The sequence below is a fragment of the Dasypus novemcinctus genome, chromosome 23 (genome assembly GCF_030445035.2).
Source record: "Dasypus novemcinctus isolate mDasNov1 chromosome 23, mDasNov1.1.hap2, whole genome shotgun sequence".
NCBI lineage: Eukaryota > Metazoa > Chordata > Mammalia > Cingulata > Dasypodidae > Dasypus > Dasypus novemcinctus.
The window spans coordinates 54138647-54243449 of NC_080695.1; the positions used below are offsets into that span (position 1 = coordinate 54138647).

Consider the following 104803-nt stretch of genomic DNA (forward strand, 5'->3'; position numbering starts at 1 on the left):
AGATTTATTTATTTATTTATTTCTCCCCCTTCCCCCCCACCCCCCTGCCCTGGTTGCTTGCTCTCTGTGTCTATTTGCTGCATCTTCTTTTGTCTGCTTCTGTTGTTGTCAGAGGCACGGGAATCTGTGTTTCTTTTTGTTGTGTCATCTTGTTGTGTCAGCTCTCCGTGTGTGCAGCACCATTCTTAGGCAGGCTGCACTTTGTTTCGCGCTGGGCGGCTCTCCTTATGGGGAGCACTCCTTGTGTGTGGGGCTCCCCTACGCGGGGGACACCCCTGTGTGGCACGGCACTCCTTGCGCGCATCAGCACTGCGCATGGGCCAGCTCCACACGGGTCAAGGAGGCCTGGGGTTTGAACCGTGGACCTCCCATGTGGTAGACGGACACCCTAGCCACTGGGCCAAGTCCGCTCCCCCCATCCCCCCATCCCCCCACCCCCCATTCCCCCTTTTTTAATGTATGTGCTCAGGGTTATAAATTTCCCTCTCAGCAAGGGTTTCACTGTATCCCACATATTTTGATAAGTTGTGTTCTCATTTTCATTCAGCTCAAGACATTTACTAATTTCCCTTGCAGTTTCGTCTCTGATCCACTGATTATTTAGGAGTGTGTTTTTCAGCTGATGACCCAATCCAAATCACTCTTTTGTGGAAATCTGAAAGGTATCAATTGTAGGTACCGGGCCATTTAAATACCATGTAAGTGAACAGTGTAGTTGGACAATTATAGGTTCTTTTGAATTACTTTGCACACCACAGCAATCGCCTCATCAAGAAGGCTAACATCAATATGCAGGTGAAAGTCTACATCATCAAGGCTCCGTGTTCCCTGAGAGAAACTGCAGGTGGCCCATCTGCCTCTCACTCCCGACAAATCAGCCTCCAGCTGTGCAGTTCCCCAGTCCTTCTTAATAAAATCCTTCAGAATCATTTTCACCTTCAGAATCTTCTTCCACTGTACTCTTTTGCCTTGACATCTCCCCATTTTCCTTCTGTAATTTGGATTTTATAGTAAACAGCAGTTAATGTCATTTGTTTTTCTTAATGCTGTTGATATTTGATTAAAAATTACTGCAGTTGGCTCTGTAGTAACTAATACATCTTCATCATTTTCTGAACTTGACACATATGTATTATCTGGGTAACCTTCAGATACAGGTAGAGTAGGCTACACTGGGTCATGATTTGGTCCCCCGATTTCATGGAATTGAGGGGAGGCCTTGCAGGTTGGGAGGTGAGGGCTCCAGAGTCTCGAGGTCCCCTCTCCCTTCGGCTCTGGAGGGGACGCTGAGCACCTGGGACCGGGGACCGCAGGGGGCCCAGGAAACTACTTTAAATTTTTTTTTTAATTTTAGAATAATTTTAGATTTACAGAAAAATTGCAAGGATAATACAGAGAGTTCCCACATACCCCACACCTCATTTCCCCTATTATTCACATCTTACCTTAGTGTGGTATATTTATCACAAATAATGAACCAACATGGATTTTATAATGAACCAGTATTGAGTATTGGTAATGAATCAATATTAGTTAATAAAGAACCAAAATGGAGGTTTTTCCTAAGATTAGACTGGGCCTATTGATTTCAGGGGAAATACTACAGAAGTAAAATGTCGTTCTCATCACCAGTCCAGGCTTTTTAAAAATCAAATTAAAAAAAAAAAACTAATTTTTTAAAAAACAAATCGAGGTAAAATCTGCCTAACATTAACCATTTTAAAGTGTACAAATCAGTTGCATGTAATACAAAGTCTTATGCCACCATCACCTTTACCCAAAACATTTTAACCATCCTCCAGTAAAACCCCACAGCCCTTAAGCACTTTCTGTGCTCGACTTGCCCCAGCCCTGGCAACCACCAATTTACTTTTTGTATCTATGGATTTGCCTATCCTAGATATTTCATCTTAATGGAATCATACATTATGTCATCTTTTGTGTCTGGCGTCTTTCACTTAGCATAATGTTTTTGAGGTTCATCCAGTTTGGTAAGTATCACTATAGGGAAGCGGATTTGTCCCAATGGATAGGGCGTCCGCCTACCACATGGGAGTTCCACGGTTCAGGCCCAGGGCCTCCTGACCTGTGTGATGAGCTGGCCCACGTGCGGTGCAAGGAGTGCCGTGCCACACAGAGGTGTCCCCTGCATAGGGGAGCCCCCCACACAAGCAGTGCACCCTGTAAGGAGAGCCGCCCAGCGCGAAAAACGTGCAGCCTGCCCAGGAGTGGCACCACACACACGGAGAGCTGATGTAGCAAGATGACGCAACAAAACAAGACACAGATTCCGGGTGCCGCTGACAAGAATACAAGGGTCACAGAAGAACACACAGCGAATGGACACAGAGAGCAGACAACTGGGGGGTAAAGGGGGGAGGGGAGAGAAATTTTTTTAAAAAAGTATCGGTATAGGCATTTACTTTTACTTTTTTTTTCCATATAGGCGATCACTTTTACTTTTATGTTTTAAACTGTACATGGAGTTTAGAGTTTACAGGTAGAGAAGCGTGGATATAGTGCAAAATTTGAAAGACACCAAAGTATATAGAGAAAATTCTTCCTAGTCACGCTTTCCTTCTCACCTAGCCTCCTAGCTCCCTACCCGAGGCAACCACAGATAGCTTCTCGTCCCCCTCGAGAGATATCTTGTGTATGTGCAAACATGTGAAAAATACATGTTTTCCCGTGCCCACATGGTAGTTTACACAGGCACCTGCTGGGCGTCTTGGGTGTTTTCGCTTGGTGCTTTAACAGACGTCTCCGCGGCGGCCGCTCGCCATCACCGCTGGGTGGCGCCCTCCCGGCCCTCTCGGCCCGCCCAGGCCCTGCGCTCCCCTCCCCGCTCCCGGCCACCGCTGGGCTCGCGCCCATCCCGGGCCCTGGGGACGCGCCCCCGCCTCGGGGTGCCGGCGGGCGGGCGTGGGAAGGGCCGCCTCTGTGACGTCGGCGCCGCAACCTGGCACCCGGGCTGCGGGAGGCGAGGCGGGCGGCAGCGGGTGTCCCGCGGCCTGTCGGGGACGGGGGCGCAGCCATGAGCGAGGCGAGCGTCAAAGCGCTCGCGGCCGGCAGGCGCGGCCGGCAGCCCTTCCTCCACCAAGGTAGGGGGGGAGCCGGGGAGGGCGGGCGCGCGGGGCGCGGGGGCGCGGGCGCGCGGGGAGCTGGGCGCGCGGGGAGCTGGGCGCGCGGGGAGCTGGGCGCGCGGGGAGCTGGGCGCGCGGGGAGCTGGGCGCGCGGGGAGCTGGGCGCCTCTTCTCCCCGCGCGCGGTCCTCCGAGCTATGAAAGAAAGGGAGTGGGGACGCGGATCTTTCTTATCCCCCCTTTTCTTCCTCCGTCCCCTCCTCCCCGAACGCCAAGGGAGCTTGATCTACCCAAAGGAGCACTAGAATGGGAGTCCGGATCGCCGTGGGATTGCCCGCGTCCTAACCCAAATTGCTGGCGAGGGGCGATCCCGGGCCAGGCTCAAAATAACCTTCTCTGTTAAATGAAAAGATAAGTCTGGTATGAGGTGTGTGCCTCCCAAACATTTCGGGCTTTACAGTTAGGCGGTCTTGGAACTGAATTCTGTCTGGGCTGTTACCTGTGGTAAGTGGCTTGTCCTGCTTTCTGGGAAGGTGCCCGGGCTTCATTGAGAAAACGGGTGCAGCATGGACCAGGTCCTGGTACATAGAAAGGCACAATTACTGGTGCCCAGCCAAGCATCGTCATCTCTCTTCTTGGGTAAAACTTACACACAGTAAAGTACCACTTCTTTTAAGTGTACAGCTCCGGGATTTTTTACATAAATATATGTACCTGCCACCCAGCCAAAATCTAAAAGTTGCCACCACCCGGGCAGACTTCCCTGTAGCATTTTTATCTTATATTTTTCCTTCACAAAGCACAAGACCCTGCTTTGAGTTTCATCTGCAACGTTGTCTCTATTCCAATTAGAGAACAGAGGTTTGGTTCCAAGAACTTGCAGTAGAACGTGAGTGTGGACTTGGGCACTGGGCCTTTCCAACTGGATTGTTCTTAACACTGAGCAGAGATCCAAGCCCTGGGCAGGTGCTCAGGAAGCAGAAAACAGAGATCAGACCAGATTCCATGCAAGTTACTTTCTAGCTCATCGTTATTGCCCATGGCTTCAGCTCAGTGTCCGCCTTTCAGTCACAGCCATTCAACTATTTTTCTAGATGGTTTCTATTATCATCTTATTTTAGCACAATCCATTACATTTAAGATGCCAACTCCAGTTTCCCTTGCAGAGGGTGTGAGATCCAGCTTTCTTGGATTTTTGCTGGGTGTTTAAGGGACTCTCTAACCAGCTTTTTATGTGCATTATAATTGGCCCTCTGGAAGGTCTCCCTGCCGCCTTGGATAGATGTTTTGTGACCTTGTACCCACAGGCATGGCTCAGAAGGGACCAAGCTGGTAACTTTGTTGCAGTTTATGAACAGTGACCTGTTGTATGAACATCTTGTGAGGACAAAGGGGTGGGGTAGGAGAAGGGTGCTGGTTCACAGAATGGAAATGTGCATCTACCCAAATAATAAAGCAGTTTGTGCTTAATAAAAATTTACCAGGGGCCTCCCACTGCTCTGGGAAGAAACTCCAGGTTCTCTCACGACGTCAACAACCCCAGTCAACCTCTCTGGACCCTCAGCAGCTCCCAACCTCCCTTTAACCCATCCTATAGCAGTCACACGGGTCTTTTTTATTTTTTTAAGATTTATTTATTTATTTATTGCCCCCTCCCCCCAACACCCCAGTTGTCTGTTCTCTGTGCCTATTTGCTGCGTCTTCTTTGCCCGCTTCTGTTGTTGTCAGTGGCACAGGAATCTGTTTCTTTTTGCTGCGTCATCTTGTTGTGTCAGCTCTCCGTGTGTGTGGCTCCATTCCTGGGCAGGCTGAACTTTCTTTAGCGCTGGGCGGCTCTCCTTACGGGGCGCACTCCTTGTGCATGGGGCTCCCCTACACGGGGGACACCCCTGCGTGGCACGGCACTCCTTGCGTGCATCAGCACTGCGCATTGGCCAACTCCACACAACACCGGTCATTTTCCTAGTCCTCTGACCGAGGCCATTCCTGCCCCAGGGCCTTTGCATTTGCTGTTTTCGTGGCCTGGAATACATTCCTCATTGACCTTCCTATGGCAGCATCTTCCTCCCCTTCCTCCTGTCTCTGCTCAAATGTAGCCTCAGAGCGAGCCACAGGGGCCATCCAGTCTGAAGGAGTGTCCCTGTCGCTTACACTGCCCAGTTACCTTGCTTATTCCTGCTAGACACTTACACCGTCTGAAGTCATCTGGTTTGATTGCTTCCTTGTTTATTGGCAGTCTCTTCTAGCATGTGGGCACCATGAAAAGTGGGGGCTTTGTCTTGTTCTCCCAGAAGCTGGGATGGTGTCTGGCACATGGTATACGCTAACTCCTTGTTGAGTGAGCAAATGAAGTGTATCTGTAGCTGCACTGGCAAACCGTAGTATAGCAGTTGTGAGTCTAAACTCCAGAGTCCCACATCCAAATCCTCATTTCCCCACTTACTGTTTTTGTCTTTTTGGCAAGGCACTTAAGTATTTGATGTCTCAGTTTCCTCATGTGTTAAATGTAGATAATGATAGTACCTACTTTGCGGGGTTATTATAAGAATTAAGAGCGTTAACTGCTATAAAGAACTTAGTAAGTGCTTTTGTTAGTTAGCTATGCAGTGTAACAAATTACCCCAGAACTACAATCACTGTTTATTATCTCACAGTCTCTGTGGGTCAGGAACTTGGGAGGGACTTCTCTGGGTGGTTCTGACACTCAGGGTCTCTTCGGAGGTTGCAGTTAAGGTAGCAGCCAGGGCTGCACGCATCTGAAGCCTTGACTAGGGCAGGAGGAGCCCTTCCAAAGTGGCCCTCACGTGTGTGGTGACTTGATGCCTGCTGTTAGAGGGACGCTTCAGTTCCTCTCGACGCAGACCTCCCGTAAGGCTGCTAGTGTCCTAAGGACACGGTGGCTCGCTTCCTGCAGAGCAGACGACCCAAGAGAGAACAGGGCGGAAGTGGGGATGTCTTTGGTGATCTAGCCTTGGAAGTCACCCTCACTTATTTTGCAACATGTTATTAATCAGCCTTATTTAATATGGAAGGGACCTTCATAAGGATACCGGAGGATATCTGGGGCCATTTTGGAGATGGGCCAGCACAGTACAGTTATCATATGAGTTGACTGTTACTAATGTCAGTACCTCTCCTACTAGATGACAACACCCAGGAGGGCAGGGCCTGGCTGTTTGGCTCACCACGACATCCCCATGCTTGCACAGCGCTTGGTGGACAGTAGGCCTTCAATTAATATTGAGTTGATGTCTTTCATGATTTGGTTTCTGCCTTGGCTACCAATTTCCCCCCACACCCACCCTCTGTGGTCCATATAGCTTCCTGACCCTTCTACCACAAGAGCTATTACCTTACTTCCTTGTATGGCATGCCCCTGCTCTCTTCTTTCAAGTTGGTGCCACTTCCTCCTGGAAGCCTTCCCTAATTACCTCCCCACCCCAGGCTGGACTCTGTGTCCCTTCTTCAGGCCCACACAGCCCCCTTCCCTCTCCTTGTCAAATGTTGATCGAACTATATTCTTGCTTCTCTTGACTTACATCTTTTTTCTTTAATAGACTATTTTTAAAAGTTTTAGGTTTACATAAAAATTGCCCAGAAAGTACAGAGAGTTCCCATGTACCCTCTCTCTTCCTTCAGTAGTTTTCCGTATGTGTTACATTTTCATTAGTGGAATACATTTGTTTCAAGTGATGAACCGATTTTGATACATTATTAGTAACTGAAGTCTATAGTTTACATGAGGGTTCCCTCTTTGTGTTGTATGGTCCTAGGGGTTTTGACAAATGCACATTATGTATCTACCATTACAGAATCATCCAGAATAGTTTCCCTGCCCTAAAAATCCTCTCTGCTCTACCTGTTCACCCCTCCCCTTCCCTTCCTCCGGGAATCCCTGGCAACCACTGATCTTTATACTGTCTCTAGTTGTCTTTTCCAGAATGTCATACGGTCTGTATGTAGTCTTTTTTTTGTTTTGTTTTTTTATAATGTTACATTAAAAAAATATGAGGTCCCCATCCCCCTCACCCCAATCCTCTCCCCATAACAACAATCTCCTCCATCATCATGAGACATCCATTGCATTTGGTGACTACATCTCGGAGCACTGCTGCACCTCATGGTCAATGGTCCACATCATAGCCCACACTCTCCCACAGTCCACCCAGTGGGCCATGGGAGGACATACAGTATGTAGTCTTAGCAGCACAACTTCTTTCACTTAGTAAGAGGCATTAAAGGCTCCTCCATATCTTTTTGTATGAATCTCATTGATTAGTTGTCTCAAATCCTATGTCTCATCTGGGGCTTTGATATATTCGTTTGCTTGGGCCATTTCTTCCTTTCTCTTAGTATGGCTTGTGATTTTTTTGCTGATGTCTAGGCATCTGATTAGGATGGTGAATTTACTCTGATGCTCAATTTCTCTCTCTTCTGTAGTGCTTTAGTGGTGGGAGGCTGTAATTTCCATTCTTTGGTTCTTTGTTCAACCTTTCTAGGTCATTAGGACTGTCCCTGTTAGTTGCTCAAATCTAGGCCCTGGACCCAGTAATGGGTGCAGACCCGCTTCTAAGGGCCTTGAGGAGGGAGGATGTAAAAGCCGGAGAAGAGCCTCTCTTATTCACGTTTAATTTTCTTACATGCACTTCCTTGATCAGCCAGCAGATAGTGCTTTTTGGAAGCCCTCTCAGTTCAATGCCTAGTCTGAGTGTGTTCACTGCAACACAAACAGGATCAATGTTACAGAGGTTCCTGTTTGGAGGCTAAGAGCCTCACAATTCACTTCCTCAGAGGCTGTTCTCCATCCTTTGCTGGCAGCCCCCTCCCTTTTCCCTGGTAGGAAATAATTCCACTTCCCTCTGCATCCTCGACAACCGGTCCCCATCAGTAGGGAGGGTGATTGAGTGGGTGGGATCTCTTTAATCCCCTAAGGGCTTCCAGGGCAAACAATAGCACAGCCCCACCTGGCCTGGAAGGGTTCATCAGACACAGCAGTCTTAGGCTATGCCCCTCTGTCTCCCTTTTCCTGGGGTGGTGGCTCCCTGGGGCCCCCTTTGTAGCCCGGAGCCTGATACTGGGGAATTCAAAATTGCCTGCTCATTGGGTAGGGGAGGGGCACCACTTCCACTCATAGTGTTTCTGTTGAGATTCTTTTCCTCTGTCCCTCTCTCTTCTGGGCAGTATCCCGCCTTCCCCTGGTGTCCCAAACCCTAGAATTTTTTTCCAGGCTGTTTCTGCCTGTCCTCTAACTATTTTTCTGGAAGAGGAGGGAGTCCCGGGTTTTTCTAATCCACGATCTTCCCAGAAGCCCCCCCAGGTCTTTTTTTTTTTTTTTTTTTTTAATTCCCCCACCCCAAGATGGCTCCTCTGTCTGCTCATTGTTTGCTTGTCTTCCTCAGGAGGCACCAGGAACCGAACCTGGGACCACCCATGTGGGAGGCGGGTGCCCAATCGCTTGAGCCACATCTGCTCCCCGCCTCCATGTCTTTCTGTAGCTTGATAGCTCATTGCTTTTTGTGGCCGCATAATACTGGATGTACCTGGTTGGTTTCTCCATTCCACTATTGAAGGGCATCTTGGTAGTTATGTTTTTAAGAGCGGTGATTTTAGAATTGAACAGACCCAGGCCCAGACCCTGACTTAGCCTCTTAAAAAGCAGTACAGCTTTGAGCAATTACTTCCAATTCTGAGCCTCAGTTTACCCATCTATAAAGTGGAGATTAAGAGTAGAAGCCGGAGAACCATCCTGTCCAAGGGGCCACCACAGAGGATTGCTCCTCGGAGCCAGCCGCTACCTCCCTCCCCAGCCTCCATTCTGCTTCTTCCCCACGGCTCCCCCACGGCCCCCCTGGCCAGCTCCAGGTTCCCCTCCCCAGCCTTGGCATCTGCCCTCCCTTTCTGGCCTGCTCTTCCCCTCCACTCCCCACTCTTTTCCCTCAGGCCTCAGCTCCGGTGGCCCTTTCTCGGGTCAGGACCCTGCCCCGTGTCAAGCACTGGAGAGACGCTCTGTCCCTGGGGCTTCCTGGCCCCTTGCCCCGGGGTACCTGGCAGGTGCCCTGAACTGAACGAATGAAATGGCTCCTCCTGGCCTTCCCCTTTGCGGAAAGCGATACCCCATCTCCTAAGAACCTTGGACCAGGCGTGGCATCAGCCAGCATGCACCAGTGACCCTTAACCCCCCAGAGGAGACCCCATCAAGATCGCCACGGGGAGTCTTTGTGATGGCGGTGAACTCACTGGGCTCTGTTCTCCCCTTATGGGGAGCTGCCCTCAGCAGGGGACCTGGACGGCGCTGATGTCACCGCATTCAGATTGGCCCCATCTGCCCTTGTAAAATGCCAACGTCAACCGGGGTGGTTGGGAAGATGGGCTGCCTCTGGTCTCCAGGGCTGGGCACGCCTGGAATGGTGGAGGGACAAAGCTGAACAGCCCAAGGGTAGCGCAGCGGGGAAACGGGATGGGTCCTGGGAGGAGCGGATGTGGGAAAGCAATTACAAAAAAAAACTACTAAAGAGACCACAATAAAATGCAATACGTAATCCCGGACTGGATTTAATAATGGAGGAGAAAGGCCCAAAAGGACCTTATTGGGGTGTATTTAAAAAATGGAATATAACTGAAACCTTCCTGTCTTATGTTGAAGTTCTTGAACTTGGTAACTGTACTAACAGTGGTTGTGTAAGTGCATATCCTTGTTCTTAGGAAATGTAATTTCATGGCAATTTTAAGTGTTCAAGGAACATAATGTATACAACTCATGTTTAAAAAGTAGATCAATAAATGGATAGATAGAATAACACTGCAGATGTGGCAAAATGTTAAAACTGGTGGATTTGGGTAAGTTTGAAATTATTTCAAAATAAAAGGTAAGGGAAAAAACTTTGCAAGGTCTCTATATTCAGAGAGAAGTACTGCAGGCATTTGGTAATGTATCCATGGTTTTCTGTATTTTTAAATTACATAGATTTATACTTTCCTTTTTTAAAAATTTTTTAATTTTCTGTTTCTCTTTTTTCCTATACTTTCCTTTTTTTAACTTGCTTTTCTCAATGAATATTATGTTTTTGCGATTGCTGTTGATAAAGTAGTCCTAGTTCATTTACTTTAAATGAGGTAACTAATAGGTGGTGGTAAGAATTAATCATAATTTATCTCATCCCTGCTGATGGACACGTGCATGCTCTAATTTCCCTGCAGTGATGTCGTGATGGACATCCTTGGGTATGTTGGGCATATGTGCAAAAGTTATCTTCAGGACTGGGCTTCTCAACCTTGGTGACATATTAGAGATTTCTCTGAATACCTGGTACACACTGCAAAAGGTTCTGGTTTAATTGGTCTGCGATGGGCTCTGGGCATCAGTGTTTCTGAAGAAAGTTCTTCCAGGTGATGGAGAACCACTCCATTGGGCATGTAACTAAGTGGGGTCGCCGGTCCAAGCCTAGGCCCATTGTCCCTTGCTGGTATTGCTAGGTTGTCCTCCAAAGGGGTGCATAAATACACACCCCCAGTACCTGTGCGCTGGGGTTCCTTTTTCCCCACATTCCCCCAGCACTTGGTGTTTTTATTCTTTGCCAATATGATCGATGCAAAATAGTGCGTTGTCGTTTTGAAGGGTATTTCCCTGATTTTAAGTGAGGTTGAGTGTCTTTTCTTGTATTAATTGGTCTTTGGGGTTCTTTCTTCTATGACTGGCCTGTTTTTAATCTCTTGTCCATTTTAAATCATGTTGGTTGTCTTTTTTCTTGTTGATGCGAGGGAGTTCTTTGTATGTTCTGGATATTAATATTTTGTGTCTTTATTATCTTTTCCCAATCCGTGACTTGTCTTTTCACTTTGCATGGTGCTTTAATCAGACAAAGGTTTTTATTTTGATAGAGTCATACTTTGCACTCTTTTCCTTTATGGCTTATGCCCTGTGTCCTGTTTACCTCTGATTTCAAGACGTCCTCCTATATTTTTGTGGTGGAGAATCACAGTAGCAGTCCCCACTGAATCCACCCCCCTATAGCCACACTCTGGTGTGGTCCCCTCCCACGGGGACTCTGGACTTGGCTAAATGGACACAGTGACTTGCTTTGGCCAAAGGGACATCAGCAAATATGGTACAAGCAGGGGTTTGAGAAGTACTTGTGCTTTGGGACTTGCCCTCTGGGATCACGGCCAAGATGCAGCCCAGCCTGCTGTGGACATGTGGCCTAGGCGATGGCCAGCGCCGACTGCCAGACACGTGAGTGAGGCTGACTCAGGCCAGCCCGGCCCAGGTGACCCTTCAGATGACGGCACATGAGCCCCCGGTTGAACCCAGCCCCGACTGCTGACCCACAGACTTGTGAGCGAATGAAAAGCAAACAGAAGGACTAAACAGCCCCTCTAGCCCCTCCTGGGGGAGAAGTTGTGTCTTCTAGGGCTCCTAGAACAAATGACTGCAAACTTGGTGGCTTAAAAACAACAGAAATATATTCTCCTGCGGGAGTCCTGACGTCCTGAAGTGTCAGCTGGGCCGGCCTCCTGGAAGCTCCGCGGGAGCCTCTCCCCCAGCCCTGGCGGCTGCCAGCCTGGCCTTCCTCAGCTCGGAGGTGCAGCCTCCTGTCTCTACCTCTATCTCATGTGGCCTCTTCTGTCTCTCTGTGACCCTCCTCTTCTTAGAAGGACATCTGTCTCTGGATTTAGGGCCCACCCTAAACCCGGGAAGATCACATCTTTAAGAGCCTTAATTGCAAAGGCCCATTTTCCCAATAAATCCCAGGGATTTGGAGTTAAACATACATTTTTAAGGGACCACTAGTCCCTCTGGTATTGTGGTATTGACTTTTATGGAGCCTGCCTGGCCTGGTTACAAATCCTACCTTGGCCAGTTATCAGCTGTGTGATCTTGTGCAAGTCCCTTAACCTCTCTGAGCCTCGGTCTCCTCATCTGTGAAATGGGAATAATAATCATACCCAAGTCTGGGTGGCTGAAAGGATTTAATGAGATAAGCATGTGAAGGACTTAGCACCATTCCTGTAGGTACTGAAAACTCAAATGGTAGCTGTTGGGAATATTATTTGGGCCTCCTCCTCGAGCCCCAATGTCAGGTTTGATGACTGTGCATGCTGTGTGCCTCTATTTTCTGGAGCTATGCCATTAGATATTTATATAGTTCAATGTTCTTTGGGCCCGTTTCGGTCCAGTGGACTATATTAACCATTCGGCCCGCAGTGTTTCTTTCTTTGCCCCTTATCTGCTAAGCCCATTCATCCTGACCAGGGACAAGCCTGGACACAGCTGGAGGTGAGCTCACCACTTCCAGGCTCGCCAGTTCTCTGATGACCCTCCCATCTGGCTTAAGTTGCTTTCCCCTTGTCTGGAAGAGGCTGAGCTCTGCCCAGCCACTCAGGCCCAGATGAGGTCCAAAAGTCCTCTGGTGACTTTTTTTATTATTCAGGAAGTGAAGAATTTTGAGGGATAAAAGGGGGAAATGACTTGTCAGTGTTGCAATGTGGTTATTTTTATTTTTTTTATTTTTTATTTTTATTTTTTTTAATTTTTTTATTTTTTATTGACTTTGTAATAATATTACATTAAAAATATATATGTGAGGTCCCATTCAACCCCACCCCCCCACCCCCCCCTCTCCCCCCCCCCCCCAACAACACTCGTTCCCATCATCATGACACATCCATTGGATTTGGTAAGTATATCTTTGGGCACCTCTGCACCTCATATACATTGGTTCACATCATGGCCCATACTCTCCTCTATTCCATCATGTAGGCCCTGTGAGGATTTACAATGTCCGGTGATTACCTCTGAAGCACCATCCAGGGCAGCTCCATGTCCCGAAGACGCCTCCACCTCTCATCTCTTCCTGCCTTTCCCCATACCCTTTGTCCATTATGTCCACTTTTCCCAATCCAATGCCACCTCTTCTATGTGGACACTGGATTGGTTGTGTCCATTGCACCTTTATGTCAAGAGGAGGCTCAGATTCCACCTGGATGCTGGATGCAATCCTCCCATTTTCAGTTGTAATCACTCTAGGCTCCATGGTGTGGTGGTTGTCCTTCACCTCCATCTTAGCTGAGTGTGGTAAGTCCAATAAATCAGATTGTAGGTGCTGGAGTCTGTTGAGGCTCAGGATCTGGCTATCACATTGTCAGTCCAGAGATTCAAATCCCCTAAATATATCTTAAACCCCAACATTAACTGCACCTCCAGCACATTAGCATGAAAGTCTTATGAAGGGAGATCCCATCTGAGTCCAGATTCATCACACATAAACACCATTTCCAAAGAGGGGCCATCTGCCCTGGTAGTTAACCCCATCGGCCATGACCATAACTCCCATGGGTCTCTTTAGCCCTCAAAGGAACCAATATCTGGGGGTTGTATCTGCTTTATCTGTCTCTCTGACTCTGCTCAGTTGTGCATGAGGGCAAACCTTCTGCCAGCCTCCAGACTCTTTTTTAGAAACTCGTAGCCATATAAACTCATTTCTCCTTTCCATTTCCCCCTTACTTTAGGTCAAACAGCATTTTAAAGTCATGGTATTTTATGTAGACATGGATATTCTGCTGATCCGCATTGAACCTTCCGTATAAGGTCATTTTCCAGTTGCATCATCAGTTGGTAGTTGATAGTGGTCCCTCGTTGCCAGGGAGGCTCATCCCCGGGTGTCATGTCCCACGCTGGGGGGAAGGCATTGCATTTACATGCTGAGTTTGGCTTCGAGACTGGCCACATTTGAGTAACATGAAGGCTGACAGAAGGAAATTCCCAGGCACAAAGTTGCTCTAGGCCTTGTTATTATTTTGGGTTTATCAGCTCACAAGCATAGTCATTAGTATCAGGGGCTCACTGTTGAACCCTCACTCCCTCCCGGTCCCCACCACTGTACCTGGGAGACTGTCGCTGCTCCCCTAGGGACCACGACAGAGCACAATGTGGTTATTTTTAAAGCAGCATTGTTTGGCTCTTGGACCACCCACCTTCTGCAAGGTTGTCCTCGAGGAGGCCTCAGTCTGGAGCTTTGGGGAGGAGGAGATGGGATGAGGTCAGGCCAGCAGCAACTGGTTTTTGAGTCTCTGGTTGGCCAGGGTCAGGAGTTGGATTTTGGATTTTAATCATGTAACTTTAATTTGCCCCAGCTAGTTAGTGAAGTTGGTATTATTTTAGTTACTCATTCTTCCCCATTGGAAACCAAGGCTCTGAGAAGTTACCCAACAAGCTGCTGAAACAGGGGTACAGGAATATTAACCTAAAGCCAGCATTTCCATGTGTTCATTCGACAAATGTTCATTGAGCACCTACTATGTGCCAGGGCCCCATGTCAATAGCCAGGGGTGCAAAAGTAACTAAGACATGATAAGGTCTTTGCCTTCGTAGTTCAGACCTTAGCTGGATTTGGGGCAAAGTTCATACCTTCTCTAAACTTTTGTTTCCACATTTGCTGAATGGGGATATTACATAGGAAGGACCCTGTGATAAAGCAATTGTGAGGGTCACAGGAGAAAAGCATGCTGAGGGCTAAGCACAATCATGGCATATAATCTAAGCTCAGTAAAGACTAGTTATTATTGTTCCTTCCAGAAGGTTGGAAATCTGTCTTTCTGAGAGGTCCTGGCCCAGGAAGATAAACTGGAGTTGGTTGAGGAGACCACGCACTGAATGGCTTGGTCCATAGTGAGAGGATCCCCACTGCAAATTTAAATCTTCCCTTTTTTTAAGTTTGTTAATAATTAACCGGCATGACAGCCTACAAGTGTATAGCACAATATGCCAGGCGCTGTTTTAAGTGTGGGGTCTGCAAACAACAGCCCATGGGCCAAATCTAGCCCACCACCTGTTTTTGAACCAGCACGCTTAAGAATGCTCTTTACGTTTTTCAGTGTTTTTAAAAAAAGAGTCAAATGAAGGTGTTGCCTCATGAATATTATATGAGATTCAAATTTCAGCCATGTAAAGTTTTATTAGAACACAGTCACACCCATTTTGTTTTGCACTGCCTTGGCTGCTTTTGTACTACAAGGGCAGAATTGAGTAGCTGGCCTGCAAAGCCTCAAATACTTACTTTTATGGGAAAAGCGTGCTGATCTTTTTTCTAAGCTCATCACATAGAATTGCTAATCCTCATGACGGCTGTTGGACCTGGGAACCGTCAACCCCACTTGATAGGTGGAGAATCCGAGGCACAGAAAGGTCAAGAAACATTCCCAGTCCTTGGCTTATTGACAACTGGAACTTAAGAGCCATGTCCAGGGATAGGAATCACACTAAGGATGCTGAGTTACCTTCCTAGCTCTGCCTGTGACTCCAGAGTTGTGTCTCACTGCGGACTTAAGTTTTGCTTTGAAGGAGAGAAAGCTATAGGGTCTGTAAGTACTGCCAGGAAACCGGGCTGTCCTGTTCCCAGCACTGAGAATGGGTGGTCAGTGGCCTGAAAAGAATTTCCAGGCCAGGTCAGAACATGGCACAAGAAAGAAATTCTCCCCCGCATGGAAGTACATCTACAAGTTAGCAGCCTGGATCTTTTCTGATCCAGAAATTGCCATCTAGACACCCTCTGCTATGTACTACTGCTACCCTCAGAAGAGAGGAAGAGTGAGTTAAGCCACTATACGTACTAAGATCTCTTTTCTTAAGAGCAAGCATAACGTCTAGGTTAACCTTTGGAAGATACCTCATCTTGCCATCCCCCCTCTCTACTTCCTGGTTTATTGCATCTTACAGTAAATGGCTTCTACTGGCTTATAAGCATTACTATTTCTGAGGACAGTAAAGGTGTTTCTTCCTCAAAACAAAAACAGGGAAGCGGATGTAGCCCGACCAGTTGGGTGCCCACCTACTACATGGGAGGTCCTGGGTTCAAGTTCCCGTGCCTCCTAAAGAAGACAAGCAGATGCTGCACCTGCCATAAGGAACAGATGACTGAATGAGCAGATGCCACAAGCCAGCAGACGCTGTAGCCTGCAGGAGAGGATGTGGCTCAGGCCATTGGGCACCCGCCTCCCATGTGGGAGGTCCTGGGTTTGGTTCCCAGTGCCTCCTGGAGAGGGCGAGCAAACAATGAACAGACAGACAAGAGAACCATCGAGGGGCGGGGGGATAAATCTTTAAAAAAAATAATAAATACATCTTTAAAAACAGAAACATGCTCAGGTCACACAGGTGGCAGGTGGAGCTGGGGTTCAAGTCCAGACAGCATGGCCCTGAGAGCTGAGCTCTTAGCCACCGTCCTGTGCCACCACCTCAGACAGGCAGAACCGCAGTAACTGCTCTAGAAACTGCTCCCGGCTGGAAGAGCAGTAACCGTGGGTTCAGAGGCCCAGCCTGGGTCTGAGCTCAGCATTAGTCACCCTTCCCGAAGGCCCTTTGCTCATCTGGTCGTAAAGCCATTTGACTCAGCCAGGCCCCAGACACACCCAGCAGCCAGGTGGTGTGACTCACACAGAACCCCGGATCCCCCCCATCTCAAGTCTGGCAGAGGGAGGAGGCTCCCAGGGCCCATGACTCCTCCCCTGTCAGACTAGGCTCTGGGCTTCTGTGAGCAAGGCCCCTCTAGGCTGCAGCCACGTGTGGCTGTGTCCATGTAAATTTATTAAAGTCGAATGAAGTGAAAACTCACTTGGTTGCACTGGGCACACGTCAGGTGCTTCGTAGGCACACGTGGCTGGTGGCTGCCATATGTGATCACTCCATGGAGAAAGTATTGCCATATCACAGGAGGACAGCACTGCCGGAGGACAGTGCCCTGGCTTCAGTGACGGTGATGCACCCTGCACAACTCAAGGACAGAAATAGTCACAGGGTTGACCAGAGGGCCCCTGTCATTCCTCTGCTGAACACCAACTCCTGGAGTATAAGACCTCAGTAGCTGCAAGCACAAATTCTTCAGTGTGCCCCATCTCCAGTTAAGCGTCTAAAATAAAAGGTAACGCTAAAACATAGAATATGAGTGGAAAAAATTTTGTCCACAAGGTTCTGAAGTTGACGCCTGCTTTGTCTTTTTGAATGTAAAGTTGTGCTTGTGTGTACAGTATTTTATCATTTTGCAAGAAAAATAAACAGCAAAGTACGTGTCTACTCAGGCTGGTTTGCATAAAGTACCTCAGATAGGAAGCTTATGATATATAGTCAACATCTCAGCCAGTGTTTTTTGCCAAGTATCTTTAAAAATTTTTGTTTTCCATTACAAAAAGTCTATCGTCCACGTGGAAAACAAGAATATTACATGCCTCAATTCTTTACATCTTTTCCTCACTTTTTGGAGCTCCTGCTCTCCTGGTACACTAAGCCCATACTTCGGTCTACCTGGTGGGTGACTCGATGATGCCTTTATCTCCAGCACCAAATTCACTCATCCACTCATTCGTTCATTTGTCCACTCAGATGTTTACTGAGCATCTACTGTGTGCCAGGCTTTGGGCTAGCCCCTGGGGATTGGGTGGTGAACAAAAGAGGTGAACAAGGCTTAAGGAGGTTACCATATGATGGGGGAGGGAGAGGGTCTAGACAACACACAAGTAAACCAAAAGGAAGATGGAATGTCGGGACGAGTGCGGCTGAGAAGTCACTTAGGAAGTCAGTGCTGCCTACAGGAGTGAGTGAAAGCTCATCGAGGTTTAGAGCAAGTCCCAGCCCCCCAGCCCAGAGCCTGGCCCAGGGAGGGGTGCCATACCGCTTTATATCCAACAGAACTATGTCCTGCAGCGGTGGGGAGGCCTGGACCCCATGACCGGAAGGGCCCTTCTTACCTGGAGGGTAAGATTCTGAGAGTGGGAACTCAGCACCCAGTACAGTTGGGTTGGGTTCTTGGCAGGCCCCCCGAGGGTGGTTGTAGTTGGTTGAGTACCGTGCAGATCACAGGTAGCTGCTCACATCCTGGGCGTGGTCAGGCCAGATAGGATCTTTGTGACCCAGGAAAGCTGCCAGGAGAGTCGGGAGCGAAGGGTGCGCTCTGGCTGGGCTGCCTCTGCACAGATCTCACTCACTCTTTAGGTATTTATGGAGGGCTTCCTGTAAGCAAGGCACTGAGCTAAGCATTAGGGGCCTAACCTTATCCTTACCCTGGACCAGATACCAGAAACAAGCAATAAACCCTTCCCCTTCCCCCTGCATTCCCAGAAATTCCCCCCTGAATAATAACCTCCCAGTTGCTGAACTCCAGCCCCAGTGGCCAACAGGTTCTGGGCATTCCTACAGGGAGGTACCCCAGTATCCAAAATGTGCCCCCCTCTATGCAAATGGCCAACAAGCAACCCTCACATCTGGGCACACAGGACTTGAGTGGCCGTGCTGATGGCGACACTTCTGGCTGGACCAATTCAGGAGAGCGCCTGACAGCCATAATCAGACATTCTTTTTTATTTTATTTTATTTTAATTTATTTTTTATTTCTCTCCCCTCCTCCCCACCCCAGTTGTCTATTCTCTGTGTCTATTCGCTGCTTGTTTTTCTTTGTCCGCTTCTGTTGTCGTCAGTGGCATGGGACTGTGTGTCTCTTTTTGTTGCATCATCTTGTGGTGTCAGCTCTCCGTGTGTGTGGCGCCATTCCTGGGCAGGCTGCACTTTCTTTCCCACTGGGTAGCTCTCCTTACGGGGCACACTCCTTGTGCGTGGGGCTCCCCTACGCGGGGAACGTCCCTGAGTGGCAGGGCACTCCTTGCGCGCATCAGCACTGCACATGGGCCAGCTCCACATGGGTCAAGGAGGCCCCGGGGTTTGAACCGCGGACCTCCCATGTGGTAGGCGGACGCCCTAACCACTGGGCCAAGTCCACTTCCCCAGATGTTCTTATTCTCGAAGGATGAAAAACATGGAGGCTCAGCATGATGAAGCTACCTGCCCTCCTATGAAGCCAGCGAACCAGGGGTCTCTTGTCATCAAAGCCTTGGCAAGTCACTGTCTGTCTGGGCCTCAGTTTCCCCGTGGAAAAGCGAGCACAGTGTTTCCTTCCCTGCCTAATTCTGCAGACTGACGTGGGCAATCAGGGGAGGTCATGCTTTGAAAAGTGTGTAGTCCTCAATGAAAATGAGGTGGATTAAAATCACCAGAGGTAATGTTGCCTGCGTTCAGAAGTATGCTTGTGATTTTTTTTGTTTTGCTTGAAGATGGAGAACTTTCCAGGAATGTCTGGTTTTTGAAAATATAGTTTTCCCCCAGTGACTGTTGTCATGAAATGTGACTTGGAAGCATAGTCGAATAGTTATTTACTTAATGTGTATGGTATTTTCGTATTTGCAAAGCACTTTCCAATCCATGGCCTTGTTGAAGTTTCCTGGAGAAAACTGCAAGCTTTGGTGTCTGACAAAATCTGGGATTCCTAGTTCCAACACTCGCTGGCTGTGTGAGTGGGCAAGGACGTAACCTCCTAGGCCCTCAGTCTCTTCATCTAGGAAGTAGAGATGATGAAAGCAGGTGTTCAAAGAGTAGTAAAGAGTATCAAATATATGTAAAGTATTTTGAATAGCTTGACACATAGGAAGTACTCCATAAATCCTAACATGCTCTTTATGCCCTTAGTATCTCCATCCTCAGGAAGACACTGAGAAAGTCGATGGTATTATTTCCCCCATTCCTTAGATGAGAAAAGCATAACTTGGAGAAAGCCATTGTCTCCTGGGGTGGTCTGGCTAGTGGGCAGCAAGCCAGAGTTTGAATTAGACTCCAGCTGTGCCCTTACTGAATATTCAGTAGGCCATTGCGGCTCTGTATTCAAAGACCTTTGTTCAGCTGTTAATAACGGCTCTTTGTTGCTGCCCCTGGTCCCTCCAGCCTCTGGGGCAAGGCGAGTGGCTGCCACAGATCGACCCTATCCCCACTGCACCCCCATTTGCATTAGGGAGCCACTGTTACTAAAGGTTGAGCCAGACTCCAGGCTCTGAATTTGCTTGAGGGGACAGTCATGTGCCTGTGTGTCATCTGCCGGTGGGACTGCTGCTCTGCCCTGTCTGAACAGGCCCAGCCAGAGAACCAAAGTTTCCAGAGCAGCATTCTCAGGCTCCAGTTCTAGAGCCAGGCTGAGCTGTCCCCGCCACGCTAAGCGCTTTTACGAGTGGGGTCCCCTCGACGGCTCACAAACAGGCCTGGGGGGAGGGGGGGTGAGTTCTGTCCCTAGTTAGCCTCGCAGCATCTCGAGTGTTCCTTTCAAAAGGTCATCAGACCATGACAAGCTTCAGCTCAGAGCCCTCCCTGGCTTCCCGACTCAGTGCCATCCGCAGGCCATACCCCAGCCCCCGCCACCTCCCTGACCTCGGCTTTCCCATTCTCCTTGCTCCGTTTATGTACTGCCGCTTAACCAACCACCCCCAACGTAGTGGCGACGGCCATCTTATTATTTCCGGTGATCCGTGCGTCAGGAATTGAGCAGGGCCGCGAGGAGCTGGCTCTGCTCCGGTTCTGCTCCTTGTCCCAGATGGCGGCCGTGGTGGCGCCATGCTGGGAAGGCTGGGCTGTGGGAACAGCTTGCCTGGGCCCCCATGTCTGGGGTCTTAGTTATTCCGGCAGCCCTGTTTCTCCTCCAGGTGATTTAGGGCCTCTCCCTTCTTACCACGCAGCCTGGGGCTCCTGGGAGGGAAGTGCGGAAGCTGCCAGGCCCCTGGGCGCAGAGCCCCATCTGCCTTGCATCCTTTGGTTCATTCACGTCCCAGGGGTCCAGCTTCGAGGGGAGGGGATCACACGAGGGCACGACTCCCGCCGGCGAGGCGCACGGGGCTCCCGTTAGTCACTCCTCTCCAGCCGCGCTGGCCTCTGTGGTCGTCCTCAAACACGCCACGCACACTCCCGTCTTCACGCATGCCCGTCTTCACGCACACGCCGTCTTCACGCACAGCCCTGCCTTCACGCACACGCCCGTCTTCCCGCACACCCCCGTCCTCACGCACACGCCGTCCTCGCGCACACCCCCGTCTTCACGCACACGCCGTCTTCGCGCACACCCCCGCCCTCGCGCACACGCCGTCTTCGCGCACACCCCCGCCCTCGCACACACGCCGTCTTCACGCACACCCCCGCCCTCACGCACACGCCGTCTTCGCGTACACCCCGTCTTCACGCACACACCGTCTTCGCGCACACCCCCGTCTTCCCGCACACGCCGTCTTCACGCACACTTCCGCCCTCACGCACACGCCGTCTTCACGCACACGCCGTCTTCACGTACACGCCGTCTTCACGTACACCCCGTCTTCGCGCACGCGTCCGTCTTCCCGCACACGTCGTCTTCACGCACACCTCCGCCCTCACGCACACGCCGTCTTCACGTACAGCCCGCCTTCACGCGCACGCCCGCCTTCGCGCGCACCCTTGTCGCGGGCCTGTGCGCTGGCTGGTGGCCTCTGCTCTGGAAGCTCCTCAGTCACCCACAGGGCTTGCTCCCTCTTCGTGCAGTCTCAGCTTAAAGGTTCCCTGACCAGCTAGACCATCCCTGATCCCACCTTACCTCACCCAGTGTAAACCTCTCCCGGTGTCACTGCTGTCCCCCACCCGCTCCGTCTGAGTTCATTGCACGTCTCACCTGCCGAGAGTATAGATCATCTCTTCAGTGATCTGTGCCCACCTGAAAATATGTCTCATAGGTAATGCATTTGTTCTGTTTTCACTGCTGTGTCTCTAGCTCCAGATCGGACACTTGGTAGATATATTTGTTGAATGACTTAGAGATGAGAAAACTGAAGCTCAGTGAGGTTAAGCCCCTTTCCCAAGGACACACAGTAACAATGGACAGTGCTGGGATTCAAACCCAAGCACCTTGGCCTTCAGCACTACACCATAGAAGCTTTGCTGCCTCGCGCATAATTGCTTGATAATTATGGCAACCTCGGACGTGCTCTTCTGTCTCCAGCCTGTCTCCACTCAGAGTGATCATCCCACAAATAAAATCTGATAAAAAAAAAAAGGGGGGGGGGGAAACGGACTTGGCCCAGTGGTTAGGGCGTCCGTCTACCACATGGGAGGTCCACGGTTCAAACCCCGGGCCTCCTTGACCCGTGTGGAGCTGGCCCATGCGCAGTGCTGATGCGCGCAAGGAGTGCCATGCCACGCAGGGGTGTCCCCGCGTAGGGGAGCCCCACGGGCAAGGAGCGCACCCCATGAGGAGAGCCGCCCAGCGCGAAAGAAAGTGCAGCCTGCCCAGGAATGGCGCCGCCCACACTTCCTGTGCCGCTGACAACAACAGAAGCGGACAAAGAAACAAGACGCAGCAAATAGACACAGAGAACAGACAACCGGGGTAAGGGTGGGGAGGAATTAAATAAATAAATCTTAAAAAAAAAAAAATCTGATCAGGCATAAAACCCATCTTGGAAGTGGCTTCCCTCACCTTCATCAGAAAGCCCACCCTCCTGCGGCTCATGGTCATAGAGTATGGGTTTTGGAATCAGGCAGGCCTGGTTCTCTTTCCAGGGCCCCACTTACAGGTGTTACGAACACGGACAAATTAGGAGTGTCACTCATTCAGTCGTCCATCCATCCAATAAGCATTTGCTGGGCTCCGACTCAGTGCCAAGGTGCTAGGTCCTGGGGTGAAATCATGAGCAAATTAACAGCACTTGCTCTCCACTAACATACAAGTCTAGTGGGCAAGACGGTCGTAAATCACACAGTCACACAAATATGTTTTTTACAAATTGGGCTAAGTGATGCAAAGGCTGTCCGGGTGTGGGAAATGTGTCTAAGGCACCCGTAATAGTGCAGCAAGGTGGAGGTGGCTGCCCTGGGGAGGTGACCTTTGAATAGGAGCTAACAGGGTAAAGAGATGGGGCAAGTCCATTCCAGCAGAGGGAGCTGCATATGCAAGGGCTCTGAGGAAGGAGTACAACCCATTTTAGGATCAGGAAGATCTTTTTTTAAAAAGTGTGGCAGGAGGGCAGAGAGCCTGAAGAACTGGAGAGTTGGGCAGAGCAGCATCTTGAGAATCTGGGCAAGGCCTTGAGTCTTTAACAGCAGTGGGAACCCATCAATGACTTTATTTTCTCATCTGTAAAATGAGATAATAATAGTGCCTGCCTCAGTGTGTGTGAGCATCTGTGGTCACCTGTGGCTGGGCGGGTGGCTCTGCTGAGCTAGGCTGGGGGTTGGCATCCTGTAGGTTGGTCTGTGATGGCCTCGACTGGGGTGATCACCTCTGTTTCAAATGGTCTCATCCTCCAGTAGTTTAGCTTGGGCTTGTTCACCTGGCTGCACCTGGGGTCCGAGAGAGGAGCGGAAGCCTGTGAGCCCCCTGAGGCCTGGGTTTAGAACTGACAAGCAGCTCTCAAGGCTGGCTCCAGCTCCACGAGCACACGTGAAGCTCTTGTCACAGTGCCTAGCTCTAGGAAATGCTCAGGAGACTATATTTGTTGTTGAGGTTGTAATCACGTGCATTTGCATAGCACTTTATGCTTTTCAGTGTTTGTACATCATTGTACCCTACACTGTGTGAGGGTCGTAGGAACAAATATTATTAGCTCCATTTGACAAATGAACAGAGTTTAGATAACTTGCTCAAGGCCACACACTTAGCTAGTGGCTGCAGCCAAACATTGCCTCACAGCACAGCATCTTTACTTACACATCTGCTGAAAGTGAGCCCATTTACAGGTGATTGCATTGCCCTGACCACAGTCCTGGTAAACAAATAATTAATATCCAAATGCTTTTGTCACTGACCCAGGCTTAGTGACTCTCTGCACGCTTCACTTATGGTCCCTGAGATCCAAGTCTTTTGGCTCCCATGCACATGAGATTGAATGATGGTTTTCTTCTCTCTTTACCAGAGAGCCTCTCTCTGGACTCCAGTTGCTTTTCTTCTCCACCCGTGAACGTCCTTCAAGAATTACCAAGCTACAGGTCTGTTACTCGCAGGAGGACGACCATCCTTAACCGAGACAAGCAAAATGGCACATTGCTGAAGCCGACAGATTCTTACAGCTCCCAACTGGAGGGAGGAATCACAGAACACCTCAGTAGCCAATCCATTCGAAAGTATGCGCTGAACATCTCTGAGAAGCGGAGACTAAGGTTTGTTCAGTAGCCACCTGAAAGTTGTATGATGTATGTTTCAGGAAGAGTGCTTTTTATGCATGGACTGCATTTCTTAAAAGAGCCCACTTATTTAAACTTTATTACTTAGGGTAAGCTAATGGCTGCAATAAAGAGACCCAAACATGTAATAATGTAATAGTTGAGAAGTTTATATCTCATTTACATAAAAGTCCTAGGTTTAGGTCAATAGAGGGCTCTGCAGTCATTTAGGGACCCAGGCACCTTTCATCTTGTGCCTTTGTAGCCTCCCCAAAGCCTCACTGTTGTCTGCATCCAATGCATAATAATGCCAATTAAAAGAGAATGAGTGTGGGCAAGTGGGCACACCAGTTAGCTATGCTGCATAACAAATCACCCCAAAACTTAATAGCTTAAAATGAACAATTTCACAAGGCTACGAGTTGCCCGGGCAGTTCTGGTGTCATTTGGACTCAGGCTGCATCTGTGGTCAGCTGTGGTTGGGCGGGCGGGGGGGGGGGGGGGGTGGGGGGGTGGGGGGGGTGGGGGGGTGGGGGGGTGGGGGGGGGTGGGGGGGTGGGGGGGGCCTGCTAATCTAGACTGGGGTCAGCAGCCTGTCAGCTGGTCTGGAATGGCCTCAGCTGGGGCAGTCAGCCCTGCTCCATGTGGTCTCATCCTCTAGCTGGTTAGCTCGGGCTTGTTGACATGATAGCAGCTGTGGACCAAGAAAGGAGCAAGGTGTCCTGAGTCCTGGGCTTGGAATTTGCACAGCCTCTCTGCTGCTGCATCCGGTTGGTCCAAGGAGATCACAAGTCCAGCCCAGATTCAGGGGTAGGAAAAGAGATTCCATTGCTTGATGGGGGAGGAGCTGCAAAGTCACATTGCAAGGGCGCAGTCATAAATTAACTGAGGCTATCCACCTACTGCCCAGGTGGGGAGTTAGGATGTTATGTCTGGAAGTTGCACAAATATCACTTCCACTTACATTCCCATGGGAGAGAACTTTGCCACATGGCCATCCCTAACTGCCAGGAGGCTGGGAAATGTCTCCAGGGAAGGTTGGAGAGGGACAAATGGATTTTGGTGTGAAGCTGGCCATCTCCATTGGTCTGCTCTGAGGGCAGAGGTGGGTATTTCTATTTAACCCTTTGTCCTGGGGCACCCAGGGCCAGCAGTCCAAACACAGATGATGATACCCTTTGCCCTCTAGCTTTGAAATCATATGATCCTTGGATTTTTTTTGCTCTTTCAATTTGGGGGGCTTTGTATTCTTACCAGAAAAGTGACTAAAGTAATACTTTAGTCATGTCTTTTATCTCCCACTATTTCACATTCACAAATTTTGAATTCTTAGTAAGTACCAGTGCTGTATACTCAACTTTGTCACACCCAAGAAAGAGACATATATTTTTTTTCCATCAAGGGACTTCCAGACTAGTTGGAAAAAGGAAACTCATGGACTAATGAGAGTAGAGCCCACCAGGTCTGTCTCATTCACCTAGAACTTGGCAAACAGCAGGACGCTTTAGAATGAGAAGAATAGTTCTAAGGGCTAAGGCTTATTGGGCGCCTTCCCCCACCAGGTGTTACTCTAACTTCTGTAAGCTTTTAACCCTCATGCCACTCTACTGAGGCAGGTTTTCTCAACCTTGGCAGTATTGGCTATTGACATTTGGGGCCAGATAATTCTTTGTCATGAGACCATCTGGGACATTGTAGGAGGTTGAGCAGCATCCCTGGCCTCACCCACAGGATGCCAGTCGTACCCCCATCCCAGTTATGACAACCAAAAATGTCTCCAGGCATTGCCAGGCATCCCCTGGGGTCACAATCACACGATCATCCCCCAGTGGAGAACGTCTGCTCTATGGGTAGGATACTACATTATGCCCAATTTATAGATGTGTAAACTGAGGCACAAGAGGCTTGTTTGAATGTGAATTTCAAGGTCCTGCCCTGGAGGAGCTCCCTGTTTAGTGGAGGAGGACAGATGGGATGGAGGGCGGAGGCGTGAGCTAAGCCCTGTGGAGCAGCTGCTGAGAGTTTCTGAGAGCTTCTGCCGGGGTTGTTGCAGGCAAGCTCGTGGCCTGTGTGCATTTTAAGTCAGGGCTGTCTGCACCCCCCATATTCATGCTGACCCCTCCATGTTTGCTTTCCCCAAATTCCTCACATTCCCTCTGTCCTCCAGGCCTCAGCATCTCCTCTTTCCCCTGCTTTCTTCACCCCTCCTTCCACCACCACCTTGGATTTGTGGCCTCTCCTCGGATTTCCAGAGTCCCCCATGGCAGTGCTTCCCACAGAGAGTTCTCTGATTTCATGAAGTGCATTTCCCCTCTACATGCAGGGCTAGCAAATGTTTTTAGTAAAGGGGCAGATCATAAATATTTTCGGCTTTGTGGACCAGATGGTTTCTGTTGTGATTATTCAACTTGCCATCATAGCATCATCGATGATATGTCAAATGAGCAGGCATGGCAGTATACCAATGGAACTTTATTTATGGACACTAGAATGTGCATTTCATGTGGTTTTCCTGTGTCACAAAATAAACTTCTTTTGATTCCCCCCCCCCAACCATTGAAAATTACAAAAACCAGGTTAGATGATGGGCTAGATTTAGTCTCTGGGCCATGGTTTGCTGACGCCTGCTTTGAAATGTCTCACGGGCAGACACAACTTGATATCCTATATTCTATGGACCAGTTCTCAACTGAGGGCAACTTTGCCCTCTTCCGGCAAGAAACTTTTCGTTGTCACAACTGGGGTGGGGGTGCTACTGTGTATTAGTCAGGGTTCTCTAAGGGACAGAATCAACAGGAGGAATCTGTAAATAGTATGAGATTTTATAAGAGCCTCTCACGTGACTGGGGATGCACAAGTCCAGATTCTGCAGGCAGGCTGCAAACCAGGGGCTCCGATGAAAGTCCAATGAAGGTCCTTGATGAGTTTCTGGGAGACTTTGGCTGGAGCTGGGAAATTCTCTCTGAATGCTGAAATCACTTCCCTTTTAAGGCATTCAACTGATTGGATAACAGTCACTCATTGCTGAAGGCAATCTCCCTGGTTGATCATAGATGTAATCAGGCATCTACTGCAGTAAGCTCACTAATGACTAAAGACCATAAATGCCCTATTTTACAGTTAGCCCAGGGCCTGCTTGGCCAAACAACTGGGCACAGTTACCTGGTCAAGGTGACCCATTATCCTAACCATCAAATACTGGCATTTCACGGGTAGAGAACTGATGTTGCTCAACATCCTAGAATGCACAGGATGTCGTACCTCCCCAGCAGAGAATTATCTGGTCCTAAATTTTGATTGTGCATATTGCAAAACCCTGATTTACACCAGCTCAGTGCCTGGCCCATAAGTACAAGTTCAGTAAATGTGGAAGTGAGGGAAGGAAGATGGCAGTGGAGATAAGAGGGCTTTTAACAGTAGCAGAAAGGAGGAAGAATATGTGTTGTTTACTGTGTAGAAAGGGGCAAATGTAAAGAATCCAAGGGCAGGTTCAAGAAACAGATATTCATGTGGTTGGACCTAGGATGGTGGTGGAGGGAGGCTTGGAAAGCCTTGAATTCTAACCTAAAGGATATGCTTTTTATTCTATAAATAACAATGGGCCATGAAATTAAAATATTGATATGATTATAGGTTGTATCTATCCTGTGCTTGTGACAAAGCCAGTTTGAACAATACAGGAGCGGTAAACCTTTTAAATCAGGGGATTGTGTATTCATTACATAATGGATATGTATTGAGAACCTACTATGTGCAGGGTACTATGCCAGATGCAAGGAATGCAGGGTTGAGCAGGCAGACGCAGCTTCAGCTCTCGTGGAACTCAGCATGTGTGTTGCAGGCACATGGAGGCCACAACAATAAGTATTGTACATTCTTGGCCTTTCAAGAGCTTGTGGTACATTTGGGGAGACAGACATTGGTCAGATAACACCAAGTTGAAGAGGGTAAGTTATAAAAAGGAGGGCTGTTTTGGCAGACAAAACGGGGAGCTTGATCCAGCCTGGGGGAGGGGAAGGAAGTCAGCTATGTCCGAAGGAGTCATTTTATGGGGTTTAGGGCAGCCATCATAGGACCGTGCCACATCATCATTGAGCCCATTTCCTGGGATGGGGTTTTTTTTGATCCTGAGCCGTGATGCCATGGCCACTGTCATTGTCACCATCACGATCTTTTTTCTTTCTTTCTTTTTTTTTTTTAATGCAGGGACATTCAGGAGACCCAAATGAAGTATTTATCTGAGTGGGACCAATGGAAACGGTATAGCAGCAAGTCTTGGAAGAGGTTTATAGAGAAGGCCCGTGAAGTGACAGCCCACCTGGAGCTGTGGCGAAAGGACATTCGCAGCATAGAAGGTATTTGCACCTCCTGTGCCTGGGAGAGAAGGACTTCATTTGCACTACCCTCTCTCTGAAACTGAGCATTTCCTTCTGTGATGCATGTGAGCCCCCAACCACTGGTAGAATTAGTAGAACCCAGGTCTTTGCCACAAGGAAGATCAGACATTTTGCTGTCCCTTTGGGTTGCTGCAGGTACTTTGGAATCTCATTTACGCTCATCACTATGTTGAAATTACAGTAGTTATTAGACCTGCCACTAGATCTTGTTATTTAATGTATCAGTGAAAGTGCATGTTATTCTCTTGCAAATGTGGTTTTTTAAAAATATTATGATAACTATTTTTCCATTTGTGTTTCAAGCATTTAAAAATATTATTCTCTGATGGGATTTGTAGGTTTCACCATACTGACAAGGGGAATGTTTAAGTGCTGCATGAAATGTTAAGAATCCCAACCTTTCCCATGATGGTGAAAATTTGGGATGCAGCATCCAAACATTCGAAGTTGTACTAAAATATAACATAAGAAAAAAAATTAAACATTTGGATGATATAACAGAGCTAGGGGGAAAAAATGCCTCTTTGAATTACATATTTTCTACTGTAAAGCAAAAATGAATTTATAACCATCTCCTTGAAACTGGTAAAAATGGAAATCCTGACAAGTTTTTAAGGAATGTGGGAAGACAAATGGTTGTCCTGATATTACTATTTTAATACATATAAATTATCATTGATAATATGTACTTTTTCTTTTGAGATTTAAGCATAACATCATATCTGGGGCAAAATCATAAAAGCTAACCTTTTTTGAGCATTTACAGTGAGCCAGGCATTGCTTTAAGCATTTTACTTTTATTATCACAGTTAGTTCTCACAAGACTTTGATATAGGTATTCATAATTTGCATGGCTCAGGGAGGTTAAGACACTTGCCCAAGTTCGCTCAGCTAAGAGAAAGCAGAACCAGGGTTTAAACCTAGGCAGTGACCAAGTTTTAGCCACTATGCCTAGCTTCCTCTTTTACTAAGTGGAAGTTTTTCTGGAGATTTCCACTCAAAAGGTGGCTGGTGTGTTGAGAAGTAGATTGTCCCTGAAGAACAAGAACCTTGATTTTTCTCTTCAATTACTCACCTCCTGTGAGCTCATGGTGAGATGCCCACCAGGCTGTAGGTGAAGGTGAGCTAGTCAATCTCCTTGCCTCTGGCAAGGTTGTTGGGTGATAGCGAGGCAAAGATGATGGGTATCTTCTGTTTTCACTCTCAGAAGATAAGGTCTTTGCTTTTACTAAGAACAAGTAGGCACAGTTATTCTCCAGAATGTTTCCTGGCTAACTTCCTCAGTAATTTAAACATTACCTGGAGGAAGGTTGGTTTTCTATTTTGAAAAATCAACCAATATTAACAGGATAAGGGAGAAAAATCAGATGATTACCCCAACAGTTAAAGAAAAAGCATTGATGAAATTTGGTTCTCATTCTTAGCATGGAAGAGATAAATGGGAACTTCCTTAACCTGATAAAAAGGATCTATAAAAATCCTACAGCAAACATCAGCTAAATTAGGAAATATTGAAATCTTTTCCTGAGATTGAAGATGAGAAAAAGGTGCTAATGATGACAAAATTTAAGAAACAAACTATTAAATTTAATATGTGATTTTGGGAAGGTTGCCAGGTACAAGGTCTATTTATTAAAGCCAACTGTATTCTATTAACAGCAACAAACAATTAGAAGATTTTAAAATGATATAATTTACAATAGTATCAACAAATATCAAATATCTATGAATATATCTAAAGAAAGACATGTAAGAATTCTACACTGAAAACTAAAATACCCTTGAGGGAAATTAAAGATCTCAATATACCATAGTCATCAAAAGAATTAATCGGAAGACTCGATAGATGTCATCTCTCCTAAATCAACTATATGTTCCATGTAATCCCAGTCAGAATCTCATTTTGTATACATATGAAAATTAATATGCTGTTTCTAAAATTTATATATAAATGCAAAGGATCAAGTAGGATAGGGAAGCAGATTTGACTCAACTGACAGAGCATCCACCTACCACATGGGAGGTCCAGGGTTCAAACCCAGGGCTTCCTGACCCATGTGGTGAGCTGGCCCACACGCAGTGCTGGTGCACACAAGGAGTGCCGTGCCACGCAGGAGTTTCCCCGCGTAGGGGAGCCCCATGCACAAGGAGTGCGCCCCAAAAGAAGAGCTGCCTTGCATGAAAAAAGTGCAACCTGCCCAGGAGTGGCACCACACACATGGAGAGCTGATGCAGCAAGATGACGCAACAAAAAGAGACACAGATTCCTGGTGCCGCTGACAAGACTACAAGAGGACAAAGACGAACACACAGTGAATGGACACAAAGAGAAGACAACTGGGGGTGGGGGAAGGGGAGAGAAATAAATTAAAAATAAATCTTTAAAAAAGAAAAGAATACCTAGGATAATCTTAAGGAAGAACAAAGCTGAAAGACTTAGAATCCTTGATATGAAGTCTTATTGTATATCTGCAATAACTAAGACAGTCTGGTATTGATGTGAGAATACACAATAGACCAATGAAACAGAAGAGAAAGTTTAGAAACACATTCATACATATATCATCAATTTGACTTACAACAAAAGCATTACTACAATTGATTGGGGGAAAGAATGACCTTTTTAATGACGATGCTGGTTCAGTTAGATATGAGAAAAAGTAAATATTGAGCCTTTTATGACTGACTAAATCTGAAGTGTATTGTAGACCAATACTCTTGGTCAATGATGTCTGGATTTCTTTTTTCCAGGGAAATTTGGCACTGGGATTCAGTCCTATTTCTCCTTCTTACGGTTCCTGGTATTGCTGAATTTGGTGATATTTCTAATCATCTTTATGCTGGTTTTGCTCCCAATCTTGCTTACAAAATACAAGATCACCAACAGCAGCTTTGTGCTCATTCCATCCAAAGGCATAGGTAAGTCTGAGGCCTGGTTTACCATGAGGGTTACTCTTTTCACTGATGTACCTAACTACAGTGTTTCTTTCCCTAGGAATCTTCACTCTCATATCTTGGGTCACTGTGTTAGTCAGGATAGGCTAAGTTATGCTGCAGAAACAAATGACCTCAAACCCCTCAGTCCCTAATAACCACTGCCTTCATTTGCGAGGGCTGTTATAACAAAGGGCCACAGACTAGTTGGCTTAAATGACAAAAATGTATTACCTCTTGGTTCTGGAATCTACATTTCTGAAATCAAGGTGTTGGCAGGGCTGTGCTTTATCTTAAAGGGGAGAGTCCATTCCATGCCTCTCCCTGGCTTCTGGTGCATGGTCAGCAGTCCGTGACGTTCCTTGACTTGTCATGGGATAACTCAATCTCTTCCTCCATACATGGCCATCTCTCTCTCTCTGTTTCCCAGTATCCACATTTCTTCTTATAAGGATACCAGTCATATTGGATTAGGGCCTATTCCTGTTTGGCCTTGTTTTCGTTTCCCTGAGCTGCTTACGCAAATACCATGAAATGGGTTGGCTTAAACAATGGGAATTTATTTGCTCACAGTTTTGAAGTTAAGAAAAGGTCTAAATCAAGGCATCATCATGGTGGTGCTCTCTTCCTGAAAACTGTGGCTTCTGGAGCTGGCTGCTGGTAACCCTTGTTCTTACCTTGTCCCGTGGCAAGGCACATGGTGACATCTGGTTTCTCTCTTCGCTTCCAAGTTCTTTTGAATTTCAGCTTCTTGCTTCCCATGGCTTCCTTTCTCTGTCTGGATTTCAATCCACTTATAAAGGACTCCAGGAATAGGACTGAGGCCCTCCTGATTGAGGTGGGCCACACCTGAACTGAAGAAACCTTGTAAAAAATTCCTACTTACGATGGGTTCACACCCACAGGGTGGATTAGATTTAAGACATGTTTGTCTGGGATGCATACAGCTTCAAACCACCACACTCCACCCTCAGAATCCCAAAAAGATATGTTCTTTCTCCATGTAAAATACCTTCATTCCAAACCAGCACCCCAAAACCTTAAGTCATTTGAATAACAGTGTTAAGTACAAAGTCATCAGAACCGACTATTGGTGTCGTCTGTCCTGGGGCACAATTCCCCTCTGACTGTGGACCTGGGAAATCGAGAGAACAAGTTATCTGCTTCCAATATACAAAGGAGGGACAGGCCTAGGATAAAGTTCCTATTCCAGAAGGGAGAAATTGGAAGGAAAACAGGGGTCAGGGGTCCCAAACAATTCTGAAACCCAGCAGGGCAAACTCCATTAGATTTCAAGGTCTGAGAGCCATCTGTGGATCGATGTTTTGTCCTTTGGGTCTGATGGAGCCACTGACACACCCCCTCCAAGCATTGGCCTGGTAGCCAATCTCTCCACAAACCTTGGGCACTGGGGTGGCAGCACTCTCCCTGAGCGATGGGGCGGAAGCCCACCCCTTCCAAGCTCCGGGCAGGCTCATCCCTCGCACACACCTGGCTGGGCCGACTCTCTTGGTCCGAGGAGATATTTTCAGTCCAGACCTCAGCTTCCATGGTTCTACCCTTGAAGTCATTCTTCCATTAATTGGTCCCTTCTCTGTCCCTTTCACAGCAAACAGGCAGTGGTTCTGCTCATACAGACCTTATAAAAAACCTGTCAGCTTTGCATGTAGCTCACCAGGGTCCAAAACCATCAGACAATAGAACCTTCTGTAGATCTTTCCTGCATAACTGCACTTCCAGATGGCTGACTGGTTCCATGTTCTAGTTAAACCCTTACATGGAACACTGTTCTCTGGGAACTTGTTTTCTAGGGAGCTCAGCATTTTTCAAACCATCAGTTTCTGGTTTCTTTGTGCTCAGGAGTTCTGTTCTCAGTTTATCCCCTTCCTTTCATATTTTACTATAAGCTGCAAGGAGAAACCAGGCTGCTCTTTCAACATGTGGCTTCAAAAGGTCCTCAGCTAAATATCCAGGTTCATTGGTTTCAAGTTCTGCCTTCCATCTGATATCAGGAGTCACAATTTCACCAAGTTCTCAGCCACTTTTAAACTAGAACCATGGGGAGTGGATGTAGTGCAAGTGGTTGAACACCTGCTTCCCATGTATGAGGTCCTGGGTTTAATCCCCGGTACCTCCAAAAAAGCAACAAAAAAACAAACAAAAAACAAAACCAATAAGGATCACATTTCCTCCAGTTTCCAGTGACACATCATTTCCATCTAAGACCTCATGGGAAGTACCTTTAGTATCCATATTTCTACCAACAGTCTCTTCACAGCAATCTGGGCCTTTTTGATCAGCTACCTCACAGTTCTTCCAGTCTCTACCCACTACCCATTTCAAAGCCATTTCTACATGGTGGTGTTTACAATGGCAGCACCCCCACTTTCCTGGTTCCAAAATCTGTTTAGTTTCCTGGGGCTGATCAAATACCATGACATAGGTCAGATTAAACAGTGGAAATTTATTTGCTCGTGGTTCTGAGGTTAGGAAAACATCCAAATCAAGGCATCGTCAGTCTTTTGACTGGAAACTCAGCAGAGTGGAGGGTGTAGTCTTGAGGCATAATTCCTTAGAATAAATTTCCTTTTATATATGTGTGTATGTCTGTGTCTATGTGTGTATACACATATACATGCAAATGCATATACATATACATATATTGTATTGGTTCTGTTTCTCACCTGAATTTCCAGCCTCTGACCTGCCCTATGAATTCAGACTTCCAGTGCCTGTAACCATGTGAACCAATTCCTGATCATCATAAATTCTGATACACATACATATATCCTGTTGGTTCTGTTTCTCTGGAGAACCCTACTCACATGACCACAAAAATTCCTCACTCACAGTGCATGTCCATCGTGGGTCAGTGATGGCTTTGCTCACGTGGACTTCACCCTAGAGCCTTTGCTCATGGAGTAGCCTCTCTCTGGACCACTGGCAATCCCTGTGCCTGAGGGCAAGCGTGCTTGCTCCTTAAGCTTCTGCCTGGAGATGGCATGTGTCATTTCTGCCACATCTCATTGGCCAAAGAAAGTCACATGGCCACCCCTGGGGTCAGCAGGGTATTTGGAAGAGGAGCACTGCAGGGCAGGGAGGTGGGATATTTGGCACACACAACACAGCGTACCCCAGCGGCTGTCCATTTCTAGATTTCATCCTTGATGCTACTGCTGCTGAAAGCTACTACCATTTATAGAATGCCAACCATGCCCAGATACCGTGCCAGGAGCTGGCCTTCTGTTTTCTTACTGAATTCTCAACACAAGTCACATCGTCTTGGGGTGGGGGATCCTAGTCCCCATTTGTTCAAATGGAGTGAGTTTCAGTCCTTCCACAGATGGTTAGCGAATATCCTCTGGGTACCAGGCTCTGCTATGGGCTGTTCATGGGTGAGCTAAGTCAACGCAGGTGTCCTCCTGTCCTCAGAGCTCACGCTTCTCCTATCATGTAACTCCTTTTCAACAGAAGAAGAACCTTTTGGAATCACTTCTGTGGCCAAGGGTTCCTCTTCAGCATGCTGGTTCCTACTTTGATCACATTTAAAAATTAAAGTAGAAGAAAATGTGAACCCTGACTGAGCTCTGGGGTGCTAGAAATCATTCAGCACTCACTTATTGAGTGCCTACTGTATGCCAGAGGCTGTGTTCTCCTTTTCTCATATGTCCGTATAATAGATAAATATTGACTGTGGCTGAGTGAAAACCCGGGAATGTTTCAAGGCCTAGCTGTTCTAGTTGCTTAAGCTTTCTTTTTTTTTTTAAAAGATTTATTTATTTATTTAATTTCCCCCCCTCCCCTGGTTGTCTGTTCTTGGTGTCTATTTGCTGCGTCTTGTTTCTTTGTCCGCTTCTGTTGTCATCAGCGGTATGGGAAGTGTGGGCGGCGCCATTCCTGGGCAGGCTGCACTTTCTCTTCACGCTGGGCGGCTTTCCTCACGGGCGCACTCCTTGCGCGTGGGGCTCCCCCACGCGGGGGACACCCTTGCGTGGCACGGCACTACTTGCGCGCATCAGCACTGCGCATGGCCAGCTCCACACGGGTCGAGGAGGCCCGGGGTTTGAACCGCGGACCTCCCATATGGTAGACGGACGCCCTAACCACTGGGCCAAAGTCCGTTTCCCGCTTAAGCTTTCTTGATCCTCAGTTTCCTTATTCATAGAATGAGATGATAATTTAAATAATGGAATGTTTATTTCATTGTTCAAACCATACCTCATTATATGATACTTAGCTCATGTAAAAACAATAATTACTATTAATATTTAAATGTCAAATCATTGAAAACAATATTGTTATATAATAATATAAACTTTCTATTTTTTAATATAAAATATAGTAACTTATTTAAACACTGCCTGTAACGTCAATGAGGATTAAATGAGGTAATACACATATATCACTTACCATAGTGCCTGGCACATAGAAAGCATCCCAAACGTGGTAGTTGCTATTATATTTTTCAGTAGTGTTTATTTCTAGATCTGAATGCCATTCTGTTTCTGGATGTGAATCTGGAGCTTGAGCACATCATCACCACTGCCTGTTCCCTCTCTATTCAGTCTTTTTAAAAAATATATGTATTTATACTTTTTAAAAAAAGATAGACTACATAGATGTTACATAAAAAATATAGGGGATTCCCGTAGGCCCCCTCCCTACCCCTCCACATTTTCCCGCATTAACAGCATCCTTCAGTTAGTTTGGTGCATTTGTTACAATTGATAAAGACATTTTGGAGCATTGCCACTAAGTGTGGATTATAGTTTGCATTGTAGTTTACACTTTATCCTGTGCAATTTTCTAAGTTATTACAAGATATACAGTGGCCCATATCTGTCATTGCAGTGTCATTCAGGACAATATCCAAGTCCAAAAATGCCTCTGTGTTACACCTGTTTTTCCCTCTCACCACCCTAGAACCTCCAGTGGCCACTGCCTCCACATGAATGATGTAAGTTCTTCCATTGCTAGACTCACAATAAATCTCTAGTAGAATACCAGTGATTCCATTCAGTCTTTTTTTTTTAAAGATTTATTTTTTGTTTATCACCCCCCCCTTTGCTGCTTGCTTGCTGTCTGCTCTCTGTATCCATTCCCTGCACATTCTTCTGTGTCTGCTTGTATCCTTTTGTTGCATCATCTTGCTGTGCCAGCTCTCCCCAGGCTGTCAGCCCTCTGCGGACGTGGGCCAGTTTGCCTTCACAAGTAGGCCCTGGGACATGAACCCAGGGCCTTCCGTATGGTAGACAGGAGCCCAATCGATTGAGCCACATGTGCTTCACTCCATTCAGTCTTGAGCAAGGCTTTGGTAAGAGGGAGGCCGAGCCTCTGAAAGAAGAAATGGAGGAAGAAAATGGAGCTGGACTCTTAAGCACCGTCAGTTGGCATCTCTAAAATTTTTCTCGTCATTGTTTCCTCTGACTGCTGCATTCAGCTCACAATAGGTTGGCTCGAAGGGAAGGCAATGGAGAAATAAAAGTAGAGACACAAGAGAGGAGACAAACCTGGGACCAGGGGACTCACGGCTTCTAGAACTGAGAGCCTCAATCCTAGTTTTCCCATCGCATTTATTGCGAAACTCCTAAGCAGCTGTTTGCTAGAATCTGAACTGCAACATCATTTACAGTAACAGGGAACAACTGCAACATCTACAATAGAACAGGTGTAACATTTACAATAATAAACAGATAAGTCAGTTTCCCACAACATCTGACTATATACCCCCATACACTATTTAAAAAAAACAAACAAACTTGCCTAGTAAACTTTTTCCCTTAAGGAAAGAACCAGAAGTCCCTCCCATCCTCTCCCCACCTGCCTTCTCTTCTTTAGGGATATTTTTATTGAGCATCTCCTCTGAGCTAGGCCCTGAGGATACAGCAGAGAGTAAATTCACAGTGTCGATAGGCTTTAGCAGAAGGCAGGTGTCAAAGAAGTATATAATTTATGCATTTGGCTGTCCGGGAAAGCAGAGGTCTGGGTGCTGGGAGCTTGAGCCCCAGGGCATGTGAGGATGAGGGGTCCGGGAGCCGAGCCCTGGAGGGTGAGCAGAAGACAGGTGGTTTGAAGAGCGGTGGACTTGCCCCCAGGCAGAGGAACAGCGTCTGCAAAGGGCCAAAGCTGGGAAATAACCGAGCATATTAGAGAAACCGAGTGCCCGTGGCTGCTTGGAACTTCTCTGAAGTATAAAGAGAGTAAATGCTTCAGGCTTTGCAGACCAGGGGTTCTCAGTCACAATGATTTGAGCCATTGTGAAAAATGCAAATGGATGGATGTGGCTCTGTTCCAGTAACTCTATTTGCAAATCAGGCAGCTGACCAGATTTGGCATGCGGGGCAGTAGTTCGCTAACCCCTGGGCTGGAGGATAGTGAGTGAGGAGTGGAGTGGCAAGAGGTGACGTTGGATGTCTTCCCCAGATGTTGCATTCCCTCCTCCTGACTCCTCCCAAAGAGGATCACTCGCTCCCCCCTCTCTGCCTATAGCACCATTTTCATATAACAATTTGAGCAGTTTATAGACCTCTCACTTGTCTTTCTCTGCTGCCTGATGGTGAGCATTTCAAGGGCAGTAACTGCTTCTTTCTTATCTTTTTATTCCCAATTTCTACCTGGTGCAGAGTGATTAAGAAATGTTTGTTGAACAAATAAATGAATGCATGCATGTTAGAATTACAAGATGGCAGAACTGGAAATTACCTTAGAAGAACTGATTCGACTCCCTTTTTTAACAAAGGGGAAACTGAGGCCCAGAAATGAGAGGTAGATGGGTTATTTTTCCTAATTCGTCACTCCCGTATAGTAGTGACTTTTGGGGCCTTCCACTGCAGGCAGAGAATACTTCCTGCTTCACCGATACAGGGCTCGGCCATGTGATTCGTTTTGGGTAGTGAAACGTTGGCTTCTCTTGTTGCGCTCCTGTGTTCTGCTGTGAGAAGGGCATTCCCCATGTACCCATTGGTCCTTTAGCCTGGGCTGTGGAATGAAGTCATGTGGGACAGATCTGAGCCCAAATGGAAAGCCTGGAATCCAGCCTGCCTCAGCCTACATCAGCGGAATGTACTCTTAACTGCAAACCCACAAGGGAGAAAATTGAGAAAATGTTTGCTTGGTACTTTAAATCTGAATCTTTGAGGTCATTTGTTATGCAGCAAGAGCTGACTGACACAGAGGGGAGTTGTGTTAATTGTTCAAGCATAGAGTGTGTCAAGTGGTGTTCAAAAATGTCTTTGTTGATTATACATATGTAAATATATTTGGAAGAATACTGCATGTTTATTTTCATACACATGTAAATAGAGATTTTTTGTTGGATTGCTTAAAATGGTATAGCAGTTACAGCAATATGCTATAACATGCAAATATGAACCCCAAAACAAAATACACATACAAGTAGAAAACATGTATTGTACATAGATCCACATGCAAAATGTACAGGGGAAAAACATACCTGCAGATGTTTACTGAAAATAGTAAAGAAGAAAAATGCCCCTGTGCCAGACATCTTGGGGTTTGGTCTGCAAAAAGAAAGCACAAATACATAAATGTACATCCAAATGCAAACATACAGCTATATATCCACATATCTAAATACATATACGTGCACACACAAACTGTGATTAATAGGTTATCAAGACTGTAAAACAATTGCCACTCATTTTCTTGTTTTTCTTTTTTACAGATATACAATGTACAGTTTATCCAATAAGTAGCTCTGGACTTATTTACTTCTACAGTTATATCATAGACTTGCTTTCTGGCACTGTAAGTATTTAACGTAATTCTCAGTACCTGGTAAATATATGTAGTAACTACACTGAACATAGACCAGTTTAAAGATCAGTTTCCCGGCCATCTGCAGTGAGACCAAACACAAGTGTTGACACAAGTACTAGTAAAAGAAACAGGGCTTGCAATTAGTTGTTCAGCATGGATCCCGGAAGTGTGCTTTAGGCTCCTCCTAGCCCCCACACCTTCATACTGGCCTGCACAGAAATAAAATACTTAGTTCCCCCAAAGAAGGAAATTTCAGTGAAACTAAACCCAGATAAGGCCCCCCATTTACTTCATTTCTGTGGCACTGAAAAATCTTTAATACTTTAGGGATCTTTGGATGCCTTGATGAAGACTGTGACTCTTCTCAAAATGTGCACACAGCCACGTGTAATGCACAAACTCACATGCACACACATCATGTACACATGTACACATATGCCCATATGTGCTTACCCTGCATAGGCCCATCATGCATTCCCTGAGGTACCTTCGAAGTATGAAAATATTAGCTCTAAAATGGAATTAATCTCATCCTTCTTAGAGTGTCATAAAAGGTTTTTTTAATCTTCCTTTTAAAAACTGATTTTTGCACGTGCTTTGCCTTTTTGGAAATATTAATCAATTTATTACAAACGTTAAAAATATATTTCTTTGATTCTTAAGCCATGATGGGAGCCAGCATCTGCTGAGAGTAGAAAGGGCCAGATGTTCAGGGAGGGGGTGATTTGTTCGAATCTAAGCTACGTTTAAGCTGCTTTAAAATACAAAGCTGAGACTCAACTTTTATCAAATTATTCAAGTAATTTCCAAATTAATTTATTGGTTTTTAGAACTGGTGGGGATCTTTTGAAGTGGCTGTCATCTTTTGAAGGATGTTCTTGTCTTTCAAAGCCCTTTCAGTAAGCTGAGAGTCTTTGGGGGACTCACAAAGCACAGAGGTTCTCATCAGTGACATGGTTCCTGAGGCCGAGTCCTCCCTCAGCTTCAGCCAGACACTCAGAATTCTCGAGCTCTCCTGATGCTCTTAATACCCTGAGATCTTATACAGTCAAGCATTGCTGCAGCCAACTGAGTGGTAAAAATCCTTATTAGATGTCTTACTAAATTGTGTTGTCCCAACCCTTCAGACCATGTGAGAGGTTGTGTCACGTGGCCACGAAGCGTGTGCTCTCTTGCTGGGCTGCTTGGGTTTGAATCCTGATTCTGACACGTAGGTTTTAAATAACCTCCCTGTGCCTTAACCGCCTCATCTCGACACTGGGGTGGTGAGTGTAATTATAGCACACGGGCGAGTTAATAAATGTTTACAGGGGTGCCTGGCACACAGCAAGCACTGTATAAGTTCTAGTTTCCATTTTATTAGTAAGGCTTACAATTTTATTAATGTTATTGTTGTCCATGGCGCATGGGCATTTGGCGGGTTTCCATGAATTTGTTCTGCTAGATGGAAGTGATGCTCAGTAGGGTTGGAGAAAGGGCTTTGCTGTGTCCTTGAAAGCCCCCTCCTGTCACCAGAGTGCCCACTGTGCTGGCCAAGGGGCAGTCCCTACAGACACCTGCGGTGGCCCCTGTTCCTGCCCCCAGCCTCTTCTCCCCACCTCTCTCATTTTTTTTTCTTCTTTATAAATTGATTTATATTTTATATAAATGGAATCATACAATGTTACACAGTATGTTTAGTTCATAGTAACACAATCATACAGTATTTGTCCTTTTCTGTCTGGCTTGCTTTGCTTAACATAATGTCCTCCAGGTTCATCCATGTTGCCATATATTGCACGACTTCATTTCTTCTTACAGCTGCATAATATTCCATCATGTGAATAGACCACAGTTTATCTATTCATCGGTTGATGGACACCTGAGTTGTTCCCACCTTTTGGCAATCACGAATAGCGCCACTATGAACATCAGTGTGCAGATGTCTTTTTGTTTCATGGCTCACAGTTCTTCTGGGTATATACCCAGTAATGGTATTGCATGGTCACGTGGCAAGTCTGTATTCAGCTTCTTTAGGAACTGCCAGACAGTCTTCCAGAGTGGCTGTACTATTCTGCATTCCCACTAACAGTGAATAGGTGTTCCTATCTCTCCACATCCTCTCCAACACTTGTAGTCCTCTGTTTTTTAATAGTGACCATTCTGATAGGTGTGAAATGATATCTCATTGTGGTTTTGATTGCATTTGCCTAATCATTAGTGATGTTGAGCATATTTTCATGTGTTTTTTTGTTTGTTTCCCATTTGCATTTCTTCTTTGGACAAATGTCTATTCAAGTCTTTTGCTCATTTTTAAAAATTGGGTCATTTATCTTTTTATTATTGAGTTGAAACATCTCTTTATATATCATGAATATTAAGCCCTTATCAGACATGTGATTTCCAAATATTTTTTCCCATTGAATCAGCTGCCTTTTCATCCTTTGGACAAAGTCTTGTGAGGTGCAACAGTGTTGAATTTTGAGAAGGTCCCATTTATCTATTTTTTCTTTTGTTGTGCATGCTTTGGATGTAAGGTCTAAGAAACCACCACCTACTACAAGGTCTTGAAGATGTTTCCCTACGTTTTCTTCTAGTAATTTTATGGTCCTGGCTTTTATATTTAGGTCTTTGATCCATTTTTTGTTATTCTTGTACAGGGAGTGAGATAGGTGTCCTCTTTCATTCTTTGGTTATAGATCACCAGTTCTCCCAGCACCATTTGTTGAAGAGACTGTTTTGTCCCATTAACATGGACTTGGTAGGTTTGTCAAAAACTGGCTGACTGTATAGGTGAGGGTTTATTCCTGGACTCTCAATTCTATTCCACTGATTGATATGTCTGTCTTTATGCCAGTACCATGCTGTTTTGACCACTGTAACTTTGTAATATGTTTCAAGTTCAGGCAGTGAAATTCCTCCCATGTCACTCTTCTTTTTTAGAATGCTTTTGGCTCTTTGGGTACGCTTTCCCTTCCAAATGAATTTGGTAATTGCCTTTTGTAATTTTGTAAAGTAGGCTGTTTAATTTAGCATTGTTTTGTAGTTTTCTGCATATAGGTCCTATACTTCTTTGGTTAAATTAATTCCTAGGTATTTGAGTCTTTTTGTTGCTATTATAAATGGAATTTTTCCCCCTGATTTCCTCCTCAGAATGTTCAGTACTAGTGTACAAAAATATTACTCATTCTCCATGTTGATCTTATATCCTGCCACTTTACTGAACTCATTTATTAACTCAAGTAGCTTTGTAGTAGACATTGCAGAATTTTCTAAATATAAGATCATGTCATCTGCAAATAGTGTGAGTTTTACTTCCTCTTTTCCTATTTGGATGCCTTTAAATTTTTTTTTTCATGTCTAATTGCCCTAGCTTGAAATTCTAGAGCAATGTTGAATAACTGGTGACAGTGGGTATCTTTGTCTTGGTCATGATCTTAGAGGGAAAGCTTTCAACCTTTCCCCATTTAGTACAATGTTGGCTGTGGATTTTTTTTTTTAATCATATTGAGAAATTTTCCTTCTATTCCTAGCTTTTGAAGTGTTTTTATTTTTAAAAAATGCTGAATTTTGTCGAATACTTTTTCTGCATTGAGATAATCATGTGGTTTTTTCCCTTCAATTTGTTAATGTGGTGGGTGTATTACATTGGTTGATTTTCTTATGTTGAAACAGCTTTGCATACCAGAAATAAATCCCACTTGGTATTGATGAATAAGCCTTTTGATATGCTTTTGGATTCAATTTGCTATTATTTTGTTGAGAATTTTTGCATCTATGTTCATTAGAGAGCTTGGTCTGTAATTTTCTTTTCTTGTAGTGTCTTTTTCTGGCTTTAATACTAGGGTAATATAAGCTTCATAAAATGTGTTGGGTAATTTTCCCTCCTCTTCAATTTCTTAAGCAGGATTGGTGTTAATTCTTTTTGAAATTCTTGGTAGAATTCACCTGTGAAGCCATCTGGTCCTGGAGTTTTCTTTGCTGGGAGATTTTTGATGCCAGATTGAATCTCTTTAAATATGATTGGTTTGTTAAGCTCTTGTATTTTTTTGTAGCATCAGTGTAGGTTGTTTGTGCATTTCTAGGAATTTGTCCTTATCTCGGTTGTCTAGTTTGTTGGCATACAGTTTCTCATAATACCCTTTTATCATCCTCTTTTTTTTTTTTTTTAAAGATTTATTTTTATTTATTTAATTCCCCTCCCCTCCCCCGGTTGTCTGTTTTCTGTGTCTTTTTGCTGCGTCTTGTTTCTTTGTCTGCTTCTGTTGTCAGTGGCACGGGAAGTGTGGGCGGCGCCATTCCTCAGCAGGCTGCTCCCTCCTTCGCCCTGGGCGGCTCTCCTTATGGGTACACTCCTTGCGCGTGGGGCTCCCCTACGCGGGGGACACCCCTGTGTAGCACAGGCACTCCTTGCGCGCATCAGCACTGTGCACGGGCCAGCTCCACACGGGTCAAGGAGGCCCGGGGCTTGAACCGCGGACCTCCCATATGGTAGACGGACGCCCTAACCACTGGGCCAAAGTCCGTTTCCCTATCATCCTTTTTATTTCTGTGGAGTCAGTTGTAACTTCCCCCTTTCATTTTTTATTGTATTTATTTACATCATCTCTCTTTTTCCTTTTTTAGTCCTGCTAGGGGTTTGTCAATTTTACTGATCTTCTCAAAGAATCAGCTTTTGGTTTTGTTGATTTTCTCTATTGTTTTTTTGTTCTCAATTTCATTTATTTCTGCTCTAATCTTTATTCTTTCTTTCCTTCTGCTTGCTTTGGGCTTGGTTTGCTGTTCTTTTTCTAGTTTCTCTAGTTGTTCAGTTAAATCTTTTGAGTTTAGCTCTTTCTTCTTTTTTAAAATAGGCATTTAGGGCTATAAATTTCCCTCTTAAGACTGCCTTCATTGTATCCCATAAGTTTTGATAAGTCTTGCTCTCATTTTCATTTGTCTCAATATACTCACTGATTTCACTTTCTTCTTTGATCCACTGATTATTTAGGAGTGTGTTGTTCAGCCTCCACACATTTGCAAATTTACCTTCTTCCTGTCTATTATTGATTTCCTGTTTCATTCCATTATGATCTGAGAAGGTGCTTTGCATAGTTTCAGTCTTTTTCTATTTTTTGAGAGCAGCATTGTGCTCTACATGTGATCTATCCTGGAGAAAGATCCATGGACACTTCAGAATAATGTATAACCTGCTGAGTTTGGATGCAACATTCTGTTAGGTCTAACTTGGTTATCATATTGTTCAAGTTTTCTCTTTCCTTGCTGATCTTCTTTCTACTTGTTCTATCTAATGATGTGGGTGGTGTATTGAAATCTCCAACAATTATTGTAGAGATGTATATTTCTCCCTTCAGGTTTGTCAGAGTTTGCCTCATGTATTTTGGGGCACCCTGGTTAAGTGCATAGATATTTATAACTGTTAAATCTTCATGGGGGATTGTCCCTTTTATTAATATATCATTGCCTTCTATAGCTCTTATAACTTTTTTGCATTTGAAGTCTGTTTTGTCCAATATTAGTATAGCCACTCCTGTTCTTTTTGGTTACTATTTATTTGGAGTATCTTTTTCCAACCTTTCACTTTCAGCTGGTTTGTATCTAAGCTGAGTTTCTTGTAAGCAGTATATGAATGGCTCATGTTTTTTTATCCATTCTGTCAGCCTATATCTTTTGACTGGGAAGTTTAATCCATTCACATTCATTGATATTCCTGGAAATGCATTATTTACTTCCACCATTTTATTCTTCAGTTTTCATATGTCATATCATATTTTCATCCATCTTTTTACTCTTGGTTATTCTTTCCACTATTCTTTCTTCTATACTCTCCTCCAGGCCTCTCTCTCCTGTCTCTTTCAGGCTCTAAGTATTCCTTTATTATTTCCTGCAAAGTAGAGTCTTTTTAAGGAACCCTCTTAGTTTCTGTTTGTGGATATTTTATACTTATCTTCATATCTGAAGGACAATTTTGCTGAATAAAGAATTCTTGGCTGACAGTTTTTCTCTTTCCATATACTCATTATTCCATACCTCTGTCTTCTCACCTCCATGGTTTCTGATGAGAAATTCATGGTAAGTCTTACTGGGAGTCCCTTTTATATGGTGGTTTGCTTCTCTCTTGCTGCTCTCAGAATTTTCTGTTTGTCTTTGACATTGTATGTGTCTTAGAGTAGGTCTATTTGGATTTATTCTGAATGGGATATGGTGCATTTCTTGGACATTTAAATTAATTTCTTTCAAGAGAGTTGGGAAATTTTCAGCTGTTATTTCCTCACATACTCTTTCGGCCCCTTTTCCCTTCTCTTCTCCACTGGAATTCCCATTACATGAATGTTGTTGTGTTTCGTGTTGTCATTCAACTGTCTGAGCCCCTGCTCAATTTTTTCCATTCTTTTCTCTCTTCAGTTTCAGCTGTTTTGTCTTCAGTATCATTTATTCTTTCTTTCATTATTTTGAGTCTGCTCTTGTATGCCTCTAATGTGTTTTTTTTTCTTTTTTTCCCATTTAAGTATTTCTCTCATACATAAATATACATAAACAATAAGCATATAGTAATAGTTGTAATCTTTCAAAGCAAACATTCATAACATCATACAGAGGTCCCATACAACAACCCACCTCACATTGTTGTGAAACATTTTTAACTAGTAATTAAACAACATCCTCAAAATATTACTACTAACCAAAATATCTTACCTTTTGGTGTATTTTACCCCCAACCCACCTATTATTATTACTATTATTTTTATATCATTTATATGTGAACATACATGAACAATAAGTGTATCGTAAAAGTTGTGAACTTACAAAGCAAAACCTGCATAACATCATACAGGGGTCCCATACAACAACCCACCTTGTATTGTTGTGAGACATTTGTTATAAATTATGAAAGAATATCCTCAAAATCTTACTACTAACTACAGTCCCCATCCTATATTTTGTGTACTTTTCCCCCAACCCACTCTATCATCATTTTCTAAATATATTTTTATGACAGAAGCTGTAAGCCTGCAAAACAATCATGCACATGTACAGAATTCACACACAATACCCTTCCATCAATATGCCACACTGTGGTGGAACACCTACCACAGATTATGAGATAGTATCGTCAGATTATTACCAGGTTCATAGCCTATATTTGGCACACTCCTTCCACACTCTCCCATTGTCAACACAGTACATCTTTGACATAGATGCTGACTATTACAGTATTGCTGTTAACCACAGTCCGTAGGTCACTCTAGTTGTATTTTTCCCATGTTTCTTCACATTCTCACCACCGAACAATAGTGATGTACATTTGCTTTGGTTCACAAAGGTTACTCTTGCATCTGTACCATCAAAAACAATTCTCATCCACCTCTGGGTTTACTGTTCTTCAGTCCCTGGATTATTCTCTAGCATTCTCTTAATTGGCATTTACAGCCCCAAACTACAGTTTTCAGCCACATTCCCATTTATTAACCAGCTTTATCCACTTCCACACTTTTACATTAAAGTTATTTAAAACTTCTACATACATTAAGCATCAGTAGTCCATCTCAGTCCTCCCCTTATTTGCTTTTAAGAATCTACTACCTACCACTAAGTCTTGAGGATATTTTCCTTCATTTTCTTCTGGAAGCTTTATGGTTCTTGCTTTTATTTTTAGACTTTTGTTCCATTTTAAGTTAATTTTTGTATAAGATGTGAGATAGGGGCCCTCTTTTCTTCTTTTTGCTATGGCTATCCAGTTCTCCCAGTACCGGTTGTTGAGTAGATTGTTCTGCCTGAGCTGGGTGGGTTTGACAGGCTTGTCAAAAATCACTTAGCCCTAGATGTGAAGCTCTGTTCTGAATCATCAGTTTGGTTTCATTGGTCTATGTGCCTGTCTTTATGCCAGTACTATGCTATTTTTACCACTGCAGCTAGGTAATATGATTTAAAGTCTGGAAGTGAGAGTCTTCCAACTTTGCTTTTCCTTTTTAAGATGTTTTTGGATATTCAGGACCCTTTACTCTTCCAAATAAATTGGATAATCATGCTTTCCATTTATTTTAAAAATGGTGGTGGAATTTTTATTGGGATTGCATTGAATCTGTATATCAAAACAAGTAGAACTGACCTCTTAAAAGATATTTAGTCTTCCAATCCTTGAGCATGGAATGTTATTCCAATTATTTAGATCTTTTAAAATTTTGTTTTAACAATGAGTTGTATTTTTCTGAATACAAGTGGTTTATATCATTGGTTAAGTTTATTCCTAAATATTTGGGTTTTATCTGTCATATTTTATTTTCATCACTGTTTTGACTCTTTAGTTACTTTTATTGATAAAATCCTCATTTCTGCACTCTCTTCCTATCCTCTCTCTCCTGTCTTTTCTTTTCAGGCTCTAGCACACCCTTTAGTATTTCCTGTAAAGCCAATTTCTTGCTTACAAACTCTCTCAGTTTCTCTTTATCTGTGAATATTCTAAACTCTCCCTCATTTTTGAAAGACAATCTTGCCGGATATAAGATTATTGGCTGGAAATTTTTCTCTTGCAGTATTTTAAATATATCATACCACTGTCTTCTTGCCTCCATGGTTTCTGGTGAGAAATTAGCACTTAATCTTATTGGGAATCCCTTATATGTTATGCATTGCTTTTCTCTTGCTGTTCTTAGAATTCTTTCTGTGTCTTTAGCATTTGACATTCTGATTAGCATGTGTCCTTGAGTTGGTCTATTTGGATTTATTTAGATGGGAGTATGTTGTGCTTCTTGAACATGGATGTCCATGTCCTTCAATAGGGTTGGGAAATTTTCTACCATTATTTCTTCAAATATTCCTTCTGCCCCTTTCCTTCTCTTCTTCTGGAATACCCATGACAGATGTGTTTGCATGTTTCTTGCTATTGTTTAGTTTCCTGAGAACTTGTTCAATTTTTTCCATTCTTTTTTTAGATTTATTTATTTATTTATTTCTCTCCCCTTTCCCCCACCCTGGTTGTCTGTTCTCTGTGTCTCTTTGCTGCATCTTCGCTGTCCACTTCTGTTGTGAGTGGCACGGGTATCTGTGTTTCTTTTTGTTGCGTCATCTTGCTGTGTCAGTTCTCCGTATGTGTGGCGCCATTCCTGGGCAGGCTGCACTTTCTTTCGCACTGGGCGGCTCTCCTTACAGGGTGCACTCTTTGCGGGTGGGGCTCCCCTACGCGGGGGCACCCCTGCGTGGTAGGGCACTCCTTGCGCACATCAGCACTGCGCATGGGCCAGCTCCACCCGGGTCAAGGAGGTCTGGGGTTTGAACCGCGGACCTCCCATGTGGTAGATGGACGCCCTAACCACTGAGCCAAGTCCACCTCCTCCATCTGTTCTTTTATGTGTTTGCTTTCAGAGGCTATTTCTTCAAGCTCACTGATCCTTCCTTCTGCCTCCTCAAGTCTGCTAATATATGATTCCAGTGTATTTTTAATTCCATTTACTGTGCCTTTCATTCCCATAAGATCTATTTTTCTATGTATGCTTTCAAATTCTTCTTTGTGTTCATTCAATATCTTCTTAAAATCCTTAATCTCTTTAGCCATCTCACTGAATTTATTAAGGAGATTTGTTTGAACATCTATGATTACTTGTCTCAACTCCTTTATGTCACCTGGAGACTTATCTTTTTCCTTTAACTGGGCTATATCTTCCTTTTCTTGGTGTGGATTATAATTTTTTGTTGGTGTCTTGGCATCTGGCTTACTAGATGTATTTATTCTAAGTGCAGTTTCTCTCTTTAGTTTTGGGCTTTCTTGCCCTTTCTCCCTTATCGGTTGTGTAGTAGGAACCAAGAATGTAGTTGGCACTATGAGCTGTGGAGGCTTAAGCTGCCCTCACTTCCCCAGGGACCAGTGAAGCTTCTCCCAATTTTCTCCTTTGCCCGGGGTAGGAACAGAGCCACAGCTGTGTATAATAATCCAAGTCATGCAGGCCTAGACTATAGTTGTCCAGAGAGAATGATGAAGCTTCAAGCCCCTTTCTGCCCTGCCTAGTACAGGGATGGAGCTGCAGGTGTGGGCAGCAATCTATGCAGAGCGGGTCCAAAATGACCACAGTTGCCCTGGTAGACTTCCAGCTATTCAGTCTGTACCTGCTGAATGTACCTGCTGTTACCTGGAGAGGTTGGTGCAGGACACGCCAGCTTCCTCCCTGCTGGAGGTAGGACTGAAGCCTAGGCTAGGGTTGTAGGCCACTCGGGGTAAAAGAAGCCAGTCCCTACCGTCAGTGTGATTTTCAGTCAGCCAGACTTCCCCTCATGCTGAGGGCAGAGTCAAATTGGCAGCCACTGGCCTTTTTCTGACTTGGACAGGTTCAAACTTTAGCTGTTCTTAGGATTATACTTTAGTCAGCCAAATATACTAATCAGTAGCTGAAATCAGTGGCCCACCATCTCTTCCTCCCCTGTTTTTGGGAAATGGAGCTTCAATTTTAGCCACAGAATAGCTCCTGAGGTAACTTGCACCGCCAGGGTTGGGTGATCACTGGTCTTCACATTGTGACCTGTATTTTCCCAGAGAGGCTGGTGCAGGTCCCACCAGCTTCCTCCCTGCTGGGCTTGGACTTATGCTACAGCTGCAATCTGATCTGCATGGAAAGAAACTGCTCCCTACCAGCACTGTGATTTTCAGTCCCTGCCGCTTTCACTCATATCAGGGGTGGAGGTAAAATGGTGGCTACCAGCCTCTTTCTGCCTTGGACAGGTTCAAACTTTAGTTATTCTTAGGATTATACTTTAGCCCACCTAATTTACTAATCAGTAGCTGAAGTTGGTGCCCAACCATGCCATCCTCCCCTGTTTTTCACAAGTGGAGCTTCTGCAGAAGAGCTCCTGAGGTGGCTTCTGCCTCCAGTGGAGGGTGGGCACTGGCCTCCAGTGCATGGAGTGCTCTACTTATGAATCTTCTCTGAAGATGAACACTCTTCTCCTTCCATTCTTTCAAGGATGTTGCAGAATGCTCTTCTGGCTGCCTAGAGCCCCGAAACAGGTGCTTTGGTTAGCTCTGTGTGATAACTAACTGCCCTGTAGCACAAGCTGACTCTAGAAGCTCCTTACTCTACCGCCACCTTGCTGGTTGTCCCTCTAAATGTGTTTTTTATCTTAACTATTGTGTCTTTCATTCCCATGAACTCTGTTACTTTTCTATTAAGGATTTCAAATTCTTCTTTCTGCTTGCTCAATGTCCTGTTCATGTCATATATCTGTTTAGCCATATTGTCTTTCAATGCATCATTTGATTTTGGAAATTTGTGTGCATCTCACTGATTATTTCTAGGGCTTTGATATATTCCTTTTCTTGGGTCATGTCTTCCATTTTCTTAGTGTGGTTCATAATTTTTTGCTGATGTCTAGGCATCTAATTAGGATACAGTTTACTCAGATGCTCAATTTATTTCTCTTTTATAGGGATTTGGTGGCAGGAGGCTGTGTGTTACTGCTACTCTGATTTTGGTTCAACCTGGATTTTCAGGATTGTCCCTGCTAGTTTCTCAAAACTGGACTCTGGACCCAGTGATTGGTTGGAGACTTGCTTCCTAGGGTCTTGGGGAGAGAGGCTATAAAGGCCAGAAAAAGACTCTTATTTTTTATTTTCTCACATGCATTTTCTTGGTCTGTCAGTAGGTGGCTCTCTTTGGCCGTTCAGTGCCAGACTGGAGCAATGTGATGGAGGTTCCTGCCTGGAGGCTAAGAGCCTTGAGATTCAAACTTTCTCAGACAGTTGTGCCTCCTTTTCTGGCAGCCCCCTCCCTTTTTCCAGATAGGAAACACTTCCACTCCCCTCTGTGTCCTTAACAATCAGTCCAGGTTAGTAGAGAAGGAGATTGGGAGGGTCCTACTCTTTAGCCCCTTGCAGGCTCCCAAGGCTAACAGTGGCCGGGCCACAGCTGGCCTGGAAGAGCTTGTGGCTTGTGGGACTCAGCAGAACAAATTTGTGGGTCAAGAGCTGAGTCAGCCTTAGGCTGTGTTCCTCCCTCTCCCTTTTCCTGGGGTCTCAGGCCTAGAGGCCTGAATATTCTAAATTGTCTTTAGTGTGGGAGAATGTGTGGTTTCAACTCAGTTCTGCTGTTGTAATTTCCCTTCTTCGTCCCTCTCTCCTCTGGGTGGTGTTTAGCCTTCTCCTAGTGTCCTAAACCCTAGCAGTAACTGATCTTTTAACACCAATATGCAAGTCCTCCTCTAGGTACTTATATGACCTTGCTTAATATTTCATAATATGGATTTTTTATGATTTAGCCAGTGCCCTATGATGTGCATTCAGATGCTTCCAGTTTCCTCCTTTATAAACAATACTGTAGTGAACATCTGTGTACTACTTATACAGTTTCTGCTTTCTACTATGTTCTCTTCCCCACTCTCCTGGAATTTTTCTGCCATCCAAGGAGGAATTTGAAAGTTTCCCTCATTCTACCCTAAGAATTCAGGATCTTTTTTGTAATGTTTTTCACTTAAGGCACCTATGTAATTTTCTTTTTTGTAGCATTGTTATTGAGATATAATTCACATATCATACAGTTCACCCACTTAAAGTGTACAATTCAGTGGCCTTTCATTTATTCACAGAGGTGTACAGCCATCATCACAATCAATTTTAGAGCATTTTCATCACTTTGAAAAGAAACCATGTGCCCTTTAGCTTGCACCCCCTAACCTTCCCATATCCCCATTCCCCATTATGTGACTACTAACCTCTTTTCTATCTCCTTGCATTGACCTATTCTGGACATTTTATGTCAATGGAATCGTGTAATACCCGATCCTTTGTGACTCCCTTCTTTCATTTAGCATGATGTTTTCAAGGTTCATCTATGTTTTAGCATGTATAAGTACTTCATTCTTTTTTTATGGCCAAATAGTATTCCATTGCATGGACACATCACATTTTGTTTACCTACTCATTTGTTATGGACATTTGTATTGTTTCTACCTTTTCAATAATGCTGCTGTGAACATTTGTATACAAGGTTTTGTGTGGGCCCACATTTTCATTTCTCTGGGGAATACAACCTAGGAGTGGAATTTCTGGGTCAAATGGCAAACTCTTTTTGAGGAACTACCAGACTTTTCTAAAGCTGCACTGTTTTCCATTCCCACCAGCTGTATATGAGGGTTCTGATATCTCTGCATACTTACTTGCCAACACATGCTGTTAGCTGACATTTTGATTATAGTCATCCTAGTTTGTGTGAAAAGGGGTGTCTTCTTGTGGTTTTGATTTTTTGTTTTCCTGATGACTAGCGATATTGAGCATCTTTTCATATGCTTATTTGGCCATTTGCTTATCTTCTTTGGAGAAAGTTCTATTCAAATCCTTCCTCCATTTTTTAATTGGGTTGTCTTTTTATTGTTGAATTGTAATTCTTATATATTCTGGGTACAAGTCCTTATGAAATATGTGATCTGCAGATTTTTTTCTCCCATTTTGTGAGCTATCTTTTTTACTTTCCTGATGGTATCCTTTAAAACAAAAAAGTTTCTAATTTTGATGCCATCCATCTATTTTTTCTTTTGTTGTTTGTTGTTTGTACTTTTGTTGTTTGTACTTTTGATATTATATCCATTGATATCCATTGCCAAATCCAAGTTATAAAAATTTACCCCTATATTTTCTTCTAAGAATTTTATAGTTTTGGCTCTTACATTTCGATGTTTGAGAATTTTGAGTTGATTTTTATATAAAGTGGTGATTTTGTGATAAAAGACCCTGGAATATGGGTTTCTTGAGGGCAGGGACTGCCCTCCTTGATCCCTCCCTGCAGTGAACTCACCAGTCTGACCTCATGCCCTTGGCTTTATTTCAGGGTTTCTTGGAGGAGACCTCTCTATTTTATGGACATTACACCATTGATGGGGTGAAATTTCAGAACTTCACCTATGACCTGCCCCTGGCATATTTGTTAAGCACAGTTGTTTACCTGGCCCTGAGCCTTCTTTGGATAGTGAAAAGGTAAAATTATATTGTAATTGTGTTCTATTTAATTACCCTTGATGGCTGTAGTCTTTTGGAGATCTGTGGGCTCCAGGAGCCATTTCCCAAAGGATGGGCAGAGTCCAGGGATGGTATATTAGTCAGGGCTCTCTAGGGAAGCAGAATCAACAAGAGATGTCTGTCGATAGTAAGAGATTTTATCAGAGTCTCTCATGCAACCATGGGGGCATGCACAAGTCCAGGTTCTGCAGACAGGCTGCAAACCAGAGACTCCAGTGAGAGTCTGATGAAGGTCCTTGATGAGTTCTGGGAGATGTTGGCTGGTCAAACACGAGCTGGGAAATTCTCACTCAATGCTGGAATTGCTTCCCTTTTTAAGGCAGTCAACTGATTGGATAAAACTTCACTCATTGCTAATGGCAATCTCCCTTATTGATGTAATTGTAATCAGTTATCTATGACTTAACACTGCAGTAAAGTCAATGGTAACTAACGTCCATAAATGCCCTTGTATTACAATTAGCCCAGTACTTGCTTGACCAAATAACTGGGCACAATTGCCTGGCTGAGTTGACACATTAGCCTAACCATCACAGATGGGTTTTATGAGGAAAGGTTTGGGAGATGAAGACCAGGATTTGGAAGCTGGATGAAGCAGCCTGAAGCTCTTCAAGCGATCATTTTCAAACACCAACACCTTATTTTTGCTCTGATTTTCTCATTTTCTTCATCTGTGAAATGTACACACTTGAAAGAGCTGTGAACGATCTGAAACAAGACAGGTAAAGGGCTTGGACTGTGCCCAGCACCTTCCTCCTTGTCACTGTCATCAACATCATCATCATCATATTAGCCCTCTTCTGCCACTAACGCTGTGAATATAGGGAAATGATTTTCCCTTCTCTAGATCTTAGCTTCCTCACCTGCAAAATGTAGCTTGGGTCTCAATCAGATGTGTTCAACTGGCATGGTCTCTTGAAATCACCATGGAGAACTGTAAAGTAACATAATCGTGGACCCCACATAAGGCCCACTGCATTGAAATTTCAGTGTAGGAAACCACCTGGGAGTCTACATTTTGGAAAAGCACTCCGGTAGTTCTGATATATATTATTTGCCAGGAACTTTGGAACTGAATGTCTGATGGCTGCCATTCCTTTCACTTCCATTGTCTTCATGACTCACTAGCAAGTTCTAAAAATATCTGTTTCATCTACAGAGAACTGCGTGTGGCATTTGCTGGTCTTTTCTTTTAACTTTATATTTTGAGATAATTTCAAACTTACAGGAGAGTTGCCAAAATAATGCAAAACCCACACAGGGAACTCCAGCATACCCCCACCCCCATGCATTTGGTGTCTTTATCTCATCAAGTACAAGGGCATATTTTTTCCGTGGAAGCATTTGAATAAATAAAAATTCTGGAATGTGCAATAGAGTTGTATCTGTCCTAACAGGTGCTAACTAGATATTCATTAGCTACTCAACTCATTTATTCATTCATTGATCCAACAAACACACATGGGCCATCTAGTATGTTTCAGGCATTCTGGATATAAAAGTGGCGAGACAGCCAAAGTACTTGTCTTCCAGGAATTTAACATTTAGTGAGGGTAAGGGGCTATACATTGTAGACAGTTAAATAAGGTAATTTCAGATTAGGCTCACTGATTAGGAAATAGAAAGAGACTGACTTGAAGTGAAAGTGTATAACTTTAGAAGGGGGGGTGAGGAATCCGAGGGAGGGGCACTTGAGCTGAAACCTGAAGGAAGGGAAGGAGAGAGTAGAGGGAATTGCAAGTGCAAAGGCCCTGAGGCAGGAGCAGAGATTCATGTGTTTATAGAAAGAGTGTCAGAAAAGACATAGGAGGGTGACTCCATAAAAGGAAAGAAGGCAAGGCTAGCTCATGCAGGACCTCTAGGCTGTGTTAAAGGGTTTAGATTTTATTCCAGCTGTAATGGAAGCCATAAAATGGATGAGAGGAAATGAGATACCTGGTTAGCTGTCACATATATCTAGAATGGACCAAAAGTTGACCATGGCAAAATGAATAGAAGCTGCAGCTGTGTCTAACTAAGCCAGGTCATGTGTCTATATTTTGTTGTGTGTATAAGAAGGATGATTGTGTTTTGGGGTCAGGTCAGTGGAGGGGTTCAAGATCAACCTGATTCGGAGTGAGGAGCACTTCCAGAGTTACTGCAACAAGATCTTTGCTGGCTGGGACTTCTGCATCACCAACCGCAACATGGCGGAGCTGAAGCACAGCAGCTTGCGGTACGAGCTCCGAGTGAGTGCTCCCGGCTTTCCCTTGCCAGATTCCCCCCAGCCAGGTCTGGCTAAGTGGGAGGTGGGGTCTCCTTGGCATTTAGCACATGCCCCGTTGGTTTGCAAGAGCTTCTCAGAGAGAACAGTTCACTGGGGTTGATCAGTACCCTAGTAATGGTAGGTACTGGTGAACAGCAACTGGAAAGGTAGGTGGGGGTGCGACCCTGGATGGGAGGAGGTGGTGTTTTCCCTCCACCCCTGCCTTTTTGTGCTGTTGTTTTCCCACCTGAGAAGAGCCTGTCACAAGCATTGCTTATACCAAGAGAAATAATAACTGGGAGGGGAAGACTATGATGATAAGTTTGGATAGAAAGAATGTGAAACAGTGGAGAGGGAGTGGATGTGGCTCCGTGGTTGACCGCCAGCTTCCCACACACGAGGTCTCAGGTTCAATCCCCGGCCCAAGTACTGAAAGGAAAACAAAGAGAATATCCAAATTAAAAAGGAGAGAAGGAGTAATAAAGAGCATCTTGATCAATTCCCCTCTCCCAAAAAAGGGAGGAGCCAACCAGTAAATCGAAAGCTTGACATAAAGTAAGATAGAAGGAATCAAATCAAGAATATTCTTTGTTACACTAAATGTGAATAGATCAAATTCTCCTTTTAAAAGCAGAGATGACCAGATTGGGTTTAAAAAATCAAAACTGCACCTACATGCTATTTAAAGAAACTGCACATACTGCATATAGATTATAGTTTTCACATTTGTTGTAAAGTCTAATTGCAGTTTAAATAGAGTTTCTAGGTAAGCGGGCTTGGCCCAATGGATAGGGCATCCGCCTACCACATGGGAGGTCCGCGGTTCAAATCCCGGGCCTCCTTGACCCCTGTGGAGCTGACCCATGCACAGTGCTGTTGCACACAAGGAGTGCCATGCCATGCAGGGGTGTCCCCTACTTAGGGGAGCCCCACACGCAGGGAGTGCCCCCATGGGGAGAGCCGCCCTGCGCGAAAGAAAGTGCAGCTTGCCCAGGAATGGCACCGCACACACAGAGAGCTGACGCAGTGAGATGACGCAGCAAAGGGAGACACAGATTTCTGTGCCGCTGACAACAACAGAAGCGGACAAAGAGGAACACGCAGCAAATGGATACAGCGGACAAGTGGGGGGGGAGGGGGAAGAGGAAAGAAATAAAAATAAATCTTTTAAAAAATAAATAAATAGAGTTTCTACCTTGACTTAAGCTTTAGTGGACATGAAACCTAGTTGGACTTAGTCTGGGAAGGTCTCCTGGGAAGAGGTGACTATTTGAGGGAACTTGAAGATGGTGGGAAGGGCTATGTCGAGTCCCTGGTTCCACCCCCTGAATATACATCCCTTCCTCCCCGCACTCACAAATAAGTTTTCTTTGGCCCCCAGGCAGACCTGGAGGAAGAGAGAATCCGGCAGAAAATAGCAGAAAGGACCTCGGAAGAAACCCTGCGGATTTACTCCTTGAGGCTCTTTCTGAACTGTATTGTTCTGGCAGTTCTAGCAGCGTGCTTTTATGCCATCTATAGAGCAACGATATTCTCACAAGAACACATGAAAAAGGTGTGTACGCCATGGGAGTCGGTTTAACCCTTGCTCTGGTTTGGCACTGGGCTCTATGCATTGCGGATCTGTGAGGGAGCCTCCATGGTCCTTATGTTTCACGTATGGGGATGCGAGTTTGACTGAAGTGATAATTGGAGGTGATCCGTTTCTATTTTTTTAAGACAAACGAAGCACCCAGAAGAGACAGTTTGAGATACCTGCCTCTTCTTGGGATTCATAGGACACTGGAGTTGTGTTCTGGCTCTGCAGGTAGATGAGCCTAGATTTAGTTCCTGACTCCTGCACTTTACTGACTGAGACCTCAGTTTAGCTTTAGCAGTATTTATTTATTTATTTTTTTTGAGGTACCAAGGATTAAATCTGGGACCTTGCACGTGGGAAGCCGGCACTCAAACCACAGCTTCCCTGAGTTGGCTTTTTCATTTGTTTTGCTTGTTGCTTGTTTTTTTTTCAGGAGGCACCAGGAACCAAACCCAGGACCTTCCATGTGGGAGGCAGGTGCTCAACCACTCAAGCCGCATCTGCTCCCAGCAGTGAATTTAAAAGTCCAAGTGGTTTTGCTTCATGAAGTCAGTTATTAGGGGTCCAGGCTCCTTCCATCTTTGGGCTCTGCCCTCCTTGGGGTATAGCTCTGTTGTGCATGATACAAAATAGCTCACCACCAGGCCCAAGCTCCAGCCAGTGGGAAGGAAGGTAAGGGATGGGACAGGCATACCTCCTTCCTTTAAGGGCATGGCCTGGAAGTTGCACTTACAACTTCCACTCACATATACCTTTGGCCAGAATTTAGTCACATGGCTGTACCTTGCCACAAGAGAGGCCAGGAAATTTAAGTCTTTATCCTGCATAGCCATATATGGCTAAATAGTCTATTACAGGGGAGCGGATGTGACTTAAGCAATTGGGCACCTGCCTAACACATGGGGGTTCCAGGTTCAGTTCCCAGTGCCTCCTAAAGAAGATGAGCATGACAGTAAACTGATGCAACAGGCTGGCATGGTGAGCTGATGCAACAACATTATGCAACAAGATGATGTAACAAAGAGACACAATGAGGAAACACAATGAGAGACTCACAAGTAGGAGCAGAGGTGGCTCAAGCAATTGGGTGCCTCTCTCCCACATGGGAGGTCCTAGGTTCAGTCCCCAGTGCTTCCCCAAAAGAAGACGAGCACACAATGAACAGACACAATGAGCACAGTGGGGAGAAATAAATCTTTTTAAGAAATAGCCTGTTGCAATGAAAGGAGGAAAGAAGCCTGTTACAAGTCAATTAGTATCTCTACTAAATTCTTGAAAATACTTTAAATTGCTCATTGATACAGAATACATGGATTTTTAAAAAATATATATTTCACCTTGAATCCAATAGAGCTAATTTTTCTTCCATCGTGGTACTACATTATGGTTTCTCTTTTTAAACACTCAGAGGAGATGGCTCATGTTTAGGGGCCATTTTGAATGCAGATATGTTTTGTTTCTTATTAATAGTTTGCCAAACATGTCCAGATGAGTTCTTGTAAGTTCAACACATTTGTGATGCAACTTCACTTATTCTACTCCCAACCAGTATGTTTTGTTACCTTGCTAGGAAATTGACAAGATGGTTTTTGGAGAGAACCTGCTGATATTGTACCTGCCATCTATCGTGATCACGCTGGCCAATTTCGTCACCCCAATGATCTTTGCTAAGATCATCCACTATGAGGATTATTCCCCAGGCTTTGAGATCCGGCTGACTATCCTCAGGTAATGCCTAACCTGAGGGTGGCAGTCACGCTCAGCAGTTCGTCACTTGCTCCCCACACTTGCCCATGGCAGACATCACTAAACAATTGTGGCTAATTTTCTTGCTGAGCCAAGATTCTTCCTTGACCTTTAGATAGCCCCGTTTGTGGAATGAATCAGCGTCTATATGTGCAGCGCAGCAAGGTCCCTTTTCCTTGAGTCTACTCTGCTCATCCATGTAAAAGCACGTTGACAGCTGAGGGCCGAGGCGGGAGGAGTTGCTCTAAAGACACCAGGACTGAAAAATGTAAAGTAAGGTCCAGGGAGTTAACACAAAGAAGCAGAGAGGACCTCACAGGGACTTTGTTGAATTGAAGAGTTTCTTTTCCGTGTATCAAATGTTGGAGAGCACATTTGCCTCTTCTTTAACTTTTTATTTTAGAAATTTTCAAACATTCAGAAAAACAGAGTGACTGGTATAAGGAACCCTCCCATAGGCCCATCACTTAGTTTCAACCACTCTCAACACTTTCTAGTCTTAGTACATTGATTCTCCCCACTTTTTTTTTTTTAAGGAGATAACGGGGATTGAACCCAGGACCTCGTACATGCGAAGCAGGCACTCAACCACTGAGCTACACCTGCTCCCTCTCCCCACTTTAGCTGGAGTTTTTTAAGCAGATCTTAGGCAGCCTGTCATTTCCCCTGTAAACACTTCAGAATAGATATTTCTAAGTGGTGAAGATTTGTTTTTGTTTTTAACATAACCGTCATCATACCTAATACAATCAACAGACAGTCTTCCCGCTAGAAGCTGGCTTTCTGCAGTTGGTTTGTTCAAATGAGGATCCAGACAAGGGCCACATGCTGCATTTTGTTGTTAGGTGTCTCAAGCCCTCTTCTTATTAAGAATTCCCCTGCCCCGCTTGTTATGCCATGGATTTGTGGGGGAAACTGGGTCACTTGTCCTGTAGAATGTGCCCCCATTCTGGGTTAATTCACTGCTTCTTCAAGATGTGTTTGTTTTTCCACCCATCGTAGTTCCTGTAAACTACTGTGTAGACAGAGTTTTTATTGGATTCTGTTTCAGTTGTTGGCTCCACCCCACCTGGAAGCATGTGCTGTCAGAAGGCTTCAGGCTTAGTGATGAGAAGGGCCTTACATGCCCTCGGGTTTCCTTTTAAGAAAGGCAGGGGGAGTGGATATAGCTCAGTGGTTGAGTGCCTGCTTCCCATGTGCAAGGTCCTGGGTTCAGTCTCCGGTACCTAAAAAAAAAAGGGGGGGCCGCTTCTCCAGCCCTCACGGCCAAGGGCCAGCCTGCCCTGAGTGCCTCTCCCTCCCCCCTTCCTCCCTGTCCCACCCTAAGGTGTGTCTTCATGCGCCTGGCCACCATCTGCGTGCTGGTGTTCACCCTGGGCTCCAAGATTACCACCTGTGATAACTACACGTGTGAACTCTGTGGCTACAACCAGAAGCGCTACCCAGTAAGGCTGTGGGACGGAAGCATCCGGCTGGGTGGCTCATTTTGAGCACAGCATCAAGGTCAAGAGAACAGTCATCAAGGCCATGGGTTTGAATCCCAGCTGCTCTGCTTTCTAGCTGCATGGCAGTGTGGTACCCTGAGCCAAAGTCTGCTCAGCCTCAGAGGCAGCAGGATCTGGGGTGGGAGGGTGTTGGGAGGAGCCCGAGACCTGGTTTCTCTGCCACAGGTAGGGCTTCTCAGTTTCTCTTGCTCTTTGATTTCAGTGCTGGGAGACCCAAGTTGGGCAGGAAATGTACAAGCTGATGATCTTCGACCTCATCATCATCTTGGCTGTGACACTTTTTGTGGATTTTCCTAGAAAGTAAGTATTAGGGGTCCCCTCTGAACCCTACTGTTCTGGGCTCCCATTGCAGTCACTCCCCTGAAAGTGCTGATAACCAGTGGCTTGCCAACAGCTTGAGGCCATGGACCCCAAAACCTGGGCTGAGTTTTTTTTATGTATATATATGTGTGTGTATGTGTGTATATGTGTGTATATATGTGTATATATATATGTATAGTCAGTACTTTCAATTGCCCATTTCCTGTGGAATATGCAAGTTACCCCACTCCTTCCCGCCCAATCATTGTCTGTACTTTACAGCTCTTGAAAAATCAAACCCTTTATTTTGATTGTTTTTCATAAATGCAAATGCTGACAAATACATGAGGGCATAAGGTCAGAAATCAATTCCACCTTCCTAAAATTGCTTTCAAGTGGGAAACACCTGCTTCAGGGCACCTAGTTAAAAATCTCTTATTTTACACCTAGAGGTGGCTTGTTTAGCTTCCTAACATCTGGAACGTAACTGCTCCGTCTTAAGAGGCAGCTCAAAGAGCGGAAATGGCGCTTCTTCCTCGAGGTCACGGGTCCTGTCAGTGGAGATGCCCTGGCTTGCTCTAGTGGATGCCATATTTCCTGGCCTGGGTTCAAGCCACTTGCTGGTCATGTGACTTTGGGCTCCTTCTTTGAGCTCTGTGCCTGTTCTCTCATCTGTCAAATGGGAGTGGTAGTTCCTACAGCAATGTCGGGGGTGAAATGGGATAAAACTGATAATGCACTAAGACCACGCCACAGCACACCACAAAATGCTAGCCGTGGCTACCAGGGTTGTCACTATGAAGTTGCCATTGGTCTGTGATTTGCAGCATCTCCTTTATGCTTGTTTTTACCCACCGGTCCAGATTATCAGGCATATGCCAGGAGTCCAGTAAGCCCTTGAGAGCAAACAGTAAAAAAGAAACTCTTTCTTTCAAAATTTACCCAAGTATGACATGAATGTGTGCCTATTAAAAAATAAAAAATATGTAGAATTAAAAATTTTTTAAATTATACAAGTATGACAAAGATGTGCTTATTCAAATATTTTGAATATTTAGAATTTAAATAAATGCAGATGTCTGGAGAAATGCGAGACATCGCTTTTGTTTCTAGACCCCCCCATCCCCAGATGCCACTCATTCTTTGGAGGTGCCATGAGCACTTTGGGGTAGATCCAGCAGGCTTTAGAAAACTCACTTGCATAAAAACACTTGTAAGCAAACACAAAGAGTTTCTTGGAAGTGTTGTCCCCCCACCCCCACCGCCCTTGCCCCCCAAAAATTGATCTGCGGCTCCTTTTTTTCTTTTTCCATTTGAGCAACTTTCCGTGGCAGGACACAGGCACTTCCTCCAGGGTTTTGAGGACTGTGTGGTATTCCACCTGTATCCATGGTTGAATAATTTATCAGTCCAGCCCCCATTAATGGTCATTTAAGTTGTTTCCGGTATTTTTGTGATACATGGTGATGCTGCAGCAAATAACTGTATGTTTATCTCAGGCCCCTGGTCCCAGGGTTTCTATAGGAAGCATCTAGGACTCTGGCATTGCCAGGTGGTAGGGTCCTTGTAAGCTTTTTTCAGTGCTCCCACATTCCAGATGAGAAAAGTTAGGCTCAAAAAGGTACAGAAACTTGTCTAAGTTTGTTTGGTTGGTAAGTTGTGAAGTCAAGATGCAGACCCTGATCTGAGTGATTCCAGAGTTCACTCTACAGGCATACCATGTAGATATTGCACATGCAGCTCCAGACCACCACAATAAAGTGAATATTGCGATAAAGCAAGTCCCAGGGATCTTTTGGTTTCCCAGTATATATAAAAGTTATGTTTACACTATCCTGTAGTCTATTAAGTGTGCAATAGCATTATGTCTTTAAAAAATGTATATACCTAATTAAAATGTGACACAGAGACATGAAGGGAGCACATGCTATTAGAAAAATGATGCTCGACACAGAGTTGCCTCAAATCTTTAATTTATAAAAAACGCAAATACCTGTAAAGTGCAATAAATGAGGTATGCCTGTATTCTTCATCTTTAAGACGAACCAATTTCCATGAGAAATATGCGTGGAAATGGCCCTGGTTTAGTGGACTTGGTTCTGACCTTGGCAGACACTGACATTGATGGTCAGGTGAGGAATGTTCCCGTTTGTTTCCAGGCTCCTGGTGACGTACTGCTCCTCCTGGAAGCTGATTCAGTGCTGGGGGCAGCAGGAATTTGCCATTCCCGATAATGTTCTGGGCATCGTTTACGGACAGACCATTTGCTGGATCGGAGCCTTTTTTTCCCCTCTTCTCCCGGCAATCGCAACTGTGAAATTCATTATCATCTTTTATGTGAAAGAGGTAAGGGGAGGTGGGAATGGGAGGCCCTTACTCTGGACCATTCTTGACCTCCTGAGGCGTTTAGCACGTGTGTATTTGGAGTCTGCCCCACATCCCATCAGGTGTATCAAAATCACTCCCACATCATGCCTTATTTAGTATTTATTTTAATTCTGGGAAAAGACTTTGGATGGATTTGGCATTTTTATAATTTTGAAAGTTTTGTTAAGAACAGTTTTGTCTCTGCAATCTAAATGTTGTTTTTATATGTAACTGCCTTAGAGTTGAGTTAGCAGTGGTGCAGTTTGGTGATGTTTAAGGAAATGTTTACTTATTTCAGTTTTGCAGTTTTCTGGCTGGGTTTTTAGCCAGTGCATTTATTTTCAGGCCTTAGTTATTTGTGGAGGTCCTTGAACAGCTTGTGGGCTCTAAGCATTGTGCCTAAACTAAGTGTCTAATGGGTGAAGTCGCTCTGCAGCTCTTGTGCTGGGGACCCAGGAGCACGTGACCAGCTTATTAACCTGACTTCTTTCTTTATTATAGAGGCAATGCATGCTCATTATTAAACATCTACAGAATACAGATATGCATTCAGTAACATCTGTCCCTTCTTCCAGAGGTATTCTCTGCTAATAATTTATTGATTACCTATTATGCCAAGCCCTGAGGATGTAGAATAGAAATCACAATAAGAGTAGTGTTAATAGTACTGATGATGATAATAAGAGATAATAACATTATGTGTCCTGATGGTGCTGAGCACTCGATAGTGATTATCATGGAATGGTTACACCTACCTTTGAAGTAGTAGGTACTCTTTTTAACTATATTTTATAAAGTAGGAAGCTGACGTTCAGGGAGGTTAAGTAACTGGTCTAAGGTTACACAGCTCGTTAAGTGATTCCTAGGATTTGAACCCAGGTTTAATCTCATTCCAGACTAAGCAGGGCCTTGACTTGGACCAAAATTTCTGCCCAGGTGGTCTGGCCTTTGGAGAATCTTTTTTTTTTTTTTTTTTAATTTATTTCCCACCCTTCCACCCCCAGTTGTCTGCTGTCTGTGTCCATTCACTGTGTGTTCTTCTGTGACCGCTTGTTCTTATCAGTGGCACCGGGAATCTGTGTTTCTTTTTGTTGCGTCATCTTGCTGTGTCAGCTCTCCGTGTGTGCAATGCCATTCCTGGGCAGGCTGCACTTTCTTTCATGCTGGGTGGCTCTCCTTATGGGGCGCACTCCTTGTGCGTGGGGCTCCCCTACGCGGGGGACACCCCAGCGTGGCAGGGCACTCCTTGCGCGCATCAGCACTGCACATGGGCCAGCTCCACACGGGTCGAGGAGGCCCAGGGTTTGAACTAGGACCTCCCATGTGGTAGACGGACGCCCTAACCACTGGGCCAAGTCCACTTCCCCTTTGGAGAGTCTTTTGATGCTTTCATTTGGAAACTTCAACTGGTTGAAATCAACAAAGGAGAGATGGATGTGAGAAAACCGATAGGAATTTTTTTGTCCTTTCCAGAAAATATTGCTTAGCCAGAGGTTTCCCAGTGTGTAGCACAATGAAGACAGTGCAGGGTAATAGGAAGGGTCATGGGTGCCAAGTTGGGATCTGACATTCCCTCCAGGTCTGAGCTGTGGCTGCCCCCAGGTAGGCCACTAAGTTCCCTGTACCCAGTGTCCTCAGGTCCAAGTTAGCCTGGCTACCACTGATTTCCCAATCCCAGCCATGTAACTTTTAAAAATATTAAGGAGGGAGCGGATGTGGCTCAAGAAGATGGGCACCCACCTCCCATATGGAAGGTCCCAAGTTTGGTTCCCTGTGCCTCCCGAAGAAGATGAGTAAGACAGCAAGCTGACAAAATGAGCTGACACAATGAGATGTTGTAGTGACATGATGCAATGAGGAGACACAGAAAGAGACCCAACAAGCAAGGAGCAGATGTGGCTCAAGCAATTGGGTGTTTTCCTCCCACATGGGAGGTCCTGGGTTTGGTTCCTAGTGCCTCCTAAAAGAAGACAAGCAGACATAGAGAACACACAATGAACAGACACAGAACAGTCAGCAAGTGCAAAACAATGGGGGTGGTGGGAGTGGGGGTGGATGAATAAATAAATCTTTTTAAAAATATATTAAGGAGAATATTTATGCTTCTCCCTTGATATTTCCTTCAAGTCTTTTTTTCCCCTCAGTGGGAATATTTACTTGAAATGCACTTGAAAAATGTATATGCTTGCAAAAAAATCAAGCAAAATATCTTTTAATTCTGTATCTTATTGTACAACATTTTATACATAAACTCCTATAAAGAATAAATGTTTTTTTTTTTTACTAATGTGATATTCTATAGTTCTAAAATCCAGCCCTTCCATTTCCCATCATTTCATAAGTAGTTAAAAGTCTCTCTTGTCCTTTCCAGGGCTTCTTAGTATTCCATTTACAGATGTGCCTTAATCTTTTTTTTTTTTTAAGATTTATTTATTTTATTTCTCTCCCCTTCCTCCCCCCCACCCTCCCCAGTTGTCTGTTCTCTGTCTATTTGCTGCATGTTCTTCTTTTGTCCGCTTCTGTTGTTGTCAGCGGCACAGGAATCTCCGTTTCTTTTCGTTGCGTCATCTTGTTGTGTCAGCTCTCTGTGTGTGCGGCACCTTTCCTGGGCAGGCTGCACTTTGTTTTGCGCTGGGCGGCTCTCCTTACGGGGTGCACTCCTTGCGCATGGGGCTCCCCTATGTGGGGGACACCCCTGCGTGGCAGGGCACTCCTTGCGCGCATCAGCACTGCGCATGGGCCAGCTCCACACGAGTCAAGGAGGCCCAGGGTTTGAACCGCGGACCACCCATGTGGTAGACGGATGCCCTAACCACTGGGCCAAGTCCTCTTCCCAGCCTTAATCTTTAATGAACTTTCATCACTAGCTATTTAGGTGCCTGCAACCACTGCAGCAGCAAACAACCACATATATAAATTTTGTTCCATTTGCCTAGTATTTCCTCAAGGTGAATTCCCCAAAGTTGGTGTCTAGGTTAAACACTTTTTCATTTTGATCTATATTGTTGTTGAGTTACCTTCTAGAAAGTTTGTATCAGTTTAGGGTCCTACCTGAAATGTGTAAGGCTGCTCATCTATGCCATAGTCATTGCTCTTCATTTTTTTCTTTTTCTTTTTTTCCTCTTAGATGAGTCTTCTCCATACCTGCAGACCCTCCCCAAGGCAGTTCAGAGCATCCAACTCAAATTTCTTCTTCCTGTTGGTGTTGTTGATTGGGCTGTGCCTGGCCATGATACCTCTGACCATCAGCATGGCTCAGTAAGTATGACTTTGTTTTCTAGAACATTTCTTTGCTTCCTGACCTGTCCCCCTTTCACGTTAAAGCATTCCTGGCATTCTTTTTTGGTTTTCCTCACGTTAGAGGTAAGGCCAGTCACTCCTGGCTTGGTCAAGCCCATCTTTGCTTCAAAAGTTCTGCCTGGACATGGAAATATTTCGACCCACAGCCAGGACTTGGGCTTGCGGTCGTGCCGTCATTTTTGTGAGTGCCATTTGGGTCCATCCTACCCTACTCACTTTTCCTGCAACCTCTTTTCCAGGATTGTTTCTTTGTTTCTGATTGTCAGAATAATACACGGTCACTGTAGAATATCTGGAGTATAGGGAAAAGGAGAAAGAAGCAGGAAGTCACCCATATTCCTGCCAATCTGGCACTTATTATACACCTTCCATGTGCCAGTCACTGTGCTAGATGCTCAGGGTATAAAACACTTAAGGTCTGGCACGTGGAATGTAGAGTCCAGTGTGGAATTTGCAAAGAGCAAAAAGGGCTTTGGACTAAAGATCAGAAGCTGAGGGTTCAAATTCCAGTGATGTAGCTCCTTATATCAGAGATTGGCAGAAATCAGAGATTTCTGTAAAGGGCTAGAGAATAAATAATTTAGGCTTTGGGGGCCATATAGTATTTGTCACCACTCTTCTGCTGTAGCATGAAAGCAGCCATAGGCAATCTGTAAGTGAATGGGTGTGCCTGTGTTCCAATAAAATTTTATTTATAAAATAGGTGGTAGGCCAGACTTGCCCACCCATGACTTAAACTCTCATGGAATTCTGCTTCTTCATCTTTAACTTAATCTCATATTTTGTTCTTTAATTCAATTGTATATTTGTTTGTTTGTTTGTTTGTTTTAGGAGGTACTGGGTATTGAACCCAGGACTTTGTACATGGGAAGCTGGTGCTCATCCACTGAACTACAGCCACTCCCCTGATTCTGTATATTTTTCGTTGGTTTTTACTAATATAGTAATATGTTATATAAAATTAAAAATTCTATTGGTACAGAAGGGTATAAACTGAAGAGGGAAAATTTCTCCTTAGATTTACGTCTTGGTCCTATTCCCCAGAGGTAGCCACTATTAACATTTTCTTATGAATACTTTCAGAAATTCATTATGAAAAAATGTATTTTTAAAAAAATACATGTGGGATAATACTAAAATCCTGTATGGCAACTTGTTTTTTCACCTACTTTGAACTTTGCATGCCAACACATACAGAACTATCTTATTCTTTTTATGGTAACTTTACTTTTTTTTGGCATAAGAAATGCATTCACATGACACAAAATCCAAAAGGCATAAAAGAGTATATGGTGAAAATACTCTTTCCAGTCCTATTTTCCAGCTACTTATTACTCCTCTAGAAAAGTCACCTTCTTCCCTCTTTCCTTTCTTACCTCTCTCCCTCCCTCCTCCCACCACCCCACTCTATGATTCTCTCTCCTAGGTTTCTTAGTATTCCAGTGTTTAAATTGAACATAAATTATTCATCCATAATAATATTTAGGTTGTTTCCAGGAACTTATTTTTATCCCTAGAAACAGGACTGCAATGGAAAATCCTATACACAGAACTTTGTGATGTGGATTTGGACAACTCTTTTTAGGTCTTAGATTTAATTGTTTCCATTATAATTTTATTTTCTTTTATTCTCTACTTGGTCTTTGAAAAATTTCAAATCTATAGAAAAGCTGAAAAAAATTAGCAACAGTGGACACCCATATACCCTTCAGTTGGGTGACCTGTTAATATTTTGCCACATCTTTAAAATCTCTCTAGGCATACTGTTTTTCTTTTTATTTGAAATTATGTTGCAGGCACCATCACATTTCATCCCTAAGTACTTGAGTATGCAACTCGTAAGAATAAAGACATTGTCCTTCATTATTATAGTAACATTATCACCCCTAAGAAAATTAATACTAATATCATATAAACAGCCTGCCATTTTCAAGATTTCTCAAATTACCCCAAATGGTCTTTTATAGCTTTTCTCTCTCTCTTTTAATGAGGATCCTTCAAAGATGTTCACCATTTGGTTTGGTTGTTATGTGTCTTTTGCGTCTTTTAATCTTTGATTTTTTTGAAAAGTCCAGGCAAGTTTCCTCCTCTCTAAATTAAGATAATTAGAGACTAGAATTCTCACATTCTGGGCTGGTCTGGTTATTTTCCTACAGTATCATTTAACTTGCTCTTCTGTCCTGAGTTTCCTGTACTCTGGAAGTCGGGTCTAGAGACTTGATGAAATTAGCATTTTTTACCAGAATATTCCTAGGGGGCCCAGGGGTATCGGGTGGGTCCATGGCTGGCCCCTGCTAGCAAAGCACTGTGGGCACGCAGAGGCGGGGCGCTCGGCCCAGGCTGCATGGCCCTGTCCTGAGCCCCTCGCTTCATGTCTTGGCAGCATCCCTTCCTCGAAAGCCTGTGGGCCGTTCACCAACTTCAACACCACCTGGGAGGTCATCCCCAAGACAGTGAACACCTTCCCCGGCTCGCTGCAGTCCTTGATCCACGGCATCACGTCGGAGGCCTTTGCAGTGCCCTTCTTCATGATCATCTGGTAAGTCACAACCACCAGGACCCGGTGGGTATTTCTTGCTGGGACCCGTGAGCACCTCTCCACTGGGAAATCGGGGGTTTCTGCTATCCTGGATAAAGTTGCTGAGCCTCACTTTCCCACCTCTGAAATGGATATAATAATAGAAGCTCTTTCAGAGGGTCTTTGAGCAGATTCAATAAGATCTTACATGAAAGGCACTTAGCCCAAGCCCTGGCATCTAAGCACCCAATTAAACATTACCTGTTACTAATATTACTGACTGGGGAAGTGAATGTGGCTCAAATGATAGGGCCTCCACCTACCATATGGGAGGACTCGGGTTCAATCCCTGGGGCCTCCTGGTAAAAAAGAAAAAGAGAAAGCATGCCTGCATGGTGAACCAGTGCCCATGCAGTGAGCTGAGTGCCCACATGAGTGTCCACATGGTAAGCCAGGGCCCACACGGTGAGCCAATGCCCACGCAAGTGAGTCATGCAGCAAGATTATGATGCAACAAAAGAGAGACAAAGGGGAGAGTCAAGGTGAAGCACAGCAGAGACCAGAAACTGAGGTGGCTCAGGTGATAGGGAACCTCTCTCCACATTAGAGGTCCCCAAGATTGAATTCTGGAGAATCCTAGAGGAGAAAAACGAGAAGAGAAGACAAAAAGAGAAATAGATAAAGAAGATCACACAGCGAATGGACACAGACAGCAAAAACAGCAGGGCAGGGGGAGTGGGTGGGAAAAGGGGAGGGGGGAGGGTGAGGGGGAAATTTTTTTTAGAAAAACAAAAACTGCTTAAAAAAATATTTCTGATTATCACAGAATCTCTTGCTTTCTGAAATAGGATCTGATTAACAGGGCAGAGAGAAGAGCACTGGTTTGGAGCCTGGGCTTGAACCCAGGCTCTGCCATTTGTTTATAAGCCATGTGACCTTGACTCATCACATTTCTTCTCCAAGCCTCTGTTCTCTCACCTGAAAACAGAAGATAAAAATGGTGCCCTCCTCATAGGGTTAAGGGGAGGGAGAAAGAAATGTAATAACCCATTGTTATGGGTTGAACTCCATCCTCCAAAAAGCCATGTTCAAGTCCTGACCCACGTGAAGATCTTATTTAGAAATAGTGTCATTGCAGTTGAGGTCATCCTGGAGGAGGGTGGGTCCCTAATCCAGTGTGACTGTGTCCTATAAGAAGAGACAGACAGACTCGGGAGAAGGCCATGGACGGCGCTGGCACAGGTGGCAGTGCTACAGCGCCAAACCAAGGAGCGCCAAGGATTGCCAGCAAGCACCGGGAGCCAGGAGCAGGCAAGGAAGGATTCTACCATTCAGGTTCAGAGGGAGCATGGCCTGGCCAGCACCTTGATTTCACATTTCTGGCTTCCCGAAATCTCTGTTGTTTTCAGCCACCCGGTTTGTGGTACTTTGTTCCGGCAGCCCCAGCAGAAGACCTGGCCCTTTGTAAAGCCGCAGTAAATGGCAGGTGTTTGTGAGGGTGGCAAGGGTCTTCTCTGCACAGTGATTCACTTCAAGGGCTGTCATTCTAATCACAAAGGTGTTTTGAGTGCAAACTGTTGTGTTAGGCCTGCTCCAAATACCTTCAAAGTGTTGATTCATGAAGTCATAATTACCCAGTGATGTAGCAAAACTCAACCATGGCACCACCTGGTGACAGTTATCTGCTCTGGTGTCAGTATCTTTGGGGTCCACTCTTGTCCTGTGGCTTGGGGACTTCCAGGTGAGTGTCACTGATGTTGGTGATTCCAGGAATCTCCTGGTTACCTGGCCCTCATTCCATCAGCCTTATCGGAAGATTGGGCAGCTCGAATCCTGGGAAGACAGTGAACTGCCTCCCCTTCAATAAATGAAATTGCCCACTGTCTTCCTGAGGGCTTGCCCCCACTCTACGTGCCCCTTTTCCCCAGAAGTAATAATTTCAACCACCTCCATTTGAGTTCTGGCCTGGACACAGGATGGGAGCCAATTGCCAGTTGCCTTTACCTAAAATTGCATCATCTGAGGCTTTCATCGGTGGGTTTTATTATATTCTCCCCATTTTCAGATGAGGAAACAGGCCAGAGGGGTTCCACAGCTAATGACATGCCAAGGTGACTCTGAGCCATCTCCTTCTCTCTCCGTATCATTTTGCATATACCAGGGGCACATCACCTTTTAATATTAACTTAAAAAGCAAGGCATGGGGGATGAGATGTAGATCAAGTGGTTGAGCACCTGCTTCCCATGTAAGAGGTCCTGAGTTTGACCCGCCAGTATCCCCCTAAAACAAACAAGCAAACAAAAGAACCAGCTCTCATTGGGGAGTGGATGCAGCTCAGTGGTTGAGCACCTGCTTTGCATGTATGAGGTCCTAGGTTCGGCCCCCTGTAACGTCTGGGAAAAAAAAAAGCAAGGCATAAGCCAAACTTTTATGCCATAGCCAAAAAGAAACTCCAATGGCTGTGTCTGGTACCCTCTGCTTGGGGGAGAAGGTAAGCACTTTTTTTTTTTGTCGTCCCCCTAATAAAAGTAAAATTGTTCCAGACAAAATAGGTCCATGACAGAGACGCACTAATGAGCCCTCCGCCTTGTGTTGCAGCCTCATTATGTTTTACTTCATCGCCCTGGCCGGAGCGCACAAGCGGGTAGTGGTCCAGCTCCGAGAGCAGCTGTCCCTGGTGAGGAAGGGCAGGTCTGGAGGGTCATGGGAGGGAACATTTGCCCAGGACACTATAAGGAAAGAGGTGTTTTCCAGGGAGGAGGTGTAACTGCTACGGGCCCCTCTGGCCACCACCTCCCCAAAACTCTGCCTTCAGGTCCAGCCTCCCCCAGCTGCACTCACTCATCCATTCCTTCTGCACAGATGTTCAGCACCTACTGTGCACCTCGTGCTGTGCTGGGCGCTGGGATACCACAGGGAACACAAGAGACAAAATTGCTAGCTAAAGAAATGAGACAAAGTCCAACAATAATAAAAATTGCTGTGAAGATGATAAAAACAAGGAGGTTAGAGTGAAAAGTGGGCTGTCTGCTCTTGTAGATGGGGGGCTGCAGAGGGCCTCTGGGAGGACGGGAAGGAGCCCATCACTGGAGGCGTTGGGGTGAGAGGGAGAGGCAGAGGGTACAGCAAGAGGCTGAGCCCGGGCGCTTGTGAGGGAGAGGAGGAAGGTGGTGTGGCTGGTGGTGGCGCGGGACGGGGAGAGGCAAGATGGTGTTGACGTCCTAGCTTGAGGGGTCCGGTAAGAAGCGTGGGTTTAATTCTGAGTGTGATGGGAGGCCAATGGAGAGTTTCAACTAGACGTCTGACATTTTCCAAAGATGATCAGCAGCTGAGTGGCTGTGCAGGGAACGAGCGAAAGCAGAGTAGAGGAGTCCAGTGGTGAGAATCCTCACCCTGTGCTAAATAAGGCCGTTTATTATGGTGATATTTGCTTCCAAATATATTGACTGTATTCTAATTCATTTCTTTTTTTCAGGAAAGTCGGGACAAGCGTTACCTAATCCAGAAACTAACAGAAGCCCAAAGGGAAATGAAGAACCGAGTAGACTGATGTTGAAGGCGCAGCTGCATGTCGCTGATAAGCTGACTCTCCCGAGCCTACGAAGCCCAGTTTTGAACAGAATTTTTAAAAATGTATTTTCTGGAGTTGAGGCTTTTCCTACACGCCCTCCGTTAGGGTTTCAGTGACTTAAAAAGCAAGTTCAAAACCAAGAAGTGCCCACAGACCCAGCAGCTAAGTGGCATTACCTTAAGATGTGTCAGCTTTCACAACAAAACTTGAGAAGAGAACTTATATTTTTAAAGCTCATTTTCTTGTCTTTTAAAGGGAACTTCTAAGCTTATACATTCATGAGGCTAGATGATTTCTTCAGAACCGGGTTATAGGGGTTTGGGCTGAGCAGTGCCCCTTAACAAGTAGCAACTTCACATCTGTTGACTCAGAGACCTGCGTTTTTTAAGTGAAATCTTTGAATCATGATGTTTGGGAACAGATGGTCAGAAAATGGAGAGGATGGTTATATAATTTAATCTATCTACAAGGTGGTAATTTGAGAGAGAAAAGTCCATTCCCTTCTTGGTGAATAAGCAGTTCCTGAATGCCCTAAAATAAGCTAAGGTTATGAGGAGTGAATTGCTGCAGGATGCTAGCCTTGAGTTCTTGACTTCCTGGGCATCCTTATTACTCAGGAAAAACACTCTTGGGCAGGCTGGAGATCCACAAACTGTTCCCTTCTAGTCCTGAGTTCCAGAGATCTGGCAGAAGAACCCACTGCCATCAAAATTAAGAGTTGGATTCTCTTCCGAATGCCTTTTCCCTTCCTGCACTGAGGTCTCCATTTCTTAAGGTCAGTCAACACTCCAGAGCCAGACTGGAAAGGGTTGTTCAGCATTAGAGCTGCAGGTTTCCCTGCATAAAGTGTTTTGGGATGTGGGTTGTAGCCTGTTAACCTGATTAGCCTGTGAGAAAGTACCAAACTAGGTTGAAGGCTGGTTCCTTATACACACACATCCACATTTTTAAGGCTTATTGTTTGTTTTCCTATGCTTAAAATTTTAAATGCATGTACCTATTTTTGCAAAACATGCAGTATCTCTCAAGATTTTAACAGTGAAAGCCACATGCAATAAGTACATCACAATCAGCAGACCCAAAATTGATAGCTCTGAACCTTTTAATACAAGCCTTATCGTTTTATTTAATCAGTTTTCATCGAATATCTTCAGAATTCTTTTCAAAATACTGTTGTTTTGTAAGGGACAGTTTAAGCCTTCCGTCCATTGTTTTTCTTTACTTTCACTGACTCCAAACCTTTCCTGGGGAGGTAGGGGGTTGAGTAATAAACTGGAATTCAAAGCTGGATACAGGTTCTAGAAAGCTGCTGTTAATAATAGTTCTTACCACCCTCCAGCTCTCAAAAGTGGTCGACTCTCTGCTCTGAGGAGCAAAGCAAGCTTGCCAGAGCCTATACATTTCTGTATGTTGTCCCTTTGCCAGAGAGCCACTTCGATGATCTTTCCACAAACGTGGTATCAACATGGGCTATTTTGTACCTGTGAGACTGAGGAGCTTTTCAAGAATTTCCTATCTTTTCAGGGCTGTGAGTTTCTAAATCTAAAAACTGATATCATGGGATTTTTAATAACCTGAAGTTCATTCCATCCTTACAAAAACAAACAAAAAAAACACCAAATTCTAATATTTGCCTTTTCTGCCTAGTCTCTTCACATACATCGTGTTCTTGCCTTCACCAAGCTTATGAGTGAAGTTTCCTGTTTGTGTGTGTGGATGTGTGTGTGGTGGAAACCTGAAAAAGCGATGCCCGGTTTTCCTTCTGTATTATAAAACATACTCAAGTGTGCTAACTAATGTATGAGTTTTAGGTAAATGCTGCTAATTTATATACCTCTTATTTGAATGTTTTTGTTTTGATAACTTTAATACTTCAAGTGAAGTCTGTATAATTTTTTAAATGCAGCTCTAACAAATGTGCATTAAACCTACTGATTAAACAGTATCTTCAAAGGTTTATAATGTGACATGTGTATATCTGAATTCTTGGAGGTGTCTTGCCAGCAATCAAGTGGTCATAGTGGACTAATAAGTTTGTAAAGTTGCTCTTGACCTTTCTTCCAGAATCACAGAAAGAAAGAAGTGTTAAATGCCTTCATTAGATGAAGGCTTTTAAGATCCTTGGCTCTGTTGGAAAGGGGTGTCCGTGTATATATTTTAAATAAACTTATAAAAAGACAACATCATTTTATTTCAAGCACTCCCTATCCGATGCCCCAGAAGTAATAACGGCTAACAATTTGTATATTTATTCCTCCAGGAAATTTTAATGCATATTCAAGCATATATATACATATGTATGGTGGGTCTGTGGGTGTGTGAAATATATATATATATGAACTTTCCCTTTTCTACTTAACGTAACAGTGTTCTACTCTATCAAATGTACCAGTGATGAATACTTAGCTTCTTTTCATATCACACACACATACCAGCAACCCCCCCAAACTTTGTGACTGAATTTGAAAAGCCCTTGCCAATATTTTTCTGCTCAATTCTGTTCCAGGCCTTTATCATGGCAGCCTTGCAGGTTATCACAAACACAAAAATAAATTCCAGCAAAAAACCCAGTTAGGCAAGTCTTTAAATTACTTTAACCCTTAAATTGGCCACATAAATTCCTGTAGCTACATATCTGATTGCAGCTAACCATTGTTTTAAGTATTGGAGAAGAAAGGAATTATTTTTGCTAAGGAAGCGCTGCTAGGTCTGACCCCTGGAAAGGAAGAACTTCTGAATGTATTTTCTTTATATGGAGCATGGTTTTACTAGCAAGTTCCATCTGGTGTATTTCCTTTCAAATGCAGTGGGATGTGTTTAGGACATGGAAAGCTTTGCACTCACTGTGTGATTTTGGACAAGTGTTTCCACCTCTCTAAGGCTCAGTTTCCTCATCTTTAAAGTGGGAAAGTAATACATTTCACTTTTATTTTTGAAAATTGAATTATAGTATGCTTTTTCTTTTGAAATGTTTTCTATCAAAATAGTTTATTGTAGAAAATATGGAGAACATTGAAAGCTACAGAGACAAAAATAAAAATCATGGCTGTTTACTGTTAATTTTGGCAGAATTCTTTTTAAGATATAAAGTATAGAAGGAGAGAGGAAGGATAGGAAGAAAGAAGGTGGTGTTTTTTCACTTTTCTCATGTTAGCAAAAGTTCTTTATGAACATGTCAATAGGTTATATAATATCACATGAACAGATCATGATTTTTAAATAATTCCCCTGCTATTTAACATTTTGTTTCACATTTTTCCCAATACCTGGGACAACCATAAATATGTTTGTCAACATTGTTTGCTCCTTTGAGACAGAGACCTAGAATTGGAATTTGGGCCAAGGTTTTGAACATTTTAAAGCACCGGAGAGCCAAATTTACACTCAATAGCTTTACATGAGAATGTTTTTATTTATTATTTATTTTATTTCTCCCCCCTTCCCCCCACCCCGCCCCAGTTGTCTGTTCTCTGTGTCTTTTTGTTCCGTGTTTTTCTCTTTGTCTGCTTCTATTGTTGTCAGCAGCACAGTAATCTCTATTTCTTCTTGTTGCGTAAGCTCTCCGTGTGTGCAGCGCCATTCCTTGGCAGGCTTAACTTTCTTTCACGCTGGGCGGCTCTCCTTACAGGGTGCACTCCTTGCACGTGGGGCTCCCCTACATGGGGACACCCCTGCGTGGCAGGGCACTCCTTGCGCACATCAGCACTGCGCATGGGCCAGCTCCACATGGGTCAAGGAGGCCCAGGGTTTGAACCTTGGACCTCCCATGTGGTAGACGGATGCCCTAACCACTGGGCCAAGTCTGCTTCCCTACGTGAGAATGTTACACCACCCTCACTAGCACGAAGTATATTTCATCAAAAATTTTAATTATCTTACTGGGTTAAAGCAGTTTGTACACTAAACAGATATAAAAACAATAGCAATTTAAATTCAATTATTTTACAAAAGCAGTGTACCTTAAATTTTTTATACTAAACTGGGATGTAATTAAGTGTTAAAAAATGAAAGCCACCCCCACAATCCCAACTCTGACGTATGAATATTATACGTTTTCTTGTATATCCTGCATATATTTGGTTTTTGCCCTCATACACCATTACCAATTCGAGAACTTATTTCTTTTGAATAGATTCCCAGAAATAGGACTGCCAATGGATATGCACATTTTAAAATACACGTTTCCAACCTCTTCACCCCAAAAAATCGTTTGCACCAATATACACACAATAGTATAATAAAATGGATATAAAAGAATAATACATGTTTCTGTAGAAAACAAAGATAAAGGACTAGGAAGAATTTAAAATTGGCTGTCAGCCCACCACCTAGCGATAACACTGTTCACCATGAGATTAATTTCAGCATGTAATTTCTAATATTTTGAAACGTATATAGGATACAAATAGAGAAAAACATCTCCTTCAACGCTGGAAATCAGAAAATACGATGGCTAGGTTAAGGTAGATCTCTCTTGCTCCTCCCTTCCCGGAACTTCGGTGAGATATTTAGACCCTGTTTAGAGTATCAAAACAAGTTAGCATCACTCTCATCTCCTGGCAACCCAAAACGCCTTCACGAAGGTCTGTCTCTCGAGTGATTGATAGGGGCTACAACCAATACAGTCTTTTCATTTACGTTCCCAACCAGTCAAACGGAAGCGGAGGCCGGGCCCCATGGGCGTTTACACCACTGCGAGGACGAGCAGCGCCTACGATACCTCCCTTGTACGTCACCAGTCCGCGCCACGGACACAGTTGGCGCTCAGGGGAGCGGCTACTTTGTGGTCGGAACAATGAGTTGTGCGGGGGTTGCAGTGGCTCGCTCACTGTGGCGGCTGCGCACAGGCGCCCTGCGATCTCTCCCAGGTAAAGGGCAGGCGCGGCTGCGACCCCGCGGTTTGCCTATAAAAGGGAAAATTCTCCCTGAGGCTGGCGCCGCAGAGGTCACGGGGAAGACGTTTCGCACGTCAGGACGCTGCGACGCAGCGCGACTGTATGACGTAACGAGGCTGCGCGGGCGGGGCGGAGGCGTGGGCCGGTTGTAGTGAGCCTTGGGAATGACGGGCGGGAGGGAGTTGCTTTTCGACAGTGACGCTTTGCGGCAGCATGTCGGGGTCAGTGCCGTTGAGGATGACGTAATTGCACACCTGGGCCATAACGTCACTACGGGTGTTGGCGTTCCGGGTAGAGAACAGCTGGCAACCCTGAAAGTTCACTGTCCCAGAGGTGTCGCCGTAGCCCTCGCCCCCGGGTCTTTGCCACTCGAGGTGTACTCCTACGATTTAGCCGCATTGGCTTCGACAGGGAGCTTCTTAGAACTGCAGATTCTCGGTTCTCAGCCCTGACCTGAATCTGTATCTGTGTTTTTAACACGCCTTGCCGTCATTTGTATGTACTGTAAAGTTTGAGAAGCGCTAGTGTAGTGGAAGGACCATCAACTCTGGATTAGGAAGCCTTGGGTTTGGATCCTGGTTTCATCCCCTTCTGCCTCAGCAGATTGTTGTGAGGTCGTTTTCTCAAAAGCTTTCGATGGTAGTACATCTGCAGTTTTTATTAATATGTATATATTTTTCTATAATCGAGTGCCATTTTTAAATGAAATCAAGTGATTTCCTGGAAACTAAATCCTTATGGTAAAGGATACTAAATACCAGTAACCTCTGCCCCAAATGTAATAATTAAAAATATGTACACTCAAAGTTAAATCACAAGTAGATACTGTTGCTTACTAAAGCTTGAACCCAAGGCCATCTTTCCTTTTGGTAAAAATGGAAATTTGCAAGTTTTAGGAAGGTATTTGGGATATACCAGCCACAATAGAGGTGTTTTCCTTGATGGAAGCAAAAGGATTGGAAGAGCACTAAAAGGGAGTAATTCACACTACATGGGTATTATTTAATGGATGCCTGTAAACCACTTAATGTCTTACCATATATCACCTAAAATCTTCCACGAGCCACCACTGATAGGTGTTTCACATTTTGGGAAAACACTCATATAAAATGATGCATTTGATAGCTTCTGGCCCTGGACTTCAATTTTATTTTAAAATATGTGACAATGTAGACAAAATTCAGAGGGTTGTTGAATGCTAGCCAGAGAGCATAGCAGAGTAAAAATCATTAGTTTTTATTTATAAAGTTACTTTGCTTCCTATATCTCATTTTATTCTCATAACTCAGTAAGGAAATCTTACTTATTATGTATTTTCCTTAAAAATGAAATGGAGGGAAACGGACTTTGGCCCAGTAGTTAGGGCGTCCGTCTACCACATGGGAGGTCCGCGGTTCAAGCCCCGGGCCTCCTTGACACGTGTGCAGCTGGCCCATGCGCAGTGCTGATGCGCGCAAGGAGTGCCGTGCCACGCAGGGGTGTCCCCCGCGTAGGGGAGCCCCACGCGCAAGGAGTGCACCCATAAGGAGAGCTGCCCAGCGCGAAGGAGGGAGCAGCCTGCCGAGGAATGGCACCGCCCGTGCCGCTGACGACAACAGAAGCAGACAAAGAAACAAAACGCAGCAAAAAGACACAGAAAACAGACAACCAGGGGAGGGGAGGGGAATTAAATAAATAAAAATAAATCTTTAAAAAAAAAAAAAAGAGTGGTGCTGCAACAAACATTAAAAAAAAAAATGAAATGGAGGAAGCAAATGTGGCTCAAGCAGTTGGGTTCCTGCCTACTACATGGTAGGTTCCTGGTTCGGTTCCCAGTGCCACCTAAAAAGACAGCAAGCTGGCGCCAAAGATGCTGCAACGAGAGACACAAGAAGAACAACATAGTGAAAGGTTCAACAAAGCAGGAAATGAAGGTACCCGGTGCCTCCTAAAGAAAACGAGCAAGACAGCAAGCTGGCATGATGGGCAGGCATGGCAAGCTGACACAACAAGATGACGCAACAAGAGACACAAGAAGAAAAACATAATGAGAGACACAACAAAGCAGGGAACAGAAGTGGCTCAAGTGATTAGGTGCCTCCCTCCCACATCAGAGGCCCCAAGTTGGGTTCCCGATGCCTCCTGAAAAACAAGCAAGATGAATAGACATAGCAAATGCAAACAATGAGGGGGTGGGGAGAAATAAATTTTAAAAAATGAAATGGCCTGATTATTTCCAATTTTATATGTGACTGATTTGTCTAGGGTTAGTGTTAGAGATGGGACACAAGTTGGGTCCATGCTCTTTCTGTTACCCATCCCACACTTTATAAAGATACTTTGCACAGATTGTGAAAAGATAGAAATGGCAAATATTATGGTATCATTCACTGGTGTCTGAAATCAGAAATGATGCAGTGCTAGGGAACAGTCCAGTGTGGGATTTTTGCTTTTTAAAAAATTTTTTATTAGAGCAGTTGTTTGTTGGTTTACAAAAAATCATGCAGAAAGTACAAAGTTCCCATGTTCCCCCATCACACATACAGTTTTCCCTGTTAACATGTTTCATTACTGTGATACTTTTCTTACAATTGATGAAACAATATTGTAATAACTATGCTGTTCACTTTAACCCACTGTTTACATTAGGGTTCACTCTTTGTGTTATATAGGTTTATGGGTTTTGTGTGTGTGTGTGTGGTAACTTATATATAACCTAAAATTTTCCTTTTTATCCCTTTTCAAATATTCAATTCAGTGTGTTAATTATATTCACAAAAGTGTGCCTCCATCACCATCACCTGTTGCCATTGCTTTCCCATTACCTCAAGTAGAAACTCTGAACCAATTTAACATTAACTCCTTGTTCTCCCCCACCTGGCTCCTGATCATCTATAATTCTAGTTTCTGACTTTGTGAATTTGCATATTCTGCTTATTTCATATAAGTGAGATCATTTTTCTCCTTTTGTGTCTGGTCTCGTTCACACAACATGATGTTTTCAAGGCTCATCCGTGTTGTAACATGCATCAGAATTTCATTCCTTTTAATGGCTGAATAATATTCCATTTTATGTGTATACCACATTTTGTTTATCTGTTCAACTGATGGACATTTGAGTTGCTTCTACCTTTTGGAAATTGTGACTAATGCCTTTGTTAACATCGGTGTGAAAATATCTGTTAGAGTACCTGCTTTCAGTTCTTTTGGGTATATACCAAGAAGTGTGATTGCCAAGTCATATGGTAATTCTATACTTAACTTTCTGAGGAATTACCAAACTGTTTTCCACAGTTACTGCGCCATTTAACATTCCCTCTAACAATGTAGGGATATTCCTATTTCTCCACATCATCACCAACACTTGTTATTTTCCTTTTTTTTTAATAGTAGTCATTCTGGTGGGTGTGGATGGTATCTCATTGTGGTTTTGATTGGCCTGTTCCTGATGTTTAATGATGTTGGCTATCTTTTCGTGTATTTATTGGCCATATGTTTATCTTTGGAGATATGTCTATTCAAGTCTTTTTCCCCTCCTTTGATTGAGTTGTTTGCCTTTTTATTGTTGAATTGTAGACATTCTTTATATATTCTGGATATTAAACCCTTATCAGTTAGATATATGACTTCCAAATATTTTCTCTCATTCTGTATGTTGTCTTTTTACTTTCCTGATGACGTCCTTTGATGTACAAAAGTTTTAAATGTTGATGAAGTCCCATAAGTCTAAGAAACCATGCGTATCACAAAGTCCTGAAGATGTTTCCCTAAGTTTCATTCTAGGACTTTTATCATTTTAGTACTTACATTTAAGCCTTTAATCCATTTTGAGTTAATTTTTGCTAGTTGTATGAGGTAGGGGGTTCTACATACTTTTGCATATGGCTATCCAGTTCTCCCACCATAATTTGTTGAAAGAAACTATTCTTTCACCACTGAGTGAACTTGGCACCCTTGTCAAAGATCATTTGGCCAAAGAGGTGAGTGTTTATATCTGAACTCTCAATTTGATTCCATTGGTCTGTAAGTCTGCCCTTGTGCCAGTACCATACTGTTTTGACTGTAGATTTATAATAATTTTAAAAATCAGGAACTGTAAGTCCTCCAACTTTGTCCCTTTTTTTTACTTCCCCAAGATGGCTTTGGCTATTTGGGGCCACTTACCCTTCCAAATGAATTTGATGGTTGGCTTTTCCATTTCTGATAAGAAGTATGTTGGAATTTTGATTGGAGTTTCATTGAATCTATATATCATGTTTTAGTTTGCTAAAGGCTGCCATGGCAATATACCAGAAATGGGTTGGTTTTTACAATGGGGATTTGTTAACTTATAAGCTTACAGTTCTGAGACTGAGAAAAATGTCCAAATCAAGGAATCAGGCAAAGCTCTCTCTCTGAAAACATGGCTGCCAGCAATCCTGGACTCCTGTCACATAGGAGAGCACAATGGCAATGTCTCCTTCTCTCCCTTCTCTGGGTCTTGTTGCTTTCAGCTTCTGGCTTCCAGGACTTTCTCTCTAAGTTTGTGGGTGTTTCTCTCTCTGAGGCTTCCTCTCCCTGTATTCATCTCTTAGAGGGTTAAGACCTGTTGTGGGCCACATTGTACTGAAGTAGTCCAATCCAATGACTTTAACTGAAACGATCTAATCAAAAGGTCCTATCTACAATAGATTCACACCCACAGGAATGGATTAGCTCTAAGGATGTGATCTTTTCTGGAGTGCATACAATCTCAAATTACAACACTCGGTTTGGGTAGAATTGACATCCTAGCAATATTTAGTCTTCTGATCCATGAGCAAGGTATTTGATTTAGTTCTTGGATTTCTTTCAGAAATATTTTGTCATTTCCTATGTACAGGCCCTTTACATCCTTGGTTAAATTTGTTCGTAGATATTCTTTTAATTGCTATTATAAGTAAAATTGTTTCCTTGATTCCTCTTTGGATTGTTCTTCTCTAGCATATAGATACATCACTGATTCTTGAATTTTGCATGTTGAATTCAGCCACTTTGCTGAATTCATTTATTAGTTATAGTAGCATTGTTGTAGGTTTTTCAGGATTCTCTCTTTATAGGATCATATCATCTGTACATAGAAGATTTTTACTTCTTCCTTTCCTATTTGGATGTCTTTTATTTCTTTTTCTTGACTAATCGTGCTGGCTGAATTTCCAGTACAATAGTGAATAACAGTGGTGACAGTGGGCATCCTTTCCTTGTACTTGATCATGGGGGAAAGCCATCAGTCTTTCACCAAAGAGTATTATTATTTGTGGGTTTTCTATATACACTATTTATCATGTTAATAATGTTTCTATTCCTAATTTTCAGGGTTTTTTTTTTAATTGGAAAAGGGTGCTGAATTTTGTCAAATCCCTTTTCTGAGTCAATTGAGACGATCATGTGTTTTAATCTCTTTATTAATGTGATGCATTACATTAATTGATTCTCCTATTTTAACCACTCTTGCATATCTGGGATAAATCCCACTTGATCATGAGGCATAATTCTTTTAAATGTGCTGTGGGATTCGGTTTGCTAGTATTTTGTTGAGCATTTTTGCATCTATAGTTATGATGTTGATTCGTAATTTTCTTGTCTTGTGGTATCTTTATCTAGCTTTGGTATTAGGGTGGTCTTGGTCTCATAGAATGAGTTGGGAAGTGTTCCCTCTCAAGAGGTTGAGCAGTATTGGTGTTAATTCTTCTTTGAATGTTTGATACAATTCACTGGTGAAGCTGCCTGGTGCTAGATTTTTTCTTAGTTGGGAGGTTTTTTGGTTTTTGGTTTGTTTGTTTGTTTTTACAGATTTATTTATTTATTTCTCTCCCCTTCCCCACCCCAGTTGTCTGTTCTCTGTGTCTATTTGCTGCGTCTTCTTTGTCCGCTTCTGTTGTTGTCAGCGGCACAGGAATCTATGTTTCTTTTTTTTTTTTTTTTTGCATCATCTTGCTGTGTCAGTTTTCCGTGTGTGCGGCACCATTCCTGGGCAGGCTGCACTTTCTTTCACGCTGGGCGGCTCTCCTTATGGAGTGTACTCCTTGCATGTGGGGCTTCTCTACGCTGGGGACACCCCTGGGTGGCACGGCACTCCTTGCGCGCATCAGCACTGCGCATGGGCCAGCTCCACACGGGTCAAGGAGGCCTGGGATTTGAACCGCGGACCTCTCATGTGGTAGACGGACGCCCTACCCGCTGGGCCAAGTCTGCCGCCTGTTGGGAGGTTTTAATTACTGATTCAGTCTCTTTACTAGTTATTGCTCTGTTGAGATGTTTCTTCTTGAATCATTGTAGGCTGTTTGTGTGCGTCTATAAGTCTCTCCATTCCATCTGGATTATCTAATTTACTGGCATAAAGTTGTTTATATCCTCCTACAATCCTTTCAATTTCTGTGGGTTTCATGTTAAAGTCCCTCCTTTTCACTCCTGATTTTACTTATTTGCATTTTCTCTCTTTTTTTGTCAGTCTAGGTAAAGTTTTGTCAATTGTATTGATCTGTTGAAAGAACCAACTTTTTATTGATTCTTCTGTTTTTCATTCTCTAATTTCTCTCTGCTCTAATCTTTATCTCCTTTCTTCTGCTCACTCTGGGTTTAATGTACTCTTCTTTTCCTACATCCTCCAGTTGTGAGGTCAGAACTATGATTTGAGATCTTCTTTTTTTAATGTAAGCATTTGGAGCTATAAATTGCCTTCTGAGTACTACCTTTGTCATATCTCTTTGTTGATGCATGTTTTCATTTTCATTTGTCTCAAGGTATTTCCTGATTTCCCTTGTGATTTCCTTTTTGACGAATTGAATAGTTGTTTAGCTTCCGTATATTGGTGGATTTTCTAGTTTTTCCTCTGTCATTGACTTTTAGCTTCATTCCATTATGGTCCAGAAAAGATGCTTTTTTAATAATTTCAGTCTTTTAAAATTTACTGAGATTTGTTTGGGGGACTAACATGTCATCTATCCTAGAGAATGATCCATGTGCACTGAGAAGAATGTGTCTGCTGCTGTTTTGCCGTGCAGTGTCTGTTACGTCTAGTTCATTTATGGTATTGTTCAAGTTCTCCATTTCCATATTGATCTTCTATCTAGATGTTCTCTTCATTGATGAAAGTGGTATATTGAAGTCTCTAACTCTTACTATAGGGGTGTCTATTTCTATATTTTGTCATGTTTGCCACATGTATTTTGGGGCACTGTGATTAGTGAGTAAATGTTTATGACTATTTTCTTTTGGTGGATTGACCTTTTTATTACTATATAGTGTCCTTCTCTGTATTTTATAACAAATTTTGATATAAAGTCTGTTTATCCGATATTATTATAGCTACTCCAGCTCTCTTTTGGTTACTATTTGCATGGAATATTTTTTTCCATCCTTTTACTTTCAGCCTGTTTGTGTCTTTAGGTCTAAGTGGGTCTCTGGTAAACAACATATAGTTGGATCATGCTTTTTTTTTTAACAATATATATATTTTTTAATTTATTTATTTATTTCTCTCCCCTCCCCCCCCACCCTGGTTGTCTGTTCTCAGTGTCTATTTGCTGCGTCTTCTTCTTTGTCCGCTTTTGTTGTTGTCAGCAGCATGGGAATCTGTGTTTCTTTTTGTTGCGTCATCTTGTGTCAGCTCTCCGTGTGTGTGGCACCATTCCTGGGCAGGCTGCACTTTCTTTCACGCTGGGCGGCTCTCCTTACGGGGCACACTCCTAGCGCGTGGGGCTTCCCTACACAGGGGACACCCCTGCGTGGCAGGGCACTCCTTGCGTGCATCAGCACTGCGCATGGGCCAGCTCCACATGGGTCAAGGAGGCCCAGGGTTTGAACCACGGACCTCTCATGTGATAGACGGACACCCTAACCACTGGGCCAAGTCCACCTCCTGGATCATGCTTTTTATCCATTCTGCCAATCTGTGTCTTTTGATTGGGGAGTTTAATCCATTGACATTCAGTGTAATTACTGATAAGGCAGGACTTACTTCAGCCAGTTTGTCCTTTGTTTCTTATAGATAATATATCTTTTTTTTGCCCCTCTTTTCCTTTATTGCAGGCTTCCTTTTTGCATAGTTGATCTTTTGTGATATAACTGATTTCTCCCTTTCTCATTTCCATTTCTGTATATATTTTATATACTTTCTTTGTGGTTATGCTGGGGTTTGTATTAAATAACCTAAGTCTATAACCTACTAGTTTGAAAAGATGCCATCTTAACTTCAATAGCATATGCAGTGTCTGCTCCTCTACCCCCTCCATTTCCTCTCTTTATATTGTTTTTACCAAACATTATCTTTCATATTTTGTATTTCCATAACATGGAAATTATTTCTTATTCAATTGCATTCTTTCTTTTTAAGATTTATTTTATTTATTTTTTCCCTCCTCACCCCTGTTGTTTGTGCTTTCTTTGTGCTTGTCTTCTTTTTTGTTTTGTTTTGTTTTAAGATTTATTTTTTATTTCTCTCCTCTCCCCCCCCCCCCCCAGTTGTCTGCTCTCTCTGTCCATTTGCTGTGTGTTCTTCTGTGACGCTTCTATCCTTATCAGCGGCACTGGGAATCTGTGTTTCCTTTTGTTGCGTCATCTTGCTGTGTCAGCTCTCCATGTTTGCGACACCATTCTCAGGCAGGCTGCACTTTCTTTCACACTGGGCAGCTCTCCTTACAGGGTGCACTCCTTGAGCGTGGCGCTCCCCTACGTGGGGGACACCCCTGCGTGGCACAGCACTCCTTGCGTGCATCAGCATTGCGCATGGGCCAGCTCCACACGGGTCAAGGAGGCCCAGGGTTTGAACCACGGACCTCCCATGTGGTAGGCGGATGCCCTATCCATTGGGCCAAGTCTGCTTCCCTTGTCTTCTTTTTTGGAGGCACCAGGAACCGAACTTGGGACCTCCCATGTTGGAGGGAGGTGCCCAATGGCTTGAGCCACCTCTGCTCCCATGTATTCTCTTATAGGAAATAAAGAGAAAAGTTACGTACTGATGATAGAGTACGATTGGGATTTGCATTCACCCTTGAAATGACCAGAGCTAATGATCTTCACTTCTCCATACTGCTGCAAGCCACTCTCTCTTGTCTTTTCCTTTCAACCTGAAGAACTCACCTTTGGTAATTCTTGTAGGGTCTCTTATTGACAAACTCTCTCAGTTTTTGCTTATCCATGAATGACTTAATTTCTCCCTCATTTTTGAAGGACTGTTTTTGCTGGATAAATTTTTGGCTGCAGTTTTTCTCTTTCAGTACCTTAAATATGTATACCACTGCCTTCTCATGTCCATGGTTTCTGATAAGAAATCAGCACTTACTCTTATTGAGGAACTTTTGTGAGTGAGGAGTTGCTTTTCTCTTGCTGCTTTGAGAATTCTTCTTTCCTTATCTTTGGCATTTGACATTTTGACTAGTATGTGTCTTGAAATAGTCTGTTAGGGGTTTATCCTTTCTGGAGTTCATTATGCTCCTTGGACATGTATATTTATGTCTTTTGTAAGATTTGGGAAATTTTTGGCCATTATTTCCTCAGATATTCTCTCTGTCCCTTTTTCCTTCTCCTCTCCTTCTGGGACACCCATAATGTCTATGTTGGTGCACTTCATGTTGTCCCACTAGTCTCTTAGGCTCTGCTCACTTTTTTCCCTTCTTTTCTCATCTATCCTTCCGACTGTATGTTTTCAATTGTCAGTCTACCAGTTTGCTGATTCTTTCTTCTGCCTGTTCAAATCTACTGAATGCCTCTAGTGTATTTTTCATCTCCATTATTGTATTTTTCTTCCCCAGAAGGTCTGTTATATTCTTTTTAAAACTTTTAATTCTTCTTTTTTTGTTCACACATTGTCTTCCTTGTATCCTGTAGTTCTTTTCTATATCCAAATTTAGTTTATTTCTATTCATATTTCCATTAACTCCTTGAATTAAGGAGATTTGACTCAATGTCTTTGATTTGTTGCTTCACTCTCTGTATCCTGAACAGTAACCTTGTCTGTAATTGAAGTTTTAATTTGTTCCCTTGACTGAACCATCTCTTCCTGTGTCTTTGTAAGGCTTGTGATTTTTTGTTGATGCCTGGGCATTTGATTGTTTTGATGTGTTAACTCTGGAGGTCAGTTTCTCCCTCTTGCCCTAGGGTTTTAGTGTAGACTGGCTGTGTGTTAGGGCTGATGCTTCAGTGATCTATGCAGTGTTCCTTTGTGTAGAGTATGGCAGTAAAAACCTCACCAGGTAGAAAAGTTCAAGTGCAGAACTACCCCCAAACTCCACCAAGCCTTTCCCATCACCTTGTGTCTAAAGCATCAAGGCTTTTAAATAAAAGAATGACAGATGCAGCCAAATGAATTTAAATGAAAAGAAATAGCCACAAAAGATGTGGTATTCATAGCCTGAGAGCCCTGAAACATATTTCAAAGTGATGGTACCAGCATGGGTGGACGCTCACCTTACACACTAAATGTCAGTAAGGCCATCCTCATGAGGGAGAGAACATTCAGGTAACATAATGCAAGACTCAGAGAATAGAATTAAGGTCTTACTACTTGTGGTCACTTGGACCTGTATGTACCCCAGAAAAACATGTTCTAAAATTTAATCCATTCCTGAGGTTGTGAGCTCATTGTAAGTAGGACCTTTTGATGAAGTTACTTCAGTTAAGGTGTATACTTCCTCAATCAAGATGGGTCTTAATCCTGTCACTGGAGGCCTTTATAAGTCAAATGAAATTCAGACAGAAAAAAGAAAGCTACAAGAAGCAAGAAGCTACATCATGGAATCAGAATAGAAGGAGAGACCAGGAGACACCACCATGTGCCTTGCCTTGTCACAGAAGAGCCAAGGATACCTGGCAGTGAGCCCTAGAATACCAGTCTTGGGGAAGAAAGCATTGCCTTGATGATATCTTGATTTGGACTTTGTTTTAGCCTTAAAACCATAAGCTAGTAAACTCCCATTGTTTAAGTCAATGCATTTCATAGTATTTGCTGGAGCCACCACGAAACTAAAACTGCTAGATTTTTTTTTTTTTTTAGGGGGTACTGGTGCTTGAACCTGGGACCTTGTACATGAAAGGCAGGCATTCAACCACTGAGCAACACCTACTCCACACTGCTAGATTTTTTAAAAGATGAAATCTAATCATTCCTGAAGAATTTATATTATGAATTCAAGAAGAGATAGTTGAATTGGACCAAAATGAAGTGAAACCTAAGCTCTAAGGGTAGACTTTCAAAAGCAAATGCCTATGGAGGCAAGTGTTTTAAGAGAACTTAATCCATGGTTCTCAACCTTGGCTGTAGGTCAGGTAATGCAGAGAGCTTTTTTTTTTAAGATTTATTTTATTTACTTATCCATTCCCCCACTCCCCCCCCATTTGTACTCACTGTCTGCTTGTCTGCTCTGTCTGTTTTGTGCTCTGTCTGCTTGTCTTCTTTTTAGGAAGCACCAGGAACCAAACATGGGACCTCCCATGTGGGAGGAAGGTGCCCAATTGCTTGAGCCATGTCCACTCCCTGCTTGTTGTGCCTCTCATTGTGTTTCTTGTTGTGTCTCCTCATTGCAGCATCTCGTTGCAGCATCTTGTTGCTTCAGCTCACCGTACCAGCCTGTCATGTCAACTCGCCCTCTTTCTCCTCTTTAGGATGCACTGGGAACCAAACCCAGAACCTCCCATGTGGTAGGCGGGAGCCCAACTGATTGAGCCACATCCTCTCCCCAGAGAGCTTTTTAAAAATATCAATATAGAGTTCTCTTCCCAGAGGTTGATTGGGCTGAAAAGGAGCCATGCTTTTTAAAGCTCCCTAGGGGGTTCTCACATGCAGCCGAGTTCAGAAACCACTGATGTGCACCCGTGAAGCAAGCTGGGCACGAGCCATGGCCGTCTAGAGGTGGCTGCTAGGCTACCACCCCTAAGGTGGGCCCAGCATCACCAGATCTTCATACGTTTAAAGTGAAACCTGAAATCCAGATCTTTAGGTAAAATCCTCTGGGTTTTAGGAGCGGGTATAGCTCCGTGGTTGCATACCTGTTTCACATGAATGAAGTCCCAGGATCAATCCCTGGTACCTCCTTAAAAAGGGGAAAAATAAAGTCTCCTATTTGTGCAACTGTGGACTAAAGTAGATTTATTATTATTCCTAGTATTGGAAGAACTTGTGATATTAATTTGAAGGCAGTGGCCACCAGAGGTTCTGAGGGGAGGGAGAGGGAAGAATAGGCGTAACGTGGGGCATTGGGATATTGGAATTGTCCTGCCTGGCATTGCAGTGGTGGATGCAATTGGCCACTATACGTTTTGCCAAAACCTATAAAATGGCGTGGTACAAAGTGTAAACTATAAGGTAAACTATAAGCCACGGTTAGTAGCAATGCTTCAATATGTGTTCAGTTGCAACAAGTGTACCACACTAATGAAAGATGTTATTAATAGGGACCACGTGGGGGAGGGAGAGAGGATAGGGTATGTGGAATTCCCCTATATTTCAAATATAACGTTTATGTAACCTAAAGCTTCTTTAATTGAAAACAATTTTTAAAAAATCCTGTGGGTTTTTAAATGTTGGCAACTGATTTGCTGTGTTTTAACACTGCAGGTTATACCCCACAAATTGGTGGCCACATCTGGCCCACGGGGAGCTCATTTGTGACCTTTATTCTAAGACACCCTTTTGTTTTGCCTGTAAAAGGGCGTATCTCAGTCTTGCCTGAGAGTAATGAAGAGCGAACACTTGCATTGCAGCTCCTGGAAGAAGAGTCAGCGTCATGTTTTGCAGTTCAGGAATGACCTTAGACAATATCAACCGGGCAGCCATTGACCGAATAATCCGGGTGGATCATGCAGGCGAGTATGGCGCGAACCGCATCTATGCAGGGCAGATGGCTGTCCTGGGCCGAAGCAGCGTCGGGCCCGTCATCCAGGTGGGTGCTCCCTGCGTGCCCTCCTCTCGCCCACAGGACAGGTAGATCTGAAGGCCTCAGGCCCTCGTGATGACCAGCACATTCTGTCATGCATCCATCCTCCCCAAGGAGCCAAAATTGGTTCTTGGGGAAAGAGGAGAGAGAAAATAATCCTACTCTTCTATGTGTAAAGCACAGATGTGCATACAGTACACAAGCAGACCTACAGTAGTATATATGTGATATGAAAATTCCATGGAGAGGTTGGGGCGATCAGGAGGAAAGTTTATAAAGGCTCCTCCGGAAGACAGTCATGACAGAGAGGTTGAGAAACCCTGCATTGGATGAACACGTAGGGTGCCTCGCAGGTGTAGCCCTGCCCCACAGTGGAGCAGCAGTGTAGGTATTTTATACTGAGAGGCAGAATCGGGGCAGTGCAAGGAGCTGGGCTTCGTAATTACGTAGACCTGGGCTCACCTGCTAGCTCTCTCTACCTCCTGTGACCTCCCAGGCCTCTGTGTCCAAATCTGCGGAATGCAGTGGTAACCTCCCTGGTTGGGCTTTGGTGAGGAATAAATGAGCTGACTCAGAGCAGCTTCTATCTTGGCTGGCATGTAACAGACACTCATTCAAGTTCATTGGCCTGCTCTGAATCCTTGGGCAAGTCACTTAACCTCTGCCTTGCTTTCTTCATCTGTACCCTGGGGATAACACCAGTAAATGCCTTGTAAGGCAGCTGTACAGTCGGTGAGTTGCCCAGGTAAAGGGATGTGATGGTGCCCATCACCCAGCAAGTGCAAGGGAAGTGTTTGCTGCAATTAGTCTCCCTTTTTCCTTTGATTTAAATGACATTTACATTCTAGCGGTCTGGAAGGGAATTTTTTTTAAAAGATTTATTTATTTATTTATTTCTCTCCTTGCCCCCACCCCACCCCACCCCACCCCACCCTGGTTGTCTGTTCTCTGTGTCTATTTGCTGCGTCTTCTTTGTCTGCGTCTGTTGTTGTCAGCGGCACGGGAATCTGTGTTTCTTTTTGTTGCGTCATCTTGTTGTGTCAGCTCTCTGTGTGTGCAGCGCCATTCCTGGGCAGGCTGCACTTTCTTTCATGCTGGGAGGCTCTCCTTACGGGGCGCACTCCTTGCACGTGGGGGTCCCCTACACGGGGGACACCCCTGCATGGCACGGCACTCCTTGCGCGCATCAGCACTGCGCATGGGCCAGCTCCACACGGGTCAAGGAGGCCCGGGGTTTGAACCACGGACCTCCCATGTGGTAGGAGGACACCCTAACCACTGGGCCAAGTCCGCCGCCACTGGAAGGGAATTACACAACAGCTAATATTCCATCCTCCCTAGTTTTGAAATGGGCTAAACACCTCATTTCTCTCATATGGGCCAGAGGGTCTCCTGCCAAGGCTACGGGGGTGAGAGTACAGGTACTTCATTGGGTTTGTTGGGCACTGTCTTAGTTTTCTCAGGTGGCCGCAGAAAGTACTACAAATTGCGGACTTATGACAACAGAGATTCATTGTCTCAGTTCTGGAGGCCGAAAGTCCAAGATCAAGGTGTCAGCAGACCCGTGCTCCTGCTGAAACCTGAAGGGGAAATCCTTCCTTGCCTGCCTCTTGCTTGCTTCTGGTGGTTGCCGTGAATCCTCAGCATTCCTGGGCTTTGGGAATTCCAACCCCTGCCTCAGTGCTCACATGATGTCTTCCCTGTGTCTGTGTCCAGATTTCCCCTTCTAAGGACACCAGTCATGTGGGATTAGGATCCACCCTACTCCTGGGTCTTGTATTAGCCAAAGAGGTGCTGATGCAAAATACTAGAAGTCTGTTGGCTTTTATAAAAGGCAGTCACAAGCCCTGGAGGTACCTTCTCACCCAGAGTCTTTGCCACATGTTGATGTAAGATGGCAAATGTTGGCTGCAAGGGTTCACAGTCTTCCTCCTCCCGAGGCTCTGTGCTCCCAGCTTCTTCCAATCTCAGTCTCAGGGTGGGACAAGTCTTGTCTCTCTCCCAGGGCTCGTTTCTCTCTGAGCTCAACTGCTCTGCTCTTTCCACAAGGCCAGCTATAAACTGTCAGGCAAACGGTTCATCTCTCTTCCCCGGGCCTCTGCCATGTCTAATGGAGCCTTCTGTCTTTCCTCACGTATCTGTTTCTCCGCTTCCCAAGCTCCAGGATCAACACTCCAACTTTCTCTTCTGCCGTGTCATTTTCTCTGTGTGTTCCACCCATCAAGGGAGCAGGGATGCAACATCCTACTGATGTGGCCCAATCAAAGCCTTAATCATTATTTAATCAATTAAAAGTGAAACCTGTGAATCCAATCCAATCTAATATGCCCAGAGGAACAGACCAGTTCACAAACATAATCCAATATCTGTTTTTGGAATTCATAAACAATATTAAACTGCTACAGATCTCATTAGAACTAATCCCATCTTCAAATCCCATCTCCAGATAAGGGCATATACTGAGTCCTGGCGGTTGGGACTTCAATGTGTCTTTGGGGGAGAGGGGTGCACGCGGATGTTTTTTTTACTTTTTCCACTGATGATTTTACAGGCATGGGAAATATAGCAGCTCTCATCATTTTCTCCATTTCCGTTTTGCTTCCTTTAGCCCATATGTCACTTCCTTGATATATAGCAGTGGGCCTCTGTGGAATGCTTAAATGTCTTTGTTTTGGTTTTTTTTTTTATGTTTCTTACAGAAAATGTGGGATCAAGAAAAGGAGCATTTGAAAAAGTTCAATGAGTTGATGGTTACGTTCAGGGCCCGGCCGACAGTTCTGATGCCCTTTTGGAACGTGATGGGCTTTGCACTGGGTAACTGTCCAGAGAGCTCGCGGGACTGGGAGATCAAGGATATTTAAACCATTCAAGGACCACGTCCACAGTTTTGGCTGCATCCTCTTACTACCTCTTATTACATACTCAGTATTTTTCTAAAGTTAAATTGACTGACTCTTTTTGCTTGAACTTATTAAAGATGGTATCTTAGTATCAATGGTTTCATGAAATGAAAGGCTCAGTCAAAATAAATACTGCAGGAGGGAAAAGCCAGTGTCATTCAACTGGAGCCAGATACTGCCTCCTGACACAGGTTCTGAACCTGAGGTCTCTCTGCTGTCCTTCACAAAAGAAGAGCAAATAGCTAGGGTGTCAAGGACATGCTCACCCCATGCTTGCCATAACCAGAAGGTCAGAAAGAGAATCGAAAAGAGACTAGCTTTCTTACTCTGTGATTCAGGACTCCTCGCAGTGACGTGGTACCACCTAAAGTATTGGTTCTCAACCAGGCACGAGTTTGCTGTCTGGGGGGCATTTGGTCATGTCTGGAGGCATTTTTTTATTGTTACAAATGGGGGAGAGGGGGTTGGGGGGCTGCTATTGGCATTTCGTGAGTAAAGGCCAGGGATGATGCCAAACAGCCTATGACACACGGGCCAGCCCCCCGCAGCAGAGAATCATCGGGCCCCAATGCCAGAAGTCGAGGAACTCTGACCCCGAATGACCTCGTGTACCCCTCCTGTCAGTCCCAGGAGTGACTGCTCTGGATTGACAATTGCAGGAGCTGGAACCGCCTTGCTGGGGAAGGAAGGAGCAATGGCGTGCACCGTGGCCGTGGAAGAATCGATAGCAAATCACTATAACAACCAGATCAGGACACTGATGGAGGAGGACCCTGAAAAGTATGAAGAACTTCTTCAGGTAAGTGACTACTCTGGGAAGGCAGCTGCCTGAGGGTTAAAGGCACAGATAATTTGATACAAAGAAAAACGACTATTTGGGAATGAAAGTGCCTTTGACATCTAGGTCAGGATCTCCTTTTTAAAATTAGCAAACTGAGGCACAGAGAGTTGAAGCCACTTGCCCTGGTCACACAGGTCGAGGGGAACTGGGAGCAGGACCCTCATCTCTGGGGCCCAATCCTGTATCCTGTCCACTTTGGTATTATTGGCGGAGTCTGAGCAAACGCCAGGAGCATGAACCCTGAAGTCTAAACGAAGGATCAGCAAATTGCAGCCTGTTTCTGTAAATACAGCTTCATTGGAACTCAGCCCTGCCTATTCGTTTATGTATTACCCATGGTTGCTTCCGCAGCTACAGTGGCAGCCTTGAGTAGTTGCAACAGAGAGCTTATGGCTCACAGAGCCCAAAATATTTACTGTCTGGTACCTCATAGGAAAAGTTTGCCGTAATATCAGGCTAAACTATATTACCAGGCTTTAGCCTCCAAAAGAAGAGAGAACAACAGGAACGCTGGAATGCTGACTTGCTTCTCTTTGTTTTTCCTTTTATTTAACCAGGTATTAAAGAAATTTCGGGATGAAGAACTTGAGCACCATGATACAGGTCTCGACCACGACGCAGAATTGGTAAGAACCTACCGGAACTGTCCTCTTGTGCTTTGGGGTGCCTTACCTTTGAAGGTTAAGAGGGCAGGATAGTTTCTGTTTGCAGGAAAACGGATTTTAAACAGATTTTGAATTGATGGCCAAAGAAAGAAAACCATTCTTTAGAAGGCATTTACTTTGCTTTTGACGTGAAGCAAGCCAAAGCATTTCTCTCAGTTGGGAATCTTATTTTTTATTTTCTCTCTTATCCTTTTTCCCCAGTAGCTTCTTTCCCCTTTCCTGTGATGATTCAAATGTTTTGGCAGTAGCAGAGGCATTCCAGTCTTTTGCAAAGGTTTCCTTTCCAAGTTAAAAGAAATTGTTTCTCAGATTTTGTTTCTTAAAAGAAATCCAAACTCTGCCAGTCATGCATCTTACATGTTTCTTCTGTTTGCTTGTTTTGTTGTTGTTGTTGTTGTTGTTTTTTAATAGGCTCCAGCATATGCCATTTTGAAGAACATCATCCAAGCTGGATGCAGTGCAGCAATATATTTATCAGAAAGATTTTAAAGTTTGTCCACTTACCTCTATCTATAGAAGATGATACTAATTTACCAAGGGACATTTGCAGAAGAGGAAATGTACAGCTGTTTTAGGTAACTTCTTTGTGCTGTCGTGTTTCATAAGGATAAGAGTTCAACATGCACATTCAAATTAGAGCAAACGAATCTGGTCCTTGTTTGGTCTCATAGTTTATTTTCTCCCAAAATGCCAATAATGAATCATTAGCAAAGTGACAGAAATCAGGAAAGGTGGACACTGCGATAGTTGGATTGGTGCTTTACAACCTCTCTTCTTAAACCAAGACTGAATTTAGTTTAATATGACCAAGTAAATCATTCTCCTGATAATAATTGCAATAAATTAAACATGGGAGAGAAAAATAAGTGACAGTTTTAGATTCCAAACTCTTTTGTGTTCGTTTACAAACAGTTGTCTGTAGTATAATTTCGTATCAATGGTTAACTGGAAACTCAGACTTCTACGCATTTATCACCTCATGTCCACGTTCTTTTCTAAGTGTGCATTTATGTCACTGTTTCCTCTAAGACCATGAGTTTATTGAGGGCAAAAAAATCTGTCTCCAATTCCTGGTACATTGTAGGTGCCCATGGAAAGGAAGGAAGGGGGATAGAGAGGGAAAAGGAAAATGGAAGGAAGGAGAAGGGACAGTGGGGTGGATGGGAAGGGAAGAAAGATGTTCTTAAGTAGCTGCTCCAAAAACCAGCCTTCTTGGCTGCCTCATCCCCTCCTCTGATCTCCTAACTCTGGGGGGTCCCAGGGCACAGTCCTTGTCTGCATCCTTGTTCTCTGTCTGCATCCTTTCCTTACCTTCTCATCCACTTTGTGACTGATTCCTTCAAGCCTGGCCCTCTCTCTGGAACTCCATTGTGGAATATCCAGCCACCTACTAGACCCCCTCCATTTGGAAATGGAAGAGAGTCTCAGATTCCACATGCCCAATTTGAGCTCCTAGTCTCTCCCCACCCCCCAAAACCTGCTCCCCCAGTGGCCGCCCCTATTGCAGCTGACGGCAGCTCCGTCCTTCCAGCACTTAGGCCCAGATCCCCTGAGTTGCCTTTGACACCTGCCTCCATCATACCTGCATCCAATAGGCCAGGATGTGCTGTGGCCTCTCCCACAGCCTCTCACCACCTCCACCACCACGTGGGTCCCAGCTACCCTCATCTCTCACTTGGGCTATTTTAGAAACCTAACTACCCTTCCTGCATTCCCTTCGCCCTCTCATTCTCATCCCAGCAGCCAGAGACATCCTTTGGACCACAAACCAGATAGAAGCTATCCAGAATGAAACACAGAAGAGAGACTAAGTAAGCAGAGCATCAGTGAACTGTGGTGTGGCTTTTAGGATCTTAATATCCATTGAATTGGAGTCCTAAAGGAGAGGAGGGGGAAGGACAGATAAATAACATCACTGCTCAGCTCAGCACCCCCCATGGCTCTTCCCAGTTTCCGCAGAATAAAAGTCAAAATCCCTAAGATGGCTGAGAAGACCCTGTACTCTCTGGCTCCTCCGTGGCCTCTCCCCCTTTCCCTTAGCCACCCCGGCATCCTTGCTGGGCCTCAGAAATGCCAGGCACGCTTTGCCTTGTGCTCTTGGTAATGGCTGTTTCTTCTGTCTGGACTGATATTTCCCAGACAGCTGTATCTTCAAAAAAAAACTGGCGAACTCCCAAGCTTTGCTCAAATCCCATCTTTCAAATGAGGTCCACCCTGACCATCATTTTCAATTTTGCAAGCAGTAGTCCACCCCTTACCCCAGCCCCAGCATGCTCCACCCCCTGGCTCTATGCTACTTTTTTCTCCCCATGGCCCTTATGACTTTCTAGCATATTTATAATGTACTTATTTGTTATGTTTCTTGTCTGTTTCTGTCTGCCTAAACTCTGAGGGCAAGAACTTTTGTTTTAATTCCTGTCACTTAATAGATGCCCAGTAGATAGTGATTGATGGGACTGAAAGAAGAAATAAGTCTCCCTTGTTAGAAGGCATTTGCATATAAATAAACAATTCAAGACTACCTGTGCATATCAGCAAAACTCAATTAAGATTTACCAAAAAGATGCTACTGGGAAATCAAAGGAAAGCCATCCTCTCTGCTTCTCTCTGATGACTGAAAACAATACAGACTGGGTATCCACATGCAAAAGAATGAATGTGCACCCCTACCTCACACCATATACAAAAATTAACTGAAAATGGGCCAAAGACCTAATTGTAAGTACTAAAACTAAAAGCTCCTAGAAGAAAACATAGTTGTGAATCTGTGTGATCTTGGATTAGGCGACAGTTTTTCAGATATGACACCAGAAGCACAGCAACAAAAGAAAACAAAAATTGGTTACCTTCAAAATTATAAACATTTGTGCTTCAATGGGCACTTTGAAGAAAATGAAAAGACAACCCACAGAGTGGGTGAAAACATTTACAAATGATTTCTCTGATGAGGGACTCCTCTATAAAAACTCTTAACAACTCAACAAGAGAAAGACAGACAACCCAATTAAAAAGGGGCCAAGAATTTGAATAGCCATTTCTGCAAAGAAGATACCCAAATGGCCAATAAGCACAGGAAAAGAGGCTCAACATCATTAGTCTTTAGGGAAATGCCAATCAAAACCACAATGAGATGCCACTTCCCACCCACCAGGATAGCTGTAATCAAGACAGACAGCAAGTGTTGGGGAGGATGTGGAAAAACCAGAACCCTCCTACACTGCTGATGGGGATGCAAAATGGTGCAGCTGTTTTGAAAAGAGTTCAGCAGTTTCTGAAAAAGTTACCACATGACCCAGGAGTCCTACTCCTAGGTATATATACACCCAAGAGAATGAAAACACACATCAACACAGAAATTTACACATGCATGTTCCTAGCAACATTATTCATAAAAGCCACAAGGCAGAAACAACCCAGACCTCCAGCTATGCTAAATGGAAGGAACCAGACATTAAAGGCCACATATGTTATGATTCCATTTACATGAGCTGTCCAGAACAGGCAAATCCACAGAAACAGAAGGTAGATTAGTGGTTGTCTCGAGCAAGGAGGGATGGGAGGAGTGGGAAGTGACTGCAAATGGATATGGGATTTCTTTTTGTGGTGATGAAAATGTTCTAGAATTGGGTAGTGATGATGGTTGCACACTTTTGTGAATATACTAAAACCACTGAAAAGGACACTTTAAAATGGTGAATTTTATTGTGTGTGAATTACTTTTCAATTAAAAAAAAACAGGATTAATAGCTTTATACTATATTTGAAAGCAAATTTCAATCAAGGTGGTTAAATGGGGAAATGACTTCCTTAACCTACCGCCCTTCAAGCCAGCAGAGCAGATAGAACCCTTGATCTTGAGAGTCTAGTGCCCTTCCTGCCTTCTCATGCCAAACCTCATCTGATGAGTTTTGTGAGCAGGGGTCTCAGTGATATGAAGGCACTTGTCCAATCCTTGTTAAACACCCAGATTTGCTGCATTTGCTTAGCATCTCCTTCAGAATTGATGGCTGATGTTTGACATGTTAAAAGAAATAAAACAGGAAGTGAATATAGCTCAATCAGGGAAGTGGTTTTGGGTCAATGGATAGAGCACCTGCCTTCCACATGGGAGGTCCCGGGTTCGGGTTCCAGTGCCTCCTAAAGACAACGAGCAGACACTGCACCTTCTGCAACAAGCAGACACCTAATGAGCAGATGCCACAAACCAGCAGATGCCACAGCTGGAGGGGAGCGGATGGAAACTCCCCTCTTGTAGGAGGTCCCAGGTTTGGTTCTCGGTGCCTCCTGGAGAAGGTGAGCAAACAATGAGCAGAGAGAGGGGAGAACCATCTGGAGGAGGGGATAATAAAAAAAATTAATCTTTAAAAATAAAATAGAGTTACTCTGGCTAAAAGATTTAAAATGGAGTCGGGAGGTCACTCTGGAGTTACCACAAACTACTGAAGTAGGCAAAGCCGGGGTAACAGTGTTCCTCAAAACCCCAAGGGCATCCAGACCATAAAACAAACCACAGGGTAAGGAACTCAGTTGACTGTCTAATCTGAAGGACAGTTACAGTGCCCCAGATGGTCACCGACCACAAATAGCTTGTGCAGTCAAGCTTCTTTGCCTTTAAAAACCCTTGCCTGGAAATGCCAAGACAGGACACAATTTGGGTTGCCACCTAAATCTGTGCTCCTGGATTGCAATTCTAAGACACTGCCCCATCCCCCAAATGCCTTGTTGCCTTATAGCTTAATTTGTTATTTTTCAGTTGACAGATGCTTCTGAGAGCTTCCACAAGGGCGGGAGGTTCTCTGAATCCCCCTTTGATTGTTCTTAATTCTGTTAGAGCTTGTCCTCGTGTATTAACAAGGTAATTTTTGTCTTTCCCTTACTTGACTGCTCCGACCTTTCAGGGGAAATGTGATTTTAAAATTGGACACCGTCCAAAGATGATGCCAGAATGACCATGTTATTCTTGCAAGCACTGGAGCTCCAAAGAGGATCTGAGCTATAGTTCCTTGCGTGGCTTCGATTCCCTCCCTGGCGCAGCAGAATTTGGGGCACTTCCCCAGACCTACTGAATCAGAATCTGCATTTTAACCAGACCTACTGAATCAGAATCTGCATTTTAACAAACAGTGGTGGCTTTAAATTATGTCCACAAATTCTCTGATACCCCTCTCTTAGGCGGAGCGTATTTCCCCTTCCCCAGAGTGTGGACTCCCCTTAGTGACTTGCTTGTGATGAATAGAAGGTGGTGGAAATGAGGTCGGGTGACCTCTGAGGCTGGGCCCTAAAAGACATGGCAGTGCCACCTCTCCCCCTAGAAGCTCTCACTGCGGGGAGCCAGCTGCTGCCATGTCACCATGTCCTGCGGTCACCCCTGCAGAACCACCCCCTGACGACTCCTGAATTCCATACCCATGGCAACTATGTTAGGTAATGAATGTCTGCTGTCTTCAGCTGCTAAATTTTGAGGGCGTTTGTTACTCTTCTGGAGGTAAGCTGCTCATTTACGGTAATCTGCAGCAGTTGTTAAGGAATACACAGACCTCCAAAGGATCTGGAAGCTCCAAATCTAAGAAACTCCCGGAAGGCAGATGGTATCAGTCATTTCTGTAGCTTCAGAACTTAGCACAGTGCCTGGCACTCGGTAGAATTTTGTTGGACTAAATATGAGGTTAGATTGCCCTCTTAAAAACAGCAACTCTGTAATAAATAATTCATGCACACACATGGTCAAATAGTCCAGCCGCGCTCAGGGGCTTTTACGGTGCCCTGTAATTCTCCCAGACCTCAGAGGCCTCTTTTCTGACTTGGCGGTTGGCTTTTAACGTGCCAAGTGAGACAACATTCCTTCTTTTCTTTTCTCACCAACAAAAGTAATACCTGACCCAAAATCAAACAATATAAAACAAAAAAGATTTCCCCCTTTCCAAGGAACACCCTGGAAGTAACCACTATGAATAATTCAGTGTGTATCTTTCCAGACTCTATTGTATCCATGTTCACATATTCGGTTTGTATTGTTCCCAAGACACTATTTGGAACAGGACCGATGCTCCTTGACCTGCCAGTCGCATTTTTCACTTAAAAGTGGGCCTTCCTGCCTCCTTCCTCTAATTGACTGCAATTGCATTTCTTTTCACTGACAGCGACACTGACCAAGTACGAGCCTCCCGAGGTCACAGGGCAGGTGAGTTGGCCCCAGCGGCCGTGACCCTCGCCTCAGGCAGCACGACCCCTTCTCTCCCGTCTTGGTGGACATTTGGGTTGTTCCTAACTAAGGAAACAACCGCGGGACTGCGGGGACCGTCCTTGAACTTGGGCTCTGTGGAATTTCAGGAGGCCAGCTTCCTGGGAGGAACTGCCCCCCTTTGGGAGGCCCCATACCAATTTTTTAAAAAAATCAATTTTATTGATACATATTGATAAAACATACAATCCAGCCAAAATATATGATCAAACTATAGACCCTCACCCCAGGACCTCCTTAAACGCCGCCTTGAGACCCTGGGACGCGGGCGAGTTGAGGGAAAGGAAAGACTTCCCAAAAGGGGGCGCCAAAGGCCTGTCCAGGCGGAGCTTCGGCTTCAAACCCGCCCTGTTCCAGCCCCGCCAGCTCCACGGAAACGTCGGCCAGCGCCAAGCACTTCCGCGGAATATGTTTCCAGAGGATTCAAAGGCTTCTCTGGCCCTCGGGGATTTGCTTCCTCCCACTCTCGCCTCCCGAAACGGCCACCCCGCGGAGCTGCGAGCGGACGCCGCAGGGCCGTGGCGCCCCGACGCCGCGGGAGGACCGTGCGCCCCGAGCGCGAGGACGGGGCCGGCGCTGCCGGCGCGCGCTCTGCCCGCCGGGGGGCGCCCTCGCCGCGGAGTTCCGGCGCTGGGCTCCGAGGCGAACCCTGCCATCCATTTCCACAATGGCACAGGGGCAGTCCCAGGCGAGGTCACAGTCCCACCTCCCGTCACATTTAATCCCTCCAAGCAGCCGTCTGCCCTGGCCCCCTGAGGTGGATACATTGTCTTCCAGAAAAGGGGCAGGTGGGGGAAGGCACCGGGAGAGGCTGAAAGGAGAGTATTCTCTGCCCGGGGGAGAAGCCAGCTTCAAGCATCAAAGGATGGCCAAGGGGCTGTGCTGCATATTTCCTTCCTTCCAGTGTGCTCCCCCTGGCCCCTGGGCGTGGTGTGCCCACACCCGTCTTCCTCCCAGTCCTTTTCCTGATGAGAGCTACGTGTTCTCCCAAATGTCCTACTTCTTCCGTGAAGTTAGCCTTTCCCTCAAGCCCTGGCTTCTTCCACAGATACTGCCTTCTTTCCATATGTGGTTATTATCTGCTTTCCTGCTCTCCCTCCACCTAGGAGAGCTTGTCAAAGGCAAGGTTTCTGTCCCCAGTACCTGGAGCTTGGCAGGCCTTCAGCCAATGCTTGACAAACTAAGCTAAAAAGCAAACACGAGTGGACTCATAGAATGGAAACGAATTTCGGTAAGTAATTATCAATGATCCTTTCATCTCAATGTGAGCACTTCTAGACACTTCTGAGAGTGGGAAAGAGGATCAAACTCATGAGTGTCCTTCAGTCCTCTTGTCCATCTGCTCCCCAAACCTAGCATGACGGAGTCTGGCAAACATTTCACCCATAACCACATTCCAACCCTGCCCCAAAGTGTTTTTTTATTTATTGCTGCTGTGGGTTGTTTTGTTTGTTGGTTGGTTCATTTGTTTGTTTGAAATTTTCTCTTTGTGATCATTTATCCCTCTTTTTTGAAAAAAAATCAATTATATTTCCAGGGTTATACAAATTTCCTAATGCTTAAAACTGGAGTTCTTAACTGGGCAGGCACATCAGATTAATCAGCCAGTCTCACAGAATCAGAGCCTATGGGGCTGGGCATAAGGGATGAATATATTTGTAAATCTCACACAGGGGCCCTGATGTGCAGCCCTGGTTAAGATTCAATGGTTTAATTCCACAAAGGGCTTTATTCTAAATCTGCCCCCACTCCCTTCTTTCCTGGATTGATTTCAGATTTTCCATTCGGTCCCGCTTTTTCTGCACTGTTTTCGGCTAAGATGTGACCCATTCCAATTTTTTTTTTAAAGCCCATTCAGTGCTGTGACAGCTGGGAACATATTCCAGACCAAAGTTGGTTTCATCAGGTAGAAAACAATGGCAAACAGCAATACTATGTTCTGCTGGGTGAACAGCCTTTGTGTGATATTTTCCATGCCTAATTTCCAAATGGCTTTATTGAAACAATAAAAAATTGCCTGAAGATGCCACCTGCTACACTCACTTGCCGCTGCCCTATGTGTATGTGTTTAAATAAGACTACTCTGAGAGCTAAAGGAATAATTATCCAATTATTTATTTGACTACTTAAAGGGTGCACATTATTCTAAGTGCTGTGGAATAAAAGAATTTTAGAACACAAAATTTCCCCTCCTCTTTTCTATCACTTAGAACTTTTTGGGTTGCTAATACCTCAAAACATCTTTGCTTCTAACAGGAAGTTGTTAGCTCCACTATGTGGAAAATCCTTAAATCTCTTTCTTCAGTTATAGTTTGATCTGGGAGCTCAAACCCAATACCTCACTTCTCTTTCTCCTCTCTGCCTTCTGCAGTGACAGTATTAGGTTCACATGGTGGCCGCCAGCAGCTCACCTACAGAATGGCAGCAAAATGGCTGCAGTACTTCCATGCATCATATCCTTGGTCCCCTCCACCGACAACAAGGACTGAGGGCTCTTTAGCTTCCGCAGAAGAGAAAGAAAACCTTGCTCCCCTAGAAACCGCAACACGTGTCCCTCCACGTCTAGCTTCCTTTCCTCCAATCAGGTCACGTTCCTCAACCTACAACCAATCACTGCGCCGCTGGGGATTGTGGCCGCTCTCATTGGCCAACGTGGTCATACGGTAGCTCATGAAGCACGCGGAGCAGGAACAGCTCTTCCCAGCCACATGGGCTGGCAGTGGGCTAGGGGTGGTTCCCCCGAAGGAAGCCAGTGTCCTTTCATCAGAAGAGAGGAGAAAAGATGTTGGGCATTAAATGGGTGAAATGTACAGCATGGGAATTATCCCTTGATAAAGCTGTTTTGTTTTGTTTTAAATTAATGTGGAAAAGGCTTAGAACGGTGTCTGGCACATAATTAAGGGCTGCGTGTTGGTTAAGTAACTAGCTAGAAAGGAGGGTGTGGTTGCAAGGGCGCTGGGTTTTCTCCACCTGTCCCTCCAGGCTTCCCTCAGCGCCGTGGAGGCGGAGCTCCCTTGCTCTCTGGCATCTGGTGGGTTTGGCGCTGGGTAGGGAAAGAGGCTGTTGTATTAATTCTCACACCCCTCTGGCCCTCACCTCCCGGATGCCCTAAAGGTTTTGCTATAGCTTTGCTCCTCTGCAGGGACTCAGCTGCACCCTCAGGTTCCAGGCACACCTGCCCCGCCCCGCAGGCCTGGAGGTGCAGCTGCTGGCACTGTGACACCTCCCTGGGACTTCCCCATTCCTCTTTAGTCCCCTTATCTTTCTAAATTGTCCCACCATTAAACTTGCCTCAACCGCTGGCCTTTTGAGTGTGCCTTTCATTTCTTCCAGGACTCTGACTGGATAGAAAACAATCGTCCAAAAGAAGACAGAACTTGCTGGCTCATTGGAAAGGATCTGCATGAGTCAGTGGTGAGGTGCAGGCTAATTACTAGGAAATATGATTTTAAAATAGGACAGAAACAAGGAAGTCAGGGGCAGTGACTGGTTTGGGCTGGAAGATTTTTTTTTTTCATTCACAAATGTTACATTTAGCACTTGTCCTATGCCAGCCAGAGTCACCCACCCAGTTGCCTAGACTAGAAACCAAAAGCCACCACTGACTCTTTCTATGACCTCACCCTGCACATTATATTGATCATAAGACCTGCAATTTTACAGGTTTCACTTTCAAATCCATTTCCTTGGCAGGCAGAAAGGACTTTGAGGGCCCATCCTCCAATCATTGACACCATCCCACCACCACGCCTCTTTCTTTTTTTTTTTTAAGATTTATTTATTTCTCTCCCCTTCCCCCTCCCACTCCAGTTATCTGTTCTCTGTGTCTATTTGCTGTGTGTTCTTTGTCCTGTCAGCGGCACGGGAATCTTTTAGATGCACGATATTTTGTAATGCTTTCGGAGGACCACAAAAATATTTGAAGTATTTGAAGAGTTCTTGTATGTGAAATTAGGAAACTGAAGGTTATTGGTACCGATCACAGTACATAGCCATAAACTATTGTTCATGTCTCCAAACGGTTTAAGGTGACTGGTGGTTTGAAACTCTATGTACCCCAGAAAAGCAAGTTCTTAAAGAGATCCATTCCTGTGGGTGTGGACCCATTGT

At 44.5% G+C, this 104803-nt stretch overlaps 2 protein-coding genes across 4 annotated transcripts; both read left to right on the plus strand.

Moving 5' to 3' along the window:
• Positions 1-2860: 2860 nt before the first annotated feature.
• Positions 2861-74463, plus strand: TMC7 (transmembrane channel like 7). Of its 2 annotated transcripts, XM_004450415.4 has the most exons (16): positions 2861-3101; positions 23819-24062; positions 28272-28420; positions 31214-31381; positions 39081-39163; positions 52963-53108; positions 55231-55378; positions 56777-56950; positions 58545-58702; positions 60048-60165; positions 60428-60525; positions 62685-62871; positions 66020-66150; positions 68576-68731; positions 71310-71388; positions 72187-74463. In XM_004450415.4, exons 1-16 carry the CDS (start codon positions 3035-3037, stop codon positions 72259-72261), a joined length of 2181 nt encoding a protein of 726 aa, XP_004450472.2. In that variant the 5' UTR covers positions 2861-3034; the 3' UTR covers positions 72262-74463. The 2 variants fall into 2 exon arrangements, with proteins under 2 accessions (XP_004450472.2, XP_004450474.2); XM_004450417.5 differs by lacking the exon at positions 71310-71388 and having other exon boundaries at positions 2893-3101; positions 72187-74239.
• A 2480-nt stretch (positions 74464-76943) lies between these two features.
• On the plus strand, positions 76944-98196 carry COQ7 (coenzyme Q7, hydroxylase). Of its 2 annotated transcripts, none has more exons than XM_004450418.5 (6): positions 76944-77150; positions 89874-90052; positions 92746-92860; positions 93606-93745; positions 94345-94413; positions 94864-98196. In XM_004450418.5, exons 1-6 carry the CDS (start codon positions 77078-77080, stop codon positions 94939-94941), a joined length of 654 nt encoding a protein of 217 aa, XP_004450475.2. In that variant the 5' UTR covers positions 76944-77077; the 3' UTR covers positions 94942-98196. The 2 variants fall into 2 exon arrangements, with proteins under 2 accessions (XP_004450475.2, XP_058142353.1); XM_058286370.2 differs by lacking the exon at positions 76944-77150 and adding an exon at positions 81106-81136 and having other exon boundaries at positions 94864-98132.
• Positions 98197-104803: the final 6607 nt, after the last annotated feature.

Bases quoted from the DNA above. Each gene is read 5' to 3' on its own strand.
- TMC7 (XM_004450415.4), top strand. From the start codon at position 3,035: ATGAGCGAGGCGAGCGTCAAAGCGCTCGCGGCCGGCAGGCGCGGCCGG. The intron at 24,063-28,271 runs GTTTGTTCAGTA...TTTTTAATGCAG, and splicing joins TCTGAGAAGCGGAGACTAAG to GGACATTCAGGAGACCCAAA. The intron at 53,109-55,230 runs GTAAAATTATAT...TTTTGGGGTCAG, and splicing joins CTTCTTTGGATAGTGAAAAG to GTCAGTGGAGGGGTTCAAGA.
- COQ7 (XM_004450418.5), top strand. From the start codon at position 77,078: ATGAGTTGTGCGGGGGTTGCAGTGGCTCGCTCACTGTGGCGGCTGCGC. The intron at 77,151-89,873 runs GTAAAGGGCAGG...CTTGCATTGCAG, and splicing joins CGCCCTGCGATCTCTCCCAG to CTCCTGGAAGAAGAGTCAGC. The intron at 93,746-94,344 runs GTAAGTGACTAC...TTATTTAACCAG, and splicing joins AGTATGAAGAACTTCTTCAG to GTATTAAAGAAATTTCGGGA.